Raw genomic sequence first — 134594 nt, 5'->3', positions numbered from 1 at the left:
GTCTGGGCCCTGCTCTCGCTCAGCTATAGACAGCTGGCCTTCCTGATGTTTTCCTCATTCAGCACAGACACTCTGTCTCAGATGTCTGTTCTTGAAAAGTCGATCTTTTCAAGCAGCAGTGGGGCTGCTGCTGATCTTACCCCCAACCTGCCTGCCTAGAGCCCCTCTGAATCCCACCTCCCAGGCCACCAGGAGGCGGCCCATGATCACAACAGGGTGGCTCTGGGAAGTGCCCTCACTGAAGAGGGACAGAGGTAACCAGCTGTGTTGGTTTCTTCAGTCTGGCCTGGTGGGTGAGAGTAGGGTGTGCCACACAGGCTCCTATAACCCTGGGTGAGAGCAATTCCTGCCCGGGGTGGAAGTCGGGGAGCGTGTCGTAATCTAGTACATTTGAGAGTGAAGACAGGCAAGAGACCATATAAGATAATTCCCTGCTAGAGATCAGGAAACTGAGAGTCAGGACAGGCTCGGGCCCACACAGCCTTCGGTGACAGCCGGATCTGAAGCAATGCCAGAACGTGGGGCTCCCCAACCTAGTCAGCACCCATGAGACTGCCAGCCCACTGTGCAGCGCCAGAGGCTTCTGCTTCCCCTCCCCGAAGGACAGGAAGAACACGTTTCTCCACTGCCTAAGAAGACCCCTGCCCTCTTGCCTTCTGGGATGGCCCCAGTTCAGGGTGATCACCAATGCAGATTTTTCCATTTGACGAGCTGCTTTCCTAGAATTGTTGAAATAATAAGAGTTTAGAAGTACCCAGGAGAGGTCTGTCCAGAGCTCTCTGTGGACTGGTGCTAATTGGCATCTTCCTTAGTCACAGATCTCCCTGACCTTCACAGGACGTGCAGGTGCGTGCATTCCCTCTCCGTCTCTCTGGGGCTTCAAGCTCTGAAAGTGGGGCTGTTCCCTAGGAGTAAACCATGCAAAGTGGGGGTTGTGAGGACCTTACCCCCATTCCCTTCCCCTCACCCCTGGGCCAGACTCTCAGGCGGGAACAAGCCTTCTGACTGTGAGCTTCTTTCTTGCTTCTCCCCTCCCTCTCCCCTTTCTTCCTACCAAGAAAAGGGCTTCTGGTCTCTGCCTTCCATTGCCTGGCAACCAAACCAGCTGCCACAGGCTGAGAGGAGCAGCACAGATGCTGCTCAATGAGGGGCTGAAATGAGGGGGCACAGTTGCTGTCTCCAGTCACAAGCACCCATCGGCAATGGCGCTGGTGTTCACAAATTGGATACAAGGCTTTTCTTACATTTGCCAGCATTATGTCTATTTGAAAAGTCTTCCAAAGAACAGATACGCCACAGTTGGGTAAACTGCTCCACCCTTCGCTACTTCATATTTAAAATATGTCGTTATGGAAAATTTCAAGTCTGTATACAAGTGGAACGGCATAGTGACCCCTCTTGTACACAGCATCCAGCTTCAGCGATTATCAGCTCCTGACCAGTCACACGTCATTGGATTCACAAGTATTCCAATATGGAGCTCTGAAAGATAATAACCCCTTTCAGCATAACTACAGTGTCATTATAACACCTAAAGCAATTAGTAATCATTCCATAATATCATCAAATACCCAGGAAATGTCCAAACTTTAAATGTTTCATGTCTCATCAATGTTATGGAGGGTTTATGTTATGGTGTTTTTTTTACTTTTTGTAGTCAGGATGTAAATAAAGTCCACACATTAATCTACGAGTTCCCCCTCAGGAATATCCTGAAATTACAAGGAACTAGGATTGTCCTGGAAATCATTGACCTGCAGGCTCTTCCTGAGACCCCTGTGAGCTCCACTTTGAGTTACAGAAGGTATTGTTAGTTCCCAAATTTTGAGATGAGACTGAGATTCAAGACAGTGAAATGAAGAGCTCAGTGTCACCCAGCTACTGAGGGACTGGGTCAGGTTGTTAACTCATATCAGGAGTCCAAACTCCTATGTGTGCCGTGATGACCACACTCTGACACCCCTACCTGCCCTACCTCCAGAAAGGTGAGGGAAGCCTTTAGGAAGGGGGCAGTAAAGGCCTCCACCACTCCTGCCCCCACCCTCATACTAGTCCAGGTCCTACCCGGGATCTGTCAACACCAGTGCAATCCCACCTTCTGTGATCTCCCTGGCCCATTTCTCTCCTCCCAGGTGACTGCCCTTGAGTGCATGTGCCTCAGTCTCCCCCTCACCCAGAAGAAACTTTTATTCCTGAATATCTGTGCCCCACATCCCAGGTGAGCCTCGTCCAGAACCTTTTGGAAGCAGCTCCCCAAAGGGGTTCTGACTGCCCAAGTGAGGGGCCTTTTGTGTGTGTGTGTGGCAGGGGAGGGTGCACTGCAAGTACAGGAAAGTCTTTAGGGAGAGATCCCAAACCCCAGCCAAGGAGCCAGCCATCAGCCACGCCAGAGTGACGGTGTCCCTCTTGTCCTCGGCAGGGGCAAGGGAGTGTCCAAGGAACAACCTGGGTCTGAGCATCCTGAGGACAGGGGCTTTGGCCTCACCTCTCCCTCCCATAGGACTTTTACCCTCTGGGGACCACAAGAAGTTCTCATCTGTACAGCAAAGACACTTGAGAAAATCAGCCGGGCTGTCCTGTGGTTGAAGGAAGCCTCTCAGCTTGGAGTAATGGAAACTGATCTGGCCAGAGAGTCCTAGCATCAGGTCTTGGTCTCTGCTCTTACATTATGCAGCTCCGTGACCCTGGGCAGGGACCTTCTTTTGTGGGTCTCAGTTTTCTTATCTATACAATGAAGGGGCTGGACCAGCTGCTCTCTGGGGGCCCACTAGCTTCCAGGTTTCTATAATCTCCAGGAAAAGGAGACCCATACTTTCCTTGGTAAGTGGTTTCTGGTCTTAATTACATTTACTGTCAGGAAGGTCTTCCTGCCTGCTTCCTTCTGTCTCTGAGCCTTCTTTCCTCTGGCTGAGGCCCTTGTCTAGATAAGTATGTTTATTGTCCCAGAAGTGCCTGGGCGGGCAACAGACATTTTCCTCCCCACAACTCAAGTCACCATGGAGGGAGAGTGGGGTCTAGACCCCACCAAGTCCCTGCTCCTGATCCCCAAGGTGTTCAGGAGGGGGCAGTGTTCAGGCCACAGGTAAATGAGAGATCATGGAACCGACTGGCTCCTTGCTCTTCAAGGAGCCCAACTCCCCGATCTTCCAGATAAGGAAGCAGGAACTTTCCTCAGGAAACAGAGCTGGGGAAGGGAACAGCTGGGGACCCCTCAGGAGGGATCTTTCCTGGGCAGGGGTGGAGATGGTGAAGAGGAGAGCCAGTCACCTAAGGAGCAGAGTTGGGGCATTAACTAAAACCGGTTTATCAAACACATCCTCAGGGAGCTCCTGAGTCCTCCTTAGGGAAGACAGGAAACACACACAAAAACACACACACATGAACACACCCCAAAGAGAAGAGATTATGAGCATATCTGACTATCAGGTGCCTGAGATGGGACTCTAACTTGACCATCCCACCCAGGGGCCGCGAGTCTCCCAGCAGCTTCATGTATTCAACAAATAGTGACTGAATTACTGGACATCAAACAGTAAACAAGAGGGACATGGTCCCAACCCTGTCTCTCAGGAACTTGCAGCCCAGCTCGGCAGGGGGCAGGTGCTCAAGAGAGGATTCCAGTCCAGGGAGCAACCCCAGGCTAAAGTAAGCCAGGGGACTGTGGGAACCCAGAATAGCCCATAGCAGGGGCTCAGGAATGGTCCTGTGCTGCAGGCTGTGTCCTGGTGAAGCTCCATTAGACCCTCTACTCTGTTGCAAGGACAGAGGACTGTCTGTATCCTGGGTTCTTGCCTTGGTGTACTGGAAGAATAGAATCACACCTGGGTTTGGAGAATGAGTGCAAAGTTTTATTGAGTGGAGGTGGCTCTCAGCAGATGAGGGAAGCCAGAAGGGGATAGAGTGGGACGGTTTTCCCCTGGAGTTGGGCCGCTCAGTGGCCCAGGCTCTCCTCTGAGTGTCCTGGCCAAACTCTGCACGTTGCTCTGCTGGTCTGGGCCTGCAGCATGCCAGTGCCTGTTGGTGCGTTCCTGTCGATGTCCAGTGGCCCATGTGTTACTCCGCTGATGTGCTCCTCTCTGTGTTTAGCTGCCTGTGTCTTCTTCTGCTGATCTGCTTCTCTGGACGTCCAGCAGCTTGTGTGTGTGTCTGCTAGGATCTAGGGGTTCTTATAGGCACAGGATTGGGGCGTGGCAGGCCAGGGAAGGTCTTGGGAAATTCCACATTTGGGCAGGAAAACAAAAATGCCTGTCTTCACATAGGTCTGTAGGCACAGGCCTGGGGATGGAGCCCTAGGCAGAGACCTCACCCTTACCCCCTTCTGTATCATTTAAAGGGACTATGATCTTCCCTTTCCAGCACTTCCCTTCCATATCACTGGCTGTGCCCATTTCTGCAGGGGTCAGTTCTGGTTTCTTGGAGAAGGTAGCCTTAGGGAGCAATTGTTCTCCTCTCTTCAGGACACACAAGGAAAGTTGAGGATGTGGATGACCTTCAGGCACTTTTTGTCATCTCAGCAAGAACTGAGCAGCTTCCGGGGCTTGGAGGAGAGCTGAGGCTCCCCTTCTTTAGACTAGGGGTTCTCAAAGTTTTTTATTTTTGGTTCTCAAGGTTTTGGAGTTGGTATCCCAAAGGTCATGGTTGAAGCTTCAGTGTTTTCTCCAAGCATATTGCAGCCCAGTTGCATATTGAAACTGGGTGCCCTTTCTCTTCCTGGCTGTGGGGATGTAAAGTGTGGGCTGTAGGGCCTCAGATAACGGCACAATTTTAATCAATTGTTCTGCAAAAAGTTTTCTTCTCTTCCTTGCTGATGCAGAGGGCCAAAATATTACCTTCTTCAAACCAGTGTCTGTGATTTAGCTTCCATTAACCTTGATAATGAACATAAAGGTCCCTGAGCAAGGCTGCCCCTTTTGTACATCCTTGCTGCTCTTCTCCTATGTATAGCTACCAAGTAGCTGGGATTACAGGCATGCGCCACCATGCTCGGCTAACTTTGTATTTTTAGTAGAGATGAGGTTTCTCCATGTTGATCAGGCTGATCTTGAACTCCCAACCTCAGATGATCCGCCTGCCTCGGCCTCCCAAAGTGCTGGGATTATAGACATGAGCCATGCGCCTGGCCCTTCTTCTTCTTCTTTTTGGGTTTTTTTTGTTTTTGTTTTTTGTTTTTGTTTTTGTTTTTTTTTTGAGATAGAGCTTTGTTCTGTCACCAAGGCTGGAGTGCAGTGGCCCAATCTCAGTTCATTGCAATCTCCACCTCCCAGGTTCAAGCAATTATCATGCCTCAGCCACCTGAGTAGCTGGGATTACCAGCATGTGCCACCACACCTGGCTAATTTTTGTACTTTTAGTAGAGATGGAGTTTTGCCGTGTTGGCCTGGCTCGTCTCAACCCCTGGGCCTCAATTGATCTGCCTACCTTAGCCTCCCAAAGTGCTGGGATTACAGGCGTGAGCCACCACGCCCCACCATGTCTTGCAATAGTTTCTGAATAAAATATTTTTTTACTGATGTCATCCAAAAAACCACCAGGATGGCTAAATAGTAGAAAGGAGAGCTTTATTAGCAATACTGGTCTGCAAGCTGGGAAGAGAAAATCTCCAGCATGGAGAGAGACTAAAGGCATTCTCTTTTCAAAGAAGGGAAGGACGGATTGGGTCTTATACCTCACAGGGCTGGTATCTTACATATTCAGTAGGTTTTGGGGGGAAAGCTATACTATTTATGAGGGGAGCCAAGCACATGCAGCTTGGCTAAGCATGTATGTAACATACATCCCATGTTCACTTTGGGATGAGGTTTTGGTATTAAAATGAGGTAGAATTTGGCTTTTTATGTCAAAATTTAAATTATAGGACACAAGACAGTTTGTGCCCATCCTCTATAAAGTGGCTGAAACTGGCAAAAGGTCTTCAATAGCTTGTCAGAAAAGAATGTTTTTAAGGCTGGTCCTCTGTCCAATCAGACTTACAGTGGTCTGAGTTGTGAATTAGAGTTATCATAATTTTCCTGATAGTTCCTATTGCTAGAGAGTTAAGTAAGAGCGTGGTTTTTCTTGTAGGAATTCAGAAATTTGCCACCCCAGCCAGGCCCTGAACCCTGGACCCATAGGTAACTTTGTTTCCTTAACCTTAGGGTCTGTCTTAGTTGATAAAGAGGAGTTTGATTTGGTCTCTCAGAGCACACTGGCTTAACTAGTGTCTGGCTCTGGTTCTCTTTTGACAGTTTCTCGGTGCTGTGACTGGGACCTAAATGGGAAACACACTGTCAGACTCTTGGACATGACAAGCAGGTCTCCCAGCAAGCACTACTACTTTGTCTCCAGTCAGCTTGCTCATTTGGGCATCTTGTTTTCAGTCCAACCCCAAAATCTAGTGTTTTGGATAAATGTCGGTTTAAGCATTTTGGGCTAGATTTTGATTCTTAAGATTCTGCATATGGTCTAGAAGCTGGATTAGAGTTCCAGATAAATAGACACTGGGTTAGAGTCCAGGGGTTCTCTGTAAGAGTTTAGTCTCTCTAAGAAACAGGCTGGGTTAGAATCCCAGTTTTCTCTCTTCATAAATGTAAGGGTACCATTAGTCAAGGACATGAGCACTTCTTAATCAACCGAAATCCCCCCCCCACCCTTTCTTTTTTGAGACAGGATCTCGCTCTGTGGCCCAGGCTGGAGTGCTGTGGCATGATCATAGCTCACTGTAACCTCTGCCTCCTGGGCTCAAGTGATCCTCCTGCCTCAGCCTCTGGAGTAGCTGGGACTACAAGTGCATGCCACCACACCCAGGTAATTTTTGTATTTTTTGTAGAGACAGGGTTTGACCATGTTGTTACACAGGTGGGTCTCCAACTGCTGGGCTCAAGTGATCTTACAGGTGTGAGTCACTGTGCCCAGCTGAAATCCCCTCCTCTGAAACTCCTGCTGACTACATGCTTTGCCACTGTAGCATTGTTTACCTTCTTACTGGGAAAATTTTCCTAAAACTCTCTTGACCTACATGCCCCCTCCGGAGCTCCTAGAATATCTGAGTTTGTCTATCTAAGAGCCCTAGAACAAAAAGGAACAAAAATCTTGAAAACACAATTGTCAGCAGGGTGCAGTGGCTCACACCTATAATCCCAGCACTTTGGGAGGCCGAGGCGGACGGATCACCTGAGGTCGGGAGTTCGAGACCAGCCTGACCAACATGGAGAAAACCCATTTCTAGTAAAAATACAAATTAGCCAGGCATGGTGGCACATGCCTGTAATCCCAGCTACTCGGGAGACTGAGGCTGGAGAATCTCTTGAACCTGGGAGGCAGAGGTTGCCATGAGCTGAGACTGCGCCATTGCACTCCAGCCTGGGCAACAAGAGCGAAACTCTGTCTCAAAAAAAAAGAAAAAAAAAAGAAAAAAAAATTGTCCACTTGTTTCACCTGGTATGAAGAACTTGAAAAATAGCAGCCAAATAATTCATACCTCACTCAAACCATTCAAGCTCTTAATGACTTCAGAAAAGTTTTTCTGGTCCAGTAAGTCCCTAGAGTCCTTAACAGCATCCCCATATTCCCCTCTCAGCTCACCTTTGTATCCTTCTCTCCCAGAATGTCCTCCACCAGTTGCACTCCCAGCTGATCAACCTTATAGCTGTATGGTTCACAAGGCCCCCACCTCCTGAAGATGAAGCCAAGTGTATGGCTGGTACCTGTTCCCAAGTGAGTCCAACAGAAGAGATAACATTTAAACCTAGGTATTGGTCTGAATTACATGCCATCAACAAAGACTTTCCTGATCCCCAAAAGAAAAGGTAAAGGTGTATTGAACAATTTAGAACTGTCTTAGGTGTATACTCTCTGGGTTCCCCAATTTGTATCAATTTATCCACCTATTGGTTGGTCCTTTAGTTTAAAAAAGCCAAATGTACCACAATTCCAGAAGACTTTCAAGGATCTCAGACTACCCCCAATTCTCATCAGAAACTGAAAGAAGTAAAAGAAAAATTATTAGGAGAGGATCCATCCCTCAGATCTATCACAGAGACTAGATTTGTCATATATTCAAAATTGTAAACAACAAGGGATGAAACTGTAGCTAATTATCACCCTCGATTGTTGCCATCGAGACAACATGAAAAGAGTATTTGGGCCTGAAACTGGCTTGCCAAACTGCCTCTGTTCTGGCCACAAGCTTTGAAAATAATCTCAGACTGGAATTCCATGACATTTTCCAGAAAACTTATATTAGCTGACACAATCCAAACATGTCTGAACTCCAGACATTAGCCCAACATTATGAAAAGAGTATTTTTAAAAAATTGGGGGCCGGGCGTGGTGGCTCACACTTGTAATCCCAGCACTTTGGGAGGCCAAGGTGGGTGGATCATCTGAGGTCAGGAGTTCGAGACCAGCCTGGCCAACCTGGTGAATCCCCATTTCTACCAAAAATACAAAAAATTAGCCAGGTGTGGTGGCAGATGCCTCAGGAGAATCGCTTGAACCTGGAAGGTGGAGGCTGCGATGAGCTGAGATCACACCATTGCACTCCAGCCTAGATGACAGAGCGAGACTCAGTCTCAAAAAACAAACAAACAAACAAACAAAAAACAAAACAAAACAAAAAAATTGGAAAATGCAGAATCAAGCTTATGGCATTGACATTAAAATAGTTAGAAAAACCTGAAAAATTTAATCTGTGGCAAACTCCAAAATCACATTCACATTGATTGGGACACCCACCAAAATTGTAAGGAAGAAGGACACATTGTCCAGGTTTTCCTGGACCGCAAGAGGAAGGATAAAAACCTGAGCCCCCCTCCTTAGGGGGCCCTCTGGTTACCTCATCAGAAACTTGTTGACTGTCCTCCAATGCTCTCAACTACCATTAAATTCACAAGGGAAAATTACCCTACAAGTTGAAGGGCATCACCAAAGTTTTCATCGATACCTTTGGCACCACTTCATTTTTTGCCTTCCTTCCTTGGACTCACCCAACTACCAGTGGTGGGTTTTGATAATTTACCTCACAATTTGCTGCTTTCTCAACCTTTTAACGTTTCTATGAGACCCATCAAAACTCAACACAACTTCCTTCTCATTTCTACTACCCCAGTAAAACTCTTAGGAAAGGATCTTCTTATAAATTGGAGTTTAAAAATTTATTGTACCCTTAAAGGACTTCTACAGGTCCCTGACTCCTCTCCTCCATGATTATGTCTCCTAACATTTTTTTCTGATCTGAGTTACTTTGCCCCCTTCAACCTAGAACTTACTTAACTAAAGATTTAAATAAAGTGTTAGACAGAATTCCTTCATTAGGGGCAAAAAAAAAAACTCCACCAAGATTGGGCATATATTGGATGCAGAGCTCCTTAAGGTAGAAATAAATTCTTCTGTACTCCTCCCCAAGATTCCCAAATATCGTTTAAAATGAGAAGAACATGAGTGACCCTGCTCAATAATCCAAAGTTTATTTGATAAGAAAACTTCTTGTCACAACTTCTAATCCATGCAATACAACCATCTTGGCCATTAAAAAACAAAATGGAGCCAGGTGCACATCTGTAGTCCCAGTTACTTGGGACGCTAAAGCAAAAGGATTGAATGAGCCCAGGAGTTTGAGGCTGCAGTGCACTATGATCATGCCTGTGAATAGCCATCATACTCCAGCCTGGGAAATACAGCGAGACCCTGTTTCCAAAAAAAAAGAAAAAGGGAAATGATATTGCTTAGTCTAAGATCTGAGATCTATCAGTAAAATGGTCAAACATAGATTTCCTTTGGTGCCTGATCCTAACACTATCCAGTTTGCTACCCTTTCTAACACCCAATATTTCATAGACATCAATTTATGTTTTGCCTTGTTGTAGTATTCCCCTTCATAAGAAATCTCAATACATGCTTGCCTTCACCTGTGAAAACCCACAATATACCTAGACCATTATGCCCCCAAAATTTACTGAGACCCTTACCTCTTTCTTGCATACCTTAAATGTCCAGTTGAGGGAGTTAAAATTCTTAGGAGACATCACTTTAGTCCAATATGTAGATGACCTCCTTCTATGTTCTGACATTTATGACAACTCCCTTTTGGACACTGATATCATCTTAAGGCCTTAGAAAGGACCACAAGGTGGCTAGAGATAAAACTCAATTATGATAATTGTGTGTGTGATACCTGGGTCATGATTTCTCAGCCATGGGCAAAACTGTCTCTGGGCCTCTACTATTTAACATTTTATTTTCCCTGAAACAAAATGACAACCAAGAGGAAATGGTAGGATGTGGACACCTAATTTCTCCATGATTGCCTCATTCCTTTATGCTATGACTAGGGAGTCTCCCCAGACCCAGTAATCTGGGATTCCCTATCCAATGATGCTTTTGAGATCCTTAAAGGCTCTCTGCTTTCACCTCTTACCCTTGGACTTCCCAAGTACTCAGCCTTTTTCCTTTTTTGGGCATGAATGAGAGGGTCATATCCTTGGAGTATGATTCCAGCAGCATAATGATCACCACTCAGTTGGGCATATTTGTACGTGTTTACTTCTTTTTTTATTCTGTGACATTGATCTACATGCCTATATCTCTACCTATATCATTCTATCTTGTTTATTATAACTATATATTTTTAAATAAAGTAGACTGATTCTTCCCATTTTATCCTTATTTTTCAAAATTCCTTCAGCTATTCTAGTTCCTTTGCCTTTCTCTACAAATTTTAGAATAATCTATATCTACAAAAAATCTTGCTGGGATTGTAACAGAAATTCCATCAAACCTGTATATCAATTTGAGGAGAATAGATATATTTTATTTGCTGAGCCAATCTATGAACATAATATGTTTCTCCATGTATTTAGATCTTTGATTTCCTTCATCAGTATTTTTTACTTTTCAGCATACAATTACTGTACATGTTTCATTAATTTACACTTAGTTATTTCACTTTTGAGTGACTATTAACTGGTATCATATTTTAATTTTAGCATCCATGTAGTCATTACTAATATATAGAAATACAATTGATTTTTGTATGTTTTCCTTGTTTCTTGCAACCCTGCTATAATCATCAGTTCTAGGAGGTTTTTGTGTGTGTGTGTTTTCCCAGTAATTATTTGAGATTTTCTATGTAGACAATCATGTCATCTGCAAATAGGAACCTTTTTGGTCTTTCCTCTCTGATACGTATGCCTTTTATCTTCTATTAGTGCCTTATTGCACTAACTTGAACTTCCATCACTATGTTGAAAAACATAGTGAGTGAAAAATCCTGAGGCCGGGCGCGGTGGCTCAAGCCTGTAATCCCAGCACTTTGGGAGGCCGAGACGGGCGGATCACGAGGTCAGGAGATCGAGACCATCCTGGCTAACACAGTGAAACCCCGTCTCTACTAAAAATACAAAAAAAATTAGCCGGGCAAGGTGGCGGGCGCCTGTAATCCCAGCTACTCGGGAGGCTGAGGCAGGAGAATGGCGTGAACCTGGGAGGCAGAGCTTGCAGTGAGCTGAGATCCGGCCACTGCACTCCAGCCTGGGCAACAGAGCGAGACTCCGTCTCAAAAAAAAAAAAGAAAAAGAAAAAGAAAAGAAAAATCCTACATCCTTGTCTCTTTTCTTTTTTCTTTTCCTTTTTTTTTTTTTTGAGACAGAGTCTTGCTCTGTCACCCAGACTGGAGTGCAATGGTACAATCTCAGCTCACTGCAACCTCTGCCTCTGGGGTTCAAGCGATTCTCCTGCCTCAGCCTCCCAAGTAGCTGGGATTACAGGCATGCACCACCACGTCTGGCTAATTTTGTATTTTTAGTAGAGACGAGGTTTCTCCATGTTGGTCAGGCTGGTCTTGAACTCCCAACCTCAGGTGATCCACCTGCCTTGGCCTCCCAAAGTGCTGGGATTACAGGCATGAGCCACCACACCCAACTAATTTTTGTATTTTTAGTAGATACGGGGTTCCACCATGTTGGTCAGGCTGGTCTCAAACTCCTGACCTCGTGATCCGCCCACCTCGGCCTCCGAAAGTGCTGGGATTACAGGCGTGAGTCACCGCGCCCAGCCCAGTTTTCTTATGTGTATTTTATATACAATGTTCAGAGGTATTTTTTTTGCATTTAGCCAGAAGAATAGTACTTGTATTTCATCTTCTCAGAAGCAGAAACCCTGTTAGCCCTATCTTATTTTTTAACAGATATTTTGTTCATAAATCAGGAAGACGCTTCAATTTTATAAAATGCTTTTTTAGTCTCTATTGGTGTGCCTTCCTGTTTGTATCTATTAATACAGGGCTTATATAAGCAGTTTTACCTAAAACTTGTGTGGTGGATGTTATATAGTTGTCTACCCGTGTCCCAAAGCATACAGCATGGGTTATGGACTCAAGTACAGAATGCTGGCTGTGACTTTTGCAAGACTACAGGGAGTAGTGCACCTGAAAGTTTTCCACAGAAATATGTGTTTTTTGCTTCCTGATCTTTGCTTTTGTTCCAGAGAGACTAAAAATAAGTTTTTTCTTTTGAGATGGAGTTTCGCACTTGTTGCCCAGGCTTGAGTGCAATGGTGCAATCTCGGCTCACTGCAACTTCCGCCTCCCGGGTTCAAGCAATTCTCCTGCCTCAGCCTCCTGAGTAGCTAGTATTACAGGCATACACCACCATGCCTGGCTAATTTTGTATTTTTAGTAGAGATGGGGTTTCACCATGTTAGACAGGATGGTCTCCATCTCCCACCTCGGCCTCCCAAAGTGTTGGGATTACAGGCTTGAGCCACCGCGCCCGGCCAGGTTTATTTTCATTAAACTACACACCCTGTGCAGGGCCAGACAGGGATGTCTCTTTCAGTGTTGTTTAAAAGCTAATGAGGCCAGATAATTCAAAGCCATCAATGTGATAAAATTAAAGTTACTTTGGCAAGGTCATGGATTTTCAGAATCAGCTTTATTTGCCCTATGGATCTCTGAGGAAATATAACCTCCTCAGGGTGGCCTTGTGTATCTAAAACAGAACCACATTCTTTCCCTCTTTCCCCCACATACACATTCTCTTTTTATCCTTTTACCTCCTGTTCTTTTTCTCTCTGGCAATTTACCTTCATCTGACACAATATTTTTCTTGTTAATAGATTCTAGGCCTGTGTTTCTAAACTTGTTCTGATTTGTTCACCAATATGGCAATATGGATCCAGCTCTTCCAATAGTGCCTCCTAATTAAATGTGTGAAATCAAAATACACCAAAAGAACCCCCAAAGTGATTGGTGCTCAGAATGACTATTCAATAACTAGATTTGCCTGTGGGGCAGAAGCAGCACATTAATTGTGGGGCATCTAGCAATGATTAACTTTTTTGAGTTTTTGGTTTTTTTTTTCCTAGCTCTTTCCTCCTTTAACATGGTAATTAAAGCTCACTTGCCTGAGAGTAGCCCAATCTATCGACCTTTTGGTCAGTGAAGTTTTCAGAGAAAATAATACAATTATCAATCAGCAAAAGGAGGGGGGAAGATGACAAAGGGAAAAATTTAAGCGGTAGCCTCACTGGGACATTCCCTGGCTAGATGTCCGGATTCGCCACAGCGGTAGCAGTTGACCTGGCTCGCCTTGCTACAATTGATGGCCACATGACCAGTTTCGCCGCATCGGTAGCACTTGACCTGGGCGCAGTCTTTCTGAATGTGCCCAAGTTTGCCGCAAGAGTAGCATTTCTGCTCTTTCTGATGATCACAATCACAAGCCAGATGTCCTAGTCTGCCGCAGGTATAACAGTGTTGGTCTCTCTCTCGTTTAGGTTCCTTACAGTCTTTGGCGATGTGGCCGCTTCTCCCACAGTTGTAGCAGATGTTTCCGAGAAGGACACAGTTCTTAGCATGATGACCGAACTCACCGCAGCGGTAACAGGTGTAAGATAGGGTGGTGGAACTGCATTGAGAACCTCTGCCATGGCCTCCACCTCCTTGCCCTCCAGCTCCTCCTCTAGGGCATCCCCGAGTCCAATGGCCAGAGCGCCCACACGCGAAGAAATCCTTACTGCTCATGGCTGCGGTGCGATCTTCCAGTGAGCAGGCCCACCTCGGCCCCGGAGGCCCCGGCGCAACACCCCTTTGGGCGGCTTAGAAAGAAATAACGGTTTTCCGCTACGGGTCTCAGTGATGTCATACAAGGTTTGCACACGGCCCCATTCACGTGTCACAGACATTCCTGACGCCCTTCCCACCCGACTTTCCTCCTACTCAAGAAGCCAAAAGCACAATAATCTGTTAACTAAGAAGTGTTGTTTTCCGTTTTTGTTTGTTTCAACACTTGAATCATTGAGTTTGAATCCCTTCCTATTTAGAAAATTAGACTTGTAGAAGTTTTCATAATTTAGGACTTGGCCGGGTGCGGTGGCTCACGCCTGTAATCCCAGCTCTTTGGGAAGGCCAAGGCGGGTGGATCACGAGGTCAAGAGATCAAAACCATCCTGGCCAACGTGGTGAAACCCCATCTCTACTAAAAATACAAAAATTAGCCGGACGTGGTGGCGCATGCCTGTAATCCCAGCTACTCAGGAGGCTGAGGCATCGCTTGAACCAGGGAGTCAGAGGTTGCAGTGAGCCGAGATGGAGCCATTGCACTCCAACCTGGGCAACAGAGTCAGACTCCATCTCAAAAAAAAAAAAAAAAAAAAAAAGACTTAGGCTTTTTCTCTGTGGTCTAGTATATGATCAGTTTTTATATATGCTCTACGGACATGGGAAAGAATGTGTAAGATATATGTAATCCAATAAGCAAAAGAAAGAAATTAGAGTAACTCTTTTCTTGTTTTAAAAAATAAGCGTCCATAAAGATAAGAGATACATAAGATAGAAAAATGCCACAGTGAAAAGATTTATGCATGATTTAGCCCATTTTATTGCAAGAATCTTAGCTTTCAATATAATCACCACCATTTAAGTTGTAAAACATAACAGGATTGAAGCATTTAGTATAAAGAAAGTGTTATTACTTGGAAAATAAAAACTACAAAAGCAGGCCAGGTGTGGTGGCTTACAGCTGCAATTCCAGCACTTTGAGAGGCCAAGCAAGGAGAATCGCTTGAGCCCAGGAGTTGGAGATCAGCCTGGGCAACATGGCAAAACCCCACCTCTACTGAAAACAAAACCAAAACCAAAAACAAAACCAAGATAAACATTACCTGGGAGTGGTGGCTGGTGCCTGTAGTCCCAGCTACTCGGGAAGCTGAGGTGGGAGGATCACTTGAGCGAGGAGGTCAAGGCTGTAGTGAGCCATGATTGTGCCACTGCACTCCAGCCTGGGTGACAGAGCAAGACCCTGTCTCAAAAACAAAAACAAAAACAAAACAAAACAAAACAAAAAACTACAAAAAGAAACATTTAAGTATTGGACAGATTTACTCTCTGTTGCTTTCCAAGTTGTTTGTACCTAATAAAAGTTTCACAAAGATTTATGGACATGTGGCACATTCATATAGATATAGAAATAAGTATGGGAGGTTGGGTGTGGTGGCTCACCCCTGTAATCCTAGCACTTTGGGAGGCCAAGGCAGGCAGGTCACTTGAGTTCAGGAATTCGAGACCAGCCTGGGCAACATGGCAAAACTCCGTCTCTACTAAAAGTAAAAAAAAACTAGCCGGGTGTGGTGGCTTGCACCTATAATCCCATCTACTTGGGGGGCTGAGGTGGGAAGATCCCTTGAACACAGGAGGTGGATGTTGCAGTGAACCATGATCGTGATCAGGCCACTGCACTCCAGCCTGGGCAACAGAGTGAGATCCTGTTTCAAAAAAAAAAAAAAAAAAGTATGGGAAATTAACACTGAAACATCAACAGTAGCTGCTTTGGGTTATATGATTGAATATGATTTTTTTTTTCCACCTCATTTTCCTTCTCTGTATTTTTCAATTTTTGAAATGAGATTAGGTTTTGTACTTTAAAAAAATCTACAATACCCTTTTTCTTTAATAGTTTTATGCTTTGCATGTGCATTTTTTTCAGACATCCAGCACAAATGTTTTGGTAAAACATAGAATTAAGAGTAGTGAATGTAGCAATTGGCCTTTATTTATTTATTTATTTATTTTTTATTTATTTATTTTTTTTGAGACGTTGTCTCACGCTGTTGCCCAGGCTGGAGTGCAGTGGCGCGATCTCGGCTCACTGCAAGCTCCGCCTCCCGGGTTCCCGCCATTCTCCTGCCTCAGCCTCCTGAGTAGCTGGGACTACAGGCGCCCGCCACCGCGCCCGGCTAATTTTTTGTATTTTTAGTAGAGACGGGGTTTCACTGTGGTCTCGATCTCCTGACCTTGTGATCCGCCCGCCTCGGCCTCCCAAAGTGCTGGGATTACAGGCTTGAGCCACCGCGCCCGGCCTTGGCCTTTATTTTCAACATGACTTAATTGGAATGTGCAACTGCCTCCATAAATGCAAACACAAAAAAACATCTTTTCAAAAGTTAAAGTTGAGAGCCATGTAGCACGTGTAGTTGCCACATAAAGTGTATGTAGTTTAAAGAAATGAGTTTCATTCCTAAACAATGAAGTGGTGTTGCATGAATGATATCAAAGGTTAAAAATTTGATATATCTTTGTTAAATTAACCCTTTGTTGGTCTTTTTTTTTTTTTTTTCCTTTTTGTGGAGAATGGGTTGTCGGTATGTTCCCCAGGCAGGTTTCAGACTCCTGGGCTCAAGCTATCCTCCCGCCTCTGCCTCCCTAAATTCTGGGATTATAGACATGAACCACCTTGCCCAGGAAATTAACCTTATTAATTATCATGTTGAGATTCCCTTTAGGTTTATATTTTAATTAAAGCTATGCATGATTGAGACAAAATAATAAATACACTTTATGTCACAGTAGAGAATATACATGTTTGTGTGGATCTCTTTTTTATTTAAACTTTTCTAAATTTTTAATGTTTGTGGGTATATAGTAGGTATATATACTTATGGAGTACATGAGATATTTTGGTACAGCCATGCAATGCGTAATAATCACCTCATGGAAAATTGGGTATCCATCCCCTCAAGCATTTATCCTGTGTGTTAGAAATAATCTAATTATACACTTTTTTAATGTTGAAATGTACACTTAAATTGTTATTGACTACAGTCACCCTATTGTGCTATCAAATACTAGGTTTTATTCGTTCTTTCTTTTTCTTTTTCTTTTTTTTTTTTTTTGAGACAGAGTTTCACTCTGTCACCCAGGCTGGAGTGCAGTGGTGCAATCTCGGCTCACTGCAACCTCTGCTTCCCGGGTTCAAGTAATTCTTCTGCCTCAGCCTCCGTGAGTAGCTGTGACTACAGGTGTGCACCACCACACCCGGCTAATTTTTTTTGTATTTTTAGTAGAGGCAGGGTTTCACCATGTTGGCCAGGCTGATCTTGAACTCCTGACCTCAGGGGATCCACCTGCCTCACCTCTCAAAGTGCTGGGATTACAGGCATGAGCCACCGCGCCTGGCCTATTTATTCTTTCTAGCTACTTTTTTTTTGATACCCATTGACAATCCTCACCTCCTCCCCAACCCCTCATTACCCTTCACAGCCTCTGGTAACCATCCCTCTACTCTCTATCTCCATGAGTTCAGTTATTTGATTTTTAGATCCCACAAAAAAAGTGAGAACATGCAATGTTTGTCTTTTCTATGTCTGGCTTATTTCACTTAACATAATGACATCCAGTTCCATCCATGTTGTCAGAAATGACAGAATCTCATTCGTGTTTATGGCTAAATCTTACTCCATTGTGTATAAGTACAACACTTTCTCTATCCATTCTTCTGCTGATAGACACTTAGCTTGCTTCCAAATCCTGGCTATTGCGAACAGTGCTGCAACAAACATGGGAGTGCAGACATCTCCTCGGTATACTGATTTCCTTTCTTTCGGGTATACAATACAGCAGTGGGATTGCCGGATCATATGCTAGCTCTATTTTTAATTTTTCAAGGAACCTCTGAACTGTTCTCCACAGCGGTTTTACTAACTTACATGCTCACCAACAGTGTACAGGGGTTTCCTTTCCTCCACACCCTTGCCAGCATTTATTATTATCTGACTTTTGGATAAAACCCATTTTATCTGGGGTAAGATGATATCTAATTGTATCTTTGATTTGCATTTCTCTGATGATCAATGATATTGAGCACATTTTCATATGCCTGTTGGACATTTGTATGCTTTCTTTTGAGAAATGTCCATACAAAATTTTTGCCTATTTAAAAAAATTGGATTATTAGGTTTCTTCCTACACACTTGTTTAAGCTCTTTGTATATTCTGGTTATCAATCCCTTGTCAGAGGGGTGGTTTGCAAGTATTTACTCCCCTTTGGTGGGTTGTCTCTTCACTTTGTTGATTGTTTCTTTTGCTGTGCAGAAGCTTTAGAACTTGGTGTAATCCCATTTGTCCATTTTTGCTTTGGTTGTCTGTGCTTGTGGGATATTACTCAAGAAATTTTTGCCCAGACCAGTGTCCTGGAGTTTCCCCAACGTTTTCTTGTAGTAGTTTCATAGTTTGCAGTCTTAAATTTAAGTCTTTAATCCATTTTGATTTGATTTGTGTATATGGCAAGAGATAGGGGTCTAGTTTCTTCCTGCATATGAATATCCAGTTTTCCCAGTACCATTTATTGAACAGACTGTCTTTTCCTCAATGTATGTTCTTGGTAACTTTGTTAAAAATGAATTCACTGTAGGTATGTGGATTTCTTTCTGGGTTCTCTGTTCTGTTCCATTGGTCTATGTGTCTGTTTTTATGCCAGTACCATGCTCTTTTGGCTGCTATAGTTCTGTGGTATAATATGAAGTCAGGTAATTTGATTCCTCTAGTTTTGTTCTTTTTACTCAGGATAGCTTTGGCTATTCTGAGTCTTTTGTAGTTACATATACATTTTAGAATTGCTTTTTTTCCACTTCTGTGAAGGATGTCACTGGTATTTTGATAGGAATTACATTGAATTTGTATATTGTTTTGGGTAGTATGAACATTTTAACAATATTGATTCTTCCAATCCATGAACATGGAATATCTTTCCATTTTTGTTTGTCCTCTTCAATTTCTTTCATTGGTGTTTTATAGTTTTTATTGTAGAGAACGCACTTCTTTGGTTAAGTTAGTCCCTAGGTATTTAATTTTATTTGTTGCTATTTTAAGTGGGATTCCTTTTTTAAAATTTATTTTTCAGATTGTTCACTGTTGGCATATAGAAATGCTACTGATTTTTGGGGCCGGGTGCGGTGGCTCAAGCCTGTAATCCCAGCGCTTTGGGAGGCCGAGACGGGCGGATCACGAGGTCAGGAGATCGAGACCATCCTGGTTAACACGGTGAAACCCCGTCTCTACTAAAAAATACAAAAAACTAGCCGGCCGAGGTGGCGGACGCCTGTAGTCCCAGCTACTCGGGAGGCGGAGGCAGGAGAATGGCGTGAACCCGGGAGGCGGAGCTTGCACTGAGCTGAGATCCGGCCACTGCACTCCAGCCTGGGTGACAGTGCGAGACTCCGTCTCACAAAAAAAAAAAAAAAAAGAAAAAAAAAAGAAATGCTACTGATTTTTGTATGTTAATTTTGTATCCTGCAACTTTACTGCATTTCTTTGTCATTGCTAATAGTTTTTCTTGAGTCTTTAGGTTGTTACAAATATAAGAACCTATCATCTGAAAACAAGGATACTTTGACTTCTTTCTTTCCAATTTGGATGCCCTTTATATCTTTCTCTTGTCTAATTGCTTTAGCTAGGACTTCCAGTACTATGTTGAAAAACAGTGATGAAAGTGGGCATCCTTGTCATGTTCCAGATATTAGAGAAAAGGCTTTCAGCTTTTCCCCATTCAGTGTATTACTAGCTGTGTGTCTGTTGTATATGGTTTTTATTATGTTGAGGTGTGTTCCTTCTATACCCAGTTTTCTGAGGATTGTTATCATGAAGGAATGTTGAATTTTATCAAATGCTTTTTCAGCAGCCGTTGAAATGATCATATGGTTTTTGTCCTTCATTCTGTTGATATGATGTATCACATTATAATTGATTCATTTATGTTGAACCATCCTTGCATCACAAGGATAAATACCACTTGGTCATGAGGAATGATCTTTTTAATGTATTATTGAATTTGGTTTGCTAGTATTTTGTTGATGATTTTTGCATCAATATTCATTGCAGATATTGGCCTATAGTTTTCTTTTTTAATGTGTCTTCGTCAGGTTTTTGTATCAGGGCAATACTGGCCTTATATAATGAGTTTGGAAGTACTTCCTTCTCCTCTATTTTTCAGAATAGTTTGAGTAGAATTTGTACTACTTCTTCTTTAATTGTTTGGTAGAATTCAGCAGTGAAGCCATTGGGTCCTGAGCTTTTCTCTACTGGAAGACTTTTTATTATGGTTTGGTCTCATTACTTGTTATTGGTCTGTTTGGGTTTTGGATTTCGTCATGGTTCAACATTAGTAGATTGTACATGTCAAAGAATTTATTTCTTCTGGATTTTCCAATTTATTGGCATTTAGTTGCTCCAATTTATTGGCATATGGTTGCTCACTAATGATCCTTTGAATTTTTGTGGTATCAGTTGTATTGACTGCTTTTTCATCTCTGATTTTGTTTATTTGGATCTTCTCTCTTTTTTTTTGTTAGTCTGACTAAAGTTTAGTCAGTTTTATCTTTTCAAAAAACCAACTTTTTGATTCATTGATCTTTTGTATTCTTCATTTCAAATTTATTTATTTCTGCTCTGATATTTCTTATTTCTTTTCTTCTACTAATTTTGGTTTTGGCTTGCTCTTGCTTTTCTAGTTCTCTAAGATGCATCATTAGGTTATTTATTTGAAGTTTTTCTTCTTTTTTGATTTAGGCACCTATAGCTTATCAGGAGAACCCGCCCCCAATATTTCAACATAGGTTCTTTCTATTTTCCATAAGTGTCAGCCAAATGAGAAATAAAGAGAAAGAGTACAAAGAGAGGAATTTTACAGCTGGGCCTCCGGGGTTGACATCACATATTGGTAGGACCGTGATGCCCACCTGAGCTGCAAAACCAGCAAGTTTTTATTAAGGATTTCAAAAGGGGAGGGGGTGTAAGAACAGGGAGTAGGTCACAAAGATCACATGCTTCAAATGGCAAAAAGGAGAACAAAGATCACATGCTTCTGAGGAAACAGGACAAGGGCAAAATCAGAAACTCCTGGTAAGGGTCACAAGGCAAAGGGCAAAAGCAGAATTACTGATAAGGGTCTATGTTCAGCAGTACACGTATTGTCTTGATAAACATCTTAAACAACAGAAAGCAAGGTTCAAGAGCAGAGAACCAGTCTGACCTCAAATTTACCAGGTTGGAGTTTCCCAAGCCTAGTAAGCCTGAGGGTACTGCAGGAGACCAGGGCGTATTTCAGTCCTTATCTCAACTGCATAAGACAGACACTCCCAGAGCAGCCATTTATAGACCTCCCCCAAGGAATGCATTCCTTCCCCAGGGTATTAATTATTAATATTCCTTGCTAGGAAAAGAATTTAGTGATATTTTCCCTACTTGCACATCTGTTTATAGGCTCTCTGCAAGAAGAAAAATATGGCTCTATTTTGCCCGATCCTACTGGCAGTCAGACCTTATGGTTGTCTTCCCTTGTTCCCTGAAAATCACTGTTATTCTGTTCTTTTTCAAGGTGCACTGATTTCATATTGTTCAAACACACGTTTTACAATCAATTTGTACAGTTAACACAATTATCACAGTGATCCTGAGGTGACATACATCCTCAGTTTACAAAGATAACAGGATTAAGAGAGTAAAGTAAGATAGGCATAAGAGATTATAAAAGTATTATTTGGGAACGGATAAATGTCCATGAAATCTTCACAATTTATATTCCTCTGCTGTGGCTCCAGCCAGTCCCTCCATTTGGGGTCCCTGACTTCCTGCAACAATAGCTATGAATTTCCATCATAGTACTGCTTTTGCTATATCCCATAGGTTTTGATATGTTGTGTTTCTATTATCATTTGCTTCAAGAAATTTTTCACTTTCCTTCTTAATTTCTTTATTGACCCACTAGTCATTCAGGAGCATATTGTTTAATTTCCATGTGTTTATATAATTTCCAAAATTCCTCTTGTTATTGATTTGTAGTTTTATTCCATTGTGGTCACAGAAGATGCTGGGTATTATTTCATTTTTTTATGGAATGTTTTAAGACTTGTTTTGTGGACTAATATATGGTCTTTCCTTGAAAATGATCCATGTGCTGAGGAGAAGAAAGTGTATTCTGCAACCGATGGATGAAATGGTTTGTAAATATCTATTTGATCTATATTATAGATTAAGTCTGATGTTTCTTTATTGATTTTTGCTGTCTGGAAATTTGTCCATTGCTGAAAGTGGGGTTTTGAAGTGTCCAGCTATTATGGTATTGTGGCCTGTCTCTCTCTCTTTAGCTCTAATAATATTTGCTTTATATATCTAGGTGCTCCAGTGTTGGGTGCAGATATGTTGACAATCATATTATCTTGTTGAATCGACCCCTTTATCATTATATAATGACCTTCTTTATCCCTTTTTACAGTTTTTGTCTTGAAATCTATTTTGTCTGCTATAAGTATAGCAATTTCTGCTCTTTTTGTTTTCCATTGGTATGGAATATCTTTTTCTACCCCTTTATTTTCAGTCTATGTGTACCTCTCTAGGTGAAGTATGTTTCTTGTAAGTAACAAATCAATGAGTCTTATTTATTCATTCATTAAACCACTCTATGTCTTTAGGTTGGCAAGTTTAGTCCATTTACATTCAACGTTATTATTGATAAGTAGCGACTTAATCTTGCCATTTTGTGATTTTTCTGGTTGTTTTATGATCTCTTCTTCCTTCCTGTCTTCCTTTTAGTGAATGTGATTCTCTCTTGTGGTATGATTTAATTTCTTGCTTTTTATTTTTTGTGTATCTGTTGTATGTTTTTCAACTTTGGGTTACCATGAAGCTTGCAAATACTATTTTATAACCCATTATTTTAAACTGATGACAACTTAACACCGATTGCATAAATGAACACACAAAAAGAGAAGTAACAAAAATGTTACATTTTAACTTCATTTTCCCACTTTTAAACTTTTTTGTTGGCTGGGCATGGTAGCTCACTCATGGCTGTAATCCCAGCACTTTGGGAGGCTGAGGTAGGCGGATCCCTTGAGGTCAGGAGTTCGAGACCAGCCTGGCCAACACAGTGAAACCCTGTCTCTACTAAAAATACAAACATTAGCCAAGCGTGGTGGCACATACCTGTAATCCCAGCTACTTGGGAGGTTGAGGCAGGAGAATTGCTTGAACCCAGGAGGTGGTGGTTTCAGTGAGTTGAGATCATGCCACTGCACTCCAGCCTAGGTGACAGTGCAAGAACACTCTGTCTCAAAAAATAAAATAAAATAAACTTTTTTGTTGTTTCTCTTTATGTCTTATTGTATGATGTCTTGAAAAACTGCTGTAGTTATCATTTTTGATTGATTAATCATTTAATCTTTCTACTTAAGATAGGAATAGCTTACACACCACAATTACAGTGTTATACTATTCTATGTTTCTGTGCTTCCTATTAACAGAAGTTTTGTACCTTCAGATGATTTTTTCTTGCTCACTAACATCCTTTTCTTTGGGACTGAAGCTTGCATCCCTTTAGCATTTCTTGTAGGACAAGTCTGGTGTTGATGAAATCTCTCAGCTTTTGTTTGTCTGGGAAGATTTTTATTTCTCCTTCATGTTTGAAGGATATTTTTGCTGGATATACTATTCTAGGGTTTTTTCCTTCAGCACTTTAGATATGTTATGTCGCTCCTTCCTGGCCTGTGAGGTTTCCACTGAAAAGTCTGCTGCAAGACTTATTGGAGTGCCATTATATGTTATTTGTTTCTTTTCTCTTGCTGCTTTTAGTATTTTTTTTTTATACGTGGCCTTTGGGAATTTGATTCAGGTAGTTTCCTTTGGGTTAAATCCATAAACTTCTTGTACTTAAGTGTTGATATCTTTTTCTAGGTTTGGGAAGTTCTGATACTACCCATTTGAATAAATTTTCTTTCTTTCTTTTTTTAAACATTCTATTATTTTATTTTTACTTATTATTATTTTTTTGAGACAGAGTCTCACTCTGTTGCCCAGGCTGGAGTGCAATGGCATGATCTCAGCTCACGGCAACCTCCACCTCCTGGGTTCAAGCGATTCTCCTGCCTCAGCCTCCTGAGCAGCTGGGATTACAGGCACGCGTCACCAGGCCCAATTAATTTTTGTATTTTTAGTAGAGACAGGGGTTTCACAATGTTGGTCAGGCTGGTCTCAAACTCCTGACCTCATGATCCGCCTGCCTCAGCCTCCCAAAGTGCTGGGATTACAGGTGTGAGCCACCGCACCCAGCTTAAACTTTCTACCCCTATCTCTTTTTCTTCCTCCTCTTTAAGGCCAATAACTCTTTTTTTCTTTTCTTTTTTTTGAGACTGAGTTTCGCTCTTGTTGCCCAGGCTGGAGTGCAAGAGTGCAATGATGCAATCTCAGCTCACCGCAACCTCCACCTCCCAGGTTCAAGTGATTCTCCTGCCTCAGCCTCCCAAGCAGCTGGGATTACAGGCATGCACCACCACACCCAGCTAATTTTGTATTTTTAGTAGAGACGGGGTTTCTCCATTTTGGTCAGGCTGGTCTCGAACTCTCAACCTCAGCTGATCTGCCCACCTTGGCCTCCCAAAGTGCTGGGATTACAGGCATGAGCCACCATGCTCAGCTCCAATAACTCTTAAATTTGTTCTTTCAACACTGTTTTCTAGATCTTTTGTTTTTTGTTTTTTGTTTTTTTTTTGAGACGGAGTCTCGCTCTGTAGCCCAGGCTGGAGTGCAGTGGCCGGACCTCAGCTCACTGCAAGCTCCGCCTCCCGGGTTCACGCCATTCTCCGGCCTCAGCCTCCCGAGTAGCTGGGACTACAGGCGCTGCCACCTCGCCCGGCTATTTTTTGTATTTCTTAGTAGAGACGGGGTTTCACCGTGTTAGCCAGGATGGTCTCGATCTCCTGACCTCATGATCCGCCCATCTCGGCCTCCCAAAGTGCTGGGATTACAGGCTTGAGCCACCGCGCCCGGCTGTTTTCTAGATCTTACAGGCACACTTCATTCATTTTTATTCTTTTTTCAACTCCTCTGACTGTATATTTTCAAACAGCCTGCCTTTAAGCTCACTAATTCTTTCTTCTGCTTGATGAATTCGGCTATTAAGAGACTGTAATGTATTCGTCAGCATGTCAATTGCATTTTTCAACTCTAGAATTTCTGCTTGATTTTTTTTTTTTTTTTTTGAGATGGAGTTTTTGATCTTGTTGCCCAGGCTGGAGTGCAATGGTGTGATCTTGGCTCACTGCAACCTCCACCTCCTGGGTTCAAGCGATTCTCTTGCCTCAGCCTCCTGAGTAGCTGGGATTACAGGCACACACACCACCCCCAGCTAATTTTTGTTATTTTTAGTAGAGACAGCGTTTTGCCATGTTGGCCAGGCTGGTCTCGGAACTCCTGACTTCAGGTGATCCACCCACCTCAGCCTCCCAAAGTGCTGGGATTACAGGCATGAGCCACTGTGCCCAGCTGCTTGATTCTTTTTAATTATTTCAATCTCTTGGTTAAGTGCCCTATTCTACTGTGGCTGAGCTGGTATCCAAGATGTAAGACAAAGTCATCTTTACTCTTTGCTCTCCTCTCCTTAGGCAGAAGCAAGGAATCACTTTCTGCTGTGAGCTGCAGTGCCTGGGGTTGGGGGAGGGATGGTGCAAGCACTCCCTTAGCCACCCCAGCTGGTATCTCTCTAAGTCACGTGCTACCCTAGTCCACTGGCTCTAAGCCCAGGCTAGCACTATAAGTTGCCTAGGAATGGCAATCCTTGTGTCCTAGACTGCCTTTCAATTTTATCTAGAAGCTCAGAGCACTTTAGCCCACGGTAGCAAAGTTTGCTGAGAAAATCAAGTTTTGACTGTTGGGATGGCTGATTCCCCTCTGGCTAGGGCTGGTTAAAGTGTTCCCTACATGCACAGGTGCTGGCTGAGCCCAGCATGGCTTTATTCTCCACTGTGACAGGGCAGCACTGAGTTCAATGTAAATTTCCCCAGTTGCTGTGCACTTCCTTTCCAAAATGCACAGATTCTCTCTCTTTGGCTACATGGTTGCTGAAGGGTGACGAGTGAGGGGTGGTGTCAGGGATTCAAGACTCTCTCTTGCCTTTCTCAATGCCTTTTTCAGTGATAGGAAGTTAAAACCAGATACTGTGATTGCTCACCTGATTTTTGTTTCTCGTGATGGTGGTTTTCTGTGTGCAGTTAGTTGTTAAAGTTTGGTGTTCCAGGCCGGGAGCGGTGGCTCACGCCTGTAATCCCAGTACTTTGGGAGGCCAAGGCGGGCGGATCACCTGAGGTCAGGAGTTCAAGACCAGTCTGGCCAACATGGTGAAACCCCGTCTCTACTAAAAATACAAAAATTAGCCGGGCATGGTGGCAGGCGCCTGTAATTCCAGCTGAGGCAGGGAGAATCGCTTGAACCAGGGAGGCAGAGGTTGCAGTGAGCCAAGATCGCGCCATTGCATTCCAACCTGGGCGACAGAGGGAGACTCTGTCTCAAAAAAAAAAAAAAAAAAAAAAAAAATTTGGTGTTCCAGCAGAGGTGAGGGGGACAAATGGTGTTGACTTTTATCCCACCATCTTGCTCTGTCCCCTGGATTCCTTAATTTACTAAATAATTGGAACTCATAGTTTGAAACATACTATTTAGAGGCATACATGTAAAAATATCTTTATATTACTAGTTATTTATTTATTTATTTTAGACAGGAAGAGTCTTGCTATAGCCCAGACAGGTCTCAATCTCTTGGGCTTGAGCAATCAGCCTCCTGAGTACCTGGAACCACAGTCATACGCTGGCTACTATGACTTTTTGATGTTTCAATTTTAGACATTATCTGTGTCTTTCCATTTTGGAGGATGAACATTTAGTCTTCTTTTACCACCCACCCTATGCACTTGCACAGTCCAAACTCCTCATTCCAAGTATGCCTCCCTTCACCTAATATTGGTTGGGACAATATTCAATGTTTTCATAATTGTAAGTATGTAAATGATGCTCATGCCTGAGCCATTTGGAGAGTACTCCGATCACTTCATTACCTGCATGGTTTTTTATGTTTTCTGAAGTTAGTTATTATCATTCTTTATTTCTTTAGTTTCTCATATATTTACCTAAATTTTATTTCATAGTTCTATCTATGTGTTTATCTTTATACCAGTACCACATAATCTTGATTACTGTAGCTTTGCATTATACTTTGAAATTGGGAGGAGTAAGGCCTCCAGCTTTGCTCTTTTGATATGACTATTCTGAGTTCCTTGAATTTTCATATGAATTTTAGGATCAGCTTGTCAATTTCTGCCAAAAAGGCAAATGGGCATTTGATATGGATTATGGAATCTGTAGATCATTTTGGAGACTATTGTTATCTTAAAAATATTGAGTCTGGCTGGGCATGGTAGCTCATACCTGTAATCCCAGCACTTGGGAGGCTGAGGCAGGCGAATCATGAGGTCAGGAGTTTGAGACCAGCCTGACCAACATGGTGAAACCCTGCCTCTACTAAAAATACAAAAATTAGCCAGGCATGGTGGCACACGCCTGTAATCCCAGCTACTCAGGAGGCTGAGGTAGGAGAATGACTTGAACCTGGGAAGCAGAGGTTGCAGTGAGCTGAGATCACACCACTGTACTCCAGCCTGGGCGACAGAGCAAGACTCTGTCTCAAAAAAAAAAAAAAAAAAAAAAAAAAAAATTGGCTCATTCAATATATGAGCACAAGTTATTGTTTCATTTATTTAGGCTTCTATTTTCATTCTCTGATATTTTGTAGTTTTTAGTATACACGTCTTGCACGTCTTTTGTTAAATTTTAAAGTATTTCATCATTTTTGATGCTATCTTACATAGAATTATTTTCATATCATTTTTCAATTGTTTACTGTTATTGTATAGAAATACAATTATTTCTGTATGTTGATCTTGTATCTTACAACCTTACTGAACTGATTTAATAGTTCCAGTAGTTTTTTAGTGGATTCCTTAGGAATTTCTATAGACAAGATTATGTCATCTATAAGTAAAGATAGTTTATATTCTTCCTTTCTAATCTGGATGCTTTTTATTTCATGCTCTTGCCTAATTGCCCCTGCTAGAACTTCCAGCACAATGCTGAATAGAAGTGGTGAAAGCAGACATTTCTGTCTTGTTCTTTATCTTAGGAGGAAAGCTCTCAGTCTTTGACCATTAAGTATGATGTTAGCCATGGTTTTTAAATTTTTAAAAAATCTACATACTTTTTTATTGGGTTAAAGAAGCTCTCTTCTATCCCTAATGTGTCGAGTGTTCTTATTATGAAGGGGTATTGAATTTATCAAATGATTTTTCTGTATCCTTGAGTTTGCCTTGCCTTTTGCATTGGCTAGAATCACCAGTAGTACATTGTTGAATAGCAATTGTGAGAGTAAACATTATTGTCTTCTTTCTGATCTAAAGAGGAAAGCTTTCAGTCTTACCAGTAAGTATCATGTTAGCTGTGGGCTTTTAGTAGATGCCCTTTGTCAGATTGAGAAAGCTCCCTCCTATTCCTAGTTTACTAGGTGTTTTTAATCATGAAACTGTGTTGAATTTTATCAAAGTGTGTCCACTGAGATGATCATGTCAGTTTTCTCCTCTCTATTCTGTTAATATGGTGTATTATGTTGATTATTTTTTTGTAGGTAACCTTACATTTCTGAGATAAATTCCACTTGGTAAAGGTATGTAATCCTTTTTATATGTTGTTGGATTTGATTTGCTAGTATTTTGTTGAGGATTTTTATGTCCATATTGATAAGGAATATTGACCAATAGGGATTTTTTTTCTTGTGACATTTTTGTCTGTTTTTTGTTTCAAGGTAATACTGACCTCATAGAATAATTTTGGAGATCTTCCAGTCTCTTCTTTTTTTGGAATAGTTTGCAAAGAATTGGTATTATTTCTCCTTTAAATGTTTGGAACATTTTATTAATGACGCCATCTTGGCCTGGGCTTTTCGTGTGGGAAGTTTAAAGATCACTAAGTCAGTTTCTTTACTTGTTATAAGTCTATTCAGATTTTCTAGTTCTTCTTGAGTCAGTTTTGGCAGTTTGCATTTTTCTGGGAATTTGCTGTTTCATCATTTTATCTAATTTATTGGCATAGCGTTGTTCACAGTATTCCTTTATACTGCTTTTATTTTTGTAATTGTCATTAATGATGAACACTTTCATTCCTGATTTTAGAAATTTGAGACTTCTCTCTTTTTTCTTGGTTGGTCTAGCTAAAGGGTTTTTCGAAAAGCGAACTTTTACTTTTTTGTTATTCCCTATTATTTCTATATTTCACTTTAATTTTTATTACTTTTTTTTTTTTTTTTTTTTTTTTTTTTTTTTTGAGACGGAGTCTTGCTGTCTCCCAGGCTGGAGTGCAGTGTCGCGATCTCGACTCACTGCAAGCTCCGCCTCCCGGGTTCACCCGGCCATTCTGCCTCAGCCTCCCGAGTAGCTGGGACTACAGGCGCCCGCCGGCACGCCCGGCTAATTTTTTGTATTTTTAGTAGAGACGGGGTTTCACTATGTTAGCCAAGATGGTCTGGATCTCCTGACCTCGTGATCCACCCGCCTCGGCCTCCCAGAGTGCTGGGATTACAGGCGTGAGCCACTGCGCCTGGCCTACTTTCTTTTTTCTGCTTGCTTTAAGCTTAGTTTGCTTTTCTTTTTTCAGTTTCTTAAGGTGGATGGTGAGATTATTACTTTGAGATCTATGTTTATAATGCAGCTGATTATAACTATAAATTTCCCTCTAAGCATTGCTGTAGCTGCATTCCATAAATTTTGGTATGATATATTTTCTTTTTCGTTTATCTCAAAGTATTTTCTAATTATTCTTATGATTGCTTCTTTGATCCTTTGGTTATTTAGGAATATAACATTTAATTTCCACATATACGTGAATTTTCAAAGTCTTCTTCTCATATTTATTTGTAATTTCATTCTGTTGGGATTGCAGAACATATAATTCCAATCACTTTACATTTGTTGAGGCTAGCATGCAGTCTGTCCTGGAAAATGTTTCATGAGTGCTTGAGAAGAATGTTTATCATGCTGCTATTGTTTGGATCATTCTAGAGGTCAATTAGGTACATTTTGGTTGATAGTATTGTTGCAGTCTTCTATATCATTGCTGATTTTCCATTTACTTCTAGTATCCATTATTGAGAGTGAATTATTCAAGTCTCCAACTCTTATTGTTGAATTACCCATTTATCTATTCAATTTTGAAAGTTTTTCCCATGTATTTTGGGACTTTGTTTTTAGGTGCATATATATTTATGATCATTATAGTTTCTGGATGAATTGACCCTGTTATTATCATAAAATGCTTTAACTTGTTAAATATTTCTCAGAGGTGTCACTTTTCTCTCCGTCTCACAACTACACTAAGCAGGACACCATCACCTCTTGGCTAAGTGTTTCTTCTAAAACGTAAAGATGATCACACTACTCTCATATTTAAAATCCTTATTCCCAATAAAAACTAGATAAACTCTGTTAGGCCTGAGAGAGGATGCAACTTTCCCAAGATCAAATTAAGACTGTGAACAAGGACTAGATCCCAGGTTTACCAACTCCCAGCCGAATATTCCCTTTACTATATCGTATCTACTACGGAGCTGGATACTCATGATTAGCCCACTGAACCTTTATTTAATTCTCCTTCATGTTTGAGAAGCTGTAAATTCAAAGCGTTCACTTTTCACACACCCTTGCAGCTATGGGCTTGGAGGTAAACTAGGTTACATCAATTAGAATCAACTTCTCAGCATTTGAAAGGCATATGTGAAGTGAAAGCCATCTTCAAGCCACATTTTGCCTGTTTTTGCTGGCAAGTGAGTTGTGCAGACTTGCCACTCAAAGGTAATAGAATTTTAGCATTAATTCTCCAGCTTCCTATGCCAATAATCAGTTATAGTGGTGGCAGCAGCAGCAGTGTTTTTTGTTTGTTTGTTTTTTGTTTTTCCCATTTTGTCTTTCAATTCCCCAGATCACAGCTCTCTGGGTTCTTGAATTCATGAATCTGGTTTTAGCCTCAAAGGTCCTAACAACTCTGGTTGGTCAGCTTTATATTCTTCTGCGAGTCATTCCTTGAGACTCCCTAGAGACTCGGTCTCAAAAAAAAAAAAAGTAGCCAGGCACGGTGGCACATGCTTGTAGTCTCAGCTACTTGGGAGGCTGAGATGGGACTCTAGGAAGACAAAAGGTATTTCTTGTTTTCTAAGTTGTTTTACATTTTTGTAATGGTAGCCTTTGGAACGTTAAGGCCAGTCCCATGTCAGATTTAGTCAACTACAATTTGGCAAGGTAAAGCTGAATTCAAGGGATGAGAGAGTCTTCTTGACTACCTTTCCTTCCTGTGCCACAATCTCAATTGAGAGTATTTGTAGGTTTCAGGAAATCTGTATTAGTCATGGTTCTTCAGAGAAAGAGAACACCGTGTGTGTGTGTGCGCGCGCGTGTGTGCACGCATGCATGCATGTGCGTAAAGAGAAAGAGAGAGATTTTAAGCAATTAGTTCACATGACTGTAGAGGTTGACAAGTCCAAAATCTGCAAGATGGGCTGACAGCCTGGAGCTCCAGTAAAGAGCTGATATGGTAGTTCAAGCCCAAAGGCCATCAGGCTGGGAACCTAGAGAAGAGCCAATGTTGCAGTTCAAAGGCCATCTGTTGGCAGAATTCCTTCTTACCTGGGATAGGTCAGTCTTTTGTTCTATTCAAGTCTTCAACTGATTGATGAGGTCCACCCACATGATGGAGGGCAATGCTTTATTCGAAATCCACTAATTTAAATGTTAATTTCATCCAAAAGCACCCCTCACAGAAACATCTAGAGTTATGTTTCACCAAATATCTGGGCATTGTGGCCCAGCCAAATTGACATATAAAATCCATCATCACATCCTCTAGAAGAAGCCCAGTCTCCTAAGAAATGTATAGGATGGAGGAAAAGAGAAAAATAAAGTCTCAGTTGTTAGCTTGCAATGAGTGGATACAATAGAGGTTCCCAAATTTCTTCCTTACCACTCCTTAGGAACTGCTTGTTAACTGGGAAGTTTAGACAAATAGGTAGGCCTAGGACTCTAAGTATTTTACAGGGTTCAAGATTTACAAGCTGTGCCTCTTTCTTTTCCTTTTTTTTCAAGACGGAGTCTTGCTCTGTCACCCAGGCTGGACTGCAGTGGCTCAGTCTTGGCTCACTGCAACCTCTGCCTCCCGGGTTCAAGCAATTCTCCTGCCTCAGCCTCCCACGTAGCTGGGATTACAGGCACCCGCCATCACACCTGGCTAATATTTGTATTTTTAGTAGAGACGAGGTTTCACCATGTTGGCCGGTCTGGTCTTGAGCTCCTGACCTCATGATCTGCCTGCCTCAGTAGTCTCCCAAAGTGCTGGGATTACAGGCGTGAGCCACTGTGCCTGGCCTGTGCCTTTTTCTTGAATTTTTCTTCTTAAGGGGTCACGGTGCATTATGGAAGTTTGTCAGAATAAAGGGATGTGGAAAGAGTAAGTAACTCAATCTGCAAGAATTATGTGCTGATTTCAACTTTATAATACTTTCAAAAAATGCAATGTTGTCCATTTATTAAAAATAGTGAAGATAATCAATAATTAGGGGCATGGAAAAGCAGTGAAAACAGCACAATACTGTATCTATAAAATGTTGATGTTTGTCTGTGCCATTGGTAAATGGTGTTGGTCGGGGGAAAGTTGAGTCTCTTATGCATTGAGACTTTGGGGTGATGTGTAGTGATTTCCATATGGCTGGGCCTAGGACCAAGCTCCTTGCCTGAGTTGAAGGTAGAAGTAGAAGTTCCTTGCCTGAGTTGAAGGTAGAAGTAGAAGTTCCTTGAAAGAAACAGAACTAATTCTGTTTGCTGATGAAGATTCATCTGTGCATGGTAAAAACACAGCCTCAAACACAAATATAGTGTCACAAAAAATGTTAATGTTAAAACATTATATGTACATTTTTTCTTTTTTTTTTTTTTGAGATGGAGTTTCACTCTGTCACCCAGGCTGGAGTACAGTGGTGCGATCTCAGCTCACTATAACCTCTGCCTCCCAGGTTCAAACGATTCAGCTGCCTCAGCCTCCCAAGTAGCTGGGATTACAGGTGCCCGCTGCCATGCCCAGCTAATTTTTGTGTTTTTTAGTAGAGACAGGGTTTCACCATGTTGGCCAGGCTGGTCTTGAACTCCTGACCTTAACTGATCTGTCTGCCTTGGCTTCCCAAAGTACTGGGATTACAGGTATGAGCCACTGCACTCGGCCCCCACCTCTCTCTCTCTCTCTTTTTTTTTTTCTTTAAATAGAGACAGGGTCTTGCTATATTGCCCAGGCTGGTTTCGAACTTGTGGACTCAGGCAATCTTCCTGTATTTGCCTCCCAAAGTGCTGGGATTACAGGCATGAGCCACCACGCCCAGCCAAAACATTACATATTTGAACAAAAATCATGAGAGAACACAAAGATGCTTGCTGTGGTTTGAATATGTCTCTCAAAGTTCATATGTTGGAAATTTGATGCCCCATGTGGTGGTGTTGGGAGGTGAGCCTTAAAGGGAGGTGTTTGAGTCATGGGGGCACCACTCTTATGAATAGGTTAATGCTATTATTGAGGGAGTGGGTTTGTTATTTCAGTAGTGGGTTCCTTATTAAAAGACAAGTTCTGGCCCCCTCTTGGGTGCTTTCTCTCTCTATCTCTTTGCCCTTCCACCATGGGATGATGTAGCAGGAAAGCTGTTGTCAGATGCTAGTCCCTCAATCTTGGACTTCCCATTCTCCAGAACTGTGAGGAAATAAATTTCTGTTCTTCATAAATTACTGAGTCTGCAGTATTTTGTTACAGTAGCACATAATGGACTAAGACTATACTAATGGGTATGAAGTTTCTTTTCGGGGTGATGAAAATATTCTAAAATTGATTGCAGTGGTAGCTGCACAATTCTGTGAATATACTAAAATCCATTGCATTGTATACTTTAAGTTGGTTAATTATATGATATGTAAATTGTATATCAATAAAACCATTAAAACAGAAAAAGAACAGAGATAAAAGGATTTGTTAAAATAGTGTTGTAGAATTTGGGGTAAACTTTCTTATATTTTAACTTTTGTGTAATAATAAATGATTATTTTAATTTAGAAGGGGTTCTTTGTGCCACTGAGATTTCAGCATTTTTTATTTAATGCATGCCTATTTCTCTTTTTTCTTCTTCATATGCACACTGTTGTATAATCTTTTTGTGTATATTATATAAAAAATGCAAACCCATTTTTTCCTGAATAATGTTGATATAACATTTTTAACAAGTTAATTTGAGAGGATGATGATGTATAAGTTTATGGGTTTTAGGATTTATGAATTTGTGGGTCTCAGTTTTTGATATTTCCAAACTGGCTTTTTTAGGAAGCAATAAGAACCAGACACCAAAGTAAAACATAATAAAGAGAAACAAAATATTATTTTGTATTCTTTCTATTTCACACCCAAAGAGGGATGTATTTCAGAGCCTCTTCAGTAAATAATGCCATTTCTTTCAAAATTAATATTTGAGTTCTCACAGAAGACAAGAACAGGCCTTGTAGTAAGCAGTGAAGGACACTGAATCTCATTTTTAATGTCCAGACAATACCAGGGTTGTGAATAGAAAGAAAAGAGCTGTCCATGTTGGTGGCCTACTGCCTCTTACCCCCAAATTGATTGAACATCTTTGCAGTTTTTGTTCTGGTTCCCTGTACCTGGATCTTCTCTGTGGGTCATCATCAATAAGGTGTTCTCTTTGCCCAAGACAGGCTGGTTGGGCTCACCCTGAGAGCTGCTTTGAAGAGGATGTGTGGAAATATTTTTTTCTTTTTTTGAGACGGAGTCTCACTCTATCGCCCAGGCTGGCATGCAGTGGCATAATCATACCTCACTGTAGCCTCGACTTCCTGGGCTCGAGTGATTTTTCCACCTCAGCCTTCTGAATAACTTGGAGTACAGGTGCGCACCACCACGCCCGGCTAATTTTTGTATTTATTTGTAGAGACGGGGTTTCGCCATGTCACCTGAGCTGGTCTCGAACTCCTGGACTCAAGGGTTCCGTTCACCTCGGCCTCCCAAAGTGCTGGGATTACAGGTGTGAGCCACCGCGCCCAGGCTACAATTGTTATACAAATTTTTTTTTTTTTGGCGGTAATTTTTACAATTTTCAATATCAGGCATAGGAGGAGAGGAGTAAGAGGCCCAAGAGGGCTGCAGACTGGCAGGGAAGGTGAAGAATTGGAGGGTAGACCACTAACGATAACAGAGGAAATAAAGGTAGATGGTTGGCTAAGAATAATGGGAGAGGGATTGACGAAAGAAGGATGGGCTGAGGGAGGGATGTGATGGTGGAGGCCAGTGTGACCGAGGGGAGGGGAAAAGTGAAAGAAGCAGAGTGGGATAGCGTCCTGGGAAGGGAGTGAAGGAGGTCGGTGGACCGCTAAGGGTTAGACTCCTAGAGGCGGGAGAGCGGGCGCGGGGTTAAGGGGCGTGAGCAGCGCATGCGCTGGAAGCACACTGCGGCGATTCTGGAGCGGTTGTGCTTTTCTGGCTTCAGCGTTGCGGCTCAAGGCACAGTTGGTCATGTGCCTGCTGTCCATTGCCGCTAAGGCCTGCTGCTGCCATTCAGGCGTCTCTCTCTCTCTCTTTCATGCCGCTCTCTCCACCCCATCTTGGGACGGCCGGCTCTAAGAATTCCTGCTACGACACTGAATTCAACCAGGAGGTAAAGGAACGATGTAGGGGAAGAACAGAACATGGAGGGCGGCGGAGGGAACTTGGGCCAGGAAGATCCTTAATTTGTTCATTTTTCCAGTTCACGGGAGGAAAAAATGGAATCCGTTACAGGCCCCAGTTTTCCAAAAGGATGTTGAGCATTTGCTTCCCATTGTGAAAGGAATGCGGACTCCTTACCTCTAACTAGAGTCAAGGCACCTGAGCATCGGTGTTTTCCATAATGTTCCCTGTTTAAAACATTTGTGGTTCGTCATTTGTAGCAGATGTATTTAAAGGGCGAGGCCTTAGGATTATGTTCAGCCGATGGTTTATGAGAGTTTCCCTTGCCTTTGTTCAGGTTGACTGGTCTTATGTGAATCCCGGGGTACTCTAGCCCCCTCCCTTGGAGTTTAGACCCATTCCATCTAGATCTGGGATTCACTCTGATCACCTGCAACGCCTTCTTTCCCCAATTCAACTTCCCTAGTTTATCGCTTCTACCCGCAGTAGGGAAGGCTGGTAATGGCTCTCCTTGGGCACTGGGGCAGAACAGTGGCGAGAAACACGTCCACATAGCATCAGGCATGCATACTGTATACAAATAGGAGCAAGAAGGGAGAGGACTAGCGGGGTGCGCAGGGTATTTGAGAGGCTGGATGAGGAGGCGCGGCGCCGAGGGGCGGCGCTCAAGCTAACAGTATTTGAGAAGAACTGAGTTAAGGGGAGGGGCTCCAGTGGGTGGCGGGGAGAGGGAGGCACGCATGCGCAAGACTTGAATGGAGTAGGGGTTGGAGGTTTGGAAGGTCAGGAAGGGAAGGACTCGCAGGCATATTTACGAACGCAAAGTTGCTAGGAGTTGGTACCAGCAGTTGGGAGGTAGAGGTGGAGCTCATGCGTATTTGAGACAACATCTTGAAGGTTGGGGAGAACGGTAAGGAGGAAGCGGCGCGCATGCGTATTTCAGACGGAGTGCCGGGGAGGGGAGGCGCTCAGCGTTCGGGTAACTAAGGTTGCAAAATGGCGAGGGGGGAGGTAAGCTGTCTTTGCTTGGCCATCTTGGGCTAGCAGGCCCTGCAGAGAACTACCTTTTTAGCTGAGTGAAGGGATCAGTCAACCTGAGTTGGAGTTCTCCTATGCTGTGGCCAGATCCACTAGAAATTAAGCCAGAATCTTAGCCTCTCACTGGCCTATCGGTAAGTGGGTTCAAAAATGAGGAGGCGATGATGACTCTGCAAAAGGTTGCGGCAGCTGGCGGTGCGTAGGAAATGCGTAAAAAGGGAGCACTTGGAGACAGGCCACATTTGGGCAGTACGCATTCGGAGGACTCTCTCTGGCTTTCCGATCTTGGGTCTCTGTACTTGGCTCTGAATACAGTCATCCCATCAGAGTAGCAAAACACTGTGGTTGTAGTGTGAGAATCTAATGTTAATGTTGGCCGAAAGCCCTTGATTTTCTCCCCTGAGAACATAGGCGTGAGGGTTTGGATGTGTTTCCAAATGCTTGTTACTCTTTGCTGTAAATCTGGAATTTGGACCTATGGCTGCCTGGGACTCATACTGTGGTGGAGAAAGATAGAAAAGTAGTTAATGGCAGTGGTGGTATGAAGGTGACCTGGGCTTTCACCCTTTCCTTTATTTTTTCTTCTGTAGAACTTTCAGCACGGTTTTGTCAAGGGGGAAGATTAGAGTTTCTATTTTAAAGGCAGATGTACTGTCATGACTCTCTGAAGACTTGCTGTGAATCGCTAAAACTAGTAAGTTAGCACTTAGATACAGATACATAGTTAGAAAGGGCACAGGATTAAAAAGTGAAAAAAACATCTTTTTCCAATAATCCTAGCTATGATTTCATGATGGTCCTTTTCCTTCTCTGGACCTATTTCTCTCTCTCGCTCACTTATTTATTTCCTTTTAGACAGAGTCTTGCCCCGTCGCCCAGGCTGGAGTGCGGTGGCGCGATCTCAGCTCACTGTAACCTCCGCCTCCCGGGTTCAAGCGATTCTGATGCCTCAGCCTCCCAAGTATTAGCTGGGGTTACAGGTGCGCGCCACCACGCCCGGCTAATTTTTGTATTTTTAGTAGAGATGGGGTTTTGCCATGTTGGTCAGGCTGGTCTCGAACTCCCGGCCTCAAGTGATCCGCCCGCCTCAGCCTCCCAAAGTGCTGGGATTACAAGCGTAAGCCACCACGCCCGGCCACTGGGCCTATTTCTCTATCTGTAATAATGATTAAATGTCAATAGCACTTACTACGTTTGAGGTTCTGGTCTGCGTGCTTTTACATAGGCCGTAACTCATTTGGTACTCTCGACCATCTTACGAAACAGCAGTACTGTTATTAAGTTTTTACAAATGAGAAATTTGAGGGACACGAGACTAATTTGTTCAAGGCTTTACAGCCAGTTGAATGGCTGAGACAGGGTTTTTATCCAGGTGGGATGGCTCCAGAAGCCTGTGCTCTTAAGCATTATGCTTTATTCCCTAAAAAGAGGAGGCGAATTTAAAGGAACTTTCTTTTATGATTTCAAAATCTGTTTGTAACTAACCAAAGCCATTTGAGAAAGAAGACCTGTTTTCTGTTTCTGACTGTGTAGACTACAGGGTTACATACCTAGGAGACAAAAGGTAAAGAATTGTTGATTTGGTGCCTAGTGGGGTGGCTATCCTTAACTACCCTTGTCTTCTGTGCTTTTTGTTCTGCAGAGGGTCTAAAATGGCCGACTGCGGCAGGCTGGACACACCCTTCTTGTTTTGCCTGATTTTCTGTCTGCTCTAACGCTTTGAAACGTCTAACCAGTCATTTGCTGCAGTACATGTTTTTTTTTAACCCATTATTAATATTTCGCCGTGTTGATCCAAATATACAATAGTGATGGAAAGGTTATTGTCTTTTTTCTTGTAATAAAAGACTGAAAATACATTTGTTTCATTTTTATTATTTGCTTAGGATACATTCGTGGAAGTGGAGTTAGTACATCAAAGGGTATGAACATTTTAAACTCTCAGTGTCTATTGCCAAACTTCTTCCCAAAAAGGTTGTATCAATTTTTACTCATACAAGCGCTGAATGTTGTTGTTTGTTAATTTTTAATGGATAAAAACCAGTATTAATTTTTCATTTGCTTATTAGTTTGGATTTTCTTCCTCCATATATATCTCAGCAGTTTTCTTTCATGTAATGATAGTTCATATCTTATGTTGATTTATGCGTTGAAGTTTTAGTTTAGTGTTTATTATTATGTTTGAGTGTGTTCTGTAAATAAAGATTACTCAGACTTTTGTAATGTTATAAATACCTACTCCATGTTATTGTTTGCCTCTTAATTTTTGTCTTTAAATTTTTGGTTAGTAGAGATTTGAAATTATTTGGCAAATTTGTCTTCTATTTTGTGATTTTTTCTTCTATTGTTTAAATTTGAATAGCTCCCTCAGTCTAGAAATTTGATAAATTTCGTAACTTTGCTTGAGGATAACTATCAAGCATGGGAGAAAAAACATCCATAATTTCACCACCCAGAGAGAACTATTGTTAATACATTTATTCACTTCATTCTGTGCATTTTTCTATGCAGTTGATAATATATGTGTACTATTTTATATTGTGTTTTGTTTTTAACATTATAACATGCGTATGTCCATGTTAAACATTCTTTGTAATTGTCAGTGTTTCATGATGTTCTGTTGTATGGAAGTATTTTATAGATTTTCAGTATTTTAAATTATGTAATGAATATCTTTTCATTTGGTTTTTATTATTCATCTATTTTGGGTTGTTATCGAAGAGACTTCTAGAATTAGTTATTTGTCAAAAGATTTGAACATTATAAAGAATTGGCATAGTTACTTTTCAAAAAATTAATGTCAGTTTTTGTACCCAGTCGTTTAGGTACTTATAAAAAAATGTTTTTGCTTTTTTTTTGCTGACTCCATATGTAAATGAATGAATGGTATCTCTTCGTTTTTTTGTTTTGTTTTGTTTTTTTTGAGACAGGCTCTCCCCTTATTGCTCAGGCTGGAGTACAGTGGCGTGATCATGGCTCACTGAAGCCTCGACTTCCAGGGCTCCAGAGATCCTCTTACCTCAGCCTCCTGAGTAGTGGGACTACAGGTGTGTGCCACTATGTCCAGCTAATTTTTTTTTTTTTTTTTTTTTTTTGAGACGGAGTCTTGCTCTGCCGCCCAGGCTGGAGTGCAGTGGCGGGATCTCAGCTCACTGCAAGCTCCGCCTCTCCGGTTCACGCCATTCTCCTGCCTCAGCCTCCCGAGTAGCTGGGACTACAGGCGCCCGCCACCTCGCCCGGCTAGTTTTTTTTGTATATTTTAGTAGAGACGGGGTTTCACCATGTTAGCCAGGATGGTCTCGATCTCCTGACCTCGTGATCCGCCCGTCTCGGCCTCCCAAAGTGCTGGGATTACAGGCTTGAGCCACCGCGCCCGGCCTGTCCAGCTAATTTTTAAATTTTTTTGTAGAGATGGGATTTTGCCATGTTGCTCAGGCTTGTCTTGAACTCCTGGGCTCAAGTGAGTCTCCCATCCTGGCTTCCCAAAATGCTGGGATTACAGGGGTGAGCCACCACACCTGGCTGATGTCTTTGTTTTGTGATACAGTTCTTTTATTATTTGGTGAGGCTGGACTTTAGATCTTAATTACTAGCTCTTATTTCCTTTTGTGAATTATTCAATTTGTGCCTGAATGTTATTTGTAAGTTGCAAATGTCATTTGTTGCAGATATGCTCCCAGTAATATTTGTTGCCATTGAGTCTGAAGAAATGTTTGCAGTTCCAGATATAACTGCTGTGTGGATACATGTCTGGTTCTTGGTAGCCATTTTGAGATAACATTTGTCTGACCTCTTATCTTATTTTTGTTTTTATTTTTAGAGTGTAGGTCTTGCCCAGGCTGGTCTTGAACTCCTGGGCTCAAGTGATCCTTCTGCCTCGGCCTACCAAAGTGCTGGGATTACAGGCATGAGCCACCTTGCCTGGCCTTGTCTGACCTTTAAACAGAAATCGATTGCTTTTTATCTAAAAGGAAAGCACTTTTGAGTACTGTGTAACAGTGGTGCTTCCTGGCTCTGGGCATGGGGAGAAGACAGGGCAACATTTTGTCCCTAATGAGAAACTAATTTAGACAAGAAACAAAACAGTGGTCTCTTCTCCCGCATCCATTCAGGGACTGGTCTTATTTTAAATATTTGAGTGGCCTGAGGGAGGATATAGGCAGGTAGTGAAATGTCCACATTTATGCATACTGTTAAATGCTTTGGGGATGTGAAATGCATTAAGGAACACACTAGCATGTGAGAAGGCACCAGGAGTTGTCTAATTGGCAGAAAGGAACAGTGTACAGGCAAGAGCAGTGTAATAACTTTAGGGGAAAATAATATGTTAAGCTTATTAAATAACAGCCTCATAGAGACATTGGGTCCCAAAACAGTGATCTCAGTATAACTGTCAACAACTTGCTGATGTTTTCAGCCCTATTTGCTGGTCAGAGACAAAAAAGCCATTAAAAACCTAGGTATTATTAGGCGGGGCGCGGTGGCTCAAGCCTGTAATCCCAGCACTTTGGGAGGCCGAGACGGGCGGATCACGAGGTCAGGAGATCGAGACCATCCTGGCTAACACGGTGAAACCCCGTCTCTACTAAAAAATACAAAAAACTAGCCGGGTATGGTGGCGGGTGCCTGTAGTCCCAGCTACTTGGGAGGCTGAGGCAGGAGAATGGCGTGAACCCGGGAGGCGGAGCTTGCAGTGAGCTGAGATCCGGCCATTGCACTCCAGCCTGGGCGGCAGAGCCAGACTCCGTCTCAAAAAAAAAAAAAAAAAACCTAGGTATTATTAAGAAAGGTATGAGACACAGAAAAATGCCATTCTATCTTTGTGTAAAACTGTTACAGTGGTAATAACTATTACAGTGGTAATCTTACCTCAAGGAGTCTGTTATTATCACTCACACGATTTTGAAAAGGGAGTGGGCAGAGTGTGTTACCTCTCTGTTTCATTTTTCTTGTTTATAATACATAGGTGAATTAGATATTCTCAAAGGTCTTGGAGGGGTCTAATTCTGGTTTCCTGAAACTGAATGTTATTTCTACTTTAGAGAATCTGTTTAATTATGTTTATTAAATAAACTATTCTAACATTCCTTTTTTTTTTGAGACGGAGTCTTGCTCTGTAGCCCGGGCTGGAGTGCAGTGGCCGGATCTCAGCTCACTGCAAGCTCCGCCTCCCGGGTTTACGCCATTCTCCTGCCTCAGCCTCCGGAGTAGCTGGGACTACAGGCGCCCGCCACCTCGCCCGGCTAGTTTTTTGTATTTTTAGTAGAGACGGGGTTTCACGGTGTTAGCCAGGATGGTCTCGATCTCCTGACCTCGTGATCCGCCCGTCTCGGCCTCCCAAAGTGCTGGGATTACAGGCTTGAGCCACCGCGCCCGGCCTATTCTAACATTCCTACTCTGATCTGTATATTATCTATTTTGTATTTAATAGCATTCTAACTTTTTTTTTTTTCAGTAAAGGATGAGGATTATTGGATTTAGAAGTGCCAAATGAGCTGTTACTTATTGCTTTTTGCTATCCAGTTACACTGGGTTAATCTAGTTAGTTGTAAGCTCCCATTTTTCAGCATTTTGCTAGCTGTAGATATTAAACCAGGCTCATGTGAGTAGTAGGGTGGGGAGGTTAAGAGGAGTATATAAGCAAAAAGGGAAAAAACCCCCCTCATGTTTTAGAAGAGGGGGTTGAGAAGTTCCTTTATTGGAAGTCTGTACACGGAAGTCCCATTTTACATCATGCCAGTGTCTAGTTCCCAATTCCATCTATGGCCAGGGGTTAGGGAAAGCCTGAATATTTGAAATAACCAAAAAACATTTAACCTTTGATTTCTATAATTTGTTCTTCCCCTGTCTTGATGTTACAGCCAGCAGCAGCCTGGAGCAGCACCCTCTGGGAAGAAATTTTACATCGGCCATTATAATACAACCTGATAAGTGTTACAGCACTTATCAGATTGTATTGTAATTGTCTGTGTATGTATGCCTGTCTCTCTTCCTGTTATTAGTTAGACTGTGAGCTCCTTGAGGGCAAGGAAGGTGTCTTCATCTCCAGAGCCCAGCCTGGCACATTAGTAGGCCTCAGTAAATGTTTATTAGATGAATAAATGAATGACTCATCAGCAAACATTTATTGTGTGCCTGCTAAAGTGAGCTCCACAGGCTCTGGACTGTCAACTGTTTCTTCAAAAAGCATGTGGTCAGAAACTTGATATTTTTGTATATGTCTTCCTAAGAGTTTCTCATGAGACAATGCCATTTTTGTGTTTGGATTTCAGTCCTTGATATTTACAGATGTTGCAACTGTTGCTATTGCTGACACTTGCTTTCTTGGTGGGACTTGAGTGATAACTGTTAGATGGGGGCCTCATCCTCAGGGCCCAGGTAATCATCCAAATAGTCCAAATAGTATTCTTAGATAGGACTTTGCTCTTTCTTTCTTTCTTTCTTTCTTTCTTTCTTTCTTTCTTTCTTTCTTTCTTTCTTTCTTTCTTTGTTTCTTTCTCTCTCTCTCTCTCTCTCTCTCTCTCTTTCTTTCTTTCTTTCTTTCTTTCTTTCTCTGTCTTTCTTTCTTTCCTTCCTTCCTTCCTTCCTTCCTTCCTTCCTTCCTTCCTTCCTTCCTTCCTTCTTTCTTTCTAAGAGACAGGTTCTCACTCTGTTGCTCAGGCTGGAGTGCAATGGCGCGATCACAGGTCACTGCAGCCTCGAACTCCTAGGCTCAGGTGATCCTTCCACCTCAGCGTTCTGAGTTAGGACTACAGGTGTGCGCCACCACCCCTGGCTAATGTTTGTATTTTTCATAGAGACGGGGTCTCGTTATGGTGCCCAGGCTGTTCTCGAATTCTCGAATTCCTGGACTCAAGCGATCTACCTTCCTCAGCCTCCCAGAATACTGGGATTACGGGTGTGAGCCACAGCACCCAACCAGACTCCATATTCTAAGCCAAGGGTGGGCAAACTTTATTGCCAATGGGCTACCTGTTTTGCAAATACAGTTCTATATTGGAACACAGCCACGTTCATTCACTGATGTTTTACCTGGGGCCGCTTTTGCATCCCAATGGCACAGTTAAGTAGCTACTAGGGTGGTGCAAAAGTAGTTGCTGTTTTTGCCATTCAATATATTGGAGACATTGTGGCCCACAAAGCCTTTGTAGAAAAAGATTGCTGTGCCTACTCTGGATCATCACTCGACAGTGATGGTTTCATTCCTCATTCCATTCACCAGACCAGAAATTCATATTTATTTACTTCATTTGTCATTGCTTATGACAAGTCTTTTTCCTCTTTTACAGATAAACCAGCTAAGACATGTTTTAAAGTAGGAAATTATAAGACCTCCCCCAGGGTCCTGCAGTCAGTCAGTTATAATCTGTCCTTCAACATCAAGCTTTGAACCTCTACTCTAGAAATACCTTTTATTGTATTCAAACTTGAAACACATGGACATAGCATGCTTTGGTGCCTTCGCCCTTGTTCCTCTCCTTCCTACACAGTTCTTTGCAATGAGAATATGGGAAATAAGGACTTAATGTGGGATAAGGCAGAAAGGTAAGCTGAGGCAAATGTTTAGAGGTTCCTAACACTAATTTTTAAATGAAGAAGTGGGGTGTCTGAAATATTCATTTATTTAGACATATACAGGTAGTGAGCCTAGACTTCCAAGAGCTTAGAGCACCTCCCCTTGTGCCTCCCCAACTTTACATGTACTATCTTGGTAACCTGCCTATGAATACATTTTGATTCATTTCACTTCATTAAAAAGTCGGAGAGCTCAAAGTCATATTTGAGAAAGCTAAATTTAAAACAAAATGGAGGAAACATTGAATAGGCTCATCTTGTTGGATAGTATCATCCTAGGAATAAAATAAAATAGAAGGAAAAGTCTTACAGCCATATTGTTAAAGCTGCTTGCTGGATTTTTCCCAAAATTTTATTGTGAAAGTTGTCAAACATACATACAGAAAAGTTGAAAGAATTGTATGGTGAAAAGCTATGTACCCAACACCTAGATTTTATAATTAACATTTCACTATACAGTCATGTGTTGCTTAAAGACAGGATGTGTTCTGAGTAATGGATCATTAAGTGATTTTGTTGTTGTGTGAACATCATAGGGGGGTGTACTTATACAAACCTAGATGGTATAGCTTACTACACACCTAGGCTATATGGTATAGCCTATTCCTCCTAGGCTACAAACCTGTACAGCATGTTGCTGTATTGAATACTGTAGGCATTTGGAACACAACGGTAAGTATTTGTATATCCAAACATATCTAACATAGAGAGGGTACAGTAAAAACATGGTGTTATTATCTTATGGGACCACCATTGTATATGCGCCTGTGACTGAAATGTTACTATAAGATTCAGGACTGTTTGCGTTATCACATTAACTCATCTTTGTTGAATAGGTTTTAAAAATCTGTCTGTCGTCCATGTTAATGTCATCTGTATCTGACCCATCATGGTGCTGAAAAAGTTTGTTTTCATTCTTATTTGTGTCTTCTAAGTTGGCATGAATACCAGCACAGCACAACTATGTGTAAGCAGATCTGTGTAGGAATGAGAGTCTCAGGGAGAGAATCCACGTTGTTTCTGAAAGAAAATGGCTATAGCTCACTGTTGTTTACTGGAAATAGTAGGGGGAAGGAAAGGTGGAAGTCCAGGTCCAGTGTCATATACTGCCTTGCACCTTACTCACTTCTCTGCCTTTAGGGTAGGTGGTTTTCTGAGCAGCTTCTGCTTGGTTCTTTCCTTTAAGGCTTGCTAAAGGAGAAACAACAATGTCATATTGAAATGCCAATGAGGCAATATTTAGCATTAGAATAACTCTTTGGAATTCTAGCAAATGGATTTTTAGTTTGGGCTACTGTCTAATAGTATTCTTTGAGCCTTTTCTGTTAGCAACAGCTGCAGTTTCAGTTAGGAAGCACCATGAAATTTTGTTTGTCTTTATCCATGGACATGATAATGGTCAATGTTACCTGTTTGTGTCTATCTCCTTTGATTTAAACTCAAGGGTAGAGACTGTTTTACTGATCTTTGCACATCTCTTACACTGTAAAGTTTGTATTCATTTATAGGGATATACCCCCAAATATATGTTTAACAATATTAAAAAAAAGATTTAGATATGGGCATATTCACGGTGTTTATAACAGTAAATAATGGAAAAACTTACCTAGTCATGAATAGGAACTTGGTTAAATACATTTTGGTGTATTCATGTAATGGCACAACATAGCCATTAAAAATAAAAATAGTCTTGAAGATAAATATTTGACTTAGAAAGATGTATAGAGCATATTAATTGAAAAAGGGCTAAAGAGAAACAGTATAGTTTCATCTAATCATTGTAAAATAAGAATTCATGTTTGTGCATGTATATGAAAGTTGTTGGAAGAACGTACCCCAAGTGTTAAACTTTTCTGGGATTCTGGCTGATTTTTTTTTTTTTTTTTTTTTTTTTTTTTTTTATGAGATGGAGTCTCGCTCTGTTGCCAGGCTGGAGTGCAGTGGCATGATTGTGGCTCACTGCAACCTCTGACTCCCTGGTTCAAGCGATTCTCTTGCCTCAGCCTCCCGAGTGGGATTACAGGCATGCGCCACCACGTCCAGCTAATTTTTGTATTTTTAGTAGAGACGAGGTTTCACCATGTTGGCCAGGATGGTCTCGATCTCCTGACCTCGTGATCCGCCGGCTTCCGCCCCCCAAACTGCTGGGATTACAGGCGTGAGCCACTGCGCCCGGCCTCTGGCTGATTTTTACATTCTTTGCCTAATATAGTTCCGGATTTTTTTTTTTTTTTTTGCAGTGTTCATCTATGACTATCAAAGCTAGAGACACATTGAAACTATTTCCATTTTGAAACTGTTGACTTGAACAGAAGTGGAATAAGTGGGGGTGGTGAGGGGTTCTGGAAACTGGAGAAATTTAGTTCGGAAAAGAGCTGGGTGGGGTGGGGGAAGGGAATGGTGGAAATAAGATCGCTCTCTTCAGAGGAAGGCACTAACTACCACCTACCCTTAGATTCCTGGCTCCTTAGTGCAGGCATTTTCTGGATCAGTGTTTACACCTACCATTTATTTCCCAATTAGGCCCTCTACACATTCCTTTTCTACCCTTGTCCCTCTGGGCTTTAAAGCTACAATAATTGCTAGTAGCAGCAGCTACTTATGAATATGCAAGTCTTGCTCTAGTAAATGGTAGCCTTAGTTGCTCCAATAAAGAGATGGCTCAAACCTATCAAGGCTCCTGCTTCCCCTCTCCTCTCAGCTAGGCAGCACCAGTCTTCCTTATCTATGGTGGGAGAACTTTCTGCCTTGGTCTCATGGTCACTAGTAGATGAGAGGACAGATTCTTTCTGGCTGGTGGTAGGTAAAACAGTTAAAAATGAGTCCTGGGTAACTGCTCCTTGGGTCTTCCAGGGGTTTGAGTTGAGGGTTGCCCGCATCTCACTGAGTAACAGGAAACTTAGCAGTATTGACTTGTGCTGCCAGCATATAATGATAACAGTAACCTGGGCTTTGGGCCATTGCTGAATTGCCAGATTTCTGGGTTATTTTTCATGCTAAGCAGCTAGGGACTGAGAAACTTACAGGCAATAGGCTGCTCCTTAGAAAGGACCCCTTGGCCAGGCAGGGTGGCTCACGCCTGTAATCCCAGCACTTTGGGAAGCTGAGGTGGGTGGATCACCTGAGGTCAGGAGTTTGAGACCGGCCTGGCCAAGATGGTAAAACCCCATCTACTAAAAACACAAAAATTAGCCAGGCGCGGTGGCGGGCGCCTGTAATCCCAGCTACTCGGCAGGCTGAGGCAGGAGAATCACTTGAACCTGGGAGACTGAGGTTGCAGTGCTTGAACCCAGGAGGCAGAGGTTGCAGTGACCGAGATCACACCACTGCACTCTAGCCTGGGCGACAGAGCAAGACTCTGTTTCAAAAAAAAGAAAGAATGAAAGGACTCCTTGATGGTCTTTGGCTTGTGTCTCATGACTCAGAGCCTGTTACTCCAGTGGTTGATTCTTGGAGGTAGGGGCATAGCCACTGGTCTGCCTAGTTTTTGTGGTCCTATTGATAACCCAGACAGCTGGGTGAGGGAGCAGATAATGTTCAATTCCTTTTCACTTAAGGTAAGGTGAGTGGTGGTGGGAGTTGAGATTGTAAATGATAGGGTCTTGGTCCAAGAGCCCAGAGTTTTGTAACCTTTTCCTATCAGTGTGAAAACCAGATGCCATCTGATGACTAGATGAAGGTTTCATTCACCTTTTGCAGGCTGTTTTGGTCAGGACTAAAGAATATAGGTTCATTAACTGCCAGACACAGAAGGGCCACTAAGGGGTCAAGTTTACCCCCTTATTCACGGCGATATTGAAGTCTAAAGAGGGGAAGAACTTGAAGGAAACTACGAAGATAAGCATTAGAGTTCACATCTGGGTACTAACACTTTGGTGTAGTCATTGGTACCTCTGTACCCAGTTCTCTCATTTAAAATAAAGGCAGGAATCCTTACTAATAATCGTAGACCTTGTAACTGCCTTTGCCAGATAATATAATTGTGATGCTAAGTGTGAATGCTTAGCAAGAGTAAAATCTGAGATCCATGGTGTGACTGGCTGGATAACTTGACTAAGGTGGTAAAAATAAAATTAAAGCTAGATCTCAAACCTTGACTGTTCCATCTTATGTTTGTTTCTTTCTTCTCCCTGTCCTATAGGTGATGCCACATGCAATCAGAAACTATGCCACTGGTGAAGAGGTATATTGAGCCCTGCCTGGTTAACCTCCAGTGAGGTTATCAGAGAATTGGGAGAGGCTCAAACCAGCATCCTGCACCTAGTTATCAAACCATTGTGAAGTCTTGGTAAGTGGCCAGTGGCTTTGGTGGGCTTGCTCAGTTAGTGGGATGGGGTAGGGTAAGGGTGCTTAATAGGCACTAAGCAATTACTGGATATTTTCACATTATGATATGAAAAAAAGTCTTAAAATATTCAGGCTGTGCTACAGAATAAAGAATCTAACCTCTTTTTTCCCTATCGTCCCATTTTTACAGATGGGGGAATTAGAAATTGCCCAAGATTATATGAGGCCACAGTAGATGGCACAAATTGCCCAAGATTATAGCTAGTTGGCATAGAAAATGGATTTGAGTCCAAGTCAGTACTGTGTCTTCTACTCAGTGCTTCATCTAGGTTCTATCAAATCCAAGGAAGCCATGTGAGACAGAAATGTTTTTATTTCACAGTAAAAGATTTTTTTTCTTTTCTTTTTTTTTTTAAATAGAGATGGGGGTCTCACTATGTTGCCCAGGCTGGTCTTGAACTCCTGGGCTCAAGTGATCCACACACCTTGGACTCATTTCACACTAAAAGATTTCTGTAATAGCTCCTGAGATTTTACTCCTCTGATGTTGGAAATGTCCATGGTGTGAAGTTTTATTATGCATAAAATCACCTGGGGTGCTTGTTAAACATGCAGATTCCTGGATGGCCAGAAAACTTCTCATTGGTCAAGAGCAACATTAAGATCTGCCTGTTACTCGTACTGATGCTTCCTGCCCAGCAAGTTCATCAGAGGAAGAGGATGAATTACGGTTGCCATGGATGTCCTTGTGAGGCAGTTGGGAAGCCTTGGTAAGTTGCCAGTGGCTTGGGGTTCCCCAGTTGGTGGTAGAAAAGAGAAGGGAAATAGGTTATGATCTCGCCCTTTCTAACTTTCTAGCTTTATTAAGTACTTACTAAATGCCAGAGACTGTTGCAGATATTAACAAAGTCTTGCCAGGGAACTTTCATTCTTGTGAAGTTAGACAAAGGGATAAGTAACCAGTAAATGTATAATGTATCATAAGTGTTATATCAATTGTTTTTTCCCATTATGATGTAAAAAATTGCACTTAAAAATGATTAGGTTAAACTAAGCAACATCTTGTGTTTTTCTCCCTTCTTCCCATTCTCCCTTTTAATACCTGCCACAGTTGCTCAATGCAATGGAGGCTGACCAAGCTGAGTGTCAGGAAGGTCATAGATGATGCAAACAGTCTTTTTTCTTTTTGTTACTTCTCACTAGGCTGGATTGTGAAGGATATTTGAAAAGTATTTTAGAGTCCACCAGATCCTCCATGTGAATGACCATGCAGCAAAAGAAGGAGGGTCCTGTCAGTGATTAAGGTAACATAGTGATGAAGGTAAGTAGGGGAAGAGAGGCTTACTTTGCCCTGATTCTTGTCAGGGAGACTCTTAGAACTGCCATTTCCAGAGCATAAGTGACAGGCCAGCACTTTCAAAGCCTGCAACTTATTCTATAATATATCCTTCTTAAAACAATTCATGTAGATTATATGCTTACCCAGTCTGTGATCACTCCTGCAGATCAGAAGAACTGAAATATAGGTGACATAGGCTCTTGCTTTTGTAAATATTTTGTTGAAACACAGTTGTGTTCATTCATTATTGTCGATGGCAGCTTTCATGCTACAGCAGAGATGAGTAGTTGGGAGAGAAACCATATGGACCATGGAATTTGAAATATTACTGTCTGGCCCTTCACAGAAAGTTTGCCAATTCGTGGCATAGATTAAATAAATGTACTATGTCTACAAATCCTCCTCTCCCCATTTTCCTTTCAATGGGACTTGCATTTGCAGTTGATCCTAGAACATATGGAATCTCATAGTAATCAGCTTGCTTCTGAATTTCTTCCCACTCAAATTAAGCTCACCTAGAAAGCACATTCACAAATTGGGCTACATATACAGAAGGAACTATGTTTTATATGCCTCATCGTAGTCAACTCATTTATCCTATATGTATGGTTCCCCCATTTTTTCCTTCTTTTCAGGGGTGACTTTTAAACTTGAGCCATTCATGAGTATCCAAAAAGTTACAACTTATGTTTTCTAATTAAGACTTTATCCTTATTTTAGTATACTTACCCTCCCTGGCTTTTTTGCATATTTCTGCAGATGTCTTGACCTTTCTGGGGAATAAGCCCCCTTAGAAGATTAATTTTCTGTAGTTCTCTATTGAGGAAATACATGACATTTAGCTTTTTAATAATTTGATGCCATTCATTGAGCACCTACTGTGTGCTTTATGTACCCTGTCTCATTGAATTTTTACAGAAAACTGGAAGAGTTAGTTTTGTGTTATTACTACCTCCATCTCAAAGATGAGTCTTGGAAAGTTTAAGTAACTTTAGGTTACATTGTAATCAGTGGCAGAACTGGGACTTAAGAACATAATTCATGTTTGCATTTTCTTTTCTTTCTCTTTTTTTTAAAAATTTTTTTAAAAGAGAGAGCATCTCACTCACTATGTTGCCCAGGCTGGTCTTGAACTCCTGGGCTTAAGCAATTCTCCCACCTCCGCCTCCCAAAGTGTTAGGATTATAGGCATGAGCCCTCATGCCCACCCCTTGCGTTTTCTATTTAAGTGGTCTTGAAGTTTGTTTTTTTTTTCCCCTTTTTAAATCTTGGAATTTGGCCTTTAGTAAGCATAGAATAGCAAAGTGTAATACCTGAACTGGGGAAAAAAGTCCTTGAATTCTTTAGGAAAGACTTAGTTGATGGGTACAAAGTGAAATGCTCACTGGAACCGGGAATCAGAATCCAGTTCTGCTCACCTATCCCTACATACCCTTCTTCCCTCTGCCCTGGCGTATCATGGTTGATGTACATATCAATGATCATCCCTTCTATAATCCCACTTAACAACTTAGAAGTTAATTGATAATACTCTTCTGGCTTAAAACCCTTCTTCTCTGGGCAGGTGTGGTGGCTCCTACATTATCCCAGCACTTTGGGAGGCCGAGGTGGGAGGATTGCGTGAGCCCAGGAGTTTGAGACCAGCCTGGGTAACATAGCAAGACCCTGTCTCTACAAAAAAATTAAAAAGTAGGGGGCATGATGGTGTTCAGGCCTGTAATCCCAGCATTTGGGGAGGCCAAGGCGGGTGAATCATGAGGTCAAGAGATCAAGACCATCCTGGCCAACATGGTGAAACCTCGTCTGTACTAATACTACAAAAATTAGCCGGGCGTGGTAGCAGGCACCTGTAGTCCCAGCTATGGGAGGCTGAGGCAGGAGAATCATGTGAACCTGGGAGACGGAGGTTGCAGAGAGCTGAGATCGCACCACTGTACTCCAGCCTGGTGACAGAGCAAGACTCTGTCTCAAAAAAAAAAGAAACATCCAGATGTCCTCTTACTGGAAGGGCATCATAGTTTATCCTGCACCTGACACTAATATACCTACTCTGGGAATTCTTCTACCTACAACTATTTATCTGATCCCATCAGGTATTAAAGTTCTAAAAGTTAACAGAATTCTTAAAGGTTCCCAATCCCTCCCAGAAACCCCATCATCTCAAAGTCACTAGCTATTAAAAGAAGCAAAAAAAAAAAAAAAAAAAAGTGGCTCCTGACCTAGTCTCTTTGAGTGTGAAGACCTATTTACTATATAAAGCTGTCACCTGCCTTGAAAAGATTAAGACAGCAAGAAAGTTCTTAGAAAGTGGGTATGTGGCTGGCCTCAGATAAGGAGAAATTGTTGAGAAGAAGGAGTTGGGTTTTTTTGTCTTTTTTTGTTTCTTGTTTTTGAGACAGGGTCTCGCTGTATCTCCCAGGTTGGAGTGCAATGGTGCGATCACAGCTCACTGCAGCCTCAACCCCCCAGACTCAAATAATCCTCCCTCCTCAGCCTCCCAAGTAGCTAGGACTACAGGATGCACCACCATGCCTATTGTTTCTATAGCAGGGTCTTATAATATGGCAGACACGGTGGCCTCCCACAGAGAAATGAGCCATAAAAGGGCCCTGTAAAAGCAAGGATGGCTCATTGTTTTAAGACAGCCAAATGTATGGCACTTGGAGAATTTCAAAGAGTAGAAGGCCTTCTTGATTGCACTCCCCTTTAACAGGCTTGCCTCTTATGGGGCTATGTGTAGCATTGAAGTGGTTCACAAGTGAAAATGGTTATGCGTAGTGTGTCAGCCCCACCCTAAGCTCCCAGAGCCTCCATTCTGAGTACAGAGGTCAGTTTTCTTCTCGGGACAGGCCAAGGATGATGGGGTTTTCATTTCTCTCCTGATCCATGGCAAAGCATTCCTAAACTAGGCACTGGAAGTCTTGGTAACTGGAAAGAGACATTCACCAAGATGAGGAAGGCCAAAGCCAAGTGCCTTATATAGTCCCTAGAAAGCATTCCATTTTATGGAGCAATTTTTGGTCTCTCTCTTTTTTTTTTTTTTTTGTGAGATAGTGACTCAGGCTGGAGTGCAATGATACATTCACTGCTCATTGCAGCCTCAACTTCCTGTGCTCAGGTGATCCTCTCACTTCAACTTCCCGAGTGGTTGGGACTACAAGCGTGCGCCACCATGCCCAGCTAATTTTTTGTATTTTTTGTAGAGATGGGGTTTTCCCATGTTGCCCAGGCTGGTCGCAAACTTCTGGACTCAGGCAATCCACCTGCCTTTGCCTCCCAAAATCCTGGGATTACAGGTATAAGCCACCGTGCCTAGCTCTGGTCTCCTTTCTTAATCCTGTTGAATAAGCAAGATTTTTTATCTGAACCCTCCTTTTACTCTTCTTTCTGTTCTTCCATGATCACTTTGTCCATCTTCCTCTTTGTCATAGGCATGTCCTGTTTCTAATTCCCTTTCTCTTTTCTTTGGTAGGCTAGCCTTCAAGACTGCATTACACTCCCCAACTTAAAATCTTTTGATAGCCTAGGCAGCTCGGTTATCCCCAACTTAAAGTCTTTTTGTTGTAGCTGTATGGCATTTATCTAGGGCATGGGGTACACATAGTAGGTTTCTCTTCTTTTTTAACGTATTTATTATTTTTATGCATGTAAAGAGTTTATTGTTGGCCAGGCGTGGTGGCTCATGCCTGTAATCCCAGCACTTTGGGAGGCGAGGCAGGAGGTCAGGAGTTTGAGAGCAGCCTGGCCAACATGATGAAACCCCGTCTCTACTAAAAATACAAAAATTAGTGGGACAGCGTGGCTCATGCCTGTAATTGCAGCTACTCGGGAGGCTGAAGCAGGAGAATCACTTGAGCCCAGAAGGTGGAGGTTACAGTGAGCTGAGATCGTGCCATTGCACTCCAGCCTGGGTGACAGAGGGAAACTCTGTCTCAAAATCAACAACAACAAAAAAAAGTTTAAAAATTGGAAACCACCAAAAAGTAGTATTAAGAGGAAAAGAAAAATTACTCATAATCCCAGAATGCAGTCATGTGCTATTTTTAGTCTTATTTTATTCAGCCATTTTTCTCTTTACACAAACTTTTTTTTTTTTTTTTTTTGAGATGGAGTCTCACTCAGTTGCCTGAGCTAGAGTGCAGTGGCACGATCTTGGCTCACTGCAACCTCTGCCTCCGGGGTTCAAGCAATTCTGCTTCAGCCTCCTGAGTAGCTGGGACTACAGGCGCCCGCCATTACACTCAGCTAATTTTTTGTATTTTTAGTAGAGATGGGGTTTCACCATGTTTGCCAGGCTATTCTCGAACTCCTGACTTCGTGATTTGCCCACCTCGGCCACCCGGGATTACGGGCGTGAGCCACTGTGCCCGGCCTACAGGTTTTAAAATTTATTATTATCTAAATATTCATTTTAAATATTAATTTTAGTGTACTTCTTTGATTATTTTCTTTAGAGAAATTTCTGATTTCAGAACCAAGTTTATTAGCTTTCACTGTGTACATTAGCACCATTAAAACTAGCTAGACCCAAGAAGCAGTATTGAATGGGTACCCCTTCTTTACTTTCCTTTGATTCACTCTACTCTGGCGCTCACAGCTAAGTAAGTATGTACAGCAATGGCCTGTCATTATTCTATTATCTTTTGTGCTCTGAAATGTCTTTGTTTTTTCATCTGCTCTCAATACCTCTATGCTCTGACCCTTTGTATATAAGGGTAACCATATTTGTTCTTTCCTGCGAAATAATAATTCTTTTCCTTCCATTCAGAGTAGCTGCCTGACTCATACAATGAATAAAGTCACATAGACTCAAAAGAGTAGAGATGGAGGTCGGATGTGGTGGCTCGTGCCTGTAATCCCAACACTTTGGGAGGCTGAGGTGGGAGGATTGCTTGAGCTTGAGCACAGGAGTTTGAGATCAGTCTGGGCAACGTCGCGAGACCTCATCTCTGCCGAAAAATAAAAATTAGCTGGGTGTGGTGGTGCATGGCTGTGGTCCCATGTAGTCCCAGGTACTTGGGAGGCTGAGGCGGGAGGTCATACATACTTTTTGTTGTTACTGCTTCATCATTGGTTCTGATCACTCAGTGTTCTTTCCTTTACACCACATCATAATACAGTATTCCGACTTGGCAACTTAGCTCAGTTTATTACGAATAGTCTTTAATTAATTTAGTAAATTACTATGAATGAACATTTCATTCGTTCTGCTAGGTGTAGGTTTTGCCAGCTGTTCCATTAAGGGACACTCTATGGCACGGGTTGGCAAACTTCTTTTGTAAAGGGCTAGGTAGTCTCTCTATTCAACTCTGCTGCTGTAGCATGAAAACGTCCATAGACAATATGGATACAAATGAGCATGATTGTGTTCTGGTAAAACTTGATTTACAAAAACAGGTAGTAGGTTGGATTTGGCCCAGGGGCCATAGCATGCTGACCCCTGCTCTACAGTATACATACACAAAGACTTTCAAACAGAAAGATGTATACAATAAAACAACCATTCAGAGTTATTTGATTTACAGTGTATATAATAAAAATAATACAGCTGTATTTGAATCAGCACTGAAAAGTCTCTTGTGATCTGTGTCTTACGTGCATGATTTGCAGAATATTCATACAAATTCCATGAATATTCTTCATGGGCCATGTTATTACCATTCCTTAGGGGAATCTCTACCTCATCATGGGTCTTTCTTTGTATGGCTTAGAAGTGATGTTGTCTTTATACTGTGTTATTTGTTCTTAACTTTACATTACCAGCTCTGGTGTGCTTACCTTTTTCACCAACGTGTTTTCTACCCTACTTACCTCATAAGTGAATCTAATACGGAGGTTACTTTGGATATAATCATTATCTTAACAGGCAAGATAGTGGGCTGTGCTATTTCAAACCCTAAATTTGGCTTTCAGGATTATGAAGTATTAATTCTTCCACTGATATCTCAAAAGGTGATTTGGACAAAGGAACAGGTATCTCAGGTAAGCAATTGTTGAATATGAAAGTAAATATTCTTCTTTGACTGTTTGTTGTATTTGTTATGTTTAATAGCTTTCCTAATAATAAACCGACTTTACATTTCTGGAAGAAGATTCATACTTTTCTTTTTTTATTTTTATTTTTTGAGACGGAGTCTAGCTCTGTCGCCCAGGCTGGAGTGTAGTGGTGCGATCTCAGCCCACTGCAGCCTCTGCCTCCTGGGTTCAAGCAATTCTCCTGCCTCAGCCTCCTGAGTGGCTGGGATTACAGGTGTACACCACCATGCCCAGCCAATTTTTGATATTTTTTTTTTAGTAGAGATGGGGTTTCACCATGCTGGCCAGGCTGGTCTCGAACTCCTGATGTCGTGATCTGCCCACCTCAGCCTCCCAAAGTGTTGGGATTACAGGCATGAGCCACCATGCCCAGCAGCCAGATTCATACTTTTCAAGAATTTTGAATTATGTTTGCTAAATTTGATATTTCAAATTTTATTTTCTATTTATTATTTTTTTCCCTTTTTTTTTTTTTTGTTTTTTTGAGACAGAGCCTCACTCTGTTGTCCAGGCTGGAGTGTGGTAGTGCTATCATGGCTTACTGCAGCCTTGACCTCCCTGGCTCAAGGGATCCTCCTACCTCTCAGCCTCCTGAGTAGCTGGGACCATAGGTGTGCACCACCACTCCCAGATAATTTTTGTGTTTTTCGTAGAGACGGGGTTTCTCCATGTTGCCTAGGCTGGTCTTAAACTCCTGGGCTCAAGCTGTTTGCTCACCTTAACCTTCCAAAGTGTTGGGATTACAGGGTGAGCTACCATGCCCTGCCCGGTCTTTTTCTATGTTCAAAAGTGAGTTGTTTTGCGGGGGATTGCAGTCTTTTTCAATTGTTGATGTTAGGATCATTAATGAAATCTTTTGTTGCCTATTGTTTTAAACTGAACCAATCTCAAATATATCCCATGCCATTAAATATACTTGAATAACATCTTTTAAAAATTGGCACATAATACACCACTGCATGAATGTAAAAATTTAACTTGTATCCGATATTTGGAATCTTGTTTTAATTACTGCTCTTTTAATTGTGTATAAATAGTGGTACAGTGAATATCTCTATAGATAAATTGTTGTACATATGTGTGTTTATTTTCTGAGGTTGGATAAAATATATAGTCCTTCTAGTGGTGTATAAGAATGCCTTTTTTTTTTTTTTACTTTTTCACCAGTACACTATATTAAGGTTTCAGAAGAATTTGCCAGTTGTAAAGGTGAAAAATGGCCTTTGATATTTTAATTTGTATTTCTTTGATTCCTAACAAGATAGAAGAGGTAAAAATCTTGGGTCTTTATTTTTGAGTTTATTTTTCACACTTAGTTTTAGTCTATCGTATGTTGCAGATATTTCCCCCAGTTTGGCCTATAAATTATTAATTTGTATGTAGCTCAAATATCTTTTTCTTTATGGTTTATTCTCCACTTGCATTTTATAATAGGAAGATAAATATATTTTTTATAGTTCATAATTCCTTTATACTTTTTATTGTTTTTTTTAATACAAATCTTTCCCATTGGGAACCTCTTTGGTGTGTGGTATGTAACTAATTTTTCTAAATGTTCAGCACATTCAGGGTTTGCGGGGTTATAGTAAGGGTACTTGTGGAGCTCTCAACAGTAGGACTTTCAAAATCTTTTCTCCAGTGCTCTGCTTTTAACATGACTTAAATATTCTCTCAGCCTGTTTCAGTTTTCCTGCCATTGGCTTATGCTATCTTCTATGAGGGGAGTTAGCAAACTTTTTCTGTAAAAGGCCCAGTGGTAAATATTTTAGGTTTTCTGGGCCATATGGTTTCTGCTCTTGTAGCATGAAAGCAGTCATAGACAATACATAAATGAATGAGTATGGCTGTGTTCCAACAAAACTAGTTACAGAAAAAGGTAGTGGGCTGGATTTGGTTTGTTGGCTGTAGTTTGCCAATACCTGCTTTATGATACTGTACTCTTACAACTTCTGCTCACCTAGTTTCTGCTTAGTCATAGTGGACTTCCTCATATTTATGCCTCTGATTTTCCCTTAGAATCCTTTTTCACCTCTGGTCTTTGCTACTGATTACCTGTTTCCATATTTCACAGTTTTAAGTTTCTGAGAGCACTGGCGGTAGCTAAATTAGACGCTTTGCATGTCACCACTATTGTGTACTTTGCTTGGCTCTCTACCCTGTTGCTTCAGTATAACTGATTCCAAATAGCTGCATTCCTTTTGAGGGTCTCTTCCTTGCAATCCAGATTTCATTGCAAGAAATGGGGTCATTTGGATAATTTTAAAGAAGTTTACGGAATTCGACTAGTGTGGTATCATTAATGTGATTAAGCTCTTCTCTCCTTGTGCACATCATCTTGGTCCTACTACAGATTGATTTCCTCATTTTCTGTCTTTCTCTAACCTCCTGGTTACTGAATACTTAGATTTTGTTTCTCATTCATAACTTGAGCTTTTGCAACTACTATAGGTGTGACCTTCCTTCTACACTATCTTTCTCTTTACAGACTGTCGGCTTTAGCTCTTGCTACTCTCCATGTTGCCAAGTTGTCATTAAATTGAGAATCTGATTCCCTGTGGGTTGTTAAGTTTCCTGAGACCGCAGGGATAGTAGTTGCTATTTGGCAGGTCTAGGACATTTCCCCCTATTGATTACTATGTGCAAATGTATCTCTTTCCCTACTTATAATACAAAATTGCTTTAGCCTAACACAGTCCAGCTACTATAAGTGTATCCAGAATCAAGCTCTAAAACTAGAATGCAACTCAGTCATGTAGCATCCAGAGGTACCTGACCATCTTTGGAACTTGACAGTCTCACAGTTAACTCTGAAATCTTACTCTCCTTATATCCTAATGCTATTTTATATGCCTGTTAAGTTGTATCAGATCTACATTCTGATCTATAGTTTGGAGATTTTAATTTTCTAAGCAACCCTTTGTGAGGTCACAAATACTTTTTGTTTGTTACTGGTTATAGGCATTATTGATTCTCATCATTCAGTATTCTTTCCCTTTTCCCTTACACCAGATCATAATATAGTATCCTCTCTCTCTCTCTCTTTTTTTTTTTTGGAAACAGGGTCTTGCTTTGTCACCCAGGCTGGAGTGCCATGGTGCAATCTTGGCTCACTGCAACCTCCGACTCCCGGCTCAAGCGATTCTCTCACCTCATCCTCCCAAGTAGCTAGGAATACAGGCATGCACCACCATGCCCAGCTCATTTTTGTATTTTTTGTAGAGATGGGGTTTCACTGTGTTGCCTAGGCTGGTCTCAAACTCCTGAGCTCAAAGCAATCTGCCTGCCTCAGCCTCCCAAAGTGCTGGGACTATAGGCATGAGCCACCATGCCTGGCCCATAATATAGTATTCTGACTTGACAACTTAGCTCAGTTTATTAGGAATGTCTTTATTTAATTAATTTGGTAAATTACTAGGAATGTAATAGTTTACATTATTGCTATGAACTCCTTTCCTGCTACATACTCACTTCCTCATTTCTATTCTTTATCCTATTGCTAATGGATAGTTTCTGCTTCTTTCTTTTTTTTTTTTTTTTTTTTTTAACTAATAGAGACAGGGTCTCACTATGTTGCCCAGGTTATTATTGAACTCCTGGTGTCAAGTGATCTTCCTGCCTTGACCTCCCAAGGTACTGGGATTACAGGCGTGAGCCACCATGCCTGGCCAGTTTTTGCTTCTTTATGGCTTCTGACTCCTGTGCCTATTCCTCACAAGTTGATCTTATTTAAATCTTTCATGCTTCTTACGTAGCTGTGGTATGTTCTTTTACCATGTATCCATTCACTTCAGCTGCTGAGTTTCTGTTCTTCTGTTTTTCCCAATTACAAATTTAATCTAATTTTCTCACCTCATCCTTGTTTGGGGAGGGCTTTCATGTCACAAGTCATAGGCTGTTGACCAGCTTGTAGACATATGCCCTTGAGTCTGAGCCTTACTTACCCTTGGTCTGATCAACTTTGGATTTGGAGGAGGGATAGTTGGTCACAAGAATGCTTTCTTAGCAGTCTTGTTTGCCTGGCTAAGAAGGTTTTTCTTTAGAAAGATTTTGGGCATGGATAACACTATGACACATTCATTCTATCTGGTTTAGCTCTTTAAAGCTGCTTGATCGCAGTATCTACCAAGTCTCTTAAAGACTCACCTTCTCCTGGGTAAAAGTTCTAAAAGTTCCATGATATCACAAGCTGGTTTGTACAACATCTTCAAAACAAAGAGGATTCTCTTCAGGTTTGTAGCTGGTTTCCTAAACTACATTCTTCCTAGGGGGCTGTTCTGCTTCTTACTATGGGTTAGGCACTTGTGATTGCTAGAAACAAATTCTCTGTTGAGCTCACTTAATGACAGGTTATTTGCAGGCCACCTGTGGGGAAATAATGGTGACTTGGATCACATGCAGTTTCACATACAGGTGATCTTTTGTATCTGTGGGTTCCACATCTGTGGATTCAGCCACCTGTGGATCAAAAATATTTGGCTAAAAAATATAGATGGTTGTGTCTGTACTGAACATGTACAGACTTTTTTTTTGGTCGTTATTCCCTAAACAATAGAGTATAACCACTATTTACATAGCATTTATATTGTATTAGGTATTATAAGTAATCTAGAGATGATTTAACATATATGAGAGGATGTGTATAGGTTGTATGCATTTATTAGAATATTTTATATAAAATATTTGAATATCTGTGGGGGATTCTGGAACCAATTCCTCTGTGGATACCAAGGGACACCTGTTTAGGGGGACCTTAATATGATTATGCCTGTTAGGTATGTGAACTGGATTCAGAGAAGCTCCTCCTGGGTTCAAGTGATTCTCCTGCCTCAGCCTCTCAAGCAGCTGGGATTACAGGCACCTGCCATCACGCCTGGCTAATGTTGTATTTTTAGTAGAGATGGGGTTTCTCCCTGCCTTGAACTCCTGACCTCAGGTGATCCGCCTGCCTCAGCCTCCCAAAGTGCTGGGATTACAGGTGTGAGCCCGGCCTCTCTGCTTATCTGTTGTGTCTTATAATTTCTGCTTTTTAAATATTGGCTCGCCCATCCACTTTGTTTTTTCTCCATCTCTCTCTCTCTCTCTCTCACTTTTTTTTTTTTTTTTTTTGAGATGGAGTCTTTCTCTGTCACCCAGGCTGGAGTGCAGTGGTGAGATCTCAGCTCACTGCAACCTCTGCCTCCAGGGTTCAAGTGGTTTTCCTGCCTCAACCTCCTGAGTAGCTGGGATTACAGGCACCAGCCACCATGCCTGGCTAGTTTTTGTATTTTTAGTAGAGATGAGGTTTCACCAAATTGGCCAGCCTGGTCTCGAACTCCTGACATCAGGTGATCCTCCCACCTAGGCCTCCCAAAGTGCTGAGATGACAGGCATGAGCCATCGTGCCCGGCCCTCCATTTCATATTTTTAGCCTATTTATAGGTTCTGCTTACTTATGGCTTCATCTTCCTCATAAGTTTTGCCTGCTTATGATCCTCTTGACCTCACCTCTGCATTGTGTTGCTTGTTGTATCCTTTCAGCTTCAGTTTCCTTTGTGAACTGTGATTACTTTTAATAGCTCAATTCCAATTCCTGAGAAGACAAATTTACTAGGCCTATTGTATCCCAGTTTAGATAGATACTTATATACCCACAGCAGCAGTTTGTGGATCTTCACTTTTGTTTTCTGCCATTAATATGATGATTACCCTATTTTGCTGCTTTTACTTTGCTTGTTTCTTACAGCTTATAATGTATCCATTAACAACTGACTGTTGGACTTCTCTTTGTTTCAAGGACTGCAATTGCAAATGCCTGTAGGATCCAGATGCCATAAATGTATAAGATGGTTCTGGTGTTTTCTTCTTTTCTTGAAACACTGTCTTTTGTGTGTGAGGGGGGTGATCTTTTGTTCAATCATTTTTAATAGAGACATTAGGAGGGCAGTTTCTTTAAAATATAAACAAGGGTGCAAATGGAATGGTAAAGGGCAACTGACGCTTCTAGGAGGTTAGTAGGGAATGTTTGACATTGTGTGTAATTGGGACATACATATTTCCTCCAAAGGAGAAGACTTTAGTACTTGACTTCTGCTGATTGTTGCCCAGTGGAAATGTCTGCCTAAGATGACCAGCTGTCTACAAAAAGCCTGATTGGCTTCAGGTTTGTTTGTTTTTTGTTTTTTTTTTTTTTTAAATTTAGAGGTGATTTAAAGTATATGATAGGATGTGTATAGGTTGTATGCAATTACTAGAACATTTTCTGTAAGGGTCTTGGATATCTGTGGGGGATCCTGGAACCAATGGGGTTGGGGGGAAGCTTCAATTGTTTTAAAATATTTCAGGCCAACAGAATATGTTTATAAATGCTTGTATAACCTCATAGCTTCTGTTTCTTTATAGTTTTGGCTTATTTGAAATGTTTCCTTTTTCTCATGTGGTACAAAACATGGGTATGTACCATTACCTCTTTAACTCAGCCAAAGGCTTGGCAGTTTCTCTTGGGCAGTGTTTAAAACTAGGCCACAGTTTTGAATGCAATTGTGGATATTAAAATGAAGTAGATTAGGAAAGAATAGATTTAGCTAGAAGACAGATAAGAAAATAAGAAAATATCAGCCTTCATCTGGCAAAGGGCATCATCAAGCATCACCAGGAGGTGCTCTGTATCCACAGGTTCCGTATCTGTGGGTTCCACCACCACAGATAAAAAATATTTGGAAAAAAATACAACAATACAAAATAATGCAAGTTTTTAAAAATACAATATATTTATATGGTGTTTACATTGTATTTGTTATAAGTAATCTAGAGATGATTTAAAGAGACAGGAAGATATATGTAGGTTATATGTAAATATACCATTTTATATAAGGAATGTGTATATCCATGGATTTTAGAATCTGTAGGGATTCCTGGAACCACTCTTCCATGGATACCGAGGGATGACTGCATTGTTCTGTGAAATTTTTGTCCCAGCTACATATTTGTATGTATGTATGTCTTTGGTCTGGTGTAATTGTATAATATTTCTCACTATGGGTTAAACAACTTCAAAAGACGTTGTGAGCAACCTGGTATCCTCTGGACTAGATCATTCCTGTAGATGGTTCCTTTTTGCACACATAGTATTTTGTTAAAATCAGGTGACTGTTTAAAAATTAAAAAGATTTTAGATAAAAATCTGGATTTTTACTGTCTCCTGAAATATCAGAAGATGGGGTCTAAATTCACACTGAGGACAAGCAGTGGTAGGCTCATTTTAAAGAAGGGCCTTCTGCTCTCTAGTTTACCACACAGTACACTAATTAGCCTGGTCTTACTTTTGTATATTACCTGAATAGCCACTTAGGGCATTTTGAACACATGGCTTGCATTGCTTTGTCTTTTTGAAATCTGCTGTGGCAGGCCCAGACCTTGCCTTTGATGGGCTTAAGTAAGGTCTGCTGTCCAGTACAAAGGCAAAGGCAGATGAGGATTATTAGTATTCCATTTTGCCCTATGGATATTCTCAGTGCTTTCTACTGGAAACTCACAACCAATTCTGAATATGCCACATATTATGTGATTTGCCCTTGCTGTCAAATCCTGTTCTTGCTGCCATTTAGAAACAATCAGGCCAGGTGTGGTGGCTCATGCCTGTAATCCCAGCACTTTGGGAGGCCAAGGTGGGTGGATCACTTGAGCTCTGGAGTTCGAGACCAGCCCGGGCCACATAGCAAGACTCTGTCTCTACTTAAAAAAAAAAAAAAAAAAATTGGCTGGGCATGGTAGTAGTTCATGCCTGTAATCTAGCCCTTTGGGGGCCAAGGCGGGAGGATTGTTTGAGCTCAGCAGTTCAAGACCAGCCTGGGCAACATAGCGAGACCCTGTCTCATTATATTAAAAAAAAAGAAAACAATCAGGACAGGTGCAGTGGCTCCTACCTATAATCCCAGCACTTCAGGAGGTCAAGGTGGGTGGATCACTTGAGCCCAAGAGTTTGAGACCAGCCTGGGCAACATAGGAAGACCCCGCCTGTACTAAAAATTTAAAAAAGCATTAGCTGAGCATGGTGGCTGGTATCTGTAGTCCCAGGCTGAAGTAGGAGGATAGCTCGAGCTTGGGAGGTAGAGGTTGCAGTGAACCATGATAGCACCACTGCACTGAAGCCCGAGCAACAGAGCGAGACTCTGTCTCAAAAAAAAAAAAAAAAAAAAAGAATCATGTTTGGAGTTGGAGTTTGTTTGTAAGCAACAGAAACTTACTTAGGCTAAGTCAAGTAAGAGCAAGAGGTTGTGAAGCCATACATATGACAATTTGGCAATCTGGCATTACACAAGAATCTAATTAGAGAATTTGGGTGGCCAATCCCCTCAGCATAATAAGGGAGTCAAGGAAGCTTTTAAGAACCTCATCAGTTTTCTGCCTTCCCTGAACAAGTGTCTCTTATTTGTAACTAAATTTGTCAGCTTAACAGTAAGCAGTAACTGATATTAGACTCAATTTTTCAACTAGATTTGTAATTTGGCACAGTAATGAAATCTTAAGCCAATGCACCTATTCTGGGCTTCTTGTTTGTTTTGAGTCAGAGTCTAGCTGCATGCAGCTGGAATGAAGTGGCACAATCTCGGCTCACTGAAACCTCCGCCTCCCAGGTTCAAGCGATTCTCTTGCCTCAGCCTCCCGAATAGCTGGGATTACAGGCACACACCACCACACCCAGCTAATTTTTGTATTTTTAGTAGAGATGGGGTTTCACCATGTTGGCCAGGCTGGTCTCAAACTCCTGAACTCAAGTGATCTGCCCGCCTCAGCCTCCCAAAGTGCTGGGATTATAGGCGTGAGCCACTGTTCCTTGCCACCTATTCTGTTTTGAACTTCATTTTCCTAAAAACATCCTGAATTACTGAGCTTTTATATCACTTCATGTTAAAGTTTTCATTCTTATGTACCAAAGTACTAATTTGAATTTGTAATGAGTCTGATGATATATTTCAATTTTTTGCTTTGAGGGACTGGCTGCTACATTGCAGAATATCTTCTATCTCTGACTGCTTTCCACTAAGTATCAGTGGTGACCCCAATCCAATCATGACAACTGAACATGCTTATGCATCCCTCATACCTTTATTTTTTATTTTGGGAAACCTTTCAGCTTCAGTTTTTGCTGATGTTTATGTGATTCTTTGTTCAGCAATTCAAATTTCTGGGAGCCAGTCTCCTTGGTTCAGATTACTGTTTTTTGACTAGAGCTTCTCACTTCAGATTCTGCCATAAGATTATGGCTTACCCTATGGTTGTCCTTTGATTTGGTGCCATATGAAATAAAACATTATTTTCTATGGCTATGTATGAAGATTTTGTGCAATTCTGTTTTTCTTAGAAGGCTGAGGGTGTGTTGTCAGACACCATGACTGATGTGACAGGTGTATTTTATTATGTGGCCGCCAGGCAGACAGACATTTCTTAATAATTACATATTACTTAATATTATTTACATAATTTTTTTATTTTTTTAAGACAGAGTCTTGCTTGTTGCCCAAGCTGGAGTGCAGTGGCACGATCTTGGCTCACTACAACTGGGTTCAAGCGATTCTCCCGCCTCAGCCTCCCAAGTAGCTGGGATTACAGGCACCCGACATCATGCCTGGCTAGTTTTTGTATTTTTGTAGAGATGGGGGGGTTTCACCATGTTGGTTAGGCTGGTCTTGAACTCCTGACCTCAGGTGATCCACCTGCCTCGTCTCCCAAAGTGCCGGGATTACAGGCGTGAGCCACCACACCTGGCTGTTTACATATTTTTAATCTAGAGCCCCTTAACATATTACAGTTTTCTTTTTTTTTTTTTTTTTTTTTTGAGACAGAGTCTCGCTCTGTGGCCCAGGCTGGAGTGCAGTGGCCTGATCTCAGCTCACTGCAAGCTCCGCCTCCCGGGTTCACGCCATTCTCCTGCCTCAGCCTCCCGAGTAGCTGGGACTACAGGCGCCCGCCACCTCGCCCGGCTAGTTTTTTGTAGTTTTAGTAGAGACGGGGTTTCACTGTGTTCACCAGGATGGTCTCGATCTCCTGACCTCGTGATCCACCCGTCTCGGCCTCCCAAAGTGCTGGGATTACAGGCTTGAGCCACCGCGCCCGGCCAACATATTACAGTTTTCATGTATGGAATCTCTAATGTATTCACCTCTGCCACTCTAGATAGTAACACAAATTGCTGTCTGGTTCTTGTGTCCCAGAATGATGGTATGGGGTAGCCTGAAGCATGAGCCAAATTAATAGAAACAGAAAGTAGTTGCCAGGGGGTACCAGGGTTGTTGCCAGGGGCTGGGGCAGGGGGAAGAGGGTCATTGTTTAATGGGAATAGAGTTTCAGTTTTGCAAGATGAAAAAAGTTCTGGAGATTGGTTGCACAAAAATGTGAATATACTTAATACTACTGAACTGTATACACTTAAAATGGATAAAATGGTGAGAAAAATAGAGCAACAGTATTTCACTAAGTAGGCAGTTTACACTGAATATCCATGGGGACATCAGAATATCCTTGAGAATATTAAAATACAGCATCTTCAAAGAAAAGTAAGTTAAAGGACCATTTTTGATGCAGCCTCTCAGTTCTCTATATCAGGGTCCAGCAAACTGGCCCAAGAGCCAAATCTGGCCAAACACTTATTTTTGTATAGTCTGAGCAAAGATTGTTGTTTATATTTTTTAATTATTGAAAAAATCAGAATTATAATACTTAATGACATCAAAATTATAAGAAATTCAAGTGTCAGTGTCCATAAATAAAGTTTTATTGGAACACGGTCACATTTATTTATTTATTTATTTTTGAGATGGTGTTTTGCTCTTGTTGCCCAGGCTGGAGTGCAATGGTGTGATCTTGGCTCACTGCAACCTCCGCCTCCTGGGTTCAAGCGATTCTCCTGCCTCAGCCTCCCTAGTAGCTGGGATTACAGGCATGCGCCACCACGTCTGGCTAATTTTGTATTTTTAGTAGAGACGGGGTTTCTCCATGTTGGTCAGGCAGGTCTTAAACTCCTGACCTCAGGTGATCCGCCTGCCTGGACCTCCCAAAGTGTTGGAATTACAGGCGTGAGCCACTGCACCTGGCCTCACACTCATATGTGTTGTGTATGGCTGCTTTTATGCTACAGCAGCAGAGTGGAGTAATGGGGACAGGGACCATATGGCCTACAAATCCTAAAATATTTGCTGCTTGGCCATTAGTAAAACACTGAAAGTCAGACTATTACAAAAGTTGCCAGGTCCCTCACAGCATCATCTTTGATAGCTTTAAATGCCTAATTGGCAGCCTTGTCATGGACTAGTAGGGACTATTATCATTCTGTTCTCTTATGTTTGGTGGGGATTCTTACTTCCTTACTCCCTACTGTGACACTTTAACCACTTCCAGAAAACTCATTCTTGGTGAGCTTCAGTTGTGGCTGAAATCCCTTTAGCAATTTCTATAGACTCTTGTATTGTTAAGAAACAGACATCTCTTGGGCCAGCCAAGCAATTGGGACCACCTAAGCAATTCGGACCACCCAAGGCGGGGCTTGGTCAGCCTCTAAGATGGACAGGGATCTCATAAGAAGTCAAGTAAGGAATTTGAGTAAAGACAATTAAAATTTAAAGAAAAATTTTAATTCGGTTTCCTGAGTTTGGAAATTAGTTCCAAGACACATCTGGGAATGTCAGCAGCAAGAGTTTGTGTCATCCATCCTAGTATACCACCTTTAACATTTCTTAATTCCTCGGTGTGTTTGTTCAGTGCCTTTCTCATTGTTGAGTCAACCTTTACTGTACCTCTGAGCTTAGTCTGCATTCTGCTTCCCCATAAATTTTCAACTATTCATAATTAAATGTTGCTTGTTGCCCGGGTGTATGAGATAGTGCCCAAAGGGATTTATTTCATGTTTTCCAACTTCCTTGCATTCCACAAATTCTATTTATTTTGCATTTCACAGACTTTATTCCTTAGTGTAAGAATTTCAGTGACTTAATTCTGCCCTGCTTGGGCAGTCACTTTTTGAGTCTTGTGATGATATATAATGGCACTGGGGAAGTGTCCCCTACACCTGGTACTTTCTGCTTTGGACTACAAGGCAGATCATATTTTAAAAATTATTGCTGTCCAGGACTGCTTCCCAGAACTATGTTCTCCAGAACTATGGGTGGAACAGTTTCCCTTAGATGGGAATGTGAGTGTGGCCACCACTTGATTCAGATGTGTTCATATTGCATTTCTACATCTTGGCCACTAAGCACATATGCCCTTCATCTTATATATATGTTTCTAAAGATGCTTCTGTTTATACTGTTCCAACTCTTACTGAAGCAGCAGTGTTAGAGAAAATGTCAGCCAGATGCTGTAGTCTGAAGTAATGTCATGAGACCATTTTAGAAATTTACCTGCCAATTTCACAAGCCCAGGAGGTGGAGGCGGAGGCAGGAGTATTGCTGAGCCCAGGAATTGAAGACTGCAATGAGCTATGATCGCATCACTGCACTCCAAGTTGGGTGACAGAGCAAGACCCTGTCTCAAAAAAAAAAAAAGTACAGAGATACTTATAAACAATTCAGATACCACGTAAAGAAATAAATATAATCAAGATAAGCTATAATCTTGTCGCTCAACTAAAACTATGAAACTTTTGGTGTATAGACTTTTATTTTTTATGAGACAGAGTCTCGGTTTGTCACCCAGGCTGGAGTGCAGTGGCGAGATCTTGGCTCACTACAAACCTTGCCTCTCAGGTGCAAGCTATTCTCATGTCTCAGCCTCCCAAGTAGCTGGGATTACAGGTTTGTGCCACTACACCCAGCTAATTTTTGTATTTTTTAGTAAAGATGGAGTTTCCTCATGTTGGCCAGGCTGGTCTCAAATGCCTGGCCTCAAGTGATCTGCCTGCCCTCCCAAAGTGCTAGGATTACAGGCATGAGCCACCACGTCTGGCCTTTGTATAGACTTTTAAATGCCAGACTTCTTTGATAGTATTGAGCATATATTTTATCTAATTGTGACACCTGTTTTGATTCTGTGCTTAATTAAGCAATTTTATGATTATAATTTGGCTATAGGAAAAGAATGTAGTCTTTATGTGGAAACAAGTATTCTGGTTACATTGATGGGTATATTGTAGTAAATTAATAAACTGGCATATTGAAGATTATTCACCTTCTTCTTATATGTCAGCTGTGATGAATGTGCTTATAATTTATCTTTGCACAGTTGACTAATTGTTTCCTTACCAAATGTAATTTTAGTCATAGAAGGTGCAGTGAATACTCTCAGGACTCTGAAACATGGTTCGTACCCATGGAAAAGAGCCTAACAAAAATACTGATAGCATGGTATGTTCCAAAGTGGGCATGAGGAGGAAAATGCATTTGGAGGTATTAGAGAAGATAATATGATAATAATCAATTACTATAGTTTTGTTAGGAGAACCTCCTTCATTTTTTAACTGTACCTAGATAATTAACTTTGTCAGTTTATTTATTTTTTAATTTAATTTTTTGAGATAGGGTCTCTATCACTCAGGCTGGAGTGCAGTGGCATGATCATGGCTCACTGTATCCTCAACTTCCCAGTCTCAAGTGATTCTCCCCCACCTCAGCCTTCTGAGTAGCTGGGACTACAGACGTGTACCGCCATGCCTGGCTAATTTTTTGGACTTTTTTTTTTTTTGTAGAGATGGGGTTTCCGCCAAGTAGCCCAGGCTGGTCTCAAACTCCTGGGCTCAAACAGTTCACCCGGCTGAGCCACCCAAAGTGCTGGGGTTAGAGGTCTGAGCCACTGTGCCCAGCCAAGTTTGTCATTTTAGAGATAGCAGCGTATGCTTTATCTCGGTCCTGAGTCATGGTTGCTGGAGGTCAAGTCTATGCAGTTAGCTACAATGGGCCACTGAAAGATTCTGAACTTCTTGTAGTCATCCAAGTAGGGTGGATTGCATGTACTATTTGTAATTGAAAAGTATGAGTTCCTGTTTTTGTTGTTGTTGTTTTTGGTTTTAAGGAGTGGAGAGTTTAATAGGCAAGAAGGAAGGGAGAAGACAGAAGGAAGAAACTCCCCCTGTACAGAGGCAGATGGAGTGGGGCTCCAAAGCCGAAAGTGGAGGCCCCTACCTGCCAACAATACCTGCCAGGTATATATGCAGAGGCTGGAGGAGGCGGTGTTTGATTTGCATAGGGCTCAAGGGATTGGTTTGACTAGGCATTTCATTCACATGGCCTGTGAAAAAGCTTGCCCTCCCACCCTAGCCTTTTAATATGCAAATGCAGGGCACCATGATAGTCTACACACGTGGGGATATGTGGGGGCGGCCATGTTGCCAGGAACCTGTGGGGAAAGGGTAAGAAGGCCCCGGGAATCTCCATGTTTGGGTGGGCACAGTTCCTAATGGCCTGCATTTGCATATCAAAAGTTGCTGGCCTGGCTCTGAGAGCCAGAGCTTTACAAGAAACTTTCCCAGAGATGCTTTAACAAACAAAAACTTACCAAGGACCCCTTTTCCTACAACATTCCCCCCTGTGGAGATGCCACCCTAACTGCTGTTAGGGGTTTTGGGGCGACGACTCTTTCTGGCTACTTCCTGCTGAAAAGGGACATCGAATGGGGAACAGCAGCTAAGGCTCCTTCTGGGGTTGATCTAAGAATCCTCAGAAGAATGGCGTTGTCCATGTGTGGTTCAGTTTACAGCACCGTTTGGAGTTTGATTGCTTCTAGGCGAGAATAAACAATTTGAGTTATAGTATTGAGTATACAGGGTCCAAATATCAATACAAGACATATAAGCAAGAGAGTGCTTAATAAAGGGGTTAAGCAATTCCATAAAGAAGACTGGAATTTATTAAAGAGGGATTGTAGCCACTCGAGGCTGAAGCCGGCATTTTCCCTGAGCCTGTCAATAATTTTGATTTGATTTCTAAGTACCTGTAGATTTTCCTCTACTTTACTAGAGTTGTTAATCCAAAAGCAGCGTGTTTCATTTAAAACTACATTACTAAACCTAATAAAAAGTCCTAGCAGACTCAGTGATAGTAAAACTTTCATGCTTCCTTTTTGTCAACTATTATCCCTGCTATAAGGATAATAACTAAGCAAAATACTACAGTAACGGAAACTCTGTCCAATATTTCAGTTAGAAGGTGCTACCATGTGTAATGCTATTGCAAATAGTAGAATGAGGACAGCAGTTCCCACAAATGTGGTGTGGTAGGTAATTTCCATCTAAAATTTTACTTGCCAAGATACGGAATTCCCCTTTGGGGGTCTATGAAGTTCTTTGTTTTATTTTCCCAGACAAAGAAACCTCCGAGTTATGGGCACTTACTCACTTTCATTACTTGGCAGAATTTGCAAGATAATTGCCCAGAACTAGCATATTGATTCACATTTTTACCTTACCCATCCCTTTTCTTTTTTTCCAAGCTGCAGAAGATCATCACTTGATTCACAGGAATAAGCAGGGTTAGTCTAAAATGTAGGCATAACGCTTAAAAACAATGAGAGTAGGATTTAATGACAAATGTATGGTAAACTTTGGAGCAAAATTCTTCTCTCCAGTCCTAATTTTTGGTAAAAACTATGAATAAACTTTAGTCTTATACTTGGCCTGATTATTTGCATAAAGTGCAGCAAGAATGGTTATTTTTACATAGGCCTTTTGGCTTGGCTTTGATGAAACTCTGTTCCACAAGGAATTTCAGATAAGACTTTTAAAGCCGAGCCCAGCCATGGGTTGTATCCTGTAATACCTGTGAGTTGGGTAATCCTCTCCTCCTGAGGTCCCAAGATAAACTCAGAGCTTCTATACCTGTTAGTAAGTGACATTCTTTACAGACCACAGGTTAGGAACACTGTGCAGGGACTGTGCAGAGAAGGTATGAGGCCAGTTCTCCCCAAGGGGCTTTTATTGGCTTTGCATGTCAAGCTTGATTCCTTAAAGGGAAGCACACCCTTTCAGTCAAAGCCTTGGTAAAATAACCAGTTTTTCCAGTTGTATCCTGTTGACAAAGAAAAATGGATTCGTATCGCACTGATGCAAACAACTATATTGCCATAAGTTAAGAGTACTCACAGACAGTTTCCAAATTCTAGAGGAACCAGGCAAAGTAAACATGCTCCAAATTTTGTTCACAGGGGTATACCTTACTCAATTATTAAAGCCCATAAATAGTTTAAAATAACTTTCCTTGACTCTGAAAATCAAAACAAAGATTAGCAATATTCAAGCAACAGTCAAAAAGGTTGCTTTAACTTTCTGAGTGTAGTCCACTTAGTTAACTTTTGTTTTGCTTGATATTTGTCAACATGTCAATTCTTCATGAGTCCCATACATTCTTTATTTCAATGTTACAATCTTTAAAGCTATTAAAAACCTGCATTTGAGAACACCTGTTAAAGTCCTTAATATAGCTTGATTATAAACTGTCTTTTGAGAAGGAACAAAGCAAGACAATTGTCTGTGAATCAAAAATTTCCAGGATAGTTATGGTTAAATATATGACTAAGAAAGAAGTTTATTTATCTTCATGGTTTACATTAACTTTACCCTTAATTATGATTGATAGCATATACATAGACATTAGAATTTTAGAAATCCCATACAATTTTGGAACATATTAGTATTTATTCACCAAAATGTAACTTATAACAATATAACTTTATAACAATAAAGAAGATTGGACATCATTTTGGCAATCTCATGTGACTAAACATGTCAAATGATCTTGTTTACCTCTTTTCTGAATGTTTTAGGGGCCGTCTGAACCATCCAAAAAGCCAGGCATCAGTAAGGACAATTTCCAAATTGCCATAAATTATTTTGTAAAAACAATAATTCAAAAGGCAAAAACGTTTCATCAGCCTTTACTATGACGTGAAAATTTTGTTCAAAGCAAAATTTTACCCTTGCATTAGTTTATTAATGTTAACTCCAATTCGTTTCCACGAACCCGTATAGATAATCCCATCTAATCCTAACCAATTTGACCATGAGGTGAAATCTTTACAAACGTTTTGTAACCCTTTTGCTAAAGGGCAGATTAGTGTCTTAAGACCTCCTTGCTATGCTTTTATTTTAATGCTTAATTCATGAAAAGACCATATAGATGCTACGGGAGAAGATGGTGTAGTGCTTCTACCATGCATTTCATTGCAAGGCAACCCAAAGCCAATTGGCTTATTTGTAATCAGCCCATCCCTGATGGGAGTCTCATCTCCCAGTGGGGGATGGGGATGTTTCCATATTTTTCAGGTGGCCAAGAGCATGCTTCTGTTTTTTTTTTTTTTTTTTTTTTAACAAACATTTAATTTAATATACAAAGTAGATAGAGATAGAGATAGATAATGTGTAATACACTTGCAGATGCTGATAGACATACAGATTCCAGTGTAGATATATAGACAACAGCATAGATACATAAAGGCCTAATTATTAGAGCCAGACGCTACTTAGACTCCCTAAATTTAATCCCAGCTCCACTCCAGCTGTTTGACCTTGAGCAATTGATTTAGCAGCCCTGGTCCTCAATTGACTCATCTAAAAACACCTCCCTTACAGGGATACAGTGAGGATTCAATGAAATAATACATGTAAAGCATATATAGTTCCTGATAAAGAATAGGCTTCCAATAAGTTAGACATTATTGTTATTATTATATACATATAATAATGTAAAAGAGTATGTTATTCTTATTGCTGTTAGCTTCTCTGTTTTATAACTACTATTAGCCATCCCTTACTGTGTATTTTCTACCTAGTTATTACACACCAAAGTGCTCTCATAATGCAAAGTAATTTCTGATAACCCCCAAAACTCAAAACCGTCAGATAACACAGTGCAAAACAGAATAAAGCCTTTGATTTTGAGAGGGATCTATCTCCTTTTAATTCCCAGGGTTTCATGAGGAAAACAGGTTTTTTCCTAAAACGGGGTTTGTGCTGCCTCGTCTGTTTTTCCCCAGGAGTCCCATACTACCAGAAGTTATTTTAGGACTTTATATGCATGCATTAAGAGTGGTGAGACAAAAAATGGAGAAAAATAATTCAATCAACTGAGAAGAAAAGAGCCCTTTTCCAGAAAAGCAAGATTCAAGAAGAGAAAAGCATAAAGGCCTTTAAATATACCTATAACTTGAACATTTACTTTTAATTAAGCTGAGCGCTCTTTAGGAAAATCCTTTTAAATCCCTTGTTACTTGACTTTAACCACACCAAGCAGTTAAGATTTTCGGCTTTTGAACGTTACCAAAAGTACCCTTACAGGTGAAACCAACGAGCTTTAATTAGGTTATGATTTAATTACGAGTGTACAAGGTATTTTTAAAGGAGTGATAGCTTTTGAAACTGTCATTGCAAAACTGTCACTGAGACAGTGAAAGAGATCCCACCCAAACAACTTCATTTTGTTTCCAGGCCTCAAGTTGTCCTTGTCCATCTCTGGGCATAGGCTAAACCAACTTTGGGAGGAGCCTGGTTTACAGTCTATAGTCTAACACAAAGATAATAACAGTGGCTTCCCAAGATATATTTCCCTCTTGCCTGGGGACCAGACCAAGAAACTAGCCACAGGAGCCATGCAGCTGGAGGCCACAAGATTTTGACCCTCCCCAAACTGCTCTCAAGATCAGTGCTTAAGATATTTTGTAAACCCTGCCCTTGATGGATCAGCTGGCACCACCCAGATTGACAAACTGGCTTATCTTATTTAGCACAAAAAGACAGCCACCATTGTAAAATGGCAGAGACTAAAACAAAGTATTGCCATGCGGTTACAGATGACGTTCCCAAAGACATGAAACAAGATGGAGGCCTGTAGCTGACTTTGCCACCGACCGCTTTGCTGGGCTGGCTTGAACAGCAGGCTTATGGGGTCCTGGGCCTGCATCCTAACCTAAGATTCCCTTTCTTCGACAGAAGGATACAGAAAGACATGCAAAGCACACAAGATTGTCTGCAGCTTAAGACCAACCTTACAAATCCTTTTTCATTAATTATACATTTACAGAGAACGTCAACAGTGATCCTTATTATCCCTTTTACCAGTTGGCACAGGGAGAGAGAAGCCAAAAGCCCAACTGGTAAGAAATGTTTACCCTTTTGCCGGCATATGAGGCTTCTGGGTTCCCTTTCCCCTAGCTCAGCTCTATGCCAAGCATTTTAAGATTTGGCAAATTAACTTTTCCTAGGTTGGAAGAACATTATAAAAGAGATAGAAGCCATTTTAAACCACAAAAGAAGGAAAAACACCATAGAAAGGAGTTTCAATTAGGGTTGTCAAGAGGTAATACCTCTCTTCCTATTGGGAATGGTTTATCCCCTATTTCTTTGCCTTCCCTATTTTTCTCTTTTCCCTTCTGGACCACTATAGGAGACATATTGCTCATCTCCAAAATTTTCTTCTGCTTGCAGAGCTGCCTGTTTTAGCTGCAGTGAGGGTTTGACTTAGCAGCAACATAACATCCCTCCATATGAGGTCAAATATGTGAGTTAAATTTTGGAAAGCTTCTGTATACCTATCAGGGTCATCAGAAAATCAGCCTCAATTTCCCTTTACTTGCCTAAGGTCACTGAAGGGGCCCCAAATAAGAGGGACCATCAGAATGATTTCCTTGAAAGTTACTTTTTTAATTTTGGGGAAGTAGTTTTCCTGGGCCTGCCCGATATAGTTGCTAAAAGAGCTGGGTTGATCTTGCAACATTTGCAAAGGTCTAGCAAAAAGACCATACCCTTGTGCAAAAGAAAATAAGCCACTTTTTCTTCAAAGTTGCAAGGTCGAAGGAGTCCCAATGCTTCAACATACACTCCAGGGGAGTGTTACCCATCTAGAAAGAGAAGTGAGAATAAATATCCTTTTAGTCTGCTTCCTTTCATAATGTGATCCAGGTTGGAGATGAAAACAATAGAGGGCGTCCCCCCAACTATTTTCCCCCCAACTATTTTCTCTCCAGGGCTCCTGGATTCCCGGCACCCGCTTAAGTGTGCCGCCCATGACTGCAATGTGCCCCTCCAAGCCATGGCACCAGAGGAACTGAGTTCCTTACTCACGCTGTCCCCAATCAGTCAGTTCTCTGCCTTTTATTTCCCTTTGACCTCCTAGACTTGCATGGCCTGTGTGCCTTCCAAAAAACGGATTTCAAGAAAAACCATGTAATTGGGCAAGGCCCCTTTAAAGGGGGGATGCTAGATTGAACTGTGTATTCTGCTATTATAGCCCATGCTAAAGCATTTACTCGTAGAATAATGGTTCTGGTTAACTTCCGGACTGAAAAATCCCCTTACTAATTAAGTACTGTCTTAATAGGAGACAAAATCAGTACCTTAAAGGAACATAGGAGCCAAATGGCCGTTTTCCTGCCAGTGGGACAAGATCGAGACTAAAATTGGGCTACGGAAGACATCTTACTCCTAACTGTTAAAAGCAGAAACTTCCCGTTCCCAGAAGAGGCCTAGAACCTGATTTCTACTAGGTGGCTTAGAAATACCATGTGCTTGCCAGAGAAAACAGAGAGAGAGAAGCATTTATTGAGTTACTGCCTGCCGTGATTCACGATTGTTTCTAACAGACCTGTTTTCCCTGAACTGTAAAGATTCCTGTACATTAGACACACAGAGAGAGGGTAAGAGACTACCAATAGAAAGTTTGGTGACAGGGTAGCTGGAAGAGAGCCTTGAGATTAAAGGACAGATTTGAAGTTGAAATCCGCTCCATACTCAACATGTCTGATGATTGAATTTTCCTTTTCCGGCCCATGCACCAAAATGATATGGCTCTGATGAGTGGAGGAATACCAGGGTTCTTATTCCTGAGGCTGGTTTAGATAAAACAACACGGACACGTGTGGAGTGGTTTTAAGGAGTGGAGAGTTTAATAGGCAAGGAGGAAGAGAAAAGACAGAAGGAAGAAGCTCCCCCTACAGAGACAGAGGGAGGGGGGCACCAAAGCCAAAAGAGGAGGTCCCCTAAGTTCCTATTTTTATTAGCCTGGAACTTGATAGTAATGACATTAATTGAAAGTAGGACATAAACTATATATTTTAGTTTAATATGTAAAAGGATCTTCTGCATCACTAAAGAAGAAAAGTGTCTTGCTGGGAATGAGATTAGGAAACAAGTTTGGGAAATACCATTTTTCATTTTTTTTGGAGAAAGGTACCCTGTCCAAAAAAAAAAAAAAAAAAAGTCTTGCTTTGCTAGGTAAATGCATCATTTTGCCTAAAAACCAGTGTAACATTTTATTCTAAGTCAGAAGTAATTACTGAGCTGTGGTTTTGTGTTCTGTATGTGTAATCTCATTTATTGACAGTTCTAACCTAGTAACGGAAGTGCAACAGGAGAATTATAACCAGAAACATCTAACGGTTAATTATACATACATGTACTATTTAACTGTAATTGTGAAAATGCATTTTAAAAGTTGGAAAAAAAAGAAAGGTTGCCTCTATGGTTTGGCAACTTAATGCCGAAAAATAGACAGTGTCTTGCGGATCATAGATCACGGGACTTAACATAAAGTCATACAGCTAAGACATGTTACAGCAACATAATAAGCATATATAGCCTTTCTAAGGTTAGCATAAGGGAAAAAGACAAAGTGGAGTCTGGAGGAACCAGTGTGCAGGCCTCCTTATGCTATCTCCCTCCCATGAGTGGTCATACAGAGCGCATTCTTTTAGCAATAAAAATTTGGCAACACGTGTGCCATGTTTCTGCTCAAGAAGCCCATTAGGGACTCGGCACCCAAAGTTTCTATTGTAGGTTGGTCCTGTAGGCACTTTCTGCTTTGCATGTACCAAAATTCCAGATTCCCGGAAGGAAAGCAGGTATTCAACATGACCCGCTTTTATTTGCACAATCAATCTAGTAAAAGGCCAACCTTGGCAGCAGGTCTTCCTAAGGATACTAGTCTCAGTCTGTGCACATAAGCTGAATGTGTAAAATAGTTAAATACTGGACCCTTCTGTAACTGATCACATGCAAACTGCTTAAGGGCAGAAGTGGGCCAGTTTAATGAGAGAGAGTTTAAATACATGATACCTGTTGTGTTTTGGGGGCAAGCTAAAAAATATTGGGAGTCCTTTAGGTTACATTAAAGACAATAACCTAAGCTTACAGGATTTTAAGCAAAATCTTTGACATATTGGCTTTTTTTGTTTGCTTCCTTTTGCTCTCATACTGTGCATATAGTTACCTGAAAGAATTGTGTTAATTTAAAAATTTAGGTGCCATTCCTTCCCCACAGTTTACTTGGAAATTGGCGTTCAAATATTTGGAAGGAGCCATTCTTTTTTTTTTTTTTTTTCTGGCTCTCTCGCCCAGGCTGGAGTACAGTGGTGCGATCTCGGCTCACTGCAAGCTCCGCCTCCTGGGTTCACGGCATTCTCCTGCCTCAGCCTCCCGAGTACCTGGGATTACAGGCATGTGCCACCACGCCCAGCTAATTTTTTTTGTATTTTTAGTAGAGATGGGATTTCACCGTGTTAGCCAGGATGGTCTGTATCTCCTGACCTTGTGATCCGCCCGTCTCGGCCTCCCAAAGTGCTGGGATTACAGGCTTGAGCCACCACGCCCGGCCCAGAACCATTCTTTAAGAAAGAAGTACAAGGGGAATATTAGATTTTTATTGTGTGGTTTCACATCAGTGTAATTAGAATATAGGAAGTTTGTTTAAAATAATAGGCCTCTTCACTTGACGTGAATTAAAAACACAGATTGGCCTTGGTATCTGGGCATAATTTGATATAGATAATAATATTTTCCTCCATATTGAAAATTGAGGTAAGTTTTGTAACCTCTTTGATGAATTTTCCTAGTAGAGTTAAAAATGTTGACGTATAGCTACTAAAATGTTCATGTTGGTTATCCTTTTTTTTTTCCTTAATGAAAATGTACTACTTTGGTGGAAAACAGTTAATAATTTTGTTAGTTGGTACGTGAATAATGAGTGATAGATACTGTTCTGACACCAATTGTCTGACACCAACTGGGTATCCTGCAATTCATTTCAATTCTGACACTAACTACCCGGAGTTAACACTAACTACCAGTCACACAAAGTGTTCACCCACCAGGAAGCTCCTTGAGCTTTGAGTGTCCAGAGTTTTATTGGCCACATTATTAACTTCCTTCTCCAGCTCCTCTTTACTCTCTGAACATCTGGGGGTGTGGCTAAAAGTTGCAACCCTCTAATCATATGCTTGGTCTGTCTGGCATGGCCAGCCCGTCCTTTGAAACTATGTGAGGGCCTACCTTGAGTCGCCCCCAAGTATAAACTCAGGTATAGTCCATAGGGGCTCCTTATGAATAACAAAGACACTTCCATTAATCAGGAAATCCCAAGCCTCTCTGAAGCTCTGTACCAGGAACAGGAGACAAAGACTAGATTTATTCTTCATTAGATGACAGATGCATTTTTATATTTTGCCTCTGGTTTTAGTAAAGTTTTTTTTGTGAAGAACACAAATGCCAGATCAAATAAGGGGGCTGTAATAAGCAAGACTGCAAGGGATCGTGAGCAGTAAGGGAGACAGGGATTTTACTGGAAACCCACTAAAGGACCCGGCATGTAGCTATGCCTCTCAGTAAGGGGAACTAGAAAGCTATTAGGAAATCGAGGCATCTGGAGAAACTATGTGTGTGTACGTGTGTGCGTTCATGTTTGCTCTGCATTTTTGCTTTGTCATCATCTTGCCTCAGGTTGTTTTGCTCTCTTGTTTGACTTTCTATGCCCTTCTCTACCCTAGGGCTTCTACTTACTCAGTTTCTGCTTTCACATGAATCCTTAGGTCTTAAGTTCTAGTTTATATGTGGCTATACATATTGAAAACTTGGGTTATTTTTTTGGAGACAGGGTTGTACAAGCTGTTGCACAGGCTGTATTGCGGTGGTGTGATCATAGCTCACTGCAACCTTGAACTCCTGGGTTCAAGTGATCCTCCTGCCTCAGCCTCCCACCACCCCCTGCTAATTTTTGTTGTTGTTAGAGAATGGGGTCTGGCTATGTTGCCCAGGTTGGTCTTGATCTAAGGCCCTCAAGTGATCCTCCCACCTCAGCCTCCTAAAGCACTGTAAATACAGGCATGAGCTTGAGTTCTTATTAACTGTCAGCCTGACTGGCTGTTTCCTAGCTAGGCTAGTCAGCTGGGCTGAGTAGTCAAGGGAGGATAGGCTTATTACTATGGAAAGCACTTCCAAAACATTAAAATGTTTCTCTTTAAAGAGTGCTTATCAGTGCTCAAACCTGAACCGGAAAAAGAAAAAAAATGGAAAAGAGTGCTTAAAATATTAAGGATATTAAGCATGTCAATCCTTTTCTTATTCCTAATACCAAAAGAAGAATTCCGAAAATAAAAGATTGATAAGTATCATGACATGAAATTTAATTGAGTTTAACATATTTGTGTTATTTGTAATATTGTAAAGTAAATAAATTTGACTTTTGATTTTGTAAGCTCAGCTGAGAGAAAGGACAAGACAGCAAGACCCAAGTTCAGGCAAGCTTTTATTAAACCTGCTGGCTGCTTTATCACAGACAGAGGAGGCAGCAGCAGCTAGCTTACGGAATGAAGGGTTTATACTGGGGAGGGAGTTTGAGGGAGTTCTTTGGTGTGGCCGCATCCTGGGGTTGTTTGCTGGTTAATTCTGCCACATTATGGTACCGGAGGTTGTAGGTAAAGTTTGTTTATGCTTCCCACGACCTCCCCCTGTGTGGTCCGGTTGGTTTGTAATTGGGGTTTGCTTTATAGTAGCAAGGCTTGATAGGTAAAGTCTGCTGGCTTCACTGCAGCACCTAGATAAGGGCTTAGAAATGTAAAAAGGCTTGGGACAGCATGGAGAGGAGTTGCAGAGTGGGGAGGGGCGGGCAGCACCAAGAAGCTTCTTGGGGCAGTTTGCCCTTAACAGATTTATTTTCAGAAAGGAATTCTGAACTCTGAGACCAAATCAGTATATTTGTGTATATTTTTTCATGTTCTTCCAAAGTCTTTTAATTCTTAATTAACCTATTTAAGTGAAAAGGGTTTACTCTTTTCTCTGTCCTAATTAGTTAATTACATATTCCATTTGTTAATGAAACCATCCTTTGCTCACTGAATTGTAAACACATCGTAATCTTTCTGTCTTCAAACATAGAAGCCATAAAATAAGATTCGTAAATGCAGCTGCATAAAAAATATTTTTAAATATTTAAATATTAATTTTTTTAAAAAATAAAATATTTTGTGTCAAAACATTCTAAATGAAGTCAAAAGAGAAACGAGAAACTGGAAAAAATATTTGCAACGCATATTAAGTGCTAATTTCCATTAATATATAAAAAGCTTCTAAAAAAATAAGGAAAATCAAAAGACCCTAGTTAAAAATGAGCAATGGTCATGAACAGATAGTTCCCAGGAAAACCAATGACACTTTAATATATGAAAGCATGCTTAAGTCATTTATAGGAGAAATGTGAAAAGCTACAGAAAGTTAATATTTGAGAACTTTGTTGGCAGGACTATGGGAAAACTGGCACTTACAGAATGCTGGAATGCAAAATAATATAATACTTATGAAGGATACTTTGGAGATGTTTATCAAAGTAATAGTTGCCCTGGGGAATCTCCCCGGGCTTTGGTGGGTGGTGGCTGTGGGGCTGCAGTTAGCGCGTCCAGGTCCTGTGGTTTGTTGGGCATGAGGCAGCGTTTGTACACCTTCCAGGGTGGCTTTTCTCCCTCAGTTTCTGGAAAGGAGGAGGAAATGCTGCAGCTTCCACAGTACTTTTGCTTAAGACAAAGCCAGGGATCTGGAATTTCAAAAGAGCTGGGGATAGAAGATTTGAGCCGGCCCCACCAGCCCTCCATTTGACCTCCAAAGCAGGCTGTTTCCTGCCGCTGGCTGAGTAAAGGCGGCCTTCCTGGGGGGAAGGGAGAAAAAAAATTACAGTCGCCTTTATTTTATCTAGTGAATCCTCTTCTAAGAATTATCCTACATTTCTGAAAAAGTGAAACAGGTTGCATATGTAACATTGAAGAATATTTTATAATAGCAAAATGTTGGAAACTATCCAGGGGCTCATCAATAAGGGACTGGATAAACTGGTAGATTATCATAATGGAATACTAGAATGCTATAGAAATGAATGAGGTGGCAAGTAGTAGAAAATTTGAAGGCTATATTAAGTGAAAAAAGGCATATAAAGATAATACATATAATGAGTTTTCTTCTGTGGAAGAAAATGGGTGAAACATACATTGTTACTTATATTTTTTAAACATATAGCACTGAGATATAAAAGCAGTTGTAGGTGCTAGGAGAATGGGGCAGGTGTATCCAGAGTGAGAACAAAAATTTTCTATATATAGTGTTTGGAAGATCCAGGTGATTTGTTTTTCCTTTTGTGTGTGGTGAGATACATGTAGCATAAAATTTACCATTTTAATCATTTATAAGTTACAGTCCGGTAGGGCATTTCTTTTTGTTTCTTTTTCTTTTCTTTCTTTTTTTTTTTTTTTTTGAGACAGCCTCACTGTGTTGCCCATGTTGGAGTGCAGTGGCGAGATCATGACTCACTGCAACCTTGACCTTCCGGACTCAAGCAATCCTTCCACTCCTTCCACCTCAGCCTCCTGAGTAGCGCGTGCCACCATGCCTGGCTAATTTTTTTTTTTTTTTTTTTTTTTTTTGAGACAGGGTTTCCTTTTGTCACCCAGGTTGGAGTGCAGTGGCACCATCTTGGCTGGCTGCAACCTCCACCTCCTGGCCTCAAGTGATCCTCCCACCTCAGCCTACTGAGTAGCTGGGACTATAGGTGCAGGCCACAATACTCCACTAATTTTTAAATTTTTTGTAGAGATGAGATTATAAGTTGTTTTAAAAAAAGTAATATGTGCAAGTGGTAAATACTACAAAATTCAATTTGTACTAAAGTTGTTCTAGTTAAAAGTCTTCTTTTCTGCTTTTAGATTCCCAGTTCTCAATCTTCCTTCCTCCTTACCAGATACAAGCAACCTTCCAGAGATGGTTTCTGCATATGAAAGACAATGGTCTTATTATGAAGTCGGCATATTTATAGCTTGATAAAAACTGAAAAATCTGTCGATCTATTTTTAAAAGTGATAGACAAGCAAATAATGTAAATAAAAATTTGGCAACAAGAATCCAGGAGCAAATTTATGATCAATACACAATTGGGCAAGTGGTGTTCATACCCACCATTGCAAAAATGGTTCAATTTTAGGAAATCTTTGAATATAGCTTTTAGTAGGTCAGAGGAAATCAATATCACATGAGTACTTTTTAGTACTTTCATGATTTAGTTATTTTTAAGTTATTGATCAATTTGGATTTTACTTTGAGGTTGGTAGCCATATAATGATTTCACATTTTATTTTAAATGGCTAGCTGTTGTCCCAATATTGATTGAAAAATCTACATTTTGTTCACTCTTTCTTTGTTTTTTGTTTTTTTGTTTTTTTTAAGAGACAGGGTTTTGCCATGTTGCCCAGGCTAGATTTGAACTCCTGGGCTCAAGTGATCCTCTCGACCCAGCCTCCTGAGTATCTGAGACTGTAGGCAAGTACCCCTGTGCCTGCTCACTCATTTAAAGTTCTATATATCAAATACTAAATTCTCATCTATTTCACTTCTGGATTCACTGGTTGGTGTCATTGACTGTCTTTTCCTGTGATAGTGTAGAATTATTTTGATTGTGGAAGTACATTTATAATGTTGTTATTTATTGTGCCTCTTGCTGCCTATCTTTATTTAGACTCATTTATGTGATGCCATTCCGTATACTCTAAATTTCTTGGTTCTATTTTAATAATGTTTGAGTCAATGATTTTTCCTGACTCTTGACTTCCCTACTTCAACAGTTCACTAGTCTCCATCTCGAATGTTTTTATTAGTCTATTTTGTGTTAATTCTACCCAGGTTTTTTGTTTTTCTTTGCTACTATTATATATATTTCTGCCAGATGTCACATGGTATAAATGCCTATATGGACTTTTGTAACAGAAAATTTACTTATTAGAATTAATGTAGGGGGCTTTTTAATAAGAGTGCATGTAATAGTAACAGTAGCAGAGCTATATCAGAAACAGTTCTGATAATATTTCATGATCTGTAGTTTGTTGCATGCCCATTGCTTTATACTGCTTGTGTTCTTGGTTGAATCATAAGTAATTTTTATGGGGTGTGTCATGACTATCATATTCATAGAGAGTTGTCTGCCTTGCCATGGTCTTTGCATGGCTTAACAGGACCCCTTTTCATACACAAGCCATTCAATTTTATGTTTTTAATAGCATCAATTTTAGTGTTTAACATGTGACTCTGGACTATGTATCAGAATACTTGACTGTTAGTGTGAAATGAAATTTCATGGATATCATAATTTATGTAACATAATTTAACATTTCTTTATTAATAAGACTTTCGATTGTCTCTTTCACAAAAAATGGTGTGGTGAAAACTTAATTCTTGTGTCTTTTTGTGGGTAGTTCTATGATTTCTATATAATGGCATCCTTGAAAAAGTTGGTAAAAATAAGAACAGTTCTTATTTATTAAAGTTCTTCTCAAATTGCTCTTCCAAAACATTTTAGTTTATACTGCAGTGTTAACCATTTTACACTTGCTTAAGTAATTTTCTTCAAATACACACGAGTCCAGGCTATTAAACCTGTATTTTACCACTGTAGCACAAAACAGGTTTTCCAAAATTGTCCTTGCACACCAGGGATTTTACAAGGATATTATAAACTTGGTTCAGTTTGACTTACTGAATTTGTAGTAAGTATGTTTTAGCACATAGAAAATTCAAAATATGGTCCGGGCGCGGTAGCTGAAGCCTGTAATCCCAGCACTTTGGGGGCCCCAGACGGGCGGATCACGAGGTCAGGAGATCGAGACCATCCTGGCTAACAGGGTGAAACCCTGTCTCTACTAAAAAATACAAAAAACTAGCCGGGCGAGGTGGCGGGCACCTGTAGTCCCAACTACTCAGGAGGCTGAGGCAGGAGAATGGCGTAAACCCGGGAGGCGGAGCTTGCAGTGAGCTGAAATCCGGCCGCTGCACTCCAGCCTGGGCGCTGCACTCCAGCCTGGGCGGCAGAGCAAGACTCTGTCTCAAAAAAAAAAAAAAAAAGAAAAGAAAATTCAAAATATGTGTTAATTGTTTATAGGGTAAATTTTTATGAGGGTGGATATCATCCTGTTTTTTTTTTTTTTTTAAATAAGTGTTTTGTTTCACAATGTTTTTTATTTACAGAAAAGTTACAATCATAGTACAGAGGATTCCCATATGCTCCACACCGTTTCCCCTATTGTTAATACCTTGTATTAGTATAGTACATTCGTCTCTTTCTTTTTGCCGTTGGTAACCTCTAATGTACTTTCAGTCTCTGAATTTGCCTATTCCAAATATTTTGTGTAAGTGGAATCATACAATATTTGTCCTTTTGCATCTGGCATATTTCACTTAGCACAATGCCTTCAAAGTTCACCCATGTTATAGCATATGTCAGAACTTTATTCTTTTTTATAGCTGAATAATACTTCATTGTATGTATATGCCACATTTTGTTTATCATTCATTTTGTTTATGTACCATGTTTTGTTTATATATATACCACATCTATTAGTATGTATTTGTTTAGAGTCACAATTTGCTTATATACCACATTTTGTTTTTCTGCTATCTAATGGATTATGCTGCTCTGGAACATTCATGTGATGCTTTTGTTAATTGCTTACACATTTTATTAAGCTAATGAACTTGGTCATGGTAACATAAAATCAAGAATCGTTTAATTTTGCAATAAAAATCTTGACGTGGACTCTGAAGTATTAAGATACAACTTCAGTTTACTGGGATTATGAGGTAGCCATAGTGATATTACCACAGGCTATCCAAAAATTAACACAAATATTTTCCATTCTAGATGTGATATCTTTGGCATCACTGTTCATTCTTTTCCTCCTTAATTAAAGTGAAACAATTACATTAAAATAGTTTTATGATTTAAAAATTATTCTTTTTTAAAGCTATTATTTTTAATGTAGGTCACTGTGTTATGTAAAATTGATGTCCACTACCTGAACGTATGATGCTTTCTCTTTTATTTCTTGGTATTTCTTTCATATTCTCTGAGGGCCTTCAGTCAATATTTTAAAGGAAGTAATAAGTTCAAACATATATGTCTATGACTTAGGGTTACAAAGAGAATCATTTTCTTTTCCTCCAATATACTTTGTATTAAAAAAATTATAAAAGGCCATAGGTATTCATTTTCAAATATTTGAAAGAAAAAAAGCATGGCACAATGAAAGCATATGCAGAACCACTTGGATTATTGCTATGTTTCTTTCTAGTGTGTACGGATATTGATGACATTTTTAGGTGGCTCTTACCAAGAATATTTTCCTCTCTTTAGATGGGAATGCATAGAAATCTTTCATTTGGACCATGATCGTTTTGAAACATTTCCTTTATTTTTTTATTAAATTTTTTTCCTTTTAAACATTAGGACTTAGGTTTTTATTAAATCTGAACATAATACATTTAACATACTTACGGATACATTTTTGTGGGCATATTTCTCTGACAATTTCTCTTATTACAAACCAAACTTGTTAGAGACCTGATTGTGTGTGTGTGCGCGTGTGTGTGCATGTGTGTGTGTTTTGCATTTCTATTCTTTGTTTTCTAGTTTCATCCCTATGCTAGGACATGGCTCTGTTCATTTCTCTTTCACTGGATGGTTTAATGACTGTAAGGTTATTCTACGCTTTTAATCTGCTTTTCCAGTACTTTTCCATCGAAAACAACTGTGTTACTTCTCATTTAAGTATGTATGTATGTATGTATTTTTGAGACAGGGTTTTGTGCTGTCACCCAGGCTGGAGTGCATTGTCGTGATCTTGGCTCACTGCAGCCTCTTGTCTCTTGGGTTCAAGCAATTCTCCTGCCCCGGCTTCCCAAGTAGCTGGGACTACAGGTGGACACCACCACTCCTGGCTAATTTTTGTATTTTTAGTAGAGACGGGGTTTCACCATGTTGACCAGGCTGGTCTCCAACTTCTGACCTCAAGTGATCTGCCTGCCTCAGCCTCCCAAAGTGCTAGGGGATTACAGGCATAAGCCACTATGCCCGGCCTTATTTAACTATCTCTTAATCATCTCTTACTGTTTGTTCCATTCTAGGCAGTGCATTCTTTTTTTATAGTAGTCTTTTGATAACAATAGTTAAGAGTCCAGACACGGTGGCTCGTGCCTGTAATTCCAGCACTTTGGGAGGCTGAGGCAGGCGGATCACCTGAGGTTGAGAGTTCGAGACCAGCCTGGGCCAACATGGTGAAACCCCCGTCTCTACTAAAAAAAAAAAAAAAATTCACTGAGTATAGTGGTGCATGCATGTAATCCCAGCTACTCTGGAAGCTGAGGCATGAGAATTGCTTGAACCCAGGAGGCAGAGGTTGCAGTGAGCCGAGATCACACCACTGCACTCCAGAGTGGGTGACAGTGAGAGAGTCCGTCTCAAAAAAAAAAAAAAAAAAACAACAACAACAAAAAGACAAAACCAAAAACCTCCAAGAGTTAACATTAACTGAGCACACATTAAATGTTAGGTGTCTCACACTGTTCTATGTATGCATAGCTCAGTTTTTAACTTAGGAAGCAAAATTCTAGTAATATTCCTTATTTTTTTCTGATGGGGTAATTGAGGGCAGCTACTCTCAGTAACATCGAGCCCGATAGCACATAGTGAAGACTCATTATCTTTATCAATGATGCGTCAGTTGGAGGTAAAAATTAGGTCCTTTTCAATATCCAGTGGTGACTGTGCTCCTAGAAAGATCAGTCGAGGATACAGTCTGAAAAGTTTATAGCTTAGGTAGATAGGATTAAGTGCAGTGCCTCTCTAGTACACACCTGGATGTGACCATTGTGTCCACATGTTTTTCAAACCTGGCAGGAACAATAACCCCATTCAGAAATGACTTCTAAAAAGGCTATTTTTGCTGTGCTTGGAGGCTTGCGCTTGTAGCCCTAGCTACTCAGGAGGCTGAGGAGGGAGGATTGTTTGAGCCCAGGAATTCTGAGCTGTAGTGAGCTATGCCGATTGGATTCCTGAGCTAAATTCGGCATCAATATGGTGACCTCCTGGGCACGGGGGATCACCAGGTTGCCTGAGAGGGGGTGAACCAGCCCAGGTTGGAAATGGTGCTGGTCAAAACTCCCATGGTGATCAGTAGTGAGATCATGCCTGTGAGTAGCCATTATACTTCACCCTGGGCAACATAGCAAGAATCAATCTCTCTCTCTCTTTTTTTTAAAGAACCAACCTTGGGAAGAAATGCCCTTTTTTTTTTTTTTTTCTTTTTAAAGGACGTTTCTTCCTAAGGTTGGCTTGTTTTAAGGATAGCCAAACCTACAGGTTGTTCTAATTGATATACTCATCTCACCAACACTAACGTTACTATTGTTTTTATTACATTTCAAAGAGGTCATCCAATCCATAAAAGTTCAGAACTTGGCAAGAATGGCCAGCCAGTAAATTCTGGACTTTCTCTTTGAACCCCCAAGTCTTATAATGCAAGAATGTAACCTCTTAATTGCTCTATTTGTACTACATTGTTATCTTTGGACTTTCCTGGATACCCTTGACCTCTCTGGTATTTCCTGTTATGGTGAGTCTGTCCTAACAACCTTGTTATAGACATGTTTTTGCACATTAACAACACTCCATGGAAGAAGCCCTTTGACATGAGACTTGTTCCTAAGTATTCCACTGGCTTTCCAAGTATAGGATTACCCTTTGATTACTTTATCTGGCTACCAGGACAGAGAAATTCTTGGGAGCCAACTAGCCATCGGGTCAACTATTTTTCCAGGTTTAGTCCCCTGTACTTTCAGGTCTTCAGCCTCAATTTGACTTCCTGGCTTGTTCCGTGAGGATTTTGGAGTTACGTCAGGTGAGGAATCAATCCATCCAGTCTGAAATGTTGCTGGGAGGAGGGCTGTCTTTCTGTAACAGGGGAATGTTTTATTTATTTGAACTACAGGGTAAGTTATAGACTATAATGCATTGTACAATTGTTTGATTTTAAAGAAAACTCATTACAGCTTTACTGTTCCAAAACTGAACATCTTATGTCTGCATTCCTATTTATTATTATCTACTCTGGGCCTTGCAGATATTCTGTTTCCTGGCTCCTCTAACAAGTTAATTATTGGTATTAATCCTCTAACAAATTAGTTATTAATGTCCATTGTACAGATAAGTGTGAATTGGAGAGAAAATAATTTTAACAAGATCAGAATGCCTTCCGGTTCAATTTGAATTCGAGGGCTTAATTCATGGCATTTTATAGTTCAAAGAAAACTTTGAATTGTTTAAGATACACAAACTCACATATATTACAGGAAGAGAAGTATGGATAAATTTCCCAATAGTTGCCTAGCAGAAGTATATACTTAGTATATGACTTACTAAGAGAGTGATCACAAGTGACTTAGGGAGCCCTTTGTAGGTTTCCCCTATTTACCTTTAGCCTTTTACCACATCACCAATGATGTCTTATTTTCATACTGCCTATAGAATTAAGTTAGTCTGTCCAAGAAGTCACTTTGTTTTACCCTGGTCCCAGTGCATTCCCAAATATCAGGGATTATATTCCCTTACTTTTACCCGGGCATTGGATGCCTCATGTTCCCTTATATCAAACCTTAAAGGTAGCTTTTAGGCAGAATCTGGTGGTGCCCTTTTGTCCTGAGGGCAGGACAATAGAAGAAAAACTAATTTGGCATTAGACTTTTTCATGGTGGACAACCTGCTGCTTATTTGGAAGACCTTCTTCATCTTCAGAATATTGATCCAAGTCCTTTGGGGCCGCTGCTACTGTCAGAGTTGTTTTGAGTTTGGCAGTACCTCTCCAAAGCCTCAAGGTAAGGGATGTGTGGTTTGAGAAGTGGAATACAAGTCCATAATCTATAGAATACTAGAGCTTAATAGATGATTACTTCATTACCTTGATTATACCCATCAATTTTTAGGTGTGAATGTTGAGATCTGGGGTTGGGTGTAGGGTGGCTTGTGTGGGCTTCCCCAGGCTAGATTGAAAACTCAAACAAACTGCATGTGCCCCTATTACTTTTGTTTTTGGAGTTTAAGAAGTTCAAAGTCTTGGCTTCTCATTTATTATACAACAAAAGGGAAATAAAAAGTAGGAGTGTGGGATAGTGTATAGCTGGTAAACATCTCCTGTAATACAAGTGTTGATGTTACTGGGAATTTTATTTGAAAGTTTTTGGGGAGGGGAGATAGCTAAGTGTAGGGCCCTGAGGGTTTGGGACAGGAGAGAAAGAGTGGAAGGGATGGAGGATCTATCTGGAATCTGTTTCAAAGAAGGAAAAACTGCATAGTGCTTTGAAGAAATTGAGCATCAGACCAAGAAGAAATGTGATCTCAGCAACCATCTTCATATCATCCCCAAGCCTGTCCCCCTATCTTGCTGACAAGTCATAGTCCTACTTTTACCCCCTTTTGCTGGTTTCATGTATTTTGAGGGTGAGCAATTGTTCATGCTCTGGATGAGTTCAAACACTGTGTGAGGGACCACTTGGTTTAAGACGTGGGAACTCTGTGGAAGGGATGGTTTCTTGTGATAGGGGGCTGTGGTGTCTGTATGATGGGAAGCATCAGAGAAGGTGTTTGGGGCAGCAGGGAGGGAAGGGTGCATATCATCTAAGAATCAGGGGACATGGTTTTGTAACCTGTCACGTGCCCTGAAAGTCAGGAATGGCTGCAGTTCTATTACCAAGCCCTGACAAGCAGCCAATTTGGTTATTAGCAGTGACTTTGAAAAATTTCTCCTTTGCAACTTTACTATTTCACTTTCATCCTGCTCAGTATGTTGAAAATGAAGTTTATGAACTATCTTTATATAAAAGTCCCAACTTGTAATGCCTCCATTATTATATGCAGGCTTCCTCCCTGCCCCTTCCTTGGCTTCTAGTGCCGTGTTGCGGTTGATGGGCCAGCCTGCGTCCTGTCAGTGTTTTCTGATTACTTATTATTGTGTTCAATTTTTTGATTGATGGGAGAGGGGCAGAGAGACTAAAATGGGGATTGGGCTGTGGATTTCAAATGTTCCAAATAATCTTAGTGTTTGGTAAGTACAAGACATTTAAGCAACAAACACACCTACAGACATTAGAAGTCATCTGCTTCAGCAAGACTTTAAGCACTTCCTATATTCCATGTTTTACACTTGAGGGTATAGTTAAGAAAAGTTAACTTACTGAGAAGTTTCTTTGATCCTAAAACTATATTCACCTGATACAGGAAACCAGGTTTCTTCAAATATGATGAGAATGCCTTGACAAGATGATAGGGACCAGCACTGCACATTTGTTCCCCAGGGAATGCTGCAACATGCAGACAAGGCCCTTGGTCACCTAATGTATGTATTTGTGAAATTCTGTGGGCCCCTTAGGATGGGAGCTAAAAGGGTTAGCTTTGGGTTAGCTAGCTTCTGCTTGACCGGATCAGAAGACTGCCGAGACAGATACTGCTATGCTGCATTCTTCATGTTCATCTCAGGGACTCACTGCATGCTATTTTTTAACTGCATGTGCTACTATTTCACTTTCATCCTGCTCAGTATGTTGAAAATGAAGTTTATGAACTATCTTTATATAAAAGTCCCAACTTGTAATGCCTCCATTATTATATGCAGGCTTGAATTGTTTAAGATATACAAACTCACATATATTACAGGAAGAGAAGTATGGATAAATTTCCCAATAGTTGCCTAGCAGAAGTATATACTTAGTATATGACTTACTAAGAGAGTGATCACAAGTGACTTAGGGAGCCCTTTGTAGGTTTCCCCTATTTACCTTTAGCCTTTTACCACATCACCAATGACGTTAGGAGATCTTGGATGGGACTCCAAAATAAATGATTTAAGAAATTCCATACCTTACATTAGGACTAGAGCTTGTAGTAAAGGATGTTGTGATATGGTTTTGACCCAGAAGGATAGTTTTGGGTATCAACCTCAAGAATGTCTGCAAAAGGTTTTCAATGAAGACAACAAAGAATACCTGTGCTTTCATCGGGAGAAGGAATGAGCCTGATAATAGTAGTGTCTTTTGCCTGTGGTACATGTAGCCAAAAGAGCTCTGTAATATCAACAAACATTGAGAAAGGTAATCTTTGGTCACTGCCAGCTGGATTGGCCAGTGCACCTTGTATTCAGTACTCTATATTGAAGTATCTGTCCTTTGACTGTATGCGGTGCTTATTGTACTTAGTTTTTAGGGCCCTGAAAGCTTTCTTTGCACTTGCTGGTTCAAATCCCAACATCAACTACATGTTAAATGCAGTCAGGAAAAGAATGATTTGGCTTATTTTAAACTTTAAGAGTAACATACTGACAGAGCTTATGAATATATATACAATAAAATTTATATAATAATATAAATATATAACTACCTTACACATCTTAAAATTTAGATCCAGCACACAAAATAGCATTTTAAAGCGAAATACTTTGGATTTTATGCATAAGGGAACTACAAACTGCACACTTTCCACAAGGGAGGGAATAAATACTTTTTTCTGTGTCCTTGGAGTATGGGTGGGATTAGTGGATATGTTTCTCTGGTTCGCCATTTCAGTGATGCGAAGGAGCCTCATGTTGCAGCACAGAAGATTTTTCATCGTTGGAAGTTAAGGTTAGTTCACCTTCATTGATTCCTTCCTACACTGGACTAAAGCATTTAATCTAGCAACACTTAGGTCTCTACATAGCTTGTCATACTCTCTATCCATATAAAGGGACTTTCTAGAACCTGTCAGTGTATTGTGAAATATCTCCTATATCAACTGATAATAAGAAATCAGAATTGCTTAATTACGGCATTAATAAAGTATCACCTAGATTGAATTAAGCAGAAAAGTTTAGATGGGAGTTTACCATCACAAGCAATAAACGCACAACAGTCCCTGAATCCTAAAAAGGTGGAGTTCTTGATGGTATTAGTGCGTATCTTCAAATTATTTGCTCTCAGGAAAGATGCTGATAAAATTTTGTCCACTACCATAGTATCCCTGCCGGATGGGAACCATATCTTTACAATAGAGTCCCCACCCATTGGCAATGTGATAGCTCTAAGGACAGTCATCTTGCAAGTGGACATGAAGCTCTTAGTTTTTCTTTTTTCTTTTTTTCTTTTTTTTTTTTTTTTTTGGTCAACTGGAGTTCTTCTGCTATGGTTCCAAACCATTTACCTGGTAGACTGGGTTATATATTCCCAGTTAACCACTACTGGGTTAAGTGACCTAATGATATTAGTAGCCACTTAACTATTTTCAAGCATTCTGCCTAGGACATCGTTTCATAAAATTAAGGTTTAACAGACGGAATCCCAACGTTAGTAGTATAACTAAGTTCTCTTAGCAGCTTTTTATGAATGCCTTAGTAGTTCTTTGGCTTCTTGAAGAGGAGCTAATGCCATAACCCTTTTTAAATCGTCCATCTGCAGCCGGGCACAGTGGCTCACGCCTGTAATCCCAGCACTTTGGGATGCCGAGGTGGGCGGATCACAAGGTCAGCAGTTCAAGACCAGCCTGGCCAGCATAGTGAAACCCCGTCTCTACTAAAAACACAAAAAATTACCCGGGCGTGGTGGCGGGCACCTGTACTCCCAGCTACTTGGGAGGCTGAGGCAGGAGAATCGCTTGAATCCAGGAGGCAGAGGTTGCAGTGAGCCGAGATCACACCACTGCACTCCAGCCTGGGTGGCACAGCGAGACTCTAAAAAAAATAAATTGTCCATCTGCTCCTGTTACACATGTTGACATATGCTGCTTTGCAGTTGCATTGTCAACATCCATTCCTGGATTATTGCTGTCCTGAAGTAGGATAAACATCTTAAGTAGTGCTACTCTATTTTGTAGCTTCACTGGTTACTTTTTAAATTTTATGTGGAGACAATGTTTTCTTGCTATGTTACCCGGGGTGGTCTCAAACTCCTGTGCGCAAGCTATCTTACCACCTCAGCTCCCCAAAGTGCTGAGACTACAGGGGTGAACCACGGCACCTGCCCTGGTTTTTCAAATTGGGTTTGACATCCAATTAGCAGCTAAACTCAGCAAATGGAATATTTTGATCTGTATAATTGAAATTCCAATTTTAGCTTCTCTGGACAAAATGGGAAACAATGGAAATCTTTCATATGTATTTGCATGGCCTTGTCTTTTGGAAATAACAGGTGCAGTGCTGTCTTCTATTGTTTAGACAGTAACATTTTAGTAAGATTTTGCAGCTGAGAAAAGTACAGGATCTTAAGGACTTCTTGGAGATAGTATTCATGCTTTCTCATATACACAGTGATAGGTGAATTGTGTTTAGGTTTTTGTTTTGGGTTGGTTTTGGTGCAATGTCTAATTACGTTTGCCAACTCATGTTACCTAGTAGGAATATTTCCATTCTGTGCCAATTGATCTTGGGTACAATGAATTTGCTCAATAAAATTAAAGGTTTGAAGGTTTGTTACTTGTTTTGAAATGATGAGCAACTAATGTGCAAATCTGTAGTCCCTAATGTAGCCTTTTGCTATCTGACATCTGTTTGACATACATTTTGTCAAATTGATGCACCTCAGACTTGAATACTTATGTTTTGCCAAATTTGTGTGATCACATTGTGTTACTAATGTGTAGCATCAGCCTGTAACTTCAGCCACCTACTTTTTATTTGTGGATGCTGCTTAGACACTTGCAAATAACACTACGAATATGTAGAGTTCCTTGACTGTCCACTGTGTTGCCCCTTTAGAGAGTACATTCCATGCACATTTCTTGTGCGTTTTCCAGTTTAATTAGGATTCCTCAGTTCTTTCCAGCCAATATTAAAGGTTTTAAAGGAACTATTCAATGCATTTCCATACCTATGTACTTTTTCTTGGGAGTGTGGGGTTGGCGAGGGGAGTCATGAATTTTTGGCAACGTTGAGTAGTATCTTATTGCCCATATTTTTCGCATGTCTAAATGCCAAATTTTGTGATGTATTTTGCACAAATAACTCATTACTCTGAATCTTAGTGCTTTATTTGCCCTCACAATGTTGCCCTTTATAAATTGATAAATTTACGAAGAAAATTCCTCTTAATATAGCACTTCAGCAATATTGGAAATCAGTTATTCAATAATAAAGACATTTGACGAAGCAACCAACATTTTTAAGTGTAGAGGTATATATGCTTTGGTTCTTTAGCCTGAATGTTTCATAACCAAATTTGATTTCTTACCATTGTCATTTGCAAGTAATTTTAGAACTTCCTCTCCTGTATTGGTAGCATGTATTTTTCTAGCACATTTGTTATCTTAAGATTTTTAATTTGGTGCTTCTTCAGGGACTTGGTGATGAATCAATTGGGTTCAAATGGTCCTCCCACCTTGACCTCCCAAAGTGCACTTAGAAGATTTGTTACTATAGCTCTTGGTAACCTCAGTGTACAATTTTTTTTTTCTTATTCAGTTGAAAATGTTCGCCTTTTTCCTAAAGGAAGCACTTTGTGGCTTCTCTTTGGCACATCTGTATTGTTGGCATCACAGCTCTTATATTGGGGCCATTGTTAAGCACTGTGTTACTGCAGCAGTCAATCTGAAGAGAAGGGTACTAAGTGACTAACGGGTGGTAGCATATAAGGTGGGGTATACACAGGAAAAGGGAGTAATTCTTTTTGCTGGACAGTTTGAGATTTCATTGCATTACTCAGAACAGCAGACAATTTGGAATTTATGAATTGTTTATTCCTGGAATTTTCCATATAATGTTTTTGAACCACGTTTGACCCCAGGTAATAGAAATTTTGTAAAGGAAAACCATAGATAAGGGGAGAATACTGTAACTTTAGACTTCTTTCCCCTCATTTCTGTTTTATTTTGTTTTTTTTATTGTCAGGAAGTATGTTCAGTATGGCCTCCTCGTGTTCACAAAGTAATTTTTGGTGGAAGATAAAGTACTACCATTAGTTCACACCATGTCCTGAAATTATGTTGGATGCTTATTATGGATTTGGTTCTCATGGGGATATTAATACAGTACCCTGGTCGATGTGTTAGTGAGCCAAAAATATGTTTGAAAATGTTCATGGATGTTTGCGTCTTTTTTTTTTTTTTGGCTTGTTACAAGTTCTGGTTTATAGGTTTCGACATCCTTTGCATTGTTGGAAGTGTGCCCAATGTTGCTACCTTGTAGACTCAAAGACTTTGTGGAAATTCTGTAGTACCACCTTAGTCCACAGTACATCCTTCTGAATAGTTGCATGGCTTGCATAACTAATTTGGTGTTTCTAGAGAGAAAACTAATATGGTAACCTAATCACTGTGCTATGTTTGAGGATTTCCAAGGGTGCATGATGTATTTTTTGCATTTTTCTAGTTACAGTTCCTGACTTATGGACTGCATAGATATTTAATATTGTCTAGTAAAGTGTGTTGATGTACAATTTCTTGTTTAATTTAGTACTATTATTAGCTACATGGTTCTGCTTTATCGTTACCATTAAACTAAATATATACTGATTATCTTCATCAGGCACCAGTGTTAGTGTGTTTCTCCTAAGTGAGTTGACTTCATGGGAGTTCATCATGTCTGTGGATTATATTTTAGTGTTAAAGGCTTAATGTACTACTGTTTCAAAACTTACAAGTATTGGTATTTCACATGCTTTTAAACTTTTTTTTTTTTTTTTTTTTTAAATACAAGGTCTCTCTGTCACCCAGACTGGAACATGGTGGAGCAATTATAGCTGATGGTAGCCTTGAACTCCTGGGCTCAAGCTATCCTCCCGCCTCAGCCTCCTGAGTAGCTGGGACTACAGGTCTGCACCACCAGCCCAACTATTTTATTTTATCTTATTATTTTATCCGAGACAGCGTCTCAGTATGTGACCCAGGGTGGTCTCAAAGTCCTAGGCTCAAGTGATCCTCCCACCTTGGCCTCCTAAAGTGCTGGAATTACCACACCTGGCCTATGTGTTGTACTTTTGTTGCAGTAAGTTCAGTTGACTTTTGTTAAATGTACCCCAGTGAGCACATGCCCTGTGGTAAGTCCTGTCATGTAATAAAAAACATGGTATGTATCAATGTACTTTTCCTATAGTTGTCCTCTGTCTTCCCAGAGTTTTTTTTTTTTTTAAACGGTCATCTAGTGTCCATAAATATGATGCAGTAATGAGTGATGGTTTAGTTTTGCTGGTGTTCTCTAGCAACCCCTATTATATACTTAACAATATTTTCATTCTCATCTCACTTTGGGTTTCAAAAATAATTTTTTTTCATGGCAAAATTTGTTTAGGTAGTGCACTTTAGTGTCGTCACCTGGTGGTTCAATACATTATGGTGCTTTACTTGTGTAATCTCATTGTTTACCTTTAATTCAACGTTGCTATTTAGAATGGGTGCATTCTAATAGTATTAACCACTTAACCTGTTGCCACTTCAATTGGCTGTCTGAAATTTTGTCTGTTGGTAAAGTGTTAGCTATTATGAGTTGCTAACCATAGGCTGAATGGTTCTTGAGGTACTGTCACTTGCCATATTATGAAAGCACAGGGCCATGATTTGTCATACTGCAAAGATTGACTTAACTACTTTAACAAGAAACGTATTCCAGAATTTTATCGTGGTGTGCAGTCATTGCTTCTATCTTGCTGTCCTTTATTAAATAGTATTAATTTACACCATAGTCACCAAGAAGACTATATTTTGGTAGGCTTTGGGGTTTATCTGCCAGTAAGAAAATTTATTTTCCACTGCTTTATACTGGTAGTTAGATATTATTATATTTTCAAATCTTTCACTGAAAAATATCTAGTTAGGTCAGTAAGCCCTATGTATTGTAGATGTGGTTCTGCTAAGGTTTTTCACCACTGGTGGTTGAATGTAGGGTACCTTTATCTAGTTTTGAGTTTCTTTAGTGACTCATTTTTGCAGTCTTACCTCTGCTACTCCTCTATTAGATTATTATTTAGCCCAACAGTATTATGGGATCATTTGAGTTCATGGCATCATTGGAAAACTTCAATATTCTGTTGGATGAAAGTGTTTCACTTATAGTACTAATCGCCATGTGGTATTCCTTTACTTTCCCTAACATTTGCTGGTTTGTTTTTATTGTGTATCTACAGGTATTGAGTAGTTAGGTGCTTGTACAAATCCTCTACCTTCACCCATGGTCAATAAATTGTAAACATTACCTGGGGCCAACTTGCCAATGGTTTTACAGTTAACAAATGGTATTTCAAATTTGTAGTAAGAGCAAATGCTTTGGAGTAGGAACACTTATCTCAGCAATCCTGCTAAGCACTATACCCTGGATAAGGTAATTACCTTCTTTTGTAAAAAAAAAAAGATGTGTGATCTAATTCATACAATATAAAGTTCACAATTTTAAAGTTTAGTGACTTTTAGTATATTCATAGAGTTGTGCGACCATTGCCACTATTATAGTTTACAACATTTTCATCACCACCTCATTAGCACTTATTCCCCATTTTCCTTTTGCCAACCCTGACAACTACTAATTTAGCTTTTTGTCCCTATGGATTTGTCTATTCTGGGCAGTCATATAAATCATGCAATTTGTGACCCTTGTTATTGGCTTCTTTTAATTACCATGTTTTTTTGAGATTCATCTAGATTATGGTATATATTACTGTTCTTTATTGATGAATAATATTTCACTGTATGGATATATCTAATTTTGTTTATCCATCATTTGACGGATGTTTGCATTTACAGATGTTGTCTTTTGTGAATAATGGTGCTAAAAACATTCATGTACAACTTATGTGGGCATGTTTTCATTTTTCTTGAGTATACATTAAGGAGTATAATTGCTTTGTCATGGCATGTCTAGGTTTAATGTGGGTAATTAACAAATTTTAATAAGGTCCCTGCACCATTTTACATTTTCATCTGCAATATAAGGAATTACATTTATTCATATTCTCACTTGTTATTTTCTGCCTTTTAAAATTATGGCCACCTAATGGATATGAAATATCTTATTGTGCTGTTGACTTGTATTTCTGCACTGAGCAACTTTTCATGTGCTTAGTGGTCATTTGTGTATCTTTGAAGGAATGTCTGTTCTAATCCTTTGCTCATTAGAATTGGGTTATGTGTGGTTTTGTTGTTATCAGAGTTCTTTATATAATCTGGATAACAGACTCTTACTGGATATATGATTTGCAATTATTTTCTTCCATTCTTTGTGTTGCCTTTCCACCTTTTTGATGACATTGTTTACATCACAGAAGTTTTTAATATTGATGAAACCTGATTAACTATTTTTTTGTTTTGTTTTGTTAGTTGTGATTTTAGTGTCGTAACAAAGAAACCATTACCTAACCTAAGTTGTATCTCTTACATTTAGGTGTGTGATTCATTTGGAATTTACTTTTGAATATAGTTTAAGGAAGAAGTCCAACTTAGTCCTTTTGCATATGAATATCCAGTTTTCTTAGCACCATTTATTGAAAAGACTACTTCATGATTGAATTGTACCCTTGTTGAACATCAGTTGATTCTAAATATAAGAGTTTATTTTGGACTCTCAATTTTATTTCATTTATCTCTATATCTATCCTTATGCCTGTACCACACAGTATTGATTATTGTAGCTTTGTAGTAAATTTCAAAATCTGGAAGTATGAGTTCTCCAGCTTTGTTCTTTGCTTTGGCCTTTCATGATTATTCTGAAGGTTTTGAATTTTCATATGAATTTTAGGAACAGCTTGTAAATTTCTATAAAATGCCAGAATTTTGCTAAGGAAAGCATTTAATCTGTAGATCAATTTGTGGAGTATTGCCATGTTAGCAATATTAATCTTTCCAAGCCATTAACAATAGATACCTTTCCATTCATTTTATTTTTCATAATATTGAAAATGGAATTATTTTCTTAACTTTAATTTTGGATGGTTCATTGCTAGTGTATTAAAATACAGTTAGTTTTCTGTTGATCTTGTATCTTCCAATGTTTCTGAACTTATTGGAAAAGCTTTTCTAATCGTTTCACTATTAACTTTTTTTGTGGATTCCTTTGGGTTTTTACGTTTATGTCACATATATAGATAGTTGTACTTTCTTTCCAATTGCATTGATTTTTTTTTTTTTTTTAATTTCTTTTTCCTGCCTAATCACCATGGTGAAAACCGGCACAGAAGTAGCAAGAGCAGTCATTCTTCACTTGTTTCTGACTAGGGGTAATACAATTAGATTTTGACTATTAAATGATGTTAGCTGTATGGGTTTTTTTTTCTTTTTCTTGCCCAAGTTCACAGAGCTAGCTATACAGTATTTGTAGATACCCTTTGTCAAATGTAGCTAGATCCCTTTGTTCCTAGTTTGTTGAGGATTTTAAAATTACAAATAAATTTTGTCAAATGGCTTTTTTATGTCTATTGACACAATCATGAGGTTTTATCTTTGTTCTATAAATACCATGCATATGTAAATATAATGTATTAAATTAATTGGGGAAGTGTTTCCTCCTGTAATATTTTTTGAAAAATTATGTAAATAACTGATGTTTATTATTTAAATGTTTGCAGAATCATCAGTGAACTCATCTGTTCATGAATGTTTCTTTATGGGAATTTTGTAGATTAACCATTCAATCTGGGTTTTTTCTGTTGTTTTTTTTTTTGAGACGGAGTTTCGCTCTTGTTACCCATGCCAGAGTGCAATGGCGCGATCTCGGCTCACCGCAACCTCTGCTTCCCGGTTTCAAAAGATTCTCCTGCCTCTGCCTCCCAAGTAGCTGGGATTACAGGCATGCGCCATCACTTCTGGCTAATTTTGTATTTTTTAGTAGAGACAGGGTTTCTCCATGTTGGTCAGGCTGGTCTCGACCTCCCGACCTCAGGTGATCTGCCCATCTCGGCCTCCCAAAGTGCTGGGATTACAGGCTTGAGGCACCGTGCTCAGCCTTCAATCTGTTTTTGTAAGTATTCAGGTTTTTTTTCTTGTGTCAGATGTGGTCGTTTGTGTCTTCCTATCAACATAAACATTTTGTATAAGATATCTAATTGGCATACTATTTTTGATGGTATTCCTTTCTAATTCTTTTGTTTTCGTGTAACATTGGTGATAATGTCTTTTTTATTCTGATTATATGTGTGTTTTTTTTATTCTGATTATATGTGTGTTTTCTGTTTTTCATCTTTGGTCTAGCTACAGATTTGTTCATTTTAAAAATTGTTTCAAATAACCATATTTCCTTAATTTTGTTTCTCTGTTTTTTAAATTTATTTTTACTCTAGTTTTTTTTATTATTATTATTTTCTTTGTCCTAATCTTTTTTTTTTTTTTTTTTTTGAGACAAAGTCTCACTCTGTCACCCAGGCTGGAGCGCAGTGGCGTTATCTTGGCTCATAGCGATGACCACTGCCTCTGGGTTCAGGCAATTCTCCTGCCTCAGCCTCCTGAGTAGTTGGGACTACAGGCACACACTGCCATTCCTGGCCAATGTTTTGTATTTTAGTAGAGATGGGGTTTTACTCTGTTGCCCAGGCTGGTCTCGAACTCCTGAGCTCAGTCAGTTCACCTGCCTCAGCTTCCCAAAGTGCTAGGATTACAGGTGTGAGCCACTGTGCCCGGCCCCTAATCAATTTTAGTTTGATCTTTTCCTAATTTCTCAAATTGGAAGGTTAGCTTATTTATTTGAGATCTTCATTTTTAATGTAGGTGATCACAATTTTACTTTTCCCTATAAGCATTGTTTTTGCTGCATTCCATAAATTTTATGTTTTGTTACATTTTCACTCAACTCAAAGTATTTTCTAATCATTTTTGTGATTTCATCTTTAACCCATTGGTTGTTTAGAAGTTTCTTATTTAATTTACACATATTTGTTTGTTTGTTTGTTTTGAGACAGAGTCCCACTCTGTTGCCCGGGCTGGAGTGCAGTGGTGCAATCATGGCTCATTGCAACCTTGACCTCCTGGGCTCAAGTGATCCTCCTGCCTCAGCCTCCTGAGTAGCTGGGACTGCAGACATGTGCCACCACACTTAGATCTATCTTTTTTTTTTTTTTTTTTTTCTGATTGAGACAGCGTCTCGCCATGTTTCCCACATTGATCTTGGACTCCTGGGCTCCAGGAATTCTCCTACTTTGGCCTCCCAAAGTGTTGGGAATATAGGCATGAACCATAGCACCTGACTTGCATATTTGTGAATTCCCCAAATTGCTTTTTTAAAATTGATTTCTAATTTCATTTCATTGTTGTAGGGAACATACTTTGTATGGTTTCAATTTTTTAAAATTAATTGAGACTTGTTTTATGACTTAGGTTATGGTCTGTGTTGAAGAAGGTTCCATGTACGCTTGAGAATAATGTGTATACTGTGGTTGTTTGGTGGGTTCTCTATGTATGTTTAGGTGATATGGTTTTATAGTGTTGTTTAAGTCTTCCATTTTCTTATTTTTCTGCTCAGTTGTATTTTTGAAAGTGTATTGAGGTCTCCAACTCAATGCCTTAGCCTCCTGAGTAGCTGGGACTACAGGCATATGCCACTACACCCAGCAATTTTTTTGTATTTTTCTGTAGAGATAGAGTTTCACTGTGATGCCCAAGCTGGTCTCAAATTCCTGGACTCAAGTGATCTCGATTCCCGGCCTCTGCCTCCCAAGGTGCTGGGATTGCAGGCGTGAGCCACCATGCCTGGCAAATTTTTTTTTTTCCTTTTATTTTGTCACATAATTAAAGCTACTCCAGCTTTCCCTTGATTTCAGCTTGCCTGGTATATCTTTTTTCCATTTTTTAATTGTCAGCCTTTTTTGTGCCCGTTAATCTAAAGTATGTGTTTTGTAGATAGTATGTAGCTGGATCATATTTTAAAAATATTCTGCCAAGCTCTGCCTTTTGATTGGAGTACTCTTTTATTTATATTTGTAATTACTGATAAGGGGGGACTAATGTCTGCTGTTTTGCTATTTGTTTCCCCATGTCTTACATCTTCATTACTGACTTTTTTATTAAACAACTGTTTTCTTGGGTACCATTTTAATTCCCTCTCCCACTCATTTTTCAATGTATTTTTTTGTGTTTGCTTTTGTTTTTATAGTTTGCCCTGATATTAAAGTTAACATTTTACCTTGAAATAGTTGACTTCAGATTCATATCAACTTAGTTTCAATAGCATAGGAAATTTGCTTCACTATATTTCCATTTGCTCCCCATCCTTTGTGCTATTATTACTATACTACATCTGTATACAATATAGGCATGTCAACACATTTTGTAATTATTTCCTTATCCAGTTGTCTTTTAATATAGATCTGTGAAGAAAAGTGTTATACAAATAGATCTATTCTGTTCTTTATAATTATTTATTTACCTTTGGTGGTGCTGTTTATTTTTCATGCATTTGAGTTACTGTCTAGTATTCATTCATTTCGCTCGGAATCACTCCCTTTAGTATTGCTTGTAGGGCAAGTCTGCTAGCATTGAATTCTGTTAATTTTTGTGAATCTGTGAATGCCATAATTTCTCTTTTGTTTGTGAAGGATAATTTTGCTACATATAGAATTTGCTGTTTGTGAAGGATAATTTTGCTAGATACAGAATTTGCTGTTGATATTCTTTTTACTTTAGCAGTTTGAAAGTATTTCCCATTGTTGGCCCGGCACGGTGGCTCACGCCTGTAATCCTAGCACTTTGGGAGGCCGAGGCAGGCGGATCACCTGAGGTCAGGAGTTCAAGACCAGCCTGGCCAATATGGTGAAACCCTGTTTCTACTAAAATACAAAAATTAGTCAGGCATGATGGTGGGTGCCTGTAATCCCAGCTACTTGAGAGGCTGAGATGGGAGAATTGCTTGAACCCAGGAGATGATGGTTGTGGTGAGCCGAGATAGTGCCACTGCACTCCAGCCTGGGCAGCTGAGTGAGACTCCATCTCCAAAAAAAAAAAGAGAAAAAGAAAATATTTCCCATTGTTTTCTGGTCTCTGATTTATGATAAGAAGTCAGCTGATTATCTTATTGAAAATCAGTTAAATTGTGATGAGTTGTTTGTTTTCTCTTGCTGCTTTCAAGATCCTCTTTCTGACGTCTGGCTTTGATAATTTTACTACTATGTGTAAATTTTAATGTCTTTGAGTTTAAGACAGGGTTTGGCTCTGTTGCCCAGGCTGGAGTGCAGTGGCACAATTGTAACTCACTGCATCGTCCACTTTCCAGGCTCAAGCAATCCTCCCACATCAGCCTCCCAAGTAGCTGGGACTATCGGTGTATGCCACCACACCCAGCTAATTTTTGGGTTTTATTTTTGGTATAGACAGGTTTTGCCATGTTGCCCAGGCTGGTCTTTTTTTTTTTTTTGAGACAGAGTCTCGCTCTGTCGCCCAGGCTGGAGTGCAGTGGCGCGATCTCGGCTCACTGCAAGCTCTACCTCCCGGGTTCACGCCGTTCTCCTGCCTCAGCCTCCTGAGTAGCTGGGACCACAGGTACCCGCCACCACGCCCGGCTAGTTTTTCTGTATTTTTAGTAGAGACAGGGTTTCACCATGTTAGCCGGGATGGTCTCCATCTCCTGACTTCGTGATCCACCCGCCTCGGCCTCCCAAAGTTCTGGGATTACAGGCGTGAGTCACCGCGCCTGGCCACAGGCTGGTCTTAAACTCTTGGGCTCAAGTAATCTGCCCACCTCAGCCTGCCAGTTTATTCTTTCTGGCATTTGTTGGTCTTCTTGCACATATTGATTAATATTTTGATTAATAACTTTGATTTGTTAAATCAAATTTGGGATTTGGGAACCATTATTCATTCACATATTTTTTCTGCCCCTTTTCTCTCCTCTCATTATGTTTGTTATGTTTACTAAGAGTAATTCTTTTTCATTATTTTATAGTGAGAGAACTTATGATAGTATTGGCTGAATTTCCTAAGTAATATTCTTGTTTTGTTGTTTGCTAAATATGCTTGATTATAACTAATATTTATTCTTTGACTCAATAGTTATTTAGTGTGATGCTTCATGTTGAGGATTTCTGGCTTTCTTTTTCCTCAAAAAAAATCATGTTTTTATTTCATTGTAATGAGACAATGTGGGTGCTGTCATTTCCTACATGCCTAGTTTTTAATAACAACCTTATGTTGCAGGGCACATCCCTCATTCTTTTTTCCAACATTTTATCTCATTATCATGTAGTTATTTCATGTGAACTATAGAAACAGCTTGTCAAGTGTTCACAAATACCTTTGGAATTTAAATTGGAATGGCATTCAATTTGTAGATTAATTTTGGGAGAGCTGTCATTTTTACAATCTTCCCATACATTAATGTAATATTTTTCTCCTTTTATTCAGGTCTTCAGTGTCTGTGTATGTATATTCTACTTACTACTTTTTTTTTTTTTTTTTTTTTTTTTTTTTTTTTGAGACGGAGTCTCGCTCTGTCGCCGGGGCTGGAGCGCAGTGGCCGGATCTCAGCTCACTGCAAGCTCCTCCTCCCGGGTTTACGCCATTCTCCTGCCTCAGCCTCCTGTGTAGCTGGGACTACAGGTGCCCGCCACCTCGCCCGGCTAGTTTTTTGTATTTTTTTTTTTTTTAGTAGAGACGGGGTTTCACCGTGTTCGCCAGGATGGTCTCGATCTCCTGACCTCGTGATCCGCCCGTCTCGGCCTCCCAAAGTGCTGGGATTACAGGCTTGAGCCACCGCGCCCGGCCTCTACTTACTACTTTTAATCTCTCCCATTTTCTGGAAAAAAAAAGATGTCTTTGGAACTGCAGTTCTGGTGGGAAAAGCATAGATGTCATCTGCATAGACTAGGGCCAATCAGTAGGGAATATCATTCAAAATGTGTTTTGTGTTTGATCTTATCATTTCTTCCAAATGTTCCTAGCAGCCCACATTATTTATCATGTTCTGTATTCCTGGTTTAGTTAAGTCCAGAGGTGAGAGCTGGTATTAGGAAAATGACATAGTAAGGCATTTGTTTTCAGTAATGGCAGCATCCCTTTGACCTCCTTTCCCACTTGGAAGGACTTTCTCCATCCTGAAAGCTCCTGTAGACTTGGTGCTCATTCTTTTTAGGATTTGTACCAGTTGAAGACGTCCAAAGCCTTCAGTGTAACTGGTGATGTTCTTACTGGAAAAGTATTTGGGGCCAGGCGCAGTGGCTCAGCCTGCAATCCTAGCACCTTGGGAGGCTGAGGCAAGCGGATCACTTGAGGTCAGGGGTTTGAGACCAGCCTGGCCAACATGGTGAAACACTGTCTCTACCAAAAATACAAAAATTAGCCAGTTGGGGTGGTGCGTACCTGTAATCCCAGCTACTCAGGAGACTGAGGCAAGAGAATCGCTTGAACCCAGGAGGTGGAGGTTGTGGTGAGCTGAGATTATGCCACGGCACTCCAGCCTGGGAGACAGAGAGAGATTCTGTCAAAAAGAAAAAAAAAAGAAGAGAAAGCAGGAAGGAAATTAGGTAGGTACGTACGTAGGTAGGTATTTGGGGCCAGCTGGCCTGTTGTAATCCCAGCAGTTGGAGGCTGAGGTGGGTGAATCACTTGAGGTCAGGAGTTTGAGACCAGCCTGGCCAACATGGCAAAACCCCGTCGCTACTAAAAATACAAAAATTAGCTGGGCATGGTAGTGCCACCTGTAATCCCAGCTACTCGGGAGGCTGGAACCTGGGAGGTGGAGATTGCAGTGGGCCAAGATCGTGCCACTCCAGCCTGGGTGACAGAGTGAGACTCCATTTCACAAAAAAAAAAAAAAAAAAGAAAGAAAAAAGAAAAAAAAAGTATTTGGAACCAAAGAAGGTAAGAATTCTGTCTCATTTGGTAGTTTTGTTTTAATTCTAAGAGCAACTCTTTGAGAGGAAGCTGGAGGAGAACATCCAAGATATGGAGAGAGAGATGAATGTAGATCTTATGAGAAGCATCATAGGCACTAGAGCTGTTTATATTGTAAGAGAACTCCAAAAAGAAGAATTTGTCTTTGCTTTGTTGTCTTCTGTCTGTTTTCAGATCTCTTATTGGGTCAGGGACAGTTGTCTTTTGCTGCTTTTGAAGGCAGTTCTAATTAATAGAGAAGCAGTTTTACGGACTCTCCAAAGATGATTCTTGGAAGTGACACTTAGAGGCTTGTATGAACACTGGGAATTGAACTTCAGAATCTCCTTGGGGTGGAATGAGTTGGATTACATGCACTTTTGAAGGTCACTTTTATTCCTGAGATTTTGTGAAGGTCTCGATTGGCAAATGAGTGTGCTGCTTTACATGTTCCCATTTAATCATCACACCAACCCTCTGAGGCATGTTAGAGAGGTAGAGTGGGTTTTCTAAGCAGGCCACACTCTCCAACACATAGCTTAATTCTCCTAAATTTGCATAGCAGTTCATTCTTTCTTCCTTTCTTCTTTCCTCCCTCCCTTCCTCCCTCCCTTCCTCTCCCTTCCCTTCCTCCCCCTTCCCTTCCCTTCCCTTCCCTTCCCTTCCCTCCCCTCCCCTCCCTCCCCTTCCCTCCCCTCCCCTCCCTCCCCTCCCTCCCCTCCCCTCCCCTCCCCTCCCTTCCCCTCCCCTCCCCTCCCCTCCCCTCCCTTCCCTTCCCTTCCCTTCCCTTCCCTTCTTCTTCCCTTTCCTCTTTCTTTCTTTCTTTCCTATCTGTCTGTGTTGGCCAGGTTGGTCTTGAACTCCTGGGCTCAAACAGTCATTCCACCTAAGCCTCCCAAAGTCCTGGGATTATAGGGGTGAGCCACCAAGCCCAACCTTTTTATTTTTATTTTTAGTTAATTATTTTATTTTTGTACTTTATTGTTTCTAGAAGCCTTTTACAAACATGGTTTTATTTGACCCTTGTAACAGTTTGGTTAGGAATAAGAACAGATTCACCAATGTATCTAATTTATAGGTGGAAAACAGGCTCAGAAGCTCTTTAGAATATCATGAGAAGAAAGGATGTGGGGAATTATTCAATACAACTTCTGTATTTTGCACTTCAAGAAACTGAGTACCAGAGTTAAAAATCTGGACATTTGGTGGGTGTTCTTAGATTTGTGTTAAGGGAAGAGGGTTGGATTAGATCTCACAGGGTATGGGAACGGATAGTGTGTTCCTTGTATCTACTATGTAGTGTGAAGTTAATTGATACTAGCTCAACATATTAGATTAAGTGGCATTTTAGCAAACATGAATGAAAGGCACCAAAGGTTTTAAGGGGGAATTTAAAACATTAGGTAGCAGCTTGTAGAGGATATAGTTAGGGTCATGAGGTCCTTCTTGTTGGCCTTAAAAACACTTCCTGCGCCAGGTTCAAGAGTCAATTGGGAACAGGGCCAACAGAGGACGAGGGGTTTTTTGTTTGTTTTTGTATCGTTTTAAGACAAGGTCTCACTCTGTTGCTCAGGCTGGAGTGCCGTGGTACAATCCCAGCTCACTACAACCTCCGCCTCCCTGTGCTCAGATGATCCTTCTACCTCCGCCTCCTGGGTAGCTGGGACTACAGGTACATGTCACCATGCCTGGCTAATTTTTGTATTTTTCATAGAGATGGGGTTTTGCCATGTTGTCCAGGCTGGTCTTAAACTCCTGGGCTCAAGTAATCTGCCCACCTCAGCCACCCAAAGTACTGGGATTACAGGTGTCGACCACCATACCCAACCAAATGAGTTATAAGTTTGTGATCTGCTTTTAGCCTTTGTCCACAACTGTGGGAGTCACCGTTCACTCTGTGACATAGACTCTCAGAATGATGGCTCTCTTGACTATGGCACAGATCATAGATTTAGAAGCTCCAGGATGGGAGGACCTTAAAAATCTCCTATCCCAAATAGATTATTTTAAACTAACCCCAGTTGAAGTCCCTGGATAACATACCCAACAAATGGTCTTTTAACTTGTGAGTAAGTTTACTTGGTAACTGGGGACTCCTCCTTGAGTTAGCTTGTCCCTTCTTTTGAGACCTCTTTACAATATTGAGCCAAAATGTTTTTCTATAGCTTCAATTCATTCAGCATATTTGTGTTGTACCACTACTCAAGAACATTGCTTTATTCTCCTGCATATTCAGCATCTCTACTCTCTAATGTCATCTGAGCTGCCAGGCACTGTGCTGGGTAATGGGGATATGGAGATGAATTAGACACCATCCCCGTCCTCAAGGAGTTCTCAGTCTAGTGAGAGAGATCAACATCTATGTACACATAGAATTACAACAGTATGGTATACTCTACAATGGAGGTATGTACAAGATACTCTGGGGTTCAAAGAGAAATCATTTTACAGAGTCTGGAGATGATAGAGCTCAGAGCACCTGGTATGTGAGTTGAGTCTTTAAAGAAGTAAAGTCGCCTTTTGACTAGGTGAAAAACAGAGAAAGGCTTTCCGAGCAAAAGCATGGACATTGGAAGTAGTATGATGAGTTTGAGGAACTACAAATAGTTCTCTAAATTAGGTTGAATGTGTAGGTCAGGAATAGGACTTTATATGATATGCCATGGGATTTGGATTTCATTATAAATGTTTTCAGAAAGGGGTGCTTTTAGATGATCACTGGCAGTAGTGTGGGGTGTGTTCAGGAATGTTTTCAAATCTGGACAGGGAGATGAGTTAGAAGGATACTACAGTGGCTAAGATGAGAAATGACGTAGGGCTGAAAGGAGTGGGAGTGGCGAAGAGGGGATAATCTCTTAGGAAGTTATACAAATTTAGTCATGCATTGCTTAGCAATGGGGATATGTTCTGAGAAATGTATTTTTAGGTGATTTTGTCCTGTGAACATCATAGAGTATATTAACACAAACCTCTCTAAATGGTATAGCCTATTACACACCTAGGATATATGGCATAGCCTATTGCTCCTAGGCTACAAACCTGTACAGCATATGACTGTACTGAATACTGTAGGCAATTATAACAGAATGGTAAGTATTTGTGTACCTAAATATATATAAACATAGAAAAGGTACAGTAAAAATATGATATGATTTTGTGGGACAACTGTCATATATGAGGTTCATCATTGACCTAAACATTGTTAGGCAGCACATGACTATAGATATAATAGAACTTATAGGAAAAGTTATAGAAAAACTTATAGAAAAAGACCTTGATGAAAAATACTGTCATATTCTTTGTATGAATGTTGCAATTAACTCCTTTTAGATCATAACTTGACTGTACAGGTTGTGCAAGATTGTTTTCTGGGAACAGCTGTATATGAAATGTTGGTTCTCAGGGAGACACCTAGACACCTGAATTGCAGCAGACATTTTATGGTGTTGCTAAGTTGCTGGTCCTTCTCATCAGTAGCAGGCCTACTCTCACTGACACATACCTCCCAAAGTTTTTTTTTGTTTTTGTTTTTGTTTTTGTAATTAACCAAAAGTGAAGGCTTTTATATCAAAGACTCAATTGAGGAAGCAGTGGCCTTAGTCATTATTGGCATAATTGCTTTAGTTTGCTTATGGATCTTAAAACATTTATGGCTATATCTGCAAGTAAAAAAAAAAAAATTCAATAATTAAAAACCTAAACATATCCAGTGTTTATTTTCTTTTTTTTCAAAGGTATATTGTAAACTCAATGTTCTTTGGGAAATTTTCCAATTAAGGCTCCGAGTATTGATATTTGGGATTTAAAGAATGGCTTTCTATGACGAGAATGGTTAGATTCTGGTCATATGGTTAGACCAGAGGAGATTTTATGTGAGTAGGACTGGGTTTTTCAGGGGGCCTTGTATAACTTGCCATCAGGAGTTGGGAAAGGAGGCCCTGAGCAGTGCAGCAGAGCTATGTAAAGTGAGAGTTTGGGTCTTGGGACTATGTAGCCTGGGCTCAAATCTGCTGTCAAACTTACCAATGTGGTCTTGAGTGTGATTCTTCACTTCTCTAGGACTCTGTTTTCTCTTACGTAAAATAGGAATAATATTATTTTCAATGATGGGGGTAAAAAGTACTTAAAGGGACTAATTATGTACATTGCTTAGAACAGGCCTGAAATATGCTAAATGCTGTATCAACTGTTGTTGCTAATAATGGTGTTGACTATGACAAGTATTAAAAGAAGAGATTTGACTAGAGGTACTTATATTTTGAATGATCAGTGATGATGTTAGGGTTGAGAAAGTAAAACAGTAACTGACTTCAAGGTTTTCAATGGTATGTAAGTGTGAGGTTATTTCACCTTTTATTTCTCTGCCAGGTAGAGTGGGAAACCAGATTAATCACTCCATGCACTAGTCACTAATCTATTCCCTTTACTCTTAGTTCCAAATAGAAAGCTGTTGAAAAGTTGTTGTATTACATCTGCATAAAGGTTATCCTGAAAACAAAAATGCATTAGACTTTGTCAAAACTGGATTTGAAACCTGATTCAACTGCTTGCTGGCTGTGTGACTTAAACTCATTGACCTTCAGTTTCTTCCTCTAATGTAACTATTAATTTTCAGAGTTTCCATGAAGATATTTGTAAAGTGTTTGTCATAGGCACTCTATACATTAATTACAGCTATTATTGTTAGATCTTGGGACGCCCAACTGTGACAAAAACAACAGCAGATCCTGGTGCCTGGGAGGACTTCATGGATCCAGCAGCAACCTGGAATGGTGCTCCTCTGAAGAAATCCTACTCGGATGGATATAATACAACCTGCTAAGTGTCCTAGCACTTAGCAGGTTGTATTATCATTGTCCGTGTCTATGGCTGTCGTCTACCAGACCTTAAATTCCTTAAGGGCAAGGACAGTGCCTTACTCATCTTTGTATTCGCAGTGCCTAATCCGGTGCACATTGTAGGCCTCATTAAATGTTTGTTGAATGAAAAAATGAATCATCAACAGACATTAATTGGGCGCCTGCTCTGTGATCTCCATGGGCTCAGCTTGTCCCCGCCAGTTGCCAACAACGTCCAAGCTCTCTTCAGAATGCTTACTCCTGAAGCTTATTCCTGTCTTCTAATTCTTTTGTTGAGGACTTTTCTGTGTAGTGCAATGATAGCAAATACACTTCATCTCAAGTACCATCTCTAATTGATTGATAATGCCTGCCCTGATTGTTTTATAAAAAGATTCTGAAACCAGGTCTTATCTCAGTGTGAAAGACATTTATAACTATTTAGTGAAGTCTGCTGAGGGTGGGAGAAGGGGGGGTAGCAGCACAAGTGCCTCATATGTCATATTTGCTATTCTGTTTTCTATGAAATACTTCATTTCTATGCCTGCATTTTAGTCTTAGCTACTTGCTGATGTTACATAGCTGCTGCTGCTACTGTAATTGCTGCTAGTTGCTCCCTGGGTTGGACCAGAGTGCTCATTGTCTGAACAGAAACCTCATCCTCATAGTCTGAGGTTTGCTCCTGTGGCTGATAATTAAAGTTTTCCCCTTTCAACCTTACCCCAGCTATCCCCTTACCTGCACTGACAGGTAAGCCTCCACTCTCCTGTTCACCTCTCACCAGGTTCATATTTTCTTTATCTTATTTATTGTACTTAATCATTATTTTGTGAGAAGCTTTTCTGGTTGTAGATGTAACAACCAGAATACAAGTTAAAACCACTTATCCAGGGCCTTACAGTGAATCATTTAACATGAGAAAAAAATTGAGTGTGTTTGCAGACCATGGGGCAGAAGGAATTGAGAAGGGCATCACTGTAGATGCGAGAAAGAGAAAGATGATAATGGATGGAAGATGATCTTGAAAGATGATGCAGGTGAAGCTGGAAGGGTGAAATCTATGGCTCTAGAACACGTGCAGGTGGAGGGTTAGCCTTAGGTAAGTGGAACTACCTTTTTGCTGGAGCACAGAGATAGGGATAGGAGTAAGGAAGAGGACTTGGCAAGAGTGGTGAAGATTTGTAATTGTGGAGGTGGATAATGGAGAGGAAGCTGACCAGGAACAGGAATATGGAGACAAAAGCTGCTAGAACAGAAAGACTAAATATGAACCAGAGTCTTTAAGGAATATTCAGGCCAAAACGCTGGAGTGAGACCATTAACAGGAGAGCTTATGGTATATCAAAGTAAGAAACGAGTTTGAAACTGGGTTAGAAGCTCAGGAAAATATGAAGTGGTTTTGGGACATTGTCACTTAAAAACACTTAAGCAGTATTTGGTTGCCTTGATTGATTGAGGGGTGGACAGCTAGCAAGAGAGGAGTTACACAGAAATGGAGTTAAGAATCCAAACTAAGGCCAGGCGTGGTGGCCCACGCCTGTAATCCCAGCACTTTGGAAGGCCAAGGTGGGCAGATCACCTGAGGTCAGGAGTTCGAGACCAGCCTGACCAACATGGTGAAACCGTGTCTCTACTAAAAATGCAAAAATTAGCTAGGCATGGTGGCACATGCCTGTAATCCCAGCTACTCGGGAGGCTGAGACAGGAGAATCGCTTGAACCCGGGAGGCGTAGGTTGCAGTGAGCCAAGATCCCATCCACTATACTCCAGCCTGGGTAACAGAGCAAGACTTAGTTTCAAAAAAAAACAAAATCCAACCTGGACATGGAAGGAAGTAAGAACAGGAGTGGCCTCAGTCTGGGCCAAAAAGAGGCTTTAATGTGAACAAGGTGAGTGCTGAGTAATTGGAAAACTGGAGTGATAGGACCTGTAATCAGAGTATACTTTGGAGTGTTAGATTTCAAAATGGGAGTGGTTAAGATACCTGTGAAGCTAGGATGTCAGATGATAATTTACATGACTATTATTGTAACCCAGGATTACAGTAGAAGCTAGGCTTAGAATGAACACTGGGCCAGGTACAAAAGGCTTCAGTGACTGTGAGGAATGACTTGGAGGTTGGCACATGATAACTGTGCAAATACTAGAGAAGAAAGGCTGTAGTGGGATAGTAGATGAGCCTTAGAAGAGATCCAGGTGATTCCTTCTTTTATTGAGTATTTGCTGTATGCCTGATACCTCGCTGTATACTATCTATTCACCTTTTTTGGGTCTGTCACCCTTCAGGAGTGCGAGAATGAGCAACAATTCCTGGTGAGAACAGCTAGGGGAGCTGTTAGCCCTTAGCACTGCTGGAATCTTGTGGCCGTCTCCTAACTCTTTCAAAGGGCTGCAGGCTAGTCAGCTTGAAGTAGCATAAAAAGATTTATTTAGTATCTAAATTTTTCCTTGATCTTGACCTAAGTTACATGTTACAAGCATTTGTTGGCCATGTTCCATAATGTACTTTGGCTTCAGAGCCTCTGAGTTGAAAAGTGAGCTAGTGCTGCTCTTAAAAAGCAACAACAACAACAACAACAAAAAGCCAGTCATAATACACACATTGATTAACCAGAGCAAGACACAATCCTATGAATTCAGCTTTTTAGGATAAAGGGTAGAACAAAAGAAAGTTCACATCAATAGGTGAGTAACAACTACTTTGTAAAAGCCATTGTGGGGTCAGAATACATCCAGTTTAGTGGTCCGTATTGTAGAATTTCCCTGTGCTATTATGGAAGACGGCTGCAATTGAGGCAGAGAGATGGCCTGAAGGACTTGGAAGGTAAAGCTTAGGAGAAAAAAGTCTATAAAACCTCTGACATGGCATGCAGACATTTTTCTTTTGAGTACATTTTACTGGGGAGAGGATTCATGTCTTTTATATTCTCCAAATGACTCAATATTCCAAAAGAAGTTTAAGAACCACTGTGTTAAAGTGATCAGGCCCTCAGACAACCCATCCCCTCTTGTAGGGGCTGCTTTATATTTATTCCTGAGGAGGAGCTGGTAGAAGACTTCATGTGAGGGAGAAGAAAAGGAAAGAAGTAGCAGGGGACGACTACAACCTCTCTTCATCTCAGCTTCACAAAGCATCATTCAACAAAGGCATCACTATTAAGATCCTCTCCAGACCACAGGTTGCTATTTTCAAATGCATGCTTAGATTTCTCTTTTCTCTTGTCGCATTTCAGAAGTTATTATACTCACGGATATGTATATATAAACAGTTACTTTCCATACAGCTCCCCATGTTTACGGAAAAAAAAATTCTTGAAACATGATAGAGTACTTGCTCTGTTAGGCCTTCAGTAATGTTGTGGACCCCCCACTGCTGGAATATAGGCCACCAGAGATGGGTTTGGATTTCAGCAATAAATGACCCAGCTTCATAGAAGGAGAGTAGTCAGCTGATTTGAAAGTAACCCCAATCCTTGTGCTTATATTTGTTTACTTTTTCCTTAAGCCTTATAAGTAAGACATATCACTGATGAGATCAAACAAATGCCATAACTTTCTCCTTCCACTGGTACTTTTCTTTCCCACGTATATGCCTTTGGGAGTCACCCTCTTTCATTTGCACTTTCTTCCTATCACTTAAGACCCAGAGAGGCATGAATGCTAAGGTTGAGGTTGAATTTGTCATAGTTATGGCGGGAGTTGAAAAATACTTAAATCGATTACTCTGATGCCCATGCCTTACCTGATCTCATGTCAGCCATTGGAGATGTAGCCAAGGCCAGCAACTCTGCGAACTCCAGCTCCAGGATTTGTGCCTGATGTCTCAGCTGGTCATTAAATACCAGTAGGAGGGCTTTCCCCATCCCAGGTCCCCCTTTTGATTTGGTCATCAGACATGTCCTTGTTTTAGGATATACAGATATGAACAAAAACAGTATCAGGAGTCCTGGTTAGTTTTTGTCTCTCTTGAGGATGGGCAGGATAGTGTATAGGGAAAGTGGAAATTCTTGTGCATTTCAAATACCTTCCTTTTTTCAGGGGGGAGATGGAGTCTTTCTCTGTCGCCCAAACTGGAGTGCTCTGTCGCCCAAGCTGGTGCAACTTGGACTCCAAGTTGCGCCATCTTGGCATCTTGGCTCACTGCAACCTCTGCCTCCTGAGTTAAAGCGATTCTACTGCCTCAGCCTTTCGAATAGCTGGGACTACAAGCACATGCCACCACACCCAGCTAATTTTTGTATTTTTAGTAGAGATGGGGTTTCACCATGTTGGCCAGGCTGGTCTCGAACTTCTGACCTCAAGTGATCTGCCTGCCTTGGCCTCTCAAAGTGCTGGGATTACAGACGTTAGCCACCGTGCCTGAATCAAATACATTCCTAATGAATCCTCAGGAGACCTTTGCTCACACCTTCTGTCACCTTATCCTGGCTCTTGCCTCATTTTTCTTTTCTGGAGTCATCCTAGGGAATTTCTTGCTCTCACTGACCTTCTTCCATTTCTTTCCCCACCTTGATGAGTTTCAGTAGGTCTTTTTTGCTTTCTGTCATCCTAAGACATTTGTCTCCAACAAGCCCCCATCTGGAAGTTTTATTGTGAATGAGTGAATGAAACCTTAGAGAGTGTTGCGAGTTACATTCATGTTGCCCTTGGATATAAAAAGAGAGGCAGATGCATTTGCTTTTGGGGTCTTAGTCGTGAATTATTTGCCTAGGCCAATGTCCAGAAAAGTTTTTCATGGTTATACTGTAGAAATGTTATGATTTCAGGTCTCAGATTTAAGTCATGATTCTATCTTGAGTTGATTTTTATGTAAGGTAAGAGAGATGGATTCAGTTTCATTCTTCTACATGTGGGCTATCTACTTTTCCCAGCACCATTTATTAAGTAGGATGTCGTTTCCCCAGTTTATATTTTTGTGTGCTTTGTTAACGATCAGTTGGTTATAAGTAGTTGGCTGTATTTCTGGGTTCTCTATTCTGTTCCATTGGTCTATGTGTCTACTTTTATACCAGTACCATGGGTACACTAAAATCTCAGACTTCACCACTATACAATTCATCCTTGCAACCAAAAACCACTTGTACCCCCAAAATTACTGAAATAAGTATTTTTAAAGATTTTAAAAATAGAGAGGAAAGAGAAGGAGGGTATGAAATTCCACAATGGAGTTACAGATGCTTGACATAATTTAGTGGAGATTGGACTTAGAAGCTTACACGAATGAGGCAAACCTGAGATCTCTGATGTTTGTAAATGAAGATAGGAGTGAACTTACTGCCCTTAGGAATGGAGGGAGGGAAGGAAGGGAGAAAATGAGAGATGCCATAAATCTGTTACTTCAGTGGATTTGAAGTAATCCTTTGAAGCAGGCAGTGAGACTTACTTCATAAATCCATACCTTTTTAATGTGGATTAGAGAGAAGGTGTTGCACTGCAATACCTCTGTTGCTACTGTGAGAGTCATTGCCAGCCACTATTCTCATGTCAAGCTGCCCTTGTGGCGGTTTCTCTTGACCCAATTTAGAAACAACCCAAAACAAGATTTGTAACTTAGAGGAATTCTTTGATTCTGTGACAAGGGGTCTGTGACTCCCCCTAAAGGGATCAAGTACACAGGAGATAGTACAAGTAGTACTAAATAGCCAGCTTAAAAAACTGGATAGGTGAGATGAGACAGGGACAGTGGACAGAATGGCTCCAGGCATCCCCAGACACCACATCTGGCATCAGGAAATAGTACAATGGAAAGTCTATCCTTGGACCTACTATTTGTCATTCCCCAGGGCATGATGGAATATCTAGAGTTGCTTTGGAGAAGGGTTGCAAAATACTATTTCATAGAAGAGATTTAGAAGAGGGGAAACTCCCAATTACATAAGGTGGGCATTATAGCTTTTCAAAACATTGGTTCCCTATATAGGTCATGGAGATTGATCCCAGTATCAGCCTATGGCTTACTAGGCCAGTTTAACTGAAAGATTTAATGTGCTTGGAGGGATGCTGCCACCTGCACTCTCATTTTGGCAGATGTTTATCACCAGTGAGTGCAGTACCTAAAGGAGCAAGAGGACAATAAGCACCCAGTGGACAACAGTGTGGCATTTTGAGTGAAGATAGCAACTGAAAAGATCATGGGCTTGGCTAGATTGGGCTGGGCTTGTTTTTTAAAAGTAAAAAAAAAATGTTTTCCTTCATGATAAAAGTAACAGGTGATCATTGTTAAAAAATAAAGTGCAAAGTATGAATTAAAAGCTAAATAATATGTATAATTTTATAAGCCAGAAAACAATAATTTGTAATATTCAGGTGTATGTCCTTTCAGTCTTTTAAAAAATTATGTATGTAACACAGTTTTATAACAAAATTGACATCATATTGTATATACCATTTTATTTAATTTTTTCATTTGAAAATTCACAAGTGTATTTCCATGTTATCATTCTTTGAAAAATACAATATTAAGTGCTACATAATATCTTATGGATTTAACAAAGTTTATTTAGATGATATCATGTTATTGGACATTTTGATTATTATCAAGTTTGCTTATAAAATTTAAATGTAATGAAGAACATCATTGTACATTAACCTTTATGCACATCTGTAATTATTTCTTTAGAATAAGGTTCCAGAATTAAAATTATTTGGTTTGGATGATGAGAGCATTTAGTAGAGCATCTGACAGGTGGTGCTGAGTTTTCCTCAATACAGTTGTGCAAATTACATTCCCACCAGTAGTGTATAAATGTGAATATCCCTCCATACATTCATCAAAACATGGCCTTTCTATTTTTGTAAATCTCTGCTAATTTAATAGGTAAAAATATACCTTTATTTCTTTAAAATTTGTATTTGTAATTTACACACAGTAAAATTCATTCTTTTTAGTGTATGGTTCTATGGGTTTTGACAAATGCACAGTCATGTATCTTCTACACTAGTACCATACACAGAAGTTCTGTCACTTTAATAATTTCTCTTGGTGGCTCTTTTTGTATTCAACCCTTTGCCCCATACTCAATCTCTGGAAATGATCAATTTGTTCTTCATCTCTATGGTTTTGCCTTTTCCAGTAGTCATATAAGTGGAATCATGCAATACGTAGCCCTTTTGGTCTGGCTTCTTTCACTCCTTTTTATCACTGAGTAGTACTTCATTGTGTGGATGTACCACAGTTTTATTATCCATTCACTAACTGATGAATTTGTAAGATGTTTCTAGTTTTGGTGAATTTGAATAAATTTGCTATAAACTTTCAGCTATAAGTTTTGTATGACATAAATGCTCATTTTTATAGGGTAAATGCTTTGGAGTGGGAATGAGTGCCAGACTGTTTTCTAAAGTTTCCCTAGCATTTTGCATTCCAATTACAAATATGTGAGAGTTCCAGTAGCTTTGTATCTTTACCAGTATTTAGTAATTTTGTATTATACATATATATGTGTGTATATATATATTCATTTAAATTTTAATCGTTGTTAGAATTTGTAATTCCCTAATGATATATGGTATTATCTTTTATTTGTTTATAATTGACACATAATTGTTTATGGGATACAATGTGATGTTTCAGTACATGTGTACATTGTATAATGATCAAATCAGGATATCACCTCAAACCTTATGATGATCTTACAGTTAAAGTGGTATATTCTTGCAAAGTGTCTGTTCAGATCTTTTGCTCCTCTTTTTATTGGATTGTTCCTTTTCTTACTGTTTTTATATTTTTTTAATATATTGATACAAGTCCTTTGTCAGATACATTATTTGGAAATATATTTTCCTAGTCTGTGACTTGTCTTTTCATTCTTTGAACACTGCCTTTTTTAGAGCAAAAATTTTAATTTTGATACGATTCACTTTATCAATTTTTTACTTTTGATGTGCAGTGTAAGAACACTTGTCTAACCCAGTGTCATGAAGATTATATCATATTTTCATCCAGAAATTTTATAGTTTTAAGTTTTACATTTCTATCTATTATCCTTTTTGAATAAAGGTTTGTATAAAGTTTAGCTATGGGTCAACGTTCAATTTTTAAAATATGGCTATCTAATTCTAGTACCATTTGTTGAAAAGATTGTTTCTTTTTTATTGCATTGCTTTTGCACTTTTGTCAAAAAATCAATTGATTATATTTGTTTGGGTCTAAATCTGGGCTGCCTATTCTGTTCCATTGTTATCCATTCACAAATACTACATTTTCCTAATTACTTTATAGGAAGTCTTAAAATTAGATAGTGTGTACAACTTCATCTCAAAAATCGTGTTGATTACTACTTTGCTTTTCCATAAATTTCAGAATTGTTGCTTTCTATAAAAAATTCTGCTAGTATATCTATTGAGATTGAATTAGATCTATAGATGAATTTGAAGAAAATTTACATCCTCACAATATTTTGTCTTTAGGCCACAAACATGATATAGCTGTATATTTATTTTGGTCTTGATTTTTTTTTCCACTTTCAGCATACTGATCCTGGATATATTTTATATTTATACCAAATATTTTATACATTTTCTACTGTTGTAAATGGTAGTGGTTTTTAAATTTTCAAACATTCATTACTAGTATATAGAAATAAAATCATTTTTTAAAAATGTAATGGCATTTATTGTTTTTCAATTTAATAAACTGCATCTGGACAACACAGTGATTAAAAATGTTGACAATTGGGACAATGTAAGTGTAAAGGTAAAGGTAACAATTTTTACCTTGATAATATAAAGGTAAAAACGTAGTCGACAGTGTATGGGGACAGAAGAGGAAGTGAGTAGGAAGGCAGAGTGGGAATATTAATAGCTTCATCTTTTATAGAGAGAACACACTGATGTGAACAGCAAATAGGTGTATATGCATCTGAAAGTCACTTTTGGTATGTTGATCTTGTATCCTGCAACTTTGCTAAACTCACTTATTAATTGTAGGAACTTTTATGCATATTTCTTGGCATTTTCTATATACAGTGGTGTCTGTATAGTTTACTATTTACATGTGAATATTGATAGTTTAATTTCTTCCTTTCCAATCTGCTTGCCTTTTATGTCTTCTTGAAATACTGCATTGGCTAAGACTTGCAGTAAGAAGTTAAAGGGGAGTGTTTGGAGCACACATTGCCAAATCTCTGATGTTAGTGTGGCTGGGGGGAAGCGTTCAGTATTTCATTAAGTATGATGTTAGCTATAGGTTTTTTGTAGATATTCTTTATCAGTTTAAGAAAATTTCCTGTGATTACTAGATTGCTCAGAATTGTTTTAAGATCATGAGTTGATAATTCAATTTTGTTAAATACTTTTTCTGTATCCATTAAAATAATCATGTGTTTTTCTTAGTCTGTCATTATAGCCCATTGTATTGCTTGATTTTCTTTATTAAGGTATATTCATTCCCATAGAAAATTCATGTTTTTTGTTATTGTTGTTTGTTTTTTGTGGGGGGGTGGGGGGTAAGTAGTACCACCTTATTCAGTGTTGTAGGAAATTTCAGGTTACTTCTTAAAAACAAAACCTGGGCAGCCTGGTCAACATGGTGAATCCCCATCTTCACAAAAAATTACGACAACTAGCCAGGTGTGGTGGTGCACGCCTGTAATCCCAGCTACTTGGGAGGCTGAGGCAGGAGAATCCCTTGAACTCGGGTGGTGGAGGTAGCAGTGAGCCAAGATCGCAGCACTGCACTCTCGTCTGGGCGATAGAGTGAGACTCTGTCTCAAAAACAACCACCACCACCAAAAAAAAACTGTGAGGTTGTAGGTTCTTTCCCCTTTTTCCTTTCTTTTTCTTTTTTTTTTTTTTTTCCTTTTTCTCACTCTGTCACCCAAGCTGGATGGGAGTGGAGTGCAGTGGTGTGATCATGGCCCACTGCAACCTTAACTTCCTTGGCTCAAGTGATCCTCCTGAGTAGTTGGGACTACAGGTATGCACTACCTTGCCTGGCTAATTTTTTACTTTTTGTAGAGACGGGGTTTTGCCATGTTGCCCAAGCTGGTCTCAAACTCCTGGGCTCAAGAGATCCACCCACCTAGGCCTCCCGAAGTGTTGGGTCTACGGGAGCAAGCCACTGCACTGCGCCCAGGTTACTTCTTAAAACCTGGCCAGGTGCGGTGACTCACACCCATAATCCCAGCACTTTGGGAGGCTGAGGCAGAAGGATTGCTTGAGCTCAGGAGTTCAAGACCAGCCTGGCTAACATAGCAAGGCTCCAGCTATTGGGGTGGCTGAGGTGGGTAGATTGTTTGAGCCTGGGAGATTGAGGCTGTATTGAGCCATGATTGCACCACTGCACTCCAGCCTGGGTGACAGAAGCAGACCCTGTCTCCAAAAAGAAAAAATGAAGAAAACACACACAAATAAAAACAAAGAAAAGAAATAAAAAATTCCCAGAATAACAAAGCAGGAAATAATAATTCTATAATCCAAAAAACACTGGGTGATCCTTCAGTTGGAGGGAGGAGGAGTCAGTTAAGTAGCTCACACAGTAGATATGGAAAAACCAGAGTTGAGGTTGGTTGGTGTGGCTTTTAGGAGTTAAGTTCTCCACCTAAGGCAATTGGATAATTAATTGTTCTTGAGGGATAATTAGTCATTCTAGAAAAAAGAAAAAAGGTTGATTGGGAGAAGGAACCTAGGGAGGGCAGATGGTGCATCACTTAATATTAAATTGCCTCCCTACACTATGTGGCTGAGTGTCATGGACTTTCCTCCCTCTCTGCCCCTTTGAACTCCCACTGTTAGCAAAGCTGGAAAGCACACACTTGTATCTCATTCTTACAGGCCTGTGTACCACCTCACAGGGTCCATAGCTGTTCAGTATGGCAAAGGGCAGACTTGTTTTCTCTTCCACTTTGCTGCTTTGATGAGGTTAACACACTGGAATGAAAGAGGAGGGCAGGACATCTGCCAAAGTGCAAGGAAGGAATAAGAGTATATGAAACAACTGGGAAAAGGATTGACACTTCAGAAAGTTGACCTCGAACTGTTCACTGGTATTTAATCTGATGCTTCCCTCAAGTCCTGAATACTCTTTCTGGAAGCAGAGAGGCCAGGCCAAGAGTTGTTCTGGCTCCTCCAGACCACCCCTCCCCCTCTCCCCCAGGGCCCATCAGGTGAGTGCCTGCAGAAGCTAGAGGCAAGTCCCAGCTCTCTTGTATAGCTGATGTATGCCCTGAGACATACTCCATTTGTAGGATTCTCCTGTGCTCCAATTCACCAAATTCTGCTGATTGTTCAGAGCAGGGTAAAGCATCTCCTAGATAATCCCTCCCCCAAAATGGAGTCCTCAGGGACAGTTATTCATTGAATAACCTCCAGGTTATCTACTTTGGGAAATGCGGGAATGCTATAAACTGAATTTTTTTCCAGCAGTCGCAGAAGCCAGACACCTTGAAGTCAATTGTTCTTCATTCTCCAGAGTTCCCAAGTGGCATTTCAGAGCACAGGAATTCACTCTTCCACCCAGATGTTCCTCTCACACTGAGTCACGCACCCCAGGTTCTAGCAGCAGATATCTCCAAGCCAACCACCCTAATGAAAAATGCAGGTTTCCACACCAGTTTTCCATACCAGCTCTCCAACCATTAAGAGTACACATGACTCCCATGGTGCACTTGGGTTATCACAATAAAAGTACATTTATATAAAGTAAAAAACATAATGTGGAGCAAATATATACATATACATGTACATTGTTAGAGTTCAAGTGAATATACAGTTTTCAAGTGTGTAAATAAATGCAAGTCATCTGAGAAGTTTACAGTGGTCCCCAAAACTATAGGAGAGAATAAAGTAAAATAGCTATAGGTAATTAAAAGCTAATTAGACGGCCGGGCGCGGTGGCTCACGCCTGTAATCCCAGCACTTTGGGAGGCCGAGGCGGGCGGATCACAAGGTCAGGAGATCGAGACCACGGTGAAACCCCGTCTCTACTAAAAATACAAAAAATTAGCCGGGCGCGGTGGCGGGCGCCTGTAGTCCCAGCTACTCAGGAGGCTGAGGCAGGAGAATGGCGTGAACCCGGGAGGCGGAGCTTGCAGTGAGCCGAGATTGTGCCACTGCACTCCAGCCTGGGCGACAGAGCGAGACTCTGTCTCAAAAATAAAATAAAATAAAATAAAAGCTAATTAGATAAATCAAGTTACAGTTTCATCCTTCAGATTAAGGTGCTCCAATATAATCCATACCACAGCAAACAAAATCCTGAAGAATTCTGCTGCCAATCATCTTGCCTCTTAACCGCAATATAACAAGAACATACATAAAAGAGATTACTGATTTAGTTAATGCTATCATCTCATAACCCATTCACACCACTGGCCTGTGATATTCTTCCCCTGGGAGAGATGTCAAGATTTAATGAGATTCTATCATAACCTGTAGAAAAAATGAGCAACACGGAAACATTCCAATTCCAATCTTAGGTGAGTTCCAATGAAATTACCTGAAGAACTGAACTAGTGCTTTTTAGTTAAGGGGAAAAGTGCCCTAGTTTTTTAAAAATATGTCTATAAATCTAGTTTTAAAAACATAACAATTGGCTGCATGTGGTGGCTCATGCCTATAATCTCAGCATTTTGAGAAGCCGAGGTGAGAGGACTGCTTGAACCCAGGAGTTCAAGACCAGCCTGAGCAAAATAGGGAGACCCCCATCTCTACAAAAATAAATTTAAAAAGCTGGGCATGGTGGCATATACCTGTGGTTCCAGGTACCTGAAGGGCTGAGGTAGGAGGATCGCCTGAGCCCGGCAGGCCAAAGCTACAGTGAGCTGTGATCGTGCCACTGCACTCCAGCCTGGGCGAGGAGAGCAAGACTCTGTCTCAAAAATAAATACACAAAATACAGCAGTCCAAAAATGTGTCATCTTCTTTCTCTTCACAATTTTATAACAAGGGGGTAAAATGCCTGTGAGTCTATTCATTATGGAAAATAAAAAAGAAACATTTTTTATATTTGAGACTGAGGCATTTTGGTTTTCTACTGGCTTTAGATTCTATTAACTGCATTAAGCCCCTCACTACAACTTCCCCAGTATCCTAGAAACAATTTGGCTTTCCTTTTAGGCAGGAACAGGAAGTATTCAAAGGACAGACATATGGACATAGGCCCTTCAGGGTCGAAGTCTGTGGTTTCTTGTGTCTCAAGACTCAATGTCTTGAGAAGTTCGTGGACCCTGTCCTCCATCCAGGAAGTGCTGCCAAAGAAACCAGGGGATCTAGCAAAGACTCAGGAGAAAATGGCCAAAGGAATTCTGACATTCCATACCTGAGTGAACTGTTTTCATGAGTGCTTTCATCACCCAATCCCGTATCAAGGCACTGAAAAACCTGCTGTCGCAAGAGGAGGGCTTTGACCAACTTCCCCTAATTGAGTAAAAAGTGATTCTCTTAATTTCTGTATTCTATTTTTCATATCTCCAGTAGAAGGGCCCTGTGGATCTAAGTAGAGCACATTTTAAGGCTAGAGAGTAGTAGAAGTTGATGTTTAGACAAGGCAGCTTGTTCAAAATCTGAAAGGCACAACCAGAGGCTTTCTCTAAACATTTTGGCTCCCATAAAAAAAAATTAAAAACAGGACCCAAGTCTGAGAAGCTGGGTACATTTACATGGTATCAAAAATTTAGCATCTGCAGCCAAAAGCCACACCTGTGCTACTCATGAGAAAGTACATGTATGTAACAGCAGCAATTGCATGGTCCTTTTTTTTTTTTTTTTTTTTTTTGAGACGGAGTCTCGCTCTGTCGCCCAGGCTGGACTGCAGTGGCCAGATCTCAGCTCACTGCAAGCTCCGCCTTCCGGGTTCACGCTATTCTCCTGCCTCAGCCTCCCGAGTAGCTGGGACTACAGGCGCCCACCACCTCGCCCAGCTAGTTTTTTTTGTATTTTTTAGTAGAGAGGGGGTTTCACTGTGTTAGCCAGGATGGTCTCGATCTCCTGACCTCGTGATCCACCCGTCTCGGCCTCCCAAAGTGCTGGGATTACAGGCTTGAGCCACTGCGCCCGGCCTATTGTCCTTTTCTTATTTAAAGCTTTCTCAGGTAAGCTTTAATAGCTGGAGGATATATATTAAAAAAAAATCTCAACGTGAAAGAAAACCCCAGTGTTGAAACACATTAATACCTCCTGTGCCATCTGAATCTCTGGCTCAGGATCAGAACTTATGATCACGTCTCTGGTGGCCATAAAATATTTACAATCTAGTTAAAGGCAAAGTGGCATTTAAAAATAAAGTCTTGGGGACCCATAGTAAAAGATTCACTGTAATTATTAACCTGGCTTCAATTGGTAAAATTGACTCTTGCCAGATAACATGTGAGGGAGATGATGATTCGGAACCTGCTAGCTGGTTATGAGGCATAGCGAGTCCTTAACCTCAAGAACAGGTGGAAACAAACTCACGGAAACATGCCCATGTTTTATTCTGGTGATTTACATCTTTCCTGCTTTTTTTGCTAACGTGAGCCTGGATGTGGAGCGTGGGGGTTTCTTCCATGACTGATTGGCAGGTTGTCAGTGTAGTCTTCCAGCTTAGGATCCTGGAAATCCTTCTTGCTTATTATTTTCTTCTGTTTGAGGAGCAGCTGGATCAGCTCATTCTGGGTTAGCTGTGCATACGCAAAAGCAGAATCCAAGGGGTTGTTTTTCTTCATCATGGTCTTGTTGATCAAGTTCTCCCTGATGATGGTGACAGTTTCCAAGCTAGAGATAGCGATCTTGGTGGCCATTGTGTTCACTGACTTCAGGATGAAGTCAAGGTTTGACCGCTCTGGTTTTTGGAGCCATCACAGAATTGGTGATTCTGTTCAGACTTGGATTCTTGGTCAGCTTTTGGTTCTGTGATCTGTGCATCTTCAAAGGGGTTCAGAGAGTTACCCCTTCTGGAGACAATAGCTGCAGTATCTTTCTCCAGTCTTCTCGTAAGGTCTTCAACAGGCCCTGAATCATCCTACCCGGCTTGACCTCCGTAAGCATGCCTTCCTTCTTCCCCAGGATGGTAAGAGGGTTTTCACCTTCACTGTTCTTAGCCATATCCTTCTTCCCTGTCACCCGAGAAAGCAAAGAAGACGTTATTCTGCTTCTTGCTCTCTTTGGTTTCTTTTGCAGCTTCCAAGTTTGCTGGAGCCGTGTTTTCTCTAATGTCTCCACAGAACAGTGGTCAGTAGGATGGTAGAGACATGGACTTCAGAGAGTTCTTGGTGGAAGACTCAAAGAGCCACCTGTCATGAGACATCCCACTTCCTTCCCCAGGTTACTTTCAAGACTGAGCAGCCAGGTTTTTGGTAGATAAGAACAAACGCTTCTTCCTGAAGCCCTGGGGCTTCAGGTAGGAAGAAGGACTGCTATACTTGTTCTCACCCTTGGCTTCTGACTGCTCCAGTTAAACATGGTTCCCATTGATACAGACATTAGAGTGGGAAAGGACTTCATTCGTAGACCGAAGACCCCCAAGAAAGGAAAGTCCTTCCATTTTGGGAAGGGTGATGTTGATTTCGTTTAGCTGCTTAAGATATGTACCTGCTATTGTCTTGTGAGACATGACATCTGAAGCTGAAGAGGAGTCCCTCTCATTGTTGTCATTGTCCCACCGGGACTGAAAGTCTCCCAGTTGAAGCAGCACTTTAGCTTTGAAGTCGGCAGGGCAATAATGGATCAGGAATGGTGGAGGCAGCATCTGATGCACTCTCTGTATTATTCCCCTTGATCTTGTCTTTAAGTTTTCCAAATGGATTCCGAGGCTTGTCTTTGATGAAAAGGCAAAACATGCTGGCAGTCATGTTGTTTCTCATAAACTGGATGTCAACCTCAATTTCTCCTCTTTATCCTTCTCTCCTGGTTTGGATTTCAAGATATACCACTGCATCTTCCTGCTCCCCTAGTCTGGGTGCAGCTTCTGCAGGTACACCTCGGCGAAGCCCAAGTACAGTAGCAGCAGCAGCTCAAAGGTGGCCTCCTCCTCTGACACTGAGGTGGCATACTTCTACTTACCCACCTGAATCAACGAGTACACGTTGCTTGTACCTTCAAGTCCTTGATTTTTGGCCCCTGGCCCTATGCCCGCAACACTGTCACCTGCACGTGGATTGGAAACCACATAGCCCCTGGACCTGCTAAGGCCATTAAGGACAGGATGATGATGCCTCGGCTGACTGACGTGAGAAGATTGCCACGACCCATGGCCTCTACCGCTGTCCTACCAACAGAAAATTCATAATGTTGTGCAGGCATTACCACTACCTAGTTCCAGAACATTGCTATCGCCCCCAAAATAAATCCTGCATTCATTAAGCAGTCACCCCTACTTTCCCCCATCCCTGTCAACCACTGATTTGTATTCTGTTTCTATGGATTCCCCTGTTCTGGATAATTCATGTAAATGGAATAATACAATAGATGCCTTTTATCATGGGTTTCTTTCACTTAGGATGTTTTGTAGGGTAATTCTTACAGCATGTATCAGGACTTCATTTTTTTTTTTTTTTTTTTTTTTGAGATGGAGTTCCATTCTTGTTGCCCAGGCTGGAATGCAGTGGTGCAGTCTCAGCTCACTGCAACCTCTGCTTCCTGGGTTCAAGTGATTCTTCTGCCTTGGCTTCCCAAGTAGCCAGGATTACAGGTGCCCGGCACCATGTCCGGCTAATTTTTTTGTATTTTTAGTAGAGACAGAGTTTCACCTTGTTGGCCAGGCTGGTCTCAAACTCCTGACCTCAGGTGATCCGCCCTCAGCCTCCCAAAGTGCTGGGATTACTTATTTTAGCTATTATGAATAATATTGCTGTGAATATTTGTGTACAAGGTTTTAGTGGACACAAGTTTTTATTTTTCTTTAGTATATATCCAGGAATGGAATTGCTGGGTCATATTGTAATTCTGTTCAACTTTTTGAGGAACTTCCCAACTGTTCTCCATGGTGGCTGTGCCATTGTATATTCCTACTAGCAATGTATGAAGTTACAAATTTCTCCACATCCTGAGAACCCTTTATTATTTTCTGTTTTTCTTTTTGATTATAGCCATCCTAGTAGGTGTAAAGTGGTATCTCATTGTGATTTTATTTTGCATTTCCCTAAATGGTTAGTCATATTGAACATCTTTTCATGTGCTTCTTGGCCATTAGTATATCTTCTTTAAAGAAATGTCTATTCAAGTCTTTGGCAGTTTCTAAATGAGTTATTGTCTTTTTGTTGTTAGGTTGTAAGAGTTATAATCTGGATAACAGATCCTTATTAGATATGTAATTTGCACATATTTTCTACCATTTTGTGGGTTGTCTTTTGTCTTTTTACTTTATTTTTTATTGCTTGTGTTTCGGTATCATTATTGAGAATTCATTGTTAAATTAAAGATCATGAAGAGTTACTCTTATTTTTTTTTCTATAATTTTTAGTTTTAGCTCTTGTATTCAGGTCTGTAATCAGTTGAAGTTAATTTTCAATATGGTGTGTGCTAGGAGTTCAGCTTCATTGTTTTGCATGTGTCTGTGCAATTGACCCAAAGTGATTTGTTGAAAAATATTATTTTCTGATGGTATATGGTCCTAACACCCTTGGAGAAACTCAGTTGAAGATATATGTATGAGTTTATTTCTGCAGTCTTAATTCTATTCTATTGGTCTAAATGTTTATCTTTATGCCAGTATCAGATTGTTTTGATTATTTTAGTTTTGTAATAAAATAGACAAACATTTGGCAGATACATCAAGACAAAAAGAAACGTATATAGAAATAATATTATGAAAGAAAAGGGGGAACATATTGAAAAACACCATAAAGATTAAAAAGATTAAGGGACAGTGTTAACAATTTATGCCAATAGGATTTGAAAGTTTAGAGGAAATAGACAAATTCCTAGCAAAATATAAATTATCAGAACCTACTCAAGAAAAAATAGAAATCTTATATAGTCACAAGATATTAAAGTATTCAATTCTTCCTAGAGACCCAAATATATGCTTTCTACCAGTAACTCACTGTAAATAAAAAGAAAGGGATAATATATTGTGCAAATGCTAGTCAAAAAATGTTGTTATGATAATATTAATATAAACAAAAGTGGACTTCAGAAGAAGGAATATTATCAGAGAAAAAGAGGGCACTGCTTGGCGAATTGCCCTCTGATAAAGACAACAATACCGGAAGTTAAAATTGACAGAACTGCAAGGGGAAATTGACAAATCCACAATTATATTTGGGATTTCAATGCTTTACTCTTAATAATTAATAAAAAATTAGCTCAAAATTAATTTTAGCGAAATAAATTAGCTAAAAAGTTAATAAGGATAGATCTGAACAACACTAGAATAAACTTGTCCTAATGGACACTTATAGAACACTATAACCAAAAGTGATAGAATTCACAGTTTTTGCAAGTACACATGGAATGTTCACCAAAATAAACCATACCCTGATTCAAAAAATAAACTAACCAACTGGCTTCTCTCATTTACCAATATGAATTTAAATTTCTCCCATGTCTCTTCATGGCTTTATACCTCATTTCCTTTTATTGATGAATAATGTTTCATTTTATGCATGGGCCATAAAATGTTTATCTGTGCACCTATTGAGGGACATCTTGGTTGCTTCCAAGTTTTGGCCAATATTAATAAAGCTGTTATGAACATTCATTTGCAGGTTTTTGTGTTATCATGAATTTCCACTCACTTGGTTAAATACCTAGGAATATAATTGCTAGATAGCATAGCAATTCTATGTTTAGGTTTGTAGGAAATTGCAAACTGTCTTCCAAAGTGACTGTATCATTTTGCATTTCCACTAACAGTGAATGGAAGTTCCTTATGCTTCACATCCTCTACAGCATTTGGTGTGGTCAGTGTTCTAGATTTTGGCTATTCTTCCAGGTGCATAGTGGCATCTTATTGTTGTTTTAATTTGCAATTCCCTGATGATGTATGAAGGACTTCAAAAATTCATGGAAAAATTGAACTAAAAGGTAAAAGTAAAAAATATAAACTTCTTAACATAAGCTCCATCAAGTTCAAGATACTTTGTAAGCAATGATACCAGCCATTTGGTTCATCCCTAAGGAACTGAGGGTTTTAATCAGGTCAATGCAGTCTTTTTTACATTATGAACTGAAGAAAAATATGTGCAATTTAAAGATTTGTTAAGATTTTGAAACAAAAAGAAGTCAGAAGGAGCCAAATCAGGACTGTAAGTTGGATGAATGCCTAATGATTTCCCATCAAAGCTCTCAAAAAATTGCCCTTGTTTGATGAGGGGAATGAGCAGGAGCATTGTGATGGGGAAGGACTCTCTAGTGAAGCTTTCCCAGGTGTTTTTCTGCTAAAGCTTTGGCTTTCTCAAAACACTTTCATAATAAGCAGATGTTATTGTTCTTCGGCCCTCCAGAAAACCAACAAGAAAAATTCCTTAAACATTCCAAAAAACTATTGCCATGACCTTTGTTCTTGACCAGTCCACTTTTGCTTTGACTGGACCACTTATGCTTCTTGGTAACCATTGCTTTGATTGTGCTTTTATCTTTAGGATCATACTGGTAAAGCCATGTTTTGCCTCCTGTTATAATTCTTCAAGAAATTGCTACAGGATCTTGATCCTACTTGTTAAAATTTCCATTGAAAGCTCAGCTCTTGTCTGCAGCTGATCTGGGCACAACAGTTTTGGTACCCATTGAGTGGGAAGTTTGCTCAACTTTAATTTTTCAGTCAGAATAGTATAAGCTAAGCCAATTTAGATATCTATGGTGTTGACTATTGTTTGTGCTGTTAATTCTTGGTCTTCTTCAATTAGGGCATGGACATAATTTTTTTCAAAATTTTTTTCAAAAAATGATATGGAAGGCTTGCTGCTATGTGCTTCATCTTCAGCATCATCTCATCCCTTCTTAAAATGAGTTATCCGTTTGCAAACTGCTGATTTCTTTTGGGGAATCATCCCCATAAGCTTCTCATAAAGCATCAATGATTTTACCATTCTTCCACCCAAGCTTCACACTAAATTTGATGTTTGTTTTTGCTTCAATTTTAGTAGAATTTATGTTGCTCTGACAGGTGCTCTTTTCAAACTTACGTCTTATCTTTTTAGTGCCTCAAACTAGATCCTGTTCAGGCATGTTATAGCAAGTTATTATGAGCTTATTTTGGTATAAAAAATTTGGACTCCATAATTTTTTCATAATATGCATTTTTCATTACCTTTTGGAAGACAACTCATATCACCTTGAGCTTCTTTTCATATGCCTGTTTTCCATATGTATATCTTCTTTGGTGAGGTGTCCTTTTCAGATGTTTGTACATTTAAAAATCAGTTATTACCCACTCCCCCCACTTCTATTCAACATAGTACTGGAAATACTATCAAGAGCAATTAGACAAGAAAAAGAAATTAAAGATATCCAAATTGGAAAGGAAGAAGTAAAATGACCTCTCTTTGCACATGATATGATCCTATGTAGAAAACTCCAAAGACTCCACCAAAAAAAAAACTATTAGATCTAGTAAATGAATTCAGTAAAGTTGCAGGATATAAAATTAATATACAAAAATCCTTGGCCATTTTATTCACAAATAACAACCTAGCTGAGAAATCAAGTAAACAATCCCATTTATGATAACATAAAACACTTAAGAATAAATTTGACCAAGAAGATGAAAGTGCATCAGTATAACCTGCACACTGAAAACCACAAAACATTGATGAAATACATTGAAGAGGACACAAATAAATAAAAAGATATTCCATGCTCATAGATTGGAAGAATTAATGTTGTTAAAGTGTCTATACTACCTAAAGCAATATGTAGATTCAATGCAATCCCTATCAAAATCTCATCAGCATTCTTCACAGAAATAGAAAAAACAATCATACAATTTCTGTGGATCCACAAAAGATCCCAAATAACCAAAGCAATTCTGAGAAAACAAAAATCCTAGAGGCATCATACTTCCTGATTTAAATTTATATTACAAAACAAGAGTAATCAAAACAATATAGTATTGGCATGAGAGATACACATAACAGTGAAATAGAATAGAGAGCCAGAAATAAATCCAAACATATATGGTCAATGAATTTTTGACAAGAGCACCAAAAAGACAAAGTGAGAAAGGGTAGTCTCTTCAATAAATAGGTGCTGGAATTTCCACATGCAAAAGAGTGAAATTAGACTCTTATGTTACACCATATACAAAAATCAATCCAAAATGGATAAAAGACCTGAATGTAAGACCTGAAGCCATAAATCTCCTAGAAGAAAACATAAGGGAAAAGCTCCTTGACACTGGCTTTGGCAATGCTTTCTGGGATATCACACCAAAACCTCAGACTACAAAAGCAACAATAAATAAATGAAATTATATCAATCTAAAAAACTTCTACACAGAACAAAAACAATCAACAAAATGAAAAGGCAATGTGCAGATAAGGAGAAAATATTTGCAAACCATATATCAGACAAGGGTTTAATATTCAGGATTTAGGAAGAACTCATACAACTCAATAGCAAGACAACATATAACCTGGTAAAAAAGTGGGGAAAGGACTTGAATAGACATTTCTTCAAAGATGACAGAAAATGACCAACAGGTATATGAAGTGGTGCTCAGTATCACCAATCATCAGGAAAATGCAAATCAAAACTACTTTGAGATACCACCTCATACCTGTTAGGATAGCTATTATCAAAAAGACAAGAGCTAACAAGTGTTGGTGACGGTGTGGAGAAGAGGGAGCACTTGTACACTGTTGGTGGGAATGTATTATAGATTGGTGCAGCCGTTATGGAAGACAGTATGGAGGTTCCAAAGTAAATTAAAAATAGAACTACCATGTGACCCAGCAATCCCTCTTCTGGTATATCCCCAAAAGAAATGAGATTATCTCTGCACTCTCAAATTTATTGCAGCACAATTCACAATAGTCAAGATACAGACACAACCTAGGTGTTCATCAATGGGCAAATGGATAAAGAAACTGTGATATAGATAGATAAATACATAGATAATTCGAATATTATTTAGCCTTTAAAAAGAAGGCAGTCCTATCATTTGCCAAAACATGGATAGACCTAGAAGACATTATGCTAAATGAAATAAGCCAGACACAGAAAGAAAAATACTGCGTGATCTCACTTATATGTGGAATCAAGAAAAAAAAGGTTAAATATATAGAGATAGAGAATAAAACAGTAATTACCAAGGTCAGGATAAGGTGGAGGAAATAAGATGTAGGTCACAGGATGCAAAGTAGTAAATATACAGGATGAACAAGTGAAAAGATCAAAGATCAAATGTACAACATGAGGACTATAGTTAATACATATTGTATATTGTGTTCAGGAATTTTTGCTAAATGAGTAGATTATACCTGCTCTTTCCAATGGGGGAATAATCAGTAACTATGTGAGATGATGGATATGTTCATTGTTCCACTATAGTTTTACTATATATATGTTTCATTTAATATTGTGTTGTATACCTTAAATATAGATAATAAAATTTATTTAAAACATAAAAAAAATCAGGTTTATTTTCTTGTTGAGTTTAAAGAGTTCTTTGTATATTTTGGATAAAAGTTCTCTATCAGAATGTCCTTTGCAAATATTTTATCTCAGTCTGTGGCTTATCTTCTCATTCTTTTTACAGTGTCACAGGGTAGAAGTTTTTAATTTTAATGAAGTCCAATTTATTCTTTCTTGCATTGGTTGTACTTTTGGTATTGCATCTAAAAAGTCATTGCTAAACCCTAGGTCAACCAGATTTTCTCCTATGCTATTTTACAGGAGTTTTATAGTTTTTCATTTTACGCTTAGGTCTATGATCCATTTTAAGA

At 40.2% G+C, this 134594-nt stretch overlaps 1 protein-coding gene, 6 long non-coding RNA genes, 4 other non-coding genes and 1 pseudogene across 15 annotated transcripts; 8 read left to right on the top strand and 4 right to left on the bottom strand.

The window, feature by feature from the left end:
• Positions 1 to 13483: 13483 nt before the first annotated feature.
• On the bottom strand, positions 13484 to 13996 carry ZCCHC13 (zinc finger CCHC-type containing 13). The gene has a single exon (XM_001096279.5). The coding sequence runs from the start codon at positions 13994 to 13996 to the stop codon at positions 13484 to 13486; it is 513 nt and encodes a 170-aa protein (XP_001096279.1).
• A 21707-nt stretch (positions 13997 to 35703) lies between these two features.
• On the top strand, positions 35704 to 80442 carry LOC106995248 (uncharacterized). Of its 2 annotated transcripts, none has more exons than XR_013413126.1 (5): positions 35704 to 35855; positions 48621 to 48767; positions 49382 to 49536; positions 49970 to 51278; positions 78650 to 80442. It is a non-coding gene; the product is annotated as an uncharacterized LOC106995248 (long non-coding RNA). The 2 variants fall into 2 exon arrangements; XR_013413127.1 differs by lacking the exon at positions 35704 to 35855 and adding an exon at positions 36852 to 37038.
• MIR374A (microRNA mir-374a) lies at positions 42806 to 42877 on the top strand. The gene has a single exon (NR_032496.1). It is a non-coding gene; the product is annotated as a microRNA mir-374a (primary transcript).
• MIR545 (microRNA mir-545) lies at positions 42956 to 43061 on the top strand. Its single transcript, NR_032596.1, has one exon. It is a non-coding gene; the product is annotated as a microRNA mir-545 (primary transcript).
• On the top strand, positions 59649 to 66845 carry LOC144338762 (uncharacterized). Of its 2 annotated transcripts, none has more exons than XR_013413133.1 (2): positions 59649 to 61032; positions 66215 to 66845. It is a non-coding gene; the product is annotated as an uncharacterized LOC144338762 (long non-coding RNA). The 2 variants fall into 2 exon arrangements; XR_013413134.1 differs by having other exon boundaries at positions 59655 to 61032; positions 66222 to 66845.
• A 4747-nt stretch (positions 80443 to 85189) lies between the features above and the next one.
• Positions 85190 to 87671, bottom strand: LOC144338761 (uncharacterized). 2 transcript variants are annotated; one of them, XR_013413131.1, is made up of 2 exons: positions 87464 to 87671; positions 85190 to 87076 (listed from the first exon to the last, which is right to left on the bottom strand). It is a non-coding gene; the product is annotated as an uncharacterized LOC144338761 (long non-coding RNA). The 2 variants fall into 2 exon arrangements; XR_013413132.1 differs by having other exon boundaries at positions 86397 to 87076; positions 87428 to 87664.
• A 14356-nt stretch (positions 87672 to 102027) lies between these two features.
• On the bottom strand, positions 102028 to 104831 carry LOC144338758 (uncharacterized). Its single transcript, XR_013413128.1, has 2 exons — positions 104733 to 104831; positions 102028 to 103578 (listed from the first exon to the last, which is right to left on the bottom strand). It is a non-coding gene; the product is annotated as an uncharacterized LOC144338758 (long non-coding RNA).
• Positions 102199 to 106756, top strand: LOC144338760 (uncharacterized). Its single transcript, XR_013413130.1, has 2 exons — positions 102199 to 102827; positions 105826 to 106756. It is a non-coding gene; the product is annotated as an uncharacterized LOC144338760 (long non-coding RNA).
• On the top strand, positions 103090 to 104100 carry LOC144338759 (uncharacterized). Its single transcript, XR_013413129.1, has 2 exons — positions 103090 to 103776; positions 104053 to 104100. It is a non-coding gene; the product is annotated as an uncharacterized LOC144338759 (long non-coding RNA).
• Positions 106757 to 111747: 4991 nt separating the features above from the next.
• MIR374B (microRNA mir-374b) lies at positions 111748 to 111819 on the top strand. Its single transcript, NR_032497.1, has one exon. It is a non-coding gene; the product is annotated as a microRNA mir-374b (primary transcript).
• An 86-nt stretch (positions 111820 to 111905) lies between these two features.
• On the top strand, positions 111906 to 111984 carry MIR421 (microRNA mir-421). The gene has a single exon (NR_032515.1). It is a non-coding gene; the product is annotated as a microRNA mir-421 (primary transcript).
• A 13506-nt stretch (positions 111985 to 125490) lies between these two features.
• On the bottom strand, positions 125491 to 127782 carry LOC707533 (rab11 family-interacting protein 1 pseudogene; annotated as a pseudogene). The gene has a single exon (XR_013413125.1). The product of XR_013413125.1 is annotated as a rab11 family-interacting protein 1 pseudogene (transcript).
• Positions 127783 to 134594: the final 6812 nt, after the last annotated feature.

The sequence above is a fragment of the Macaca mulatta genome, chromosome X (assembly GCF_049350105.2).
Source record: "Macaca mulatta isolate MMU2019108-1 chromosome X, T2T-MMU8v2.0, whole genome shotgun sequence".
In the NCBI taxonomy this organism is placed as follows: Eukaryota; Metazoa; Chordata; class Mammalia; order Primates; family Cercopithecidae; genus Macaca; species Macaca mulatta.
The sequence above is the reverse complement of the archived record's forward strand: the minus strand, read 5'-3'. Positions and strand labels throughout refer to the sequence as shown.

Coding starts and splice junctions, on each gene's coding strand:
- ZCCHC13 (XM_001096279.5), bottom strand. CDS start 13,996: ATGAGCAGTAAGGATTTCTTCGCGTGTGGGCGCTCTGGCCATTGGACT.